The 144,179-nt window shown below is 42.5% G+C and overlaps 1 protein-coding gene and 3 long non-coding RNA genes across 4 annotated transcripts, besides 6 other annotated features; 2 read left to right on the top strand and 2 right to left on the bottom strand.

The window, feature by feature from the left end:
• Positions 11,922-12,422: an enhancer, noted in NCBI's record as "H3K4me1 hESC enhancer chr2:5881029-5881529 (GRCh37/hg19 assembly coordinates)". NCBI's record gives its function as "activates a minimal SCP1, AML or CMV promoter by ChIP-STARR-seq in naive H9 embryonic stem cells {active_cell/tissue: H9 hESC(naive)}" and the evidence as "EXISTENCE:reporter gene assay evidence [ECO:0000049][PMID:30033119]".
• On the bottom strand, positions 22,965-26,850 carry LOC112268411 (uncharacterized). Its single transcript, XR_002959368.2, has 3 exons — positions 26,740-26,850; positions 25,167-25,232; positions 22,965-24,591 (listed from the first exon to the last, which is right to left on the bottom strand). It is a non-coding gene; the product is annotated as an uncharacterized LOC112268411 (long non-coding RNA).
• Positions 26,556-27,511: an enhancer, noted in NCBI's record as "OCT4-NANOG-H3K27ac hESC enhancer chr2:5865940-5866895 (GRCh37/hg19 assembly coordinates)". NCBI's record gives its function as "activates a minimal SCP1, AML or CMV promoter by ChIP-STARR-seq in primed H9 embryonic stem cells {active_cell/tissue: H9 hESC(primed)}" and the evidence as "EXISTENCE:reporter gene assay evidence [ECO:0000049][PMID:30033119]".
• Positions 51,934-60,935, bottom strand: SOX11 (SRY-box transcription factor 11). The gene has a single exon (NM_003108.4). The coding sequence runs from the start codon at positions 60,595-60,597 to the stop codon at positions 59,272-59,274; it is 1,326 nt and encodes a 441-aa protein (NP_003099.1). The 5' UTR covers positions 60,598-60,935; the 3' UTR covers positions 51,934-59,271.
• Positions 56,163-56,332: a silencer, noted in NCBI's record as "silent region_11119". NCBI's record gives its function as "represses an Ori minimal core promoter by ATAC-STARR-seq in GM12878 lymphoblastoid cells {active_cell/tissue: GM12878}" and the evidence as "EXISTENCE:reporter gene assay evidence [ECO:0000049][PMID:35858748]".
• Positions 56,623-56,712: a silencer, noted in NCBI's record as "silent region_11118". NCBI's record gives its function as "represses an Ori minimal core promoter by ATAC-STARR-seq in GM12878 lymphoblastoid cells {active_cell/tissue: GM12878}" and the evidence as "EXISTENCE:reporter gene assay evidence [ECO:0000049][PMID:35858748]".
• LINC01248 (long intergenic non-protein coding RNA 1248) lies at positions 62,201-119,178 on the top strand. Its single transcript, NR_110580.1, has 5 exons — positions 62,201-62,344; positions 68,780-68,893; positions 103,408-103,480; positions 117,709-117,903; positions 119,003-119,178. It is a non-coding gene; the product is annotated as a long intergenic non-protein coding RNA 1248 (long non-coding RNA).
• LOC124908052 (uncharacterized) lies at positions 62,356-65,691 on the top strand. The gene is made up of 2 exons (XR_007088653.1): positions 62,356-64,242; positions 65,564-65,691. It is a non-coding gene; the product is annotated as an uncharacterized LOC124908052 (long non-coding RNA).
• Positions 96,659-97,158: an enhancer, noted in NCBI's record as "H3K4me1 hESC enhancer chr2:5796293-5796792 (GRCh37/hg19 assembly coordinates)". NCBI's record gives its function as "activates a minimal SCP1, AML or CMV promoter by ChIP-STARR-seq in naive H9 embryonic stem cells {active_cell/tissue: H9 hESC(naive)}" and the evidence as "EXISTENCE:reporter gene assay evidence [ECO:0000049][PMID:30033119]".
• Positions 97,159-97,660: an enhancer, noted in NCBI's record as "H3K4me1 hESC enhancer chr2:5795791-5796292 (GRCh37/hg19 assembly coordinates)". NCBI's record gives its function as "activates a minimal SCP1, AML or CMV promoter by ChIP-STARR-seq in naive H9 embryonic stem cells {active_cell/tissue: H9 hESC(naive)}" and the evidence as "EXISTENCE:reporter gene assay evidence [ECO:0000049][PMID:30033119]".
• Positions 119,179-144,179: the final 25,001 nt, after the last annotated feature.

Below are 144,179 nucleotides of genomic sequence, written 5' to 3'. Positions count from 1 at the left end.
AACATAAAATTAGTCCAACCTCTATGGAAAATGGTATGGAGGTTTCTCAAACAACTAAAGATAGAACTACCATTCGATCCAGCAATTCCGCTACCAAGTATCTACCCAAAAGAAATAAATCATATGGAAAAGACACCTGTACTTGTATGTTTAACACAGCACTATTCACAATGGCAAAAATATGGAACCAACCTAAGTGTCCATCAGGGCTGATTAGATGAAGCAAATGTGGTGTACGTAGACCATGGAATACTACACAGGCATAAAAAAGAACAAAATCATGGCTTTTGCAGCAACATGGATGGAACTGGAGGCCATCATCTTAAGTGAAGCAACACAAGAACAGAAAGTCAAGTACTTCTTGTTGTCACTTATAAGTGGGAGCTGAAGAATGTACACACGTGGACCTAAAGAGTGAAATAAAAGATGCTGGAGACACAGAACAGGAAGGTGGAGGGGTGAGAAATCAGCGAATGGTACAACACACACTTCTCAGGTGATGCTTACACTAAAAGCCCGGACTTTATCACTATGTAATATATCCATGTAACACAACAGCACCTGTAACCCCTAAAGCTGTAAAAAGTATTTTAAAAATGCTCTGTTTCATTACTGCAAGCAGCAATTCCACACATTCAGTTTTCACAAGGGTGAAATTTAGAGTGTAAGAAACGTGACTTCCCAGCCGGGCTTTGTTGCTGACTCTCTAAGTTCTCCCCCGCTAACGCCTCCGCCCTTCCTCTGTGCAGCAGCCAGGGGCTCTCTGTTGGATGCTCTTATGGGGCTTCCTGGAGGCAACATAGAGTGTTAATGTCCCTTTCCTTCTCTCTAGCCAAACAGCACCTTCCCCAGATTGCTGTATTGTTGCTGCTGTTCAGGGATAGGGTGGTTTTGTCATTTAACAGCCCTAATAAAGAAGACTCCATCTGGGTAAGATTCATGGAGGAATTTTTGTCCTGCAAGGAGGCCCTTGTGTTCCCTCCCCAAACAGCACATTGTTCTGGCTACGCATGAGCTGCCTGGACTTGAAAGGTACTGGGTAGCTTGGTAGCTTTTCTTCACCCTGGGGCTCTCATTCCAGCTACTGAGCTGCCAGATCACAGGAAAACAATAGCAGGCAACACAGAAGAATCTTCTTTCTTTTAATATGTGTTCCCCATAGTCTGGGAAATAAGTTACATTTCCACTAATTGAGTAAGAACAATGGCCTCCACGTTTTCATGCAGCACATGACGATGTAGATGATGCTCTGACTTTATTCCCACAGAGACTCCGTGAGTCAGGCAAGGGAAGCGTGCCTGTTCCTATTTCAGAGAGGAGGAAATGGAGGCTCCAAGGGTCTAGTTCACCTGTTCAAGGGGACACACAAGATAATGAAATAGCTGGTGAGAAAAAGTAGGTTGTCTAATAGTTATTGGGTTTTATTTCAATTACACCATGCTGAAATAAAAATAACTGCCTTCCCTAAATAAAATTATTTTATGAAAAATGACTATACTGGTAATAGTTACCTATATTATAAATGCCTAGTACAAACCAGGTACATTCTTTACCCTGTTCTATTTCTCAAAACATTCTGGAAATTTATATTAGAATCTGCATTTTATAAAGCAAACATTAAATCTCAGAGAAGTAAAGCAACATGTTGGAAGTCACAGAGCCAGCAGGGGAGAGCATCTGGGCTTATGAATGAGCCCCTGCTGTTTCTGATGCCCCACGCAGCCCCTGCTGTGCACCAGGGAGGAGCTGAGACCCAGCACAAAGGTTTCATGGCCCCTTGGACACCTGCTGGCCATGTGACCCAAGCAATCTTCTTAACTTTGCTGAGTGTGTTTTCTCCTCTACTAAGGGCATAATAATGTCTCTGCCGACTGCCTTACAGGATTATTTGAAGGGCTAAATCCATTTATTCAACAAATGTTCCTTCAATAAATATGCATTGAGTGCCTACTGTGTGCCAGCCACCATTCTGAGCTCTAGGAGTACGGGGCCGGACAAAACTGTCAAACACCCGTGCCCTCCTGGACGTTATGTTCTAGTAGATCAAATGAAGGAATCACCACAAAAATTATGTTGAGATGGACATTATTCCATTACCAAAAGGTGACAGAAATCGCACGAGGACCCCTGATTTACCAAATGTGGTCTATTCATATTATTCAGCCATGAAAAGAAAAGAAATTCTGATTACCTTGAAGACGTTATGTTAAGTAGAATAAGTCAGTTATAAAAAGACAACTACTGTATAAATACACTTATATGAGGTACCTAGAGTAGTCAAAGTCATAAAGACAGAAAGTAGAATAGTGGTTGGTAGGGACTGAGGGGACAGGGGTGGGGAATTATTGTTTAATGGGATCGGAGTTCAGTTGGGGATGTTGAAAAGAGTTCTAGAGACAAACGGTGATGACAGTTCCACAACAATGTGATTGTACTTACTGCTACTGAGTAGTACAATTAGAAATGATTAAGATATGTAAATTACATGTTGAGTACATTTTACTATAATTAAAAAAGTTGTTGAAATTTTAAAGCAATACAGACCTGAACGTACTAAGGTACTAACACTGTCTTCACTACTGGAAATCTCTTTCCCTGTCACATCTCCCAATTTTAGCCCTTCTTCAAGGCCCAGGTGAGATGCTACCACCTTTATCAACCTTTCCTGATCTTCCCAGCAAATGTAATCCCTTCTTAACTTGAGTTACCGAATGCCATATTCCTGGACCTGTTACATCCTTCTTGAGGGCAAAACCCCAGTCTGTTATGTGTCCTAACCCCGTAGCACCTAGCATAAGACTTTGCACATAGAAGGTCCCTGATGTTTAAAGGGTGAGTGAACAAATCAACAAATAGAAGTTAATTGCTCTGTCTTTGATATTATTGTAGCTTCAAGAATCCCAGCAAGATTGTCAGTCTCAGTGAAGCCTTTCTGCAAAACCAAGACCTGAGCTCAAGGAAGCTGCTATTTAAAACCAGACGTGAGAGTCAAAGACAATTATCCATTGAACAAGTACTTCAAAATGGCACTAGGCAAGTTTTACTTCATTGAAGTATCACAATCACTTCACGAAATGTGTAATGTTATTTCCATTCTACAGCTGGGTAAAGGCTTGAGGATGTCACATAGCTTGCCTGAAGTTCAAGTACAAGCAAATGGAAAAGCCAGGGTTGGAATCAAGTGACCACACTGTATGCTTACCTACTCTCCCATATTGCCAATAAAATAAAGTCTATCTGACCTCGCCCCTAGTGGCTTTCTTAAAATGGTAAGTTAGTGTTGAGCAGAAGAACCTGTGGGCATGTTCGAGAATATTTGACTCAAAGGTTAGCAGTAGCTCTTGTGAAAGGCATGCTGGCATCTCTGCTGCGAGTGTGGGTTGTGGGGAGTAGATGGGGAGAACTGCTTCTCCATTCAATTAATTTTAGGTTCCCATTTCGTCACTTTGTGAAAATGACTGCTATTTTTATCAAATTTTCTGCAATTTTAAAAAAATGATCTTAAAATGTCAAGGAGTTAAAAAAAATCTTCTCAAAATGGCCTTTCCTTGTGGCAAAAATTTCTAAATCTTAAGTGTACAGAATGTTGGGTGATAAGCCTGGCAGCCAACATTGGGAGCCTAAGCTAACATTTCATTTGTAGAGCAATTTCAAACTCTGTTTGGGGGACAGGGTTGCCCCAGGCAAAAAGTGACAAATGGGTTGGGAAATTAAGAGAGTGAAAGAAGTCCCTGAGCCAGAGATGGGCAGCACCGTCTGACAAGCAAACTGGGGCAGGTGCCAACCGCCGGCCGAAAGCCAAAGGCTCTGCATTATGAATGTGGCAGCTCAGCAGGACAGACGTACCCTGCCCTGACTCCACCATCCAAGCATGGGACTATTCTCAGAAAATGTCCAGGACCCGGGATAGGCCACTGCTGGCGGTTTCATTGTAGAAGCCTGCCGCTGAACTCAGCAAAGAAGGAAACTTCAGCCTCTCACCTGAACAAGTTACTATGACTTCTCCTGGAGCACAGGAAGGAGGGCCGAAGAAGACCTTTCTCCTGCTGGGAGTTCAGCTCTAGCCCATTTTGCTTCTCTGAGACCAGACCAATGCTGTGATTCTGTTGGAAAACCTTCCGCAAATGCAGTGCCTGGGCTTCATCAGTGTTTCAGACCTTTGGTCCTAGCAGCTCACCACTGAATGCTTTCAGATTCCTCGGAAATGAGTTCACCCAACAAATATTAACTGAGAAATACTGTGTCAGTCCCTGTTCTAGGCTCTGGGGTTAGGGAAGTCAAGAGGGCACTGGAAATACATACAGACATGAGTTTACAAACTCGTGGGGAGGAGAGAATAAGCAAGGAAAGGATATAGTAAATGAGGGTTAGAAAGCACTGCTGAAAAGAAGGCAGGCAAAGGGAGCAGGGGATGGGCTGGGGAGTGCCACAGCTTCATAGGGTGGGTGGGTTCTCCCTCAGGAGGAAATATTTCACCAGACTTGAAGGAAAGGGGTAGGATAACAGGGCACCTGGGGAATGAGTCCTAGGCAGAAGGGAGAGAGAAGTAAAGGCCCTGAGGTATACTGTGGCCAACAGGTGCAAAGAGCACACAGCAAGAAGGCCAGAGAGTCCAGGGCAGATGGAGAAAGGGTGGCATCTTAAGATGTGGTGTGAGAGATGCAAGGAGCACAGGGAGACTAGGGGCTGCAGGGCATTGCATGGCTCAGATGCAGTGAGGCACAGAGAGATCAGGGCTGCAGGGCATGACATGGCTCAGATGCAACAGGGCACAGAGAGATCAGGGCCCCAGGGCATTGCATGGCTCAGATGCAACAGCGCACAGAGAGAGCAGGGCTGCAGGGCATTGCATGGCTCAGATGCAACAGCACACAGAGAGATCAGGGCCCCAGGGCATTGCATGGCTCAGATGCAACAGCGCACAGAGAGAGCAGGGCTGCAGGGCATTGCATGGCTCAGATGCAACAGGGCACAGAGAGATCAGGGCCTCAGGGCATTGCACGGCTCAGATGCAACAGCACACAGAGAGAGCAGGGCTGCAGGGCATTGCATGGCTCAGATGCAACAGGGCATAGAGAGATCAAGGCTGCAGGGCATTGCATGGCTCAGATGCAACAGTTGTCACCAGTGAAATGGGGAAGACCACAGAAGATAAAGGCCCATGAGTGGGAAACAAGGAATTTAGCTTTGCTCACGCTAAGTAGATGTTTCTTAGAAATTCAAGGGAGAATATCTACTAGGCCAATGAACATACGAAACTGGATTTTGGGGGTGAGACTGGGGCTGGAGACGGAAAGTTGGGTGTTGTCAGCAGACTGAAGGTATTTAAACAAGTAGAGACAGATGAGGTCATCAGGAGAACAAGCCAGGTAAAAGAGAAGATGTTCAAAGTTGAACTTTGGGTCACTCCAATGCTAAATGGTTGAGAAGATGAGAGAAGCCAACACAGGATGCTAAGAAAAGCATCCACTGACTTAGAGGCAAAACCAGAGGAACATGGTGCCCGGAAAGCCAGGTGAAGAGCTTTCCTGGGGGCAGGAGTAGCCGGTTGGGCCAGGCAGTGCTGCTGAAGCTCAGGATGTAGCTGGTGAGCCCACCCTTGGACTCAGCAGTGAGAGGCCACTGTGACTTTGGAGGAGCTTCAGGCAGTCGTAGGATGATGCTCTGATGGGAGCAGGTTTAAAAGGAAACAGGAGAGAAGAACTAGAGAAGGTAAATTGAGACAACTCTTTTCAGGAGTTTTGTTTTAAAGGTAAAACTAAATGGGATTGTAGTTCAAGGGAAAATAGGGTAAATAACATGATTTTCTTGTTGTTATTATTGTTTAATTATTTATTGAAGAGAGCAGAAGGAACAGGATGTTTGTGGGTTGATGAGAATGCTCCAATGGAGATGAAAAAGTTTATGATCAGGAAATGAGAGAAGTGTCTGCAGCAATGTCCTGGGATGGGTACCAAGGGATGGGTGGGTCCAGAGGAGGGGTGCACCTGAGACAGGTAAAAGGTGGGCCCTTTTTTATCTGCAAGAACAGGATCCACATCCTGGCAGGGAAGAGAGATGGGCCATGAGAGCTGGTGAGAGGTTTTCATGGCTGCGTCACTTTTCCCAGCCAACAAGGAAATGAAATCATTGGTTGCTGATGTGGAGGATGGAGGAGGATGTTCAAATCTGCGGGAGGGGTATGAAACAGTTGTCTAGTAGAGGAGAGTGAATGGCCCTGGCAAATGCTGGGTCACTATCCATGCCCATTTGAGGTTAAAGATCATGCATTAAAAGTGGGTCCAATTCCAATGGCCATACTGCTTTACTCCAGGACATTCCACTGCCAGGTGACGGGGTGTCTAAGAAAACCCTTGAAACCTCTAATGTTAATAATAAAAACCAGGATATACTCAGATGAAGAAGGGTACAGCTTTTCAAAAATATTTATCTGGATGTAGGGCTTAACAGTTTATGTGAACTTGAGTGTGAGTTCATTTTAGAAACAAGTGAGTTGCTGATGCATGCGGCCATCTCATGATAGCTGGCTCATAAATGACACAGAAAAACGTCCGTGGAAAGTCCAACTGCTGGGATGGACAAAACATCAAACCAAGTGTATGGAGATTGTGTTTTCGATGCCACATCTGGCCATCCAGGGTGGTGCCGTCTCCAGCAAATCATCCCACCTCTCTGATTTTCAGGGCTTTATCTAAAAATGAGAAAAATTGAAGGTGACCGTGTCCTGGCATTAGCACTGAGAGTCTCTGGGAAAACCTTCAGCCCAGGTTGTGCTGAGATGGTCATTCCCTCTTCTCCAAGAGTATTGAACCAGAGCAAAGAAAGGAACTGGAGACAGAACTGGGGATCCACAAACCAAAAAGCTGTTATTAGGGTTCACTGGGCCAAGCCTGGCTGCCCTTCCAAGAATAGCTTAAAGAGAAAAGCAGAGGAAAGCAACCTCCTAACTGTGGCTCCAGGCGCTGCCACTCATGGTGGAGTTGATGTGGGGTTCAATGAAATGCAAGAAACAATCGAGTGAGTTTTTCACAAAGTGATTTTGGTCCATTTAAACTCCAGTCCTTCAAGACTGTAACCTTCTGCTTTTCGGTATTGAAAGTTTTTTCTTTTATGAAAAGGGGTCAGCTTGTTTCTTAATTCTCTTATTTGGCAAAAGGCGGAGTTGTCAACTTTATGTCTGTCCTCCGGCTTCTTCGGCACATTTTTCTGCTCTGAAATCCACAAGGCTGAGAACCCGTGCCTTACAGTCCATGATAAGCTCTGGAATTTACACAGCTCACCTGTCTGCCCCAAACATGGTTCTGCCTCCCTCCCAATCCCTGAACCACCTGAGGTGTGCTTCCGTGAGGAGTTGTGGAGTTGTGGCTGCCCGGGCGTTCTGACAGCCCCTGCAATCTGTCCTCCTGACACACTTAGCTTTTGAACTTTAAATAGGCTAGGTCAGGTCACTTTCCATACAAAAATACTCATTTCTTTGAACTTCTCTCACAGATCCAGCAAGACCACATTCAGTGGCATTCAGAAGATGCCTTCAAAGCTGGCCCTTTGTATTGGGCCTTCTTCTTTTCAGGTATGTTATAAAAGTTGGTTAAGTTAATCAAAAAATATGTTAATTTTCTGCATTTAAATAACTTTAAGGCTAGCCTTAGGTGAGGTGGGCTCAGAATTCAATTGCAACCCTTTCTGGAAAACAAAATCCTTCCTCCTGACCAATCTTCAAGGAAAGGGGAGAAGAAAAGAGAAAAGCAAAAGAAAACCGGCAAGCCCTGGAGTATTTACTAGATGGGGGTGGGGGGGACTGAACCTTCCATTTGATCTGCAGATTGAAAGTGTAAGTGAGGGTATGTTCAGCCTTATTGTACACATGAAGTTCAGGAAGTGCAGACCACTTGCTCAAATCACACAGCTAGCAAATGGCTGAGATTTGAAACCAACAAAACAAAGCCACACTCATCCAAAGGGGCTTTCCCATGATCTGTGAGACACATTTATCTAACAGTTTCTTGTTCTCCTAGCATTTGGGTTTATTTTGGTTATTTGTTTTCCTCTTGAAGCAAATAGGGTTGCCAAGATCATTGAGGGTGGCAGAGGCTTCAAAACATTGAAGGTAGCAATGGCTCTTTGCTCTTTAAATTGTCCTTTGGGTTTTGGTGTCTCCAGAATCCCACAAGACGATGTTTCAGGCCCAGCCAGTACTCACCGAATGCACATTCACATCTAGCATTCTGGTGAGCATAGTGAGGCTGCCCGGGGAGGAGTTTGAAAGAGCTTTTAGATAAGTTATTTTGCAGGGATTGTCTCTAGCTGACTCTAGAACAGCATTCAAAATGCAGAAACTCTTCCTGATGAAAGGCTCATCTAGATGTCATCCCCAGCATACAAAACAAATTAGCCGGCCGGGCGCGGTGGCTCACGCCTGTAATCCCAGCACTTTGGGAGGCCGAGGCGGGCGGATCACGAGGTCAGGAGATCGAGACCATCCCGGCTAAAACGGTGAAACCCCGTCTCTACTAAAAATACAAAAAATTAGCCGGGCGTAGTGGCGGGCGCCTGTAGTCCCAGCTACTTGGGAGGCTGAGGCAGGAGAATGGCGTGAACCCGGGAGGCGGAGCTTGCAGTGAGCCGAGATTGCGCCACTGCACTCCAGCCTGGGCGACAGAGCGAGACTCCGTCTCAAAAAAAAAAAAAAAAAAAAAAAAAAAACAAATTAGCCTGAAAATACCATAAAGTAAGCACCTAGGCTATGCTTTATTCCTTCCCTTAGCCATCATTTTAATCCGCCTCATATCACAGACTAGTTTCTGAGCTCATCAAGTCCTCCAGGCAGCTCTCTGGGTCCCAAACAACCCCCTCGCTGGCAACAAACAGCCCAGCCAATGTTCTTTAATGGCCTATGATGTGTTAGGGCCCAGCATTCTGCCAAGTCCCTACCAGCATTTCCTGTTTTAATCCTCACTCTAACCTTAGAGTAGGAAGAAATGTGATCTGAATATCACGGATGTGAAAATTTAGGCTGGGAAAGGTCTGTGGAAGTGCCTAGGATAGGAGGATAGCACATGCAGAAGTGGCTTCAGGCCGAGGTGCTCCTGCCCACAAAGCCCACAGCTCTGTAACCTGAGAATCCAGGCTGCTCCTCTACCTTGACATTATGCAATGCAATCTGCCTGGTCCCTCTCAGGCTTCCCTTCCCAGTGCCTCTGATGGCCACAGTCCTCCTTCGTGATGTGGTGTCTCAGGTGAATCTCCTTCAGTGGCTCTCCTCACCCTGGGGCCACCATGAGAGACCCCTGGGGAAACTTCTCCCTCCGTGGCTGAGGCTTCTCCTCTCTCCAGCTCAGATTTCCTCACAGGTTTCAGAGGAGCGCCTCTGCCTCTCACAAGCCCACACGGTCTCTTTTGCATCCTCTTCTTCAAGCATCTTTCTTTCTTTCTTTCTTTCTTTCTTTCTTTCTTTTTCTTTCTTTCTTTCTTTCTTTCTTTCTTTCTTTCTTTCTTTCTTTCTTTCTCTCTCTCTCTCTCTCTTTCTTTCTTTCTTTCCTTTTCTTTCTTTTTTTTCCCCAAAGCATCCATCATCTTGGGCTCTGGCAGCAGTGATAATCCTTTCTCAGGAAATCTCCCACAGTGTCCAGGACAGAGGCTGAGAGTGGAGGCCAGAGATTTATGAGAAGAGAAGACTAAGGAATAGAGGGCAATCCTAACCCAGGTCACAAACCAGGACACACCTGTCTCACCTGCCTGCATGCTCTACTACTAGGGTGGCAGGGCAGGGGCTGGACAGGCGCCTGGGCTGCGGGTGAGGCCTAGGCCTCTCCCTATCTTCACCAAGAGGTCCTGGCACCAGGAATCTGATTTGTAACAAGCAGGCCAGGTGATGCTGATGCAGGTAGGTGGCACATTGCACTTTCTGAAGTGCTCAGGCCTTGGCCACAAGAATCCTGCAAACAGCAAATCAGAATGCCCCAGTGCACTGGCAATACAGTCCTACAGCCTGCCACTTTTCAATTCCCTCCTCTTATAAATCTCTGGCCTCCACCCTCAGCTTCTCTCCTGGAGACTGTGGGAGATTTCCTGAGAAAGCCTGATCACTTCTGCCCGAGCCAAGATGAAGCTTTGTGAAAAAATATAACATGACAGTTGAAGAGGATTCAAAAGAGACCGAGAGACCCAGTATATTGAACAGGTACCCTGGGCACGTAGCTGCTTGGGAAGGTCTCATAAGGAAGAGATGGTATGGGATGAGAGAGGATTCCGGGAGGCTACCTTAGGAGGCTTACACTGGGAGTTAGGTCATGGAGGCCCAATTGTCTCATCTGCACCCTGCACTTAACAACACCCCCATTCCAAGTTGGTCATGAGCAGAGAGAAACCCCTTTGCATGAGACCTGGCACATATTATAGAAGGAACTCCATAAACTTCCATCAAATGAAGCAAAAATATCAAGAGCTTCATGAAGGGTACCATGACAAATACAACTTAAAATTATGTATTATTAGTTTTATTTTGAATAATGTGCTGTTACATTCAAGTGTATGTTTGTTTCTATTTGACAACTAAAATAGACAAGTCTGTTAAAGGAACAAAACAACACTTTCTGTTATACTGACAATGATAGGAGAATGATAGAGGTGAAACGCAATATTTTGCCAAAATCGCTCACATTTGAGAGGGCAGGAAAATTCACAAAAATTCACATAAAGAAGGGCTTCTTTGGGTGTGTGCACATACCAAGAGTCTAACCTCCAAAGGAGTTTTGCCCTGTCAGAGAGGAAGGAGAAAAATCCCTCATCTTGTTTTGGCTTGTGCAACCGGGCAGTGTTGGGATCTGGGAAAGAAAGCCTGTATTTATGCTCCGCCTTCAACTGATTTACTGTAAGTGACAAGCCAGACTGAAACGAGGAGCTCTGTCTAGCAAGGTTCCCCACCTTGCAGCTCCTGCTTGGCAAAGACTAGAGAGCATTACCTGGCAGATGGATTCCAAATGCAATCTGCAGAGTCCCTCTCAGGCTTCCCTGGAGCAAGAAGGGGAGGAACCCCGCTGATTTCATACTTCCTGGATGTGTGGCCGGCAGGCCTCCCATGTCAACAGAGGTGGTGTGAGAAGAAGCCAGATGAACCACAGATAAACTGCAATTGGGATCGTTTACTCCTGAGAAATTAAAAAAATGTATGCATGTTATAGCTATCTCAGTGATAATGTATACTTTCAAGTCACAGCTCAATTAATGAGAGTCTCTCTGAGTGAAAGGTTCTGTGTTTTAGGGGTTGGGAGACATAAAACTGGAAAGAGAAATATTTTTGTTTCTTTGTCTACTCTTAAGCCTGAAGTATACTTGGCCACATAATCATCTACTCCACCAAAAAATAGATTTGCAGCATTTTGCTTCTCCATGTCCTTACAGCTTCATCTGCCTTCCTTCGTGGTTCTCTAGAGAAATAAGTCTTTTAATCACTTATCCATGTATTTAAGCAGACATTTATTTTTTCCCTCATTTCTTCATTTACATAACACATATCCATGGAGCCAGGTTTGTGTGAGCTGCACAAAATACATTGATGAGCAAGGGAAGCATCGGGCCAGTGCCTCTCTGTCCTTATTTTGTTAAAGGAGATGGACAATTGAGTAAGTGATGTAATTCAACCTGAAAAGTGAAAAGACATAAAATCAAGTGCAGTGTTCTACAGAAAGCTCAAACAAGAGCATCAAGCCCAGTGGAATGCAGGCAGGGCGCGTGGCATGGATGGAAGCATTTTGGAGAAATGGACAAATAAGGTAAGACTCGAGGGACAAGTTTGCAGTAGATGCTAGCCAGTCTGTAGACAAAGAGAATGGCAAATACCTATCCTCAGCTTCTGAGCAACTAAAACAAGTTCACCATGTGGCAGCAAGCCTGGCCTACAGAGACAAAGCCAAGAAGCTGAATGGGAGCCACACAGCAAAGGCCTGAAGGCTCCCATAAATCTAATGAAGGAGTTTGGACTGAGGGTCGTGGGGAGTTTTTAAGGGTCTGAAGCTGGAGCACGGCTTGGTCAGGTTTGCATTTGGAAGGTCACTGTACAGCACAGGAAAGGTAGGCAGCAAAGCAAGAGGCGGTCTCAAGGGTCTGGAGAGAGGATCTGCCTGCAACCTGAACAAGAGGGTGGCACAGAGATGTCAAGAAATAAAGGAGAGCAGGAGTGGGAGCCGGGAGGAGAGCCTTCACACATGCCAGAGGCTCTGCTGCCTGCGGAAGCAGAGGATGGAAGGAGGCTGGGTTGGAGAGCTTCCAACAGCAGCATTTCTCAGCCAGTCTTGGCCAGGCTGCAGGGTGTCCTGGAGCAAAAAGAAGCCCATTAGAGGAATCCTACGGGGCATGGACATTGCTGGGAGCAACCAGGGAGGGAGCAACCAGGGAGGGGATGGTCTGAGCGTGAGCCCACAGCACACTGAGGCCTGGCAGCAGCTGAGGGCAGCTACTCGGCTCCCAGCAGTGGTCATCTCCTGCGGGGGGCAGTGAGATAGGAGTGGTGAGCTTGCTTCCATGGCTGTCTTCATGACACCTGGGTCTCATCCCTGCCTTGGGCACCGGGGGAGGAGTGGTGCCATTTATGGAGAAGGAGGATAATAAAGAAAAGGCACATTTTTCAGGGGACAGAGAAGTTGCTAATGAGCTCAAATTGGGCTGTGTTGAGTTTGGGGATGCCTTTGAGAGCAGAAGGTGAGCGGGCAAGTAGAACCATGCACAGGGAACCCAGGAAGAGAGGTCCGGGCTGGGAAGACATTGTGGGGAAGCGTGTTATGAGTAAAGTGGGATTGCGGAGGGAGAAGAAAAGCCAGAGGCAGAATGGGTAAGGAGATCTTCATTTAAAGACTGAGCAGAAAACAAAAAAGCAATAAAGTGACCTGAGAAGAAGGCCCTAGATAAGCAGGCCATAGTCAAAAGGAAGAGTGGAAACACCGGCCAAATGTTCACAGCAGCCAAGAACAATAAGGATTTTAAAGTACCCTTTGGATTTGGACACGCAGAGAAAGCTCCAACACTTTGGCAAGAGTGTCTCAGGGCGGGGATAGAAGTGAGACGTCAGGTGAGGAAGAAAGAGCAGAGTGTGTAAACATGTCTGAGAAGCTGACGAGAGAGAATGTGGTGACTAGAAGGGAATGTGTTTTGGGGACTTTGAGGTTTGAGTTTTTTTCTTTCATGTTTGCTGACACTTGAGATATGTGCTTAATGGCAGGAAGGAACCAGTATGCAGGGAAAGGCTGAAGATTATAGAAAAGGAAGATAAAAGTGAATCCAGAAAGGTGCCAGGAAGGGTGGAGCTTGGACCCAGATAGAAGAATTAGCCCCAGCCGGGAAGAGAGATGCTGTTTCCACTGCAAGAGCAAAAGAAGCCCAAAGGGAAAAAAAGTTTTCCATCTTTGGGAAAATAGGTGGATAGAAATTGCACCTTATGGTTTCCAAGTACTGTGACACACCCGAAATGATCTGTTGACAATGGGGAGATAGGTGGCCAGCTCTACAGGTGGGCAGAATTAGGGATGTTTTTGCAAGGTTACCATGGACACAGAAGTGAGAGCCATCCGGGGACTCCTGGGAGATGGCCAGCAGCTGTGAGGACCAGCCACCAGTCTGCACAGGAGATAGAGTCCTGCTCCCTGGATGTGGAGTTCTGCGAACATTTCCTTTGATAATAGTGATAATTTAAGAAAAGTCAAACTCTCCATAGTACCATAAAATCATGTGTTCAAACTTGCTATTTGATCCAATCTCCTACCCTTATTTCTAATGAATAGAAATACATTTACATGCTTGTGAAACTGTAGCATGAGGTTTTGAAACTGGCTAAACTACCTCTGAAGTCTTTTAAGGCAACATCAGGGAGATGTTGGACGCCCCTTAATAATACATATTGCAAAGTCCTGTCCCTGAATCACCTTAGCTGCTAAGACACCAACTGGGTAACTCTCTTTATGCACTGTACATTGCAAGTCTTAGGCATTCATTAGTTTTGCATTAATTAATGAACCTAACATGTATTTATCACATCTAGGCATTGAGGTGACAGGAGTGGGAGAGAAGTCGGGAGGCAAGAATACAAAGTCACAACTCAACACTTAACCTAAAGGAGAAGCACCTGCGCCACTGTTGAAGAGAATCAAGTGACAAGGTCACCAGTAGCAGCCACCACGCCTTGGTGCTGAGACCTAGAAAGGATTCTCTGGCACATGGAGGACTCTGAAAGTCAGTTTACAAATGCTGATTTGTACCAGCCCCCGTATCGTGCTCCAGCATGTGCTCCTTGGAGGGGAAAGTTACACTTGCTTAAGGAGCCATATTCCAAAATAAGGGTTGGACGCTTGCTACCAGCAGAAAGATTTTCAACTGCCAAGGCCTCTGAGCCCTGCTGTGAGGGCATGAGGCTTAGAGAGAACTTCCATGGGAGAAGATACTATAGACTAAGAGATATGCATTTAAAAGAATACAGCCAAAAACATTCTTCATATTTCATATTTACATTTGTGAACCACAGGGCTCGGCGCGGTGGCTTACACATGCAATCCCAGCACTTTGGGAGGCCAAGGCAAGTGGGTCACTTGAGACCAGGATTTCAAGACCAGCGTGGCCAACATAGCAAAACCCTGTCTCTACTAAAAATACAAAAATTAGCTGGGTGTGGTGGTGCACACCTGTAATCCCGTCACTCAGGAGGCTGAGGCATGAGAATCACTTGAATCCGGGAGGCAGAGGTTGCAGTGAGCCAAGATTGCACCACTGCACTCCAGCCTGGGCAACAGAGTGAGATTCTCTCATAAAAAAAGATTTTAAAAAATAATAAATTTGTGAGCCATTCCATGTGATTTATCATCGGCTCTGAACACTCATAATTGATCCTTTACTCTGATGTAATATGCTCTTAAAGACAGATTTTCTGAGTTTTTAAAAATTTAACACAAATTCTTAATATTTGTCCTTAAATATTGAATACTAGATTATGTTGGAATATTACTCAAGAACACCTCAGTGTCAAAAATGTTTTAAAATGTGATAATAGTGCATATTTGAAAGGTAGCTAGCAATAACATTCAGCACGCTCCATTCAAGGAGAGTGAAAGCTGCATGTTTTAAGGGAAAGGTGGAGCCTCGCCACTGACAAATGGCCGTTCCCTCTAATGTGATTGTAATATTTACCTTCCTCACCCCTACTCATTTTTTTTCATCCCCAAAGGCATCCAAGTGCGTAGTCAGTGTATCAGGTGAGGTTTAGACGTTAACTTTTTTTTTTTCAAAGTTAAAAGAAGTATTAGGAAGATCAGAGAAATGAACGGAAAGAAAATAAAAGCAAGACTATAGATTTATATGGTATGTCCCACAGAAAGTCAATTGCTACCCTTTGATAATTGCATGTGGCACTAAACAGGCCCTTCTATACTCACTTCCATTTCCTCCTCGGCCACGCCCTGTGAACTGGGGATATTACTCCCATTTGACAGATAAGAAGACCAGGCTCACTCGGCCAGACTAAGCAGCACCTTGCGGCAGAACGTACATTTGTTTGACAGCATCAACCACCATTCTTCTGCAACAGCGTGCTGTCTCCTTTATCTCAGCTTATTGACTTCTCCAAACATGCTCGTCAATTAAGAATAGCTCTCCTTTTTTCAGCGACGACCTGAATACATTCATTCTCAACCTTTAATATTCGGTTTAATCACAGCCTTCCCTGGAAGCCTTCTTGGGTTGCTCCTGCCCTCCCGGGCTAATCAAATCTCTCCCAGCTGCTTTGCATCCACCTCGGTTGCAGCTTTATCCACACTGTGGTGAAATTAATTAGTTTCTGTGTCTGTCTACTATTTCATGCTGCTTACAAGCCTTTTGTGGACATTTGCAGACTGAAAGATTGATGAAAACAATGAATGAATGAATATATTTATTTTGAAATAAAATGTACAGAATTCAGTAAGTATAAAAATTTGAGAAAAATTTCTTTACAAGTGAATTACTAGAGGCCACTGCAGAAACGGCTTGTCTAATTATGGTTGCAAAGCACAATGAGAAAGGACTCTTGAGGTGGCATTTATTTATAAATGGATCCTCAAGCAAATTCTAAAGTACAGTGGCCTCTGCAATAATAAGCCCCTGCTTACGATTATCCTGAGCAGTTCACTTTAGGGGCCTGGCTGGTTTTATAATGTAAAACTGAGAAAGCAATGAGCCGAGTTTTCATCCCTAAATCCAGCTGATAATTTTATCCAGATGTTGCTTTCCCCTCTTGCTAAAAGTCCAGATTCCATATTGTTTGATGAATGTTTGGTGAATGTTGCCTAATTGTGTAATGCAAATGCATGCTGTGAGTAAAAGTGGGTCATTAGCTTGAGTAAATCTTCAAACCCCCAAAGTATCTAAAGAAGGCAAAAAAAAAAATGGCATGCCCATATTTAAGACAAGATTTCAAAGACTGCATTTTCCTGTAAAAGTCAAAATTGGCCATCAGGATAACAAAATACCCCATCTGCCAAATTTGTATTAAATTGATGAGGTCATTTCTAAGGAAGTACCAGGTAAATTTTTAGCTAATCTTAGTTTGATAACAGTGATCCAATATTGAGCCTTTAGAAGTCTGAGTAATGGGCCCTGGATTCTTCTGTGCGAGGCTAATGGGCACTTATACGCTAATGTTTCTGTAGCACTTACTGTACACTGTGCATGAGCGGTGGGACCATAAAACCCTGCTGCTGTTTTCCTGCTCCTGGAAATAAATGTTCCTTTTAGGGAAAACTCTTATATTTTTAATGTCTAGCACCACACAGTTATACCTTATTAGTGCGTAATAATGGCTAGTCATTCTAACATGAATATTTCTTCAACAAAAATTGTTATAGGAGCTAGGAGTTTCTCTCTTTTTAAAAAAAAAAAATCACAATATTGTTTCTCCGTTTCTACAAAAAGTGAACAGATGCCTGGCTTGTTTTTGCAAAGTTGCCACTTTCTCATGCACAAAAGGAAAAAAAAAAAAGAAAAGCAAATTTACATTTCCTAGAAGTTCACCACAGAGACAAGGCGATCATGTAGAGTAAGAAAGATAGCTTTTTAAGTAGCCTTGTTAAACACACACACACACACACACACACACACACAGGCACACGTGACCATGCCAGAAATTCAAAGGATCCATGCTAAGCAGTCTACATTTTGCCCTAAAATCTTTGAAGAAAATGAGCACTCTAGTTGTCGCAGGGAAGCCCTCGGAGAACCCTGATTTAGTGTAGTTCCTCTCTCCAGAGAGTCTCCTACCTCCTGAGTCATAGGCCTGGATTTTCATGAAGAAAGTGGAGGGCCCACTGTGACTATCGCCACACCCAGGAAGGGAGCACATTGACTTGATAATAATATTTCAGCTGTTCCAATTTCCGAGGACAACCGCCTGTCTTTTCCCAGCATCAATATCTAAAATATTCACCCCAGTTACAAAATACTCTAAGACTTGCACACGGAAAAGCAAAAAACAAACAAACAAACAAAAAAAAAACAAACAAACGGTTTAAAAAAAAACTAACACTAAACAGAAAGGAGGAGAAGAATCCACTGCCGTAAGACAAACACCTCTAGGTTTTCAGTCCAACGGGCTCCCGGGCACTTCCTTTCCCAGTCGCTTGGTGGGAGCACTGAGGAACTTGGTGAATGCTCCTTTTAGGTACTGAGTGCTCAGTTTCCTCATCTGCCCTCTCTTGTTCACCTACAAACTGGTGTTGGCAGTTTTGGGGGTGTATTTACAACTGGGCCAAGTGACTGCAATGAAAGGAACATCTAGATAAGGGCTACTGCCGCGTCTGATACATGTCACTGCATCGACATGCATCCAGTTGTTCTTCCTGAGGAAAAGCCACGCCAGCAGCACAGTGATGGAGCCACCCAGGACTGCTAGGGGTGCAGGCCGTCATGACAAAGGACACTTCCAGGGCAGATGCCACAGATTCCCAGTCACACCTGGGCTGGATCACCTCCAGCCAGACCCTGGCTAACAGGGAACAGTGAGTCCCAGAGCCTGGGACCTGCACACCAGGCCACACTGGACTTTGTAAGGGTCAAGTGGCAGCAGGGTCCTTCTCCCACCCGACACTCCCATGGCTGGCAGAAAGAACAGACACAGCTGCGTCCCCAAGCCCGTGGCAGGGCACTGTGAGGGCCCAGGGGCAGGCCAGGTGCCTCGAGCTGGGAGTGGGAGTGGGGAGGTCCAGATAAAATCACTTGGATTATTACACAAGCAGCATTGATGTGGAACGGCTTGTTTCCTGGGCTTACAGCACTCACACCTGCCCCACACCTGCCCGCCACATTCTTGGACATTACAAGTCCCCACACCTGCCCTCCACATTCGTGGCTGCTCTAAGAGCTTGCAGAGGGTTCTCCATCCTTGCCGGATGAAATATCCAGCTTTCCCCTTCACTTTCTCTAGTCCCTGCTTACAAACCGACGCAGGCCCCCCATTGCCTCCCAGACCCATTCGACTCAGAATGTGCTGTCACTTCTGGCCATCCTTCCGGACCTAGCTGCTGCTCTCCTCTGTCTGAGCTCTGCTGAGCCAGTGACATTCACAAAGCCTGTCTGGCCCCTCATGCACCTGCACTTCCCATGCTTGGGGTCAAGGAAGCCCCTCTGTAAGTGGAGAAGGCTCTGTAAGTGGAGAAGTCAAGGAAGCCCCTCTCATCCTTCTGGACGTCTTCCCTGGACAGAATCCAAGCCTCCCTGTATCAGTTTGCTAGGATTCCACATCACAGTAGCATAGACCTAGGGGCTTAAACAACAGAAAAGTGTTGTCTAGCAATTCTGGAGGCTGGAAGTCTGAGATCGAGGGGTCAGCAGTGTTGATTCCTTCTGAGGCTGTGAGAGGGACTCTGTTCCCAGCCTCTCTTCCACCTTCTGGTGGTTTGCCGGCAACCTTTGGTGGTCTTTGGTGTGTGCAAGGACCATTCCGGTCTCTGCCGTCACCTTCACATGGCGTCCTCCCTGTGCGTGTGTCTGTGTCCAGATTTCCTCTTTCCATAAAGACACCAGTCATATTGGTTTAGGGGATAAAACTTAATGACCTCATGTTAACTTGATCACTTCAAAGCCCCTGTTTTCAGATAAGGCCACATTCACTGAGAGTAAGAACTTATCTTTTAAGGGGGACGTACTGAAGCCCATAAATTCTACCTTTTATTCTTTTTTTATTATATTTTAAGTTCTGGGATATGTGTGCAGAACATGCAGGTTTGTTACATGGGTATACATGTGCCACGGTGGTTTGTTGCACCCATCAACCCGTCATCTACATTAGGTATTTCTAATGCTATCCCTCCCCTAGCCCCCCCACCCCGCAACAGGCCCCCGTGTGTGATGTTTCCCTCCCTGTGTCCATGTGTTCTCATTGTTCAACTCCCACTTATGAGTGAGATCATGCAGTGTTTGGTTTTCTGCTCCTGTGTTCGTTTGCTGAGAATGATAGTTTCTAGTTTCATCCGTGCCCCTGCAAAGGACATGAACTCATCCTTTTTTTATGGCTGCATAGTATTCCATGGTATATATGTGCCACATTTTCTTTATCCAGTCTATCATTGATGGGCATTTGGGTTGGTTTCAAGTCCTTACTATTGTGAATAGTGGTACAATAAACATACGTGTGCATGTATCTTCATAGTAGAATGACTTATAATCCTTTGGCTATATACCCAGTAATGGGATTGCTGGGTCAAATGGTATTTCTGGTTCTAGATCCTTGAGGAATTGTCACATTGTCTTCCACAATGGTTGAACTAATTTACACTCCCACCAACAGTGTAAAAGCATTCCTATTTCTCCACATCCTCTCCAGCAACTGTCGTTTCCTGACTTTTTAATGATTGCCATTTTAACAAGGTTGGAGGTTAGAGATGGTGTCTCATTGTGGTTTTGATTTGCATTTCTCTAATGACCAGTGATGATGAGCTTTTTTTCACGTTTGTTGGCCACATAAATGTCTTCTTTTGAGAAGTGTCTGTTCATATCCTTTGTCCACTTTTTGATGGGGTTGTTTGTTTTTTTCTTGTAAATTTGTTTAAGTTCCTTGTAGATTCTGGATATTAGCCCTTTGTCAGAGGGAAAGATGGCAAAAATTTTCTACCATTCTGTAGGTTGCCTGTTCACCCTGATGATAGTTTCTTTTGCTCTGCAGAAGCTCTTTAGTTTACTTGGATCTCATTGGTCAATTTTGGCTTTTGTTGCCATTGCTTTTGGTGTTTTAGTCATGAAGTCTTTGCCCATGCCTATGTCCTGAATGGTATTGCCTAGGTTTTCTTCTAGGGTTTTTATGGTTTTAGGTCTTATGCTTAAGTCTTTAATCCATCCTGAGTTAATTTTTGTATAAGGTGTAAGGAAGGGGTCCAGTTTCCGTTTTCTGCATATGGCTAGCCAGTTCTCCCAACACCATTTATTAAATAGGGAATCCTTTCTGCATTGCTTGTTTTTGTCAGGTTTGTCCAAGATGAGATGGTTGTAGATGTGTGGCATTATTTCCGATGCCTCTGTTCTGTTCCATTGGTCTATATATCTGTTTTGGTACAAGTAACATGCTGTTTGGGTTATTGTAGCCTAGTAGCATAATTTGAAGTCAGTCTACCTTTTATTCTTTCAGGTGCTATACTCATCCTACCTGGGCATCCCCACGTCCTCCCTCCTCGTGACTCAGATCATCATGTTTAATTCTGCTACGCCCAGGCTCACAGAACATGGAGTTGTTTCATTTTGTGATTCCTGCCCCACTTCTCCGTGCACCCTCCAAGGGCTGGAACAGCCAGGACATGTGTGCCCTACACAGGGGCTACAGGTAGGTATGCAAAAGAAAAAATAATTGTTAAATCCACCTATTGTTTTGAGTTCTTCTGATCTTCAACTCAATGTTATCTCCCTTCTAAGATTGTAAACACCTTCAGGGAGGGATCCTCATCCTCAGCTTTTCTCCCATGTCCCACAGTACTGAGCTAGACATGGACACTGGAGGAAGCCAGAAAAACAGGATTTTTCCCATAAACAGACCCAAGGGGATGCTGGATCTACCTTTATGCTCATTCTGCAAAAGTTTCTCAAGGAAACAGGGTGCATTATTTCAGGACCATGACTGCATCTTTCATAGAAACGAGGGAGAGAAGCCCCAGTGACTAGCCTGATTTCTCCTAAAGTTCACTGGCCTCTGAGAATAGAATTTTCCTTTCTGGGACTTCTCAGAAAGCACCCTGCATCCAAAAGCACAGAGTAGGTATTTTTCTAACTATATTTGTCTTGCTAATCCCTTGACCCTTCAAGTGAATCTTCAGTAAACAATTTTTAGCATTTAAACAAAAGTAGCCAGTGTCACTAAGTAATTTTAGGCCAACTCTCCAAGACAGAGCATGTGACTCTGGGAGAAAAAGGCGTTTCCTGGCTTTAATGAGTAAGTTGTCTGTTTTCAACAAACTTTCATCTCAAGTTTCAAGGTGTGCTTGAGATTGAAATGACAAACATCCTGTACTTTGTCCTATGGCTACACCTTCTAATGGAGACAGGCACAACACAACACAAGCAGATGCTTTCTTTATCTGGCCCAGGGAAATGTCACAAACGGGCACTTCCTGCTGTTGCCGTGCACGTGGAATTGTTTAGAAAGCATCATTCCTGGCTCGGAGCAGTGGCTCACGCTTATAATCCTAGCACTTTGGGAGGCTGAGGTGAGCGATCACCTGAGGTCGGGAGTTCAAGACCAGCCTGACCAACATGGAGAAATATCATCTCTACTTAAAAAAAAAAAAAAAAATTAGCCAGGCGAGGTGGTGCATGCCTGTGATCCCAGCTACTTGGGAGGCTGAGGCAGAGGAATAGCTTGAACCCCGGAGGCGGAGGTTGCGGTGAGCCAAGATTGCACAATTGCACTCCAGCCTGGGCAACAAGAGCGAAACTCCATCTAAAAAAAGAAAAAAGAAAGAAAGAAAGTAAAAAATTATTACTCCTGGTCCCAGTCCCTGGTCACCACAGCTGTGGCTTTCACATCCAGTGTACATCCTTCCTCAGACTTACACCTCCTAGGGGAGGAGGAAACAGGGAACCAGGAAATGGAAACATGGTTCCATGATTGTTATTTTTAAGTAAAAATGATATTGCGATATAATTCAGACCATAACATTCACCCTTTTAAAGCATACAAGTCAGTGGTTCTCAGTATATTTCAGTAAATATAGGGCACAGGAACAGTTTTAGAATGCTTTAGAATATGTTAATACCCCAAAAGAAGCCCTGAACCCATTAGCAGTCCCTCCCTATCTCTGTCCCTGGCAACTGCTAATCTACTTTCTGTTTCTGTGGATAAAGAGGAAGATTAGCTTGAGAGATCAGCTTGTATATTTAATGCTATGCTCAGTAAACAAGGACAAAATACAAAAACCTGGCACTAATTCAGTTTAATTTTCTAAGAAACTCATTCTGTGTTATTTTAAAAAATGTGATTTCATTACGACTGATGAATTTAAAGTCCTGGTACTGATGGACAAGCCACTGGGCAGAGGTGAAAGAAAGCTTTGAAACCTTCTCCTTAGCCATTGGGGTGTGATCTGGCCCCACGCAGCTGGGAGCTGTTACCACCCATTGCATCTGTAACTGACTAGAGGATGGTTCTTAGGAAAGATCATCAGTGGAGCATAGTGAAATCAACAGCAGATTCTGTTTGTTAGATGGTGTTGGGTTCACAAGGCTCTGCTCTTCCATCAACCTTCGTAAGGGAGCTGCATCCTGACTGATTAATCTTTCCAGTGATAACAGAGTTTGGGCAGGCCAACCCCTTAAGAGGTGAGCTAGAGGGCAGGACCTGAATTTCCAGTTTCTTTGAGCATTCACTGGCCTGCATTGTGCTGACTTAGGTAAGTAACACATAAATATTTTCTGATGATGGCCCTGGCATGTAAAAATCACAGTTCAAAATGACTTGGGGATACTGCAGCCACTCACATATCCATTGTTTTATTCAATACATATTGATGATTGTCATGAAATTACACTGGCAACAGATGCTCAGGAGACAAACATACCAAGTAGACATGGATCCCATCCACAATTACTTCACAGTTACTTCTGAATATCTGTAGAGTGGGGGAGAGAGAAGGCACTCTTAACCAACGCAATATTAGACGTCAAAAGTGAGACAGGCCAGAAACTCAGTCCTGGGAGGAACAATAGAATAAAAGTAAAAAGAAATTATTTCCACCAACCTGAGCAGCTATATGAATATCTGCCCTTTACCAGACACATGTGTGAGCACGCATAACACTCACATACACACACTCTCATATGCACTCACAAACTCATTCAGACACAATCAAGAATTGCCTAGTTATTACTGAGCACTGGCTACTCATCAAATCTCTACTAATAATTTTATGTTTATATTTTCCTAATGTCTGCCATTACCTTAAAAGGTAGGAATATCATTATCCCTTTTTTTCTCAAGGAAACTGACAAACTCCAATCATTGTCTAGCTAGCAAAAGGACGGTATGAACCCAGATTTGTCTGATTTTAAATCCATGTTCTCATCCTATAAGTGAAGTGGGCTTTCTGACTCATGGAAGAAGAATCAGCAGGGCGAGCTCTCAGAACAAGCAGTGTTCTGCTGTGTGAAGATGAGAAGGGCATCTATCCAGGTGGAAGGAAGAGAGAGTAAAGCCCTGGGGGATGAGAGGATGGGGAAGGGGAGTGAACCTGTTAAGCCCTATGCTGCAGAACTGGAATTTCAGCTCAAATCTGCAGACACAAAAGCCACTGTGCTTAACTCCCTCAATGCCTCCCATAAGTAGCAGAAACTATATACACTTCACATTTATTGCAAGGGTTTATAGCATTCGGGGCACATGAAAGGCTTCCAAAGCCAAGCAAAACCCTAGCAGGGGCACAAACAGAACATCCCTGTGGTAACCATGAGCTTATCTTCTTGTTTAATGAACACAATCCAGGCCTTGCCCTGTCCAGCCCACACTCCAGGCCCAGGAACCATAGGGAGGAAGTACAGAAGAACCGTGGGCTCCATCGGAGAGCCAGGTATGAGGCTTCTGAGGAGGCCTCCAGGACGGGCAGTCACTCATCCTGCCGAGAACAAGCTGAAGGAAAGTGTAATGAGTCTTCAAGAAAAGAAAGCTCATGTGCTCAGAAGATTACGGTTGGATCAACTAATTTCTGAAGACTTAGTAGATCGCAGCACTTTAAAACAACTCAACCTCCAGAGGCAGCAGTGAATGACTTTCAACCCGTGTCCTTAGGCCTGGATGATTAAGAGCAGGAACGCTGGACCCAGAAGACCTGGGTTTAAATCCCATCTGCAGAAAGTGGAGAATACGACTAGAGCTGTGAGGATCAGGAACATGGATCCATGGGAGATGAGGAGAGCAGGGCGGGCACACATGGAGCCTGGCCACTATCTGTTTTTCTCTTCCTGGGACCGTGGCTCAGTTCTTCTCTTCCCGGGACTTCCCAGACCACCGAGCTTAGAACCTGAAGCCTGTGCTCCCCATGGGCTGGCTCAGACAATGGGGGTTCTCAGAATAGGATGTGACTCTCCAAAGGGCATGTGAAAGCTTATCTGTAAATATCCAAAGACATGGTAAGTTTTCAATAGTTGATAAGTATTAATCTATAACATGGCCCAGGGATAGGCTAATAGATTCTGCAGACACCTTGCAAATCACTGATTCTCTTAAATGCCATTTCAAATGAGCTGAAAGCAAATTATACTGCTGGTTATAATCTAATATTGGGAGGAAAGAGTGCTTAGATGCACCAATTACACTATTTTCCCTAAAAAAAATCAATCATCTCACTATTCTTTGTCCATCCATCATCCATTCATTGATTTAATAAATAATGCTGAGGACAATATTCACATCTGCTACGCAGCATAGATTATAAAAAGGATAAATATGATGGTGTTTTGAGGCCACATGCAATTTTATAAGGGACATTTTATACAATTATTAATGTAAAGAGACTTAAAAATAAGTCACTTGCAAAAGAATAAAATTACAATGTATAGTTTATTTTTTCCTAAGATGGTGAACTTGAATCTAGTCAAGCTTTTAGTTAAGTCAATTTCAGTTTATAGGTGTTACAGTCTGTAGGATATACGGGGGACAAAGGAACAAGGTAAGCAACACTGACCTGGAACATTCTACAGGACTGCTGACCTGCTCTCTTCCACAAATCAGTGGCCTGAGAAGAACCATTCTAGATGAAAAGAGATGAAGGGACATGACCATGTTCGATTCATGATTCTGAAGGGGATGCCGTTTTCACAGACTGTGCAGAATATTACAGTGACAAATGGGGCCCTGAGGGATGCTGCTATGAAAGTTTAGATTTACTTCCCTTTTAAACTATGTGCATACACTTAAATAAAATAAAAAGTAAATTTTAAATTGTGAGTGAAGCAGTGTCTGTAGTATATGCTAAGAATTCAGAGGAGAGAGAGTTAATGGAAGATAAAACTATCAGGCAAGACAAAATAGAGCACAAAAAGCATACATTGGGCCTGCAGAAAGGAGAATTGGTTGTACACGAGGAAGACCTTTCAGTGTGTTGTGGGTCTTTCCTGGGTGAGAGGTTTAATTTAACTTGAATGCAGCTCAATCAATACTTACCGAACCACGTATTTTATGCACCATATTGTGTGTATGTGAAATATTCAGTACAGTGCCTGCCCAATGAGAACATCTAAATGTTGATAGACACTCATTATCAAATTTGCAATTTCCCTTTAATAAAAACATTTATACAAGAGAAACTTACCACCTCCTCTTCCAAGAAATGAAGCCAAATGGTTACTAGCCTAATGATTCCTAGCACATATTCTGGTTCCAGAATGCCTGGTTTTGAATCTCTCCTCTTTACCCACTGGCTTAGTAATCTTGGATGAGCTACTTACAGTTTCTGTGCCTCAGTTTATTCATGCCATGGTAACAGCAGTGCTTACCTCATAGGGTTGTAGTGAGTATGACATGACTTACTCTATGAAAAGTACTTAGAACACTGCCTGGCACATGGAAAGTTCTAAGGCAACTGTAAATGCCATGAATTTAAAATAATAAAAAGGGTAGAGGTTGGGAGGAAGGAGAGGATCAGGAAAAATAACAAAAGGGTACTAGGCTTAATACCTGGATAATAAAATAATCTGTACAAGCCCCCATGACACAAGCTTACCTATATAACAAACGTGCACATGAACCCCTGAACTCAAAATAAATGTCAAATTAAAAATAAAATAAAATAATGAAAAATAACCAGTACTATCTAACATCAAATTCACTTTAATACTTTAAGGGGGATAAACAATGTATTTACAATGCTTAACTCTGGATTGAAGAATTACATGTGATTTTCATTTTTTCTGTATGCTTGTTGATGTTTTCTCAATGTACTGCAATTAATAAGCAACACTTCTACAAGGAGAACAGAGTAATGCAAATTTTATTAGACCTTTAGCTATAAGGAATATGTTATTTGTGAATATATTTAAAGATTTAGAGCAATTAGCATATATTTTTCTATATGAATCACAAAACATGCTGCCATTATTCCCATTATAACAGTGAAAATAACGAGTGAGGGGCCGGAAGGGTTAAATTTATTTTCTAAGGCCTCAGAAACGGTATTGGAGTTGGTCTTTGGAGTGGCCAAAGTTTTTTCCCTTTGCTTCTAATTTGCAATGAAAGATATAGAAAATCAATGTACAGACCTTCTCAGTGATATTTCACAGCCCCTTTAGATATTTGTAGTATGCTAATATGTCCATGAGCGCTCAGAATTTTCAAGTCTGTGTCAACAGGAGCCGTCAGTGTTTGGGAAGGAGGCAGCCCCAGCTCCTGCCCACGCCCTCTGCTTTCTTATGCATGCTTCCCCTCTAATTCTGAAAACCATGACAAAGCCAGGAGGGCTTAGGCGGTGCAGGGGTCCTCTGGGCCAATTCAAATGCCTGCGACCCAGTTTTCAGTTGTAGGATGCCTGCAAAATGTGGAGAAAATGCCCATGGCTGGGTGGCAACGGCTTTAAGCTGAGCTCCGCCAGATCCTACATGTAAGATCTGCAGTCACTCTTTTCCGTCTCCTTCATGAGGTCCTTCCCACCTCGAAAGCCATGCTATTGTCTAAGCTTGGTTCTCTCCGAGGAGAAAAGTAAGAGAAGGACTTGGCTAATGATTGGTAGCTGATCCATTAGGGACTGTGACACACACCTTCCCTTCCTGTGAAACCGGAGCCAGGGTCTCCATGGATGCCACAGGGCCCGCAGAGCTCTGCAGGAAGGAGGGCGGGGTGTCCGGGTCCCCCCGACACCCGCCCAACACGGACGCTGGCACGTCGCTCTGCTGCCCCCAGTTTCCCTTGCAGTTTCGCTAACTTGATACTCCCTTTCGCCTCCTAAATTGTTGTTTTACATTTCTACATTCCCTAGCTGACGTGATTGTTCCCTGCGACTCAAGTGGGAATTCTCTGAATGCTGATGGAGGAAAAACGAAAGGACTGAGGACTCCTGGGGGAAAGAGACTTAAGTCCATACCACATAAAAGACATTGTTTAAAAGGGGGTGAAGGTAAAAATATAACCAAGAATTTGGTTTTTTCCTTAAATCACTGGAATACTCTATTACTCATTACTAGATGGACAATTTACATTGACCACTTTACTCTTTTAGTATGGAAAATATTTGTACTCTCTCTAGCACTGTAGGATCATGCAAAAATGGAGGCCAGGAATAAGATTCTTTACATATATATTAATACCTTTTCCTTTAGTAGTACTCCTTTTAAAAATTGTTCACACCTAGCAGAGCACAGCGGCTCACGCCTGCAATTCCAGGATTTTGGGAGGCTGAGTCAGGAGGATCACTTGAGCCCAGGAGTTTGAGACCAGCCTGGGCAATGTAGAAAAACCCCATCTCTACAAAAAGATTAAAAGTTAGCCAGGAGTGGTGGTGAGTCCCTGTAGTTCCAGCTATGAGGGAGGCTGACGTGGGAGGACTGCTTGAGCCAGGAGGGTCAGCTGCAGTGTAGAGGCACCACTACACTCCAGCCTGGGCAACAGAGTGAGACCCTGTCTCAAAAACACCCATCATGCACACCTATATTATCTTGTTCAGGTGCCACAGCATGTCCTGAGATTAGAGTAGTGAGAAGCCCAACAATGGGAAATCCTTACTCTGTGTCAGACATCAGGCTCAGAATTTTGTATTTTTTATCTTCTTTAATCCTCACAAGAACCTGCTGGGAGACAGTCTGTTATTCACTTTTCACAGATGAGGAAACTGAGGCAGAGGGAGGCTTAGTAACTTGCCCAAGGGCCAAGTAGTGTCAGCAGGATTCAAACCTGGACTTCTCTTTCTAGGCCTAGAGCCTTAAATCTTAATCACTCCACCACAAATAACTGCACATAAGGAGGTTGAGGCCCAGAATAGCTTAAATGATTAGCTAGGGACCACAGAGCAGGACCCAGGCCTTCCAAACTGCAAAGTAATGTGTTTCACACACAGGCACACACACTTGCACATACACACCTGCACACACACACACACACACAATCCATCCCTCCTCTGACTTACCGGATACACTACACCACTTTATAAAATAGTTGATGCAGTTTGTTATTAACATTTTGGGCTGGAATCTCCACGGCTGCACACAGTGTAGTTGGGCGGACTGGAGAAGCTTAACACAGAAGGTGCCATGCACCAACTTCATGCAGCAAACATTTGCTGAGCGCCAATCATCTGATAGGCCTAACGTGAGGTGCTAGGAACACTGAGATTAATGAGACAGGGCCACAGCCTCCAAAAAAGTAGTTTAAACAGAAGGGACATGAACCCTGTAATCAATGTAAGCAGTTGTACAAACACATAAACACAAGTGATGAATGCAGTTGCAGAGGACCTAAGTCCAAGGGTTAAGACTGCCAGAGGGTAGCCAGGTTGCCCATAGATGGTCAGCAGCAAGCCTGCCTGCTGTTCTCTTGATTTAGGGTCGAGCTGCCTCTGAAGGAATCCCCTTGTGCTTAGGTGGCTTGCAGGAAACCCTCTGTGGAGCACTGAGTACCAAGAGCCATTAGGCATGGGCCACCCCTCTTGCCCGGATACCCGTACGCTCCATGCAGAACAGCCAGGAGCTCCGATTAACCCCTGGGCAGCGCAACTCTTGATGCACCCAGGCCTGGCAGCTTAAAAATCAGCACTCAGACCAGCCAGACAGCACACTTCCCCATCACAAACAGCTCCTAAATCTGATTCTAAGACGTTATTCTCAGCGTCGACCTAATTGGATGATCTCATTCATAGATTTATACTTAAGGATATCTTCTAAATGGCTCATGAACAGCTGTGTTGGCCAAATCGGAATGGAGAGAGCTTGGGCTGAAGAGACCTGGGCACAACGTCATTTACTTACTGAGTGTCCTCAAGCTACTCATTTAGCTCTTCTGTTCCTTGGTTCTCTTACCTGGAATATCAGAATATTCCCATTATCGTGGCAAAAGTGCATGGTGGGGTGACATGAGATAATGTACATAAAGAATCTTATAATATGACTAGCCTCTAATGCTATTCAAGGTAAGTTCTAATAAAATATGCCAGATATATTATTGTAAATATATATGTCTAATACATCTCATACATAGTTATATATCGTCTCTCTAATAAACAGACATCTAATAAAAATAACAATATATATAAGTGTAGTATTCATTAGACTTAAAAAATATGTATTTTAAAGTGAAAGTTGCCCTGAATTTTGTCTAACAAGGTCACCTTTAATATAACTATATTTTTTGTTAAGTTCTCCAAATGCTAGGTAAATCCTGTGAGAAGAGACCATGTGGGGAGAGTGGAATCAAAGAAGTGATATTTTATGAAAGTCATTCTATTCAACATACTCATAAATATAAAACACCTTGCCTATTTGGCTTCAAATATGGCATGTGGACCAGGGATTTGAAACATTTATCATAGAAATTTTCAAACATACACAAAAATAGAGCCAGTGAAGCCATGTTTCCACCATCCAGCTTCAATAATCAATAATTCCCAGCTATTCTAGTCTCAGTAATAGCTCAGCACCTGGATCATTGTGAAGCAAACCCCAGATGTCACATCATGTCAGTGATTTTTAAATTGTCCTGTTTATATATTTACACCAATACAGAACTTGTCAGCCAATGGTTTTTAATGATTAATTTCTGTTACATTTCCTTTGTAAAGTACAGATTGGATACCACCAAATTTCCTATCATACCACAGAGATGGATCACTGCTTTTCAGTGAATATCTGTTCTGTGCCAGTGCTAGCCTACACCAAATATTTTCAAGGAAAATAAGTCTCAGGTGAAATATTTTGCCCAATCTTTAGTAGCTAGTAAATGGCTGACTAGAGATTGGATCTTAGGCCTATAGGAATCCCAAGATTTTGCAGTTGTCACATAGGAAAATCTTCTACTGAGATTACACATTTCCTGGGACGTGTCTACATGTTTGTCTGGATAATATTTTCAAGGATTAATCCATGCAGTGGTATAATGTCTTTTGACCTTGCCAACCTTTCCATTCAAATTATAAATTGACTTTTACTGTCTTAAGAGTAGAGTTGTTATTAAAGAAATGTAAACATAGAAACATAAGCAGTCAATTTTTGGCTTTTCTAGGCTAATAATGTCTAGATTTGCAGAAATACTTGCACAGTGAGTGTGCAACCACCTCCAGGAGACCAAGCCACTCACTCCCGATCCCCATCCCCATCCCCCCAAGTCCCAACCCTCTGCCCCACAGCCTAGCCCCATCAACCAGGCTGAAGCTAGCAAGGGGCCAACGTTCTCTCATGACCACCAGCCAGCTATGAGCACTGTGAAGGAGAAGTGATGCTTGGTGGCGGGGTTGATCTCATCTCCAGCATTCTGAAAGCATCCTCAGTTTATCAAAAATGAAGTAAACTGTTTTCCCTTTCAATGGCGCTGAGAACAAGGCATGATCGGGATGAGATGAGGACTCCCACACTCCAGCAACTGCCAGCAGCATGGTGGATAGGTGCCTCCAGTCCACAGTGCAATGAACACTTCAGAAAACACCCTCCCGGTCTTACGTCTATTCCTGGGGAATTTGCATCCCTTACCACTAAATCCAATTCGTCACTGCAATTTATATAAAACCCTGAGCAAAATAAATATCTATTTGACTAAACCGACCCTAATTTCCAATATTAAGTGCTACCAAAATGCAAAACAAGAGCTTAATAGAGAAATTGTCTTCAGAGATGGAAAACAAAGAAAATTATGATGTTTGCATAAAACCAACTTGCCTATAGAATCTTACCTGCTTATTAGTATTACATAATGCATTTGTGGTTTTTTGTTTGTTTTGTTTTTCTTGAGACGGGGTTTCACTCTTGTTGCCAAGGCTGGAGTGCAATGGCATGATCTCGGCTCACTGCAACCTCTGCTTTCCAGGTTCAAGTGATTCTCCTGCCTCAGCCTCCCAAGTAGCTGGGACTACAGGCATGCGCCACCACAGCTGGTTAATTCTGTATTTTTAGTAGAGAAGGGGGTTTCTCCATGTTGGTCAGGCTGGTCTCGAACTCCCAACCTTAGGTGGTCCACCAACCTCAGCCTCCCAAAGTGCTGGGATTACAGGCGTGAGCCACCGCGCCCAGCCATAATGCATTTGTTAATTGCAATTTTTCACTTTATAGAATAGACATTACCTAAACAATGTATTAATCCTGAATGCTTTTCTGTAAATATGTGCAGCTTTTCACTTTCTGCCCATAGAGTCATACTTCCTGGACGACTGTGGCTGTGGGGGGGCCATGTAACAGGTTTGAGCCCATGGCTGTGAGAAGACATGACATAATTTCTAAGCCAGTACCCTTGTTGCTGATTCCAGACTTTCTACAACTCTTCCTCTGCCTCTTCAAAGAGTAGGCTGGGCCTTAGAGAGATGTGTGGAATCATGTCCCTGACTGATGACAGACGGGAGACATGAGCGATAAATCCACCTTTGTGGTTTTCGGCCATTGGGAATTCAGGGGTGGTATTTGTTTCCTGGAGTTTACTTCTCCATCATCAAGAACAACCTAGTGCGTCCTGACTGGTTCAGGTAACTTTCCCATGTGGAAGACATTTAGAAAGCCCCAGCTTCGTGGACTTTCTTCCTGCAAACTCTGTGCTGCAGATTAGAAAACTAACATCCAAAAGAAACTGACAGCTTTTTGTTTCACTTAATATTTTAGAAAAAAAAGTTTAAAATACATTTACTTTAGAATAGTATGCTATTTTTTTAAGGGGGGGCTGTCGTGGTTTTCACAAGGGAGGAAGCAACTCTGGCATGTTGACACAGGTAAGAAGGTAAATATTGTATCATAAGCCATGCTGCTCCTGTGACCACTTCTTCACTTTGTGAAATAATTTATTTATGGTGCAGCTCCTGCTTCTCCTGTGGATGTTGTCAAGTTTTTTCACATACTCCCTGTGCCAGGCTGCCGAGGTGAAGGCAGCCACACGATCCCTCACCCAGCCACCTCCATCTCCCTGCACTGCACTCCTCCATCTCCGCCGGGTATACAAATCGCTCCCTCAGACACTCCAGCTGTCACTACGGATAGACATTGTCTTGGGGGAAAATGCACTGGGAGTGGCAGAAAGGGTATATTTCTGACACTGGTTTGAGTTGTCATTCAGTCTCTATGTCTTAAACCAGTTCCTGGATATGACAAGCCCAACTGTTTGATATCATTTGCACATGACTCATCACTGCATAGCAGACTTTTTAAACTTTTCCAAGCTGAGAAGCTGTTCTCAGGAAAATATCCGTGCTGTGCTTGATGAGGCAGCACTTGTACAGCAGCCTTCTTTCCTGGGGTTCTGGGGTGAGCTCTCCCTAAGCGGCTTAGGCTCTCAGTAGTTCCTTTTTGGTTGTCTAAAAATGTGACAAAATCTCCAACCCCCTAATGCTTTGTCTCTCAGTGTTCCACCCTTATGGATGGATACCCTAAGTACATACTGTCATTTCTGTCGGAATTTGGAGAAAAAGGAGGTGTGCAGTTGGAGGTACTTAATTGGGAGGGTGCCTTTATGTCTGCAAAGGAACCGAGAGCTGGTAAACATGCTGTATGAGTTCTCTATGGCTGCTGTAACAAGTACCCCAAAAGGAGTGGCTTAACCAACAGAAATGTATTATTTTGAAGATCTGGAGGCTGGGAATTTGAGATCAAGGTGTTGGCAGGATTGATTCTTTCTGAAACTGTAACAGAGACTCTGTTCCAGGCTTTGCTCCTGGCTTGCAGCCTTTGGGGCTCCTTGGCTTGTAGATAGATGCTTCAAGCCCATCTCTGCCTTCATCTTCACATGGTGCTCTTCCTGGGTTGTGCCTCTATGTCTAAATGTCTCCTTTTATTATATAAGGACACCAGCCATATTACATTAGGGCCCATCCTACTCCTTTATGACGTCATAATAGTCACATCTGTAATGACCCTATTTCCAGATAAGGTCATGTTCTAAGTTACTTTGGGTTAAGATTTCAACATATGAATTTGATCAGTTTGGAGCTATTATTCAGATGTGACTTTAATGTCACATTCAGCGGTTTATGCACAGAACTGTGGGTATGTATACACAAGTCTGTGTTTTTTCCTGGCATAGTTGGGTTTGAAGATTTCCATATCAGTGAATTTTCAGCAACTCGAGATTCCCCTTTTAGTATTAAGTTATTTAAATGTAAGTGAAATTATTTTAGATAGAGAGCTTTTTAAATACACGAAGCATTTTCTTGTTTTCATAATCAGGGTACATAGCTATGCATATTTCTCTCTAGCTAGATTATGAACTCTGGAAGGTTGATGACGCTAAATTTCTCATCTTTCCATTCCCACTGTCTGACATAAGGTCTCCCATGTACTAAGGGCTCAATAAAGGTGTTTGGAATTAAAATAAATGGAATGCTGAATATAAACATAAACTCATGTTAACAACTTGGGGTGATCATATAAGCATCAACTATCATACTGTATATAGTGAAATCCCTGCAGATGGCCTTGAGGTGTGAGAGACAGTTCTGGCTTAGACCAAATGTCCTAAAATGACTATCTTTGCTTCGTCCTCATGTCCGCGTTAGTTTTTCTAGCTCCTTGCTCAACCGCCTTCTTCACTGTCCTTCTTCTTCCCCAGGAGCCACATCCCATCTCCTGTCTTGCTACGTCGTGCGGCAGCACCTCCCTTGCTGCTGCTCATCTGTGCCATGTGCACCCCCGCCCCAGGACCTTTGCACCTGCTGTTCTTCTTCCTGGTTCTGGCCAACTATTTCCATGGCTTGGACCCATCCTTCATTCCTGCTCTGCCCACATGACATCTGGGCATAGGGACCTTCTCTGCCCATTCTATGTGAGTTTATCCTTCCCACACAAACCTTCTCTATACCCCATCCAAACGTACAGTTTTTACACCAATAGATACACATTTCCTTGTTCATTGAGTGTCTCTTAAGCCAGTTCCAAAAGAAGGGCTTTGTCCATTGTGCTCACTGTTGTTTCCCCAGAATCTTGTGATGATCTCGTCACAAAGAGGTGCACAGTAAAAATGCTCTGCCTGAAGGACACAGGGAGGATGGGTAGGTCTCTTCTAAGATCAGAGTAAATATATCATTCAGGAGACACGGAGGAGGTCTCCTACAGGTCATATTAATGAGGTTATGAGGGACAGACTGCTTTGTCTGTTTCAACTAGCCAGAGGCTTGTGCAAGTGAGGAAGGCGGGAAAGCAGCATCCTCTTCCAAGGTCTAGGTTGTTCTTCCACAGTTGAGGTCTCAGAAGGAACTTCCCGAGAAGCGCCATGTTGGTGGGAGAACTTGTCAATATAAACCCACCTTCCAGCTTGTTTGCTGCTTGTAAGCACTTCGTTCCCTGGAAACATTGAAAACACATGTTTTCCACTAAAAGGTGTCCAGCCAATTATTTATTTTGTCTGCAAGGGTGAAATTCACGGTTTTTGACTCCTCACACACTGACGTGCCCTGACAAAGCAGCTTGAAGGTCTTGGGGGCAGTGGCCCAAACTGGCTCCCAGGAAGGAGCGCTGGTGGCCCTCCTGCCCCAGCGGCTCTGCGCATGGGAATCGCAGACCCAGAGACTGTGGTCTTCCTCAGCGCCTGCTTTCTAAAGTGTTTCACAAAGACTCAGAGTCATGTAGGGACTTATCAGGGGGCTATCGGGCAGAACTAGGGTTTAAAACAAGTTTGTACAAACTTGGGGTCCAGCCTCAAGGATCACTTCCCAGACCCCTGGGTGGAGTCTTGCCCTCCTGTGGTGTGCTCCGGTCACACCTGTGCTCTCCTCCAGCGTTCTTATAAATGCAATGTGTACGCCTGTAATCTCAGCACCCAAGGCAGGTGGATCACCTGAGGTCAGGAGTTCAAGACCAGCATGGCCAACATGGCGAAACCCTGTCTCTACTGAAAATACAGAAATTAGCCTAGTGTAGTGACATGTGCCTGTAGTCCCAACTACTTGGGAGGCTGAGGCAGGAGAACCACTTGAACCTGGGAGACAGAGGTTGCAGTGAGCTGAGATCGTGCTGCTGCACTCCAGCCTGGGTGAAAGAGCAAGACTCCATCTCAAATAATAATAATAATAATAATAATAATAATAATAATAATAATAATAATAACGTAATGTGTACATTACTTTTGGAGCCACAGAATGAACACTTGTCTTCCTCAAATTAACTATAAACTGTATTCATTTGTTTTATTTCTGTATTCCTCCTGATTGTGTTAACAGGCTAAAAAATAATTTAATCAATTTACGTTGACCTAAATGCCTGTGGCTCAAGCACAACAGTATAAGATCTAGCAAAAGTAGGCTGGGTGTGGCGGCTCACGCCTGTAGTCCCAGCACTTTGGGAGGCCAAGATGAATGGATCACCTGAGGTCAGGAGTTTGAGACCAGCTTGGCCAACACGATGAAACCCTGTCTTTACTAAAAATACAAAGATTAGCTGGACATGGTGGCAGGCACCTGTAATCCCAGCTATTTGGGAGGCTGAGGCAGGAGAATTGTTTAAACCAGGGAGACAGAGGTTTCAGTGAGCCAAGATTGTGTCATTGCGCTCCAGCATGGGTGACAAAGGGAGACTCTCTCTCAAAAAAAAAAAAAAAAAAAAAAAGGTAGCTAAAGCAAGCCCTGCTCTCATTGGCCAGGAATACAGGAATACAGGTACTTTCTAGGGCTGGTAGGTGCAGATATTCTTATGCTTAACAACACAAAGACATTCTGGTTGAATTCCATTAAAAAACACCCATCTGCAAAAACTATGTTACATGCCTAGTAACAGGGGAAAGATTAATTACATGATAGTGTAAACATATTACATTAATCTTTTGAGATTATTTTTGAAGAAAAAATAGTAATATCAAAAGCCTACTGTATAATAGCGAGTGACTAAAGAAGGGATGCCAAAGCATATTTAGCATGCTGCAAATTTTTAAAAATACTGCTTATATAGGTGTGCATGTTTGCATGTGTTTAGAGAAGGAACAAGAACTGTATCAATCTTTAACCAAGGTTGATGCTGAGGATGTAATTGCGTGAACTTTTTATTTTCTGTGTTATTATTTCCCGTATTCTGAAATACTCTATAATGTATGTATATAAAAAATAACAACATAAATTTTCTTTAGTTGTATTTTCTTCCTTCAAAGGTACCTCAAATAATACAAGAGTTTCATAAGAGATTTCTGGTGTTAAACTTTACTAGACCATCTGGAAAGCAGAGCTTCTGTGTTTTTTTAAAAATACAAAATAAAACTGATTCAGAAGCCTGGGAAATATATATATATATATATGAGATATATATTACATATATAATATACATATGGTATGTATAATATATAAAATATATGATAGCATAAATTACATATAAATAATATATATATTTTGATAGCATAAATTATATATGTGTGATCACGTGAATGTGTGAGTTCATATATGTGCACATACACACAGGTACAAACATATACATACAACATTTGTCTATTTGTTTTTTATTTCTCCCAGCATTATAATCCTCTTGCATTAAAATCCTCTTCCTAGCTTTAGGAAATTCCCTACCTTGTAAGTATTGGGTGGGGGTAGCGTTGAAGGAGGAGGGAAAAGCCCGCCTATCACTATTAGAAGCTGAAAAAAAGACCAGGTTCCCAGCCAATCGGTTGCACTTATTCTGAATGTGGATCAGACCTGTGGAGGAATTCCATGGTGGTGGGTGGTGCAGTGACACCACATTTCCAAGGTAGTGACAGCTGCAAGGACTAGGTAAGGGTCTGTATCTAGTCCTGACACAGAGGGTTCCAGCTGTGGCACTGGTGACTGTCACAGCAGCCAGGGTGGCCCATAGAACTGCTTTTGTGGCAGGATTTTCTGGAGCGGTGGTGGCTGTATCTGGACTCCTCCTTGTTTCCATACCAGGATCTGCAGACTTCCTAAAGTTTCTATTGTTCAATAACTTTGTTTTCTGGCTTTTCTGTTTGTTTGCTTGTTTGTTTTGTTTTGTTGAGACAGAGTCTCATTGTCACCCAGGCTGGAGTGCAATGGTGTGATCTCAGTTCAGTGTAACCTCTGCCACCCAGGTTCCAGTGATTCTGCTGCCTCAAACTCCCAAGTAGCTGGGATTACAGGCACCTGCCACCACATCTGGCTAATTTTTTAACATTTTTACTAGAGACGGGGTTTCACCATGTTGGCCAGGCTAGTCTCGAACTGCTGACCTCAAGTGATCCACACGTCTCGAATAACTTTTGTTTTCCATTCGTTAACCAGAATTGATTTCTACTTCTTGCCACTGGAGTGACGAGGTGAGTGGGCTTCATGACAGCATTCAGTTCAGTACCAAATGTGACCTGGAAACTCATATGAACTTGTAGTTCAGAAAATATTGCAGACACCCCATGCACAAGTGGTACTGGCTTAGATGCTAGAGAGATATACAGCTCTCCAATTAGGAAGCCTGAGTCCATTAGTGAACTCCACTAATAGGTCAGGAAAAGTAATAGCTAATAAATATTTTATTAGCATTTGTTGAATCTCACTAATGGGAAAGCCAAATATATCAAAAGTAGCAAGAGTCACATTAAGTATCCAGCCATTACTCAATGCTGTGTCTGCTGTTTCCTATGACTTCTTTGTGGAACAATTAGAGAAGTTCAAATAGAATTATGTGCATAACCATTAGTATTTTTACTTTTCTATTGTAAGCCATCATATTGTCTTGCTTTGTTATTTACCTACATAATGTATTCAATATTACTTTTCTATCTATGGTACAGTAAATTTATAGCTATGTTAATATATTAATAGTTCTCTATTTAGGAAATACAACACATTTTTTTTGCATATTTTTTTAAAAAATTAACTACTAAAATCCATTACATATAATATTAGAAGCCTTTACAAACAAAAAGAAAAATCACCACCATGACCACCAACAAAACCCCAGAGCTAATAGAACCACAATCCATCACTGCAATAGGGCTATAATTGTTTTGCTTTCTTAGACTATTTGAAACCTTACCTCTCAGGGGAAAAAATATATATATAAAATATATATTTATATATATATATGATATAATATATATAAAACTTAAACTACTATTTAAAAAACTGCCAAACTTTTTTCTGTTTGGGGTTTTCAAGGGTAGACCAGTTAGAAATAGTGGAGCTGTCATTCTAGATATTTAGTGTTTGAAAATAGAAATGAGGGTCCAATCTGGATTTCCCAATATTTTCTCTAAAAGTTCTTGGTTGTTCCTTCCTGGAAAATGAAGTGCTGAAGTAGACAGCTGTCAGCATCATACACACATTCTGGAAGGCATGCATCTTTTAGCAGTTGTTAGGTAAATCTTGCAATAGCAGCTTCTCTCCGAAGAAAAACAAACCTCAAAATCTCTTTCTGGGGGCATTTACTTTCATGTAAACGAAAGGCAAAATATGGTACTTCTCAGCTCATCCATTCATGCCACAAATACTTGTTTAAGAACCTGAAAATACAAATGCCCTCCCAAATCACAGCCATAGAAAGTTTTAAAGAAGGAAGTAATATCATCACAACAGGTAGATTATCAATTAGGGCATGTGCAGTGCTGGTGTGGTCTAGTAGATGAAACACATGTTGTAGAACTGAGAGGTTGTAGGTTTGGGTATTGGTTCTGCCATGTAATTATCTGTACTGCCATGGGCTAGTCAGGCTATGCGGCTTGCTCATAAAAGTAAGTAATACCAGTTTTGCAAAGATAGGAAAATAGCTACAGAGAGAATATATACATATATATGTACATGTTTGGTACACTGTATTTGTATATGTATATGTTTGGTACATTGAAGATATTTAGGATATTGTAACTTTTATTGTTATTGGTATAACTGGCCCAAATAACTCAGGCCCAAGCTTGAGACTATTGTCTAATTGTAAGATTCTGTTTTAACAACCAGTGACATTTCTATCCCCATCCGGTCCTTAAGGTTGGATAGAATTACCTGAATTTTAAAATCGCACACATTAAAACCAATGCTACCCCATTGATCTTACTTGCTACCCTAGATTTATTTAGGAAAAGATGGTTTGATTATATTCGGTGGTCTCCAAAACTCATTCTTACAACAATTAATAAGTAACTACTATTATAGATTCTTGGAAGAAATAAAGAATCTTAGTTTATAATTTACATGACAGAATAAGGCATGATTCTGATATGAAACACCTAGTGGTAAATACCACCATCCATGGTAAATGGCAGTATACGATTATACAAAATTAATGATGGGTTAAATAGTTAATAAGGCTCTAAGAAAAAGTAGAGATCACCACAGGTTGAGTGATTAGGATTTACTGGAATTCTCTCAATAGCAAGCCCAACTCAAACTGGCTGAGCCAAGAGCTGGGACATACAGGCTTACCCAAGAAGTTTAGAAGTAGGTGGCTTCAGTTTCCTTTGCCCTGGAGGCCTAATGATGTCAACACTCATCTGGTTTTTCTTGTTTGCCACTTAGGGCATTAGATTCACTTCAATCTGGCTTCCCTCTGATAGCCAAATGGATGCAGCCACTCCAGGCTTCAAAAATTCCCACTTTACCATCCAGAAGGGGTGAGCAAGCTTCCCTCCTTGGCCCGAATCACGTTGCCTGCCTAGTTCTGACCAATGCTGTAGACAGTGGATGGTGTTATACTAATAATTCTGGCAAAGGTCAAATACCACTGCCTCGCAAGGTGTGTAGAAAGAAGGTGGAGAGGTTAGTGGTTGGAATTACTTAGTGGAGGGGAGTAGATGTTCAGCTTGTGGTCACAATATCCACCACAGATAGCTTCAGAAAAATATGGGATTTAGAATCTTCTACAGTCCAACTCTCCAAACTATAGAATTGCAGAATTAATTCTGTCCAAAGTCACGGAATAGCATTAGTTCATGTTAGGGAGAAAGTTGGACTCTAAGTAAGTCTGCAGAAGCCAGACTGCCTAGGTCCAATCCCCAGCTCTGCCATTGACTAGCTGTGGGATATTGTCTAATCTGTGTCACCACCCAAATCTCAGGTTGAATTATAATCCTCAGTGTTGGAGGTGAGGCCAGGTGGGAGGTGATTGGCTCATGGGGGCAAATTTCACTACTGATACTGTTCTTGTGAAGTAACTGAGTGCTCGTGAGATCTGGTCATTTTAAAAACATGTGCCCCCTCCTCTCTCTCTCTCTCTCGTCCTCTTGCTTTGGCTGTGTGAAGACACCTGTTCCCACTTGGCCTTCTGCCATGAGTAAAAGCTCCCTGAGGCCGCCCCAGAAGCTGATGCTGTCATGCTTCCTGTACAAGCTGCAGAACCATGAGTCAATTAAACCTCTCTTCTTTATAAATTACCCAGTCTCAGGTATTTCTTTACAGCAGTGAGAGAATGGACTTATACACTTTGGGACCTCCAGCAAATTATTGAGTCCTTCTCTGCAAAATTGGAAGAATAACAACTCCTTCTTTGCTGGATTGCAGTAAACACTAAACAAGCTATTTAATGTGAACCCACAAAGAGTGATGCCTGACACCCAGTAAGTGTCATCATTATTGTTTCCCTGTCAGGCTTCTTTCTACAACAGCATCCTACCTGCCCAGGCCCTGAAGAGATGCATAAAGAAAAAGGGGCAAAAAAGAAGCAGGGGATTATATTGCAAGGGGCAATAAATACAGACAGATGTCACAGAATGAGTGCTTTCCCAAAATGACAGTAAAAACAAGTTGACTTTGGGGAAATGATTTGGTACCAGGTAGCAGAAGCTTGAATGCCAGGTTAGGGAGTATCATACATACTGCTCCCCAAGTGGCTACAACAGGTCCAAAAAGATTTGGAAATATTTATATCACATCACCTCCTCTTTCAGGCAGAATTCCAAATTTTCTAGGGATAGATCCTTTTCACATTTATATCTTTCTTTTTTTATTAGACTTTACTGAGGGCTGGTTTCTTTGTTAGTTTGTTTTGAAGAAGGAGATTCAGCAAAGTCTCTTTCTTTTTCTTTCTTTCTCTCTCTCTTTTTATGATAGGGTCTTGGGTCTCACGCTGTCACCCAGGCTGGAGTGCAGTGGCGTGATCAGGGCTCACTGCAGCCTCAACCTCCTGGCCTCAAATGATCTTTCTGCTTCGGCCTCCTGGGTAGCTGGGATTACAGGCATGGGCCACCAAGTCTGGCTAATTTTTAAATTATTTGTAAAGAAGAGGTCTCATTATGTTGCCCAGGCTGGTCCTGAACTCCTGGGCTCAAGCAATTCTCCTGTCTCAGCCTCCCAAAATGTGCCTGGCCGGTATCCCTCTTTTAATAACAGGTCTCTCACCTCAGGTGATGGTTTATTTTATGCGTCACCTTGGCTGGTCAAACATTATTCTAAATGTGTCTATAATAGTGTTTGAGATGAAACCCACATTTAAATAGGTGGACTTTGAGTAAAGCAGATTAGACTGGCTCCCCTAAGGAAGAGAAGATCCTTCTAGCAGCCTGTCTTTGGACTTCATCTGCAAGCTCAGCTCCTCCTGGTCCCACAGCAAATGGTGTTCAGACTCAAACTGCCCCTCTTTCCCCTGTCCCCACCCTGGACTTCTCCCCCATCCAATTTTGGACTTGCTTACCAAGCCTCCACAACCAAGTGAACCAATTCCTTAAATGAAATCTCTTTCTAATGCATGCACATCCCATGGATTCTATTTTTTTGGAGAACCTTGATGAATAAACCTTCTAATGGAGCTGCCCTAAAGAGTAATTGTGTCAGTGGAATTTGATTGGGGAAATGGTGGCTCCTATCAGCAGGAAGATACTTCTGTGGCCTCCCGTATTTCTTTGTGGTGTCCTGTTTCTTACCCTCCCCAGCTACTGTCTGTGCCAGCTGAGCAACTGAGTGTCCACGTGGAACCACCCCAGCAATGGAGCCATACGGAAAGGGTCTTGATGACGTCACTCATCTGGGTTCCTGTGTGACGGAGTTAACTCTGTTCTCTGTGCCTGGCCAATTCCTTGCATGTTTTTCCATTTTACATAATTTCCTATTGACCTTGGCCTTCAACATGCATGTTCTGGGCTTTGGTTCTTCTGAAGTCACCTTCTGTTCTTGTTGGGTGTATGTTTGTGTGTACTCCAAGTCAATAGGTGACAGTCTCGTGTGGGAAGTGCACTTGTGTTTTTCATTCTTCTTTTTGTCTGAAGTGTATAAACACCACTGTCACTGACAAATTGTATCTCATTAGCATGATAAATCATTTTGATGTACAATATCACCTCCTCCTGTTCTTCCTACCTCTTTGACGTGCCTGTATTGACATTCCAATTCTGAGAAGCCTTCCATCAACAATCTGGAAGAAATAATCCCCCAGAATTGATATAATTATAGAGGGGCTAGTTTTTTTGTTTGTTTTTAATCTGCTCCCTACAACTATGTGGCAAGCGTCCTTTTCATTGTCTTCTTTGCCATCTCTTGCAGAACCATCTTCAGCTTCTGCTTCACTTTGCGTGTTAAAGCATGAAACACGTTGTCTGTCCCAAAATGAATGGCTCCATTTCTCCCCTTTCCTTTAGTCCTTAGTTCTAGGGCTTCGTAACATGCTTCGCCAGTTTTCATAGAGTTAATGTAAGTCAGGAGGTCTCAAAAAGCTTTACAAATATTAATTAATTATGCGACAGAACAGCCCTGTGAGACAAGGATGATGATCCCTATTTCACAGGTGGGGAAAATTCCAAACACACAAAGCTTGAGTGACATGAATAGCTGGCCATTATTAAGAAACTGCAATCGTGTTTGTGGCTGTGCCTTATGGTGTCAGTGTCTGGCGTATGCAGCGTGATTGCCCCACTTTGCAGATGAGAAAATGGACTGAGAGGTCCGTTTCTGTATCAGAGGTTTATTCAACCTTCAGGTTTGCTCAGATTATTCACAGGCCTCTGGGGTTTCCCATTTTTCTTTATTTTCTCAGCTTTCCCCCCAATACAGCACTATTAGTCAGTGAGCCAGCAATGGAAAAATCCAGGTGTGCATTTCATATGACTTGGTTTGCCCCAACTCTCAGACCACATCTGTAAAACATGGGTCTCAGGTCTGATCACAGGGGCCAGTTAAAAGAAGAGACTTAAAAAACAGGGATCCAACTCTACACAAGTGTCCTGTGTCAGAACAAGACCAAGGATGCAACCAGCACATATGTCCTGGCTATCTGCATGGTGCCTTGCTATTCTCCCGCTCTGCGGCCCAGGAAGAGCAAACAACGTACAGTTCCAGGGCCACGTTCAAGGTCTCCAACTTCTTGCCAGTAGCTGCCTGGAAAGCCCACCTCTGTCCTTTTCCTTCCACGCACCTTCAAGACTCAGGCATTATTCCTGCCTCCCCAGCCGGGGCTGCCTTCCTGGGCTGGCGACTTGCTCACCCCAGTGCCAGCTCTCAGTGTGCAGGTGAGCATTGCAGATGGCCTCTCAAACTCGGCTCTCACACATCTGGCTACTACAAGCCCCTGGAGACAGGAACCGTCTTTCATCTGCGTGTGCTCAACAACACCCAAAGCTTCACGCACAACAAAATTTTGTAGAATGAGGCATGACCAAAGCTATAGAGGGGGTGAGGCAGATTGTGCTTATTAATAGAAAACTTATTTTTTGGCTCAAAGAAACTGATTTTTGACAAAAGGATTGTGTGTGTGTCATTCCTTCACTGACTTAAGAGCTATGATTGGCAGCCACTGGTCTGTGGCTGAACAGCCTTTGAGTTAGTTGAATGCATTGGTTAAAGATATAGACTCCAGGCTTTTTTTCAAATACATGGAATCTGTATTCTGGGAAGTAGACTCAGAAACCTGTACTTTTGATTGTGTGATTTTGATGTTTGTTTGGTACGTTTAGAAATGAGATTTCTGTTTTATGAAACATTATATTATCTTATTAATGCTATAATATTGGTATGCTCTCTCAGTTAAAGAAGTTTGTTAACTGAAATAATGATATAAAAAGAAGCTTTTTTTTTTTTAATTACCTCAAACTTGAGTTTGAAAATTTGCTGTCCTGGAAGACAATTGTTTCTCTTCTCCCCATTGTAAAGTTCACAATAGCTCTGTCCGGGAGCAGAGTAACCAGTGACTTCAAAACCACTGACCATCCCCAAAGCAACAAGATAAGGGGGCCAATGGCCATTCAGTTTGACCCACTGGGTGTTTTAAATGTTTTGAATGTGAATATCCTTAGTTGAAATTTGCCTTCCCCTGTTTCCACAGGCCCCAGTCTCACTGTCTTGCCCTATCTCTTCATTCGCTCTCCCTCCCAGATGTGGAAGCTGAATTTATACTGGTGCCTCCAAGCTGGCACTCTGAGTGCAAATAAGCAGTGGCTATTGCATTATTTATTGGACCTGAAAGAAACCTCCAATATGATCTAGTTCAGCCACCAATTTATGCGTGAGAAAACAAAGGACCAGAAAGGTAAATCAAGTTACCTAATACTGCACAGCTGACCTGGAGGCTCACCAGAATTGAAAGCCATTCTTCGGATTCTTCATCCACTGCCCTTCCAGTATAGCATAGAATCTGCTCTGTATTCTAGAACAGAGGCTTGGAATCTAGTCTCATCAGGCAATTCTATCTGTTAAGTCTTTTAAGCAGATATCCCTAATATATGTATTATTTTAAAAATCATACACATGTACAATTGTTAATCTAGTCATTAAATGTTAATGAAGCATAATATCTTTATTTTTTGTAAGCTGGAAAAGAAGTACAAATAAAGCACTCCAATTTGTGTTTTTCTTCATCCCTATACATGATCCTGCACAGTTTCTGAGGACGGTAGCAATTGCTTTCAAAGACCACTGTACTAGAAAACAATTTCTCAATGCATCGTGGTGTGGGCAGTCTTCTGTGAGGTCTTTCACAAATCATTTCTAACTAGTAATTGAAGCAGACCACAGTTTGGAGATGATTGACTTGCTTTAGCAATCACAGTGTATTTAAAATCACTTCCAGCTCTTCCTCTCACTCTTTCTTCTGTGTGTTTCTTGGTGGGTGGGAGGCTGAACGTCCTTTAACCCTTAGTCTATCTTATCTACACAAGAGTCCAAAGTGACCCACCATTCCTGATACGATGTTAATAGAGCAATTGCGAATTATCGAAGTAATTGCGAGAAGTTGTTGCAGTATTCTTTCCACTGGATCTTTCCGAATTCGTATCTATTACACATGTGAATGACAGCCCTCGAGTGTGCCAGAGCCGAAAACGATGGCTACACTCTGCGCTAGCCAGGATCTCCCGCCCCTCAATAAACTACTAAATTCCATCTTCCTCTCCGAAGAGGAAGGAAATACAGAGCAGAGGTCACGGCTGCCGTCTCTTTTCGTCGCAATTTCTTTTCCAGAACGGAGCTGGTGCCAGCCCTGACACGCTGCGCGTTCCCCACGGGGCCTCTTCTTCCCCTTGAGGGTTCCGCGCTCGGAGTCCCGACCACACGTTTTCGCGGATCCCGGCGGGAAGGAAAGGCAGTCGGCTCCTCCCGGCTCCTTCATCCGAAGCACCTGCCAGGGTCCCAGGCTCTGGAGAGCAGAGTCCACGAGGCAGGGGGAACCCCGTCCTCACAGGTTAGAGCCAGAGGGCTACGTCTCCACGGACTTAGATTTCCTCCAGTCCACACCCTCTCCTTGACCTAGAGGAGACCCAGGCACGGGGCAGGTTAGCAAAGCTCCAGAGTCCCGCGGTCGAAAGCAGCGGAAGGAATTCCGGAAACCAAGTCGTTCAGGCCTCAGAGCCCAGGCTCCTCCGGGCACCAGAGGCCTTTGCCGCGTGACCCCCATGAACACCCAAGACCTCCCGCGACCACCGATGCCCTGACAGCGACAGGACGCACGGAGAGAGGAGGGCCCCGTCCACGGGACCCGCGCAGGCAGGGAGGGGCGCTGCCCAGGATCGTCCCAGGCACAACCAGCACGTTCAGTGTCCAGCGAGTGGCCCCTGGCTCCCTCCGGGGCGCCGTGCCCCACCTGCCCGCCCTTCCAGGTCACACCTGCCCAGCTCGCCGTCAGACTCACGGACACCAGTTCTTCCCTTACTCTGAACGCAACCACATTCCATGTTTTACTCACGTTGAATTCATCCTTCCGCCACCACTTCCACCCAGTGTGTCCTACCCTGTGTGGCTGCCCCAGCCGCCACCCCCAGGAAAGACTGACCCTGCTCCTCCACCCCAGCCTCCCTGCTCCTCCACCCCAGTCTCCCTGCTCCTCCACCCCAGCCTCCCAGCTCCTCCACCCCAGCCTCCCTGCTCCTCCACCCCAGCCTCCCAGCTTCTCCACCCCAGCCTCCCTGCTCCTCCACCCCAGTCTCCCTGCTCCTCTACCCCAGCCTCCCAGCTCCTCCACCCCAGCCTCCCAGCTTCTCCACCCCAGTCTCCCTGCTCCTCCACCCCAGCCTCCCTGCTCCTCCACCCCAGCCTCCCTGCTCCTCTACCCCAGCCTCCCTGCTCCTCTACCCCAGCCTCCCTGCTCCTCTACCCCAGCCTCCCTGCTCCTCTACCCCAGCCTCCTCAACTCCTCCACCCTGGCCTCCCAGCTCCTCCACCCCAGCCTACCTGTTCCTCTACCCCAGTCTCCCTGCTCCTCTACCCCAGCCTCCCTGCTCCTCTACCCCAGCCTCCCTGCTCCTCTACCCCAGCCTCCCTGCTCCTCTACCCCAGCCTCCTCAACTCCTCCACCCTGGCCTCCCAGCTCCTCCACCCCGGTCCCCCCAGCTCCACCCCTGCCTCCCCTCCTCCTCCACCCCTTCTTCCCCTTTTCCTCCACCCCTTTCTCCCCTGCTCCTCCACTCCAGCCTCCCCAATTCCTCCACCCCGGCCTCCTCAACTCCTCTACCCTGGTCTCCCAGCTCCTCCACCCCAGCCTCCCAGCTCCTTCACCCCAGCTCCTCCAGCTAGGTCTCAACTCTTCCACCCTGACCTCCCCAGCTCCTCCTCCCCAGACTCCCAAACTCCACCCCTTCTCAGGTCCTCCACCCCTGCCTCCCTTGCTCCTCCATCCAAGTCCCCCCAACTCCTTCACCCCGGCCTCCCCAGCTCCACCCCTTCTCGGCTCCTCCACCCTGGCCTCCCCTGCTCCTCCACCTCGGCCACCCCAGCTCCTCCACCCCTGCTTCCCCTGCTCCTCCACCCCATTCTCCTCAACTCCTCCACCCTGGCATCCCCTACTCCTCCACCCCTTTCTCACCGGCTCCTCCACCCCTACTCCCCTAGCTCCTCCACCCTGGTCCTTGCAGCTTCTACATCCCTGCCTCCCCTGTTCTTCCAACCTGGTACCCCCAGCTTCTCCACCCCAGCCTCCCAGCTCCTCCACCCCAGCCTCCCAGCTCCTCCACCCCAGCCTCCCCAGCTCCTCCACCTAGGTCTCAACTCTTCCACCCTGGCCTCCCTAGCTCCTCCACCCCTTCTCAGCTCCTCCTCCCCAGCCTCCCTGGATCCTCCATCCCGGCCTCCTTGGCTCTGCCACCCCAGCCTTCCTTCTTGGGGCTGGGCTGGCACTCCTCATTCCCGCCAGTTTTGTAGCCATCTCATCTGCCTCTGCTCCATCTTCTGGATTATGCAGACTCGGACTGAATTGTAGTATCTCAGTCACACGGGGTGACTTCACTGGAGTATTCTATTCCACCTCTTTAGTTCCCACAAAGCAAAACTTCTTCCCTGTGTTATCTTCTGCTAGCTCTTGGACCAAAAATACGTTCATTTAGAGAATACTCTCAAGTGAGAGGGTTTTGCCAAAAGTGATTCTTCCTAAACATTTTGGTTCCATTTAAAATGTCGGGTAGAATACTTAAGCAAGATTTCATACTTCCCTGCCTCCGTAAATAAGCCGTAATGAACACGATGCAAGCATCTTCTGAGAAGTTAGTGTCAATATTATAAACACTGATCTTTGTAACATTATCTAACACAGTGATGCACTCAGGGGTCATTTGAGTAGAGATGTTTATCTTTAAACTAAATGATCCCAGACTTTTTAGCTTTTTGTTTGCTTTTTATAGCCACCTTGTTAATAATTTTTTTTTCTTTTATTTTTTTCTGGCTCTTTCTCCAGGTTCTCAATTCACCACTCTAAATATATTACTTTGATATTCTTTCTTTTTTCGAGAAAGCATGCTTACATTGGCCTTCCATTTCTTATTTATTTTGTATAAATTTAAGGGGTACCAGTTCAGTTTTGTTACATAGAAATACTGTGTAGTTGTGAAGCCCGGACTTTTATTGTAACCGTCTCCCAAATAATGTACATTGTGCCCAATAAGTAATTTCTCACCCCTCACCCCTCTCCTGCCCTCTCACCCTTCCTGGTGTTCAATGTCTATTGCTTGCAATATTCTATGAGTTGGAAAACCAAAATTTTTAACTGTTGGGAAAAAATGGGAGTAAATAGTATCTGAGGGCCCCTTCATTTTGAAGATGCCATCTACCGAATCAAGTGAAGCTTAATTTAATCTGAAAGGATTAGATTAGTGAGAAACTATTCACCTAGAAGAGGTACATGCTGGCAATGGAATCAGGAAATGCTTGAGATGTGAAGACAAAGAGTGATCTTGTATCATCACCAAGCTGAGAAGCTCTGCAAATGTATAAGCAATTCTCAAACAAATCTTAATCGAAATATTTATATAAAATAAACATAAAATGTAAGTGGAAATCTGGTGTCCTATTTGTGATTGTACAAATTCTTGACATTTCTTTCTTTTTCTCTTTACTTTTTTAAAAAATATTTTCATCAACTTTTGTGAGTTTCACTAAAGTCTCCCCATGTATTAATATTTTAATATTAATACAGTGTTTAAAACATCCTCCTCCCTCTTCAGCTATTTAAACTCTTTGTAGTTTTACTCAATGGGGGAAGAGAAACACAAATCCACTCAAATAATCTCAGGAAAATAGAAGTTTTTTAGAGTTTTGGTTTGGCTACATTTACATCCAAGTAACTGTAGCTTACTCAAACACAACGCAGCAGTTGGCAGTGATTCAGTGGCTCAAGTTTGTCATGGCTGGTCAAGGAATCTGAAATTTCTTTTTCCTCTTTCCTGATCATAAGATCACACCTGCAGCTCAAGCCATCTCACCTACATCCCAAATGGAAGGAAGAAACAAATGCAGAAAGGTGCATACCCACTATGTATGCTTCCTTGTAGAGGGGTTTTCCTGGTCACATGGTCATCTCTCTCTGCAAGGGAGGAAAGGGAATGTAATTTTTTGTCTGGCTTTGTTGCCACTCAAACAAAAAAATATGTTTTTGTTAGTAACAAGGAATAGCCAAATACCTCCCAGTCTGCCAGCAGCCTGGCCACAGATCTGCTGCAGGAAACCCCATGGAGCTGGGGCAGAGGGCTGCCAAAGCCCGCCTCTCCCAGATACCCCAGATTCCTCCTCTCAGGGCTCCTGTGGTTCTCCCTTATGATTTCTCTGCTTTCTAGGTTTTCCTCATATTTCCAACCTCCTCATTTCAGCTTGTGGTGGCTACGGCTACCTCAGGCTTCAGAGTTCCTCTTGGCCTCCTAACTCCACTCTCACCAAGAACTAGGCCTGTGTGTGTGTTTCTTAACTGCAAATCTGGGACTGAGGAGTCTGGTTATTAGTGCAGTTCAAATCTTAGGACAGAGTGAGTGAGTCCCAGGTTCTGAGCAAGCCTATTGTCCATGAGCTGCTGTTTGGTTAGTAGCCAAGGGGCACTGGGTGGAACATGGTCATTTAGTCCAGCTGGAAATGTGAGTTTGCAAAATCCTTCAGAACAGAATAAGGATGGCAGAAATGATTGGCACCTATGGTATTTAAACACAGGCTAAACGCACCTTGGTGATTATTTAACAGAAAGAAATCTTTAAAGGTTCAAAAAATCTTATCTCTCCTAACTTTTTTCTCATGTACTGCCTTTAATGGTTAGATTCAGTTGTCTGATGGTAGGTCACAAAATGTGTAGCTTTGCAATTCAGTGCTATCAAAAGACTCAGTATAAAGTGGCATGATGAGCTGCTCTGCTAGGACCTCTTTCTACTCTCCATGTTCTCAACACACCGAAAGAATGGCCTTTTTAATGAAATAGTATGTGCTCTGACCAATGTTATAATCAGGATTCAATTTTTTCAAGTTCACCAAGCTATTCATTTTATGAAAGAATTTACTTTTGAGGAGAACCAACATATTCTCTGACAAGGCTATTACTATCCGTATTTGGATCATGACATTGTGTGAGCGTAGACTATATTTAGGACATCTATAGATAAGCTATCACTGAAGGAAAGATCCCTTCAACTCTTCCTTTCACTCCTAGATTTACTGGGAGAAGATCAATGTTTCAACATTTTACGTTTTCTTAAAAATTGTATCAGTGACATTTTAACCAAAGGTGTCAATAAATTTATTAAATTTTAGAAAAAAAAATCTATTTAAGAAAAACACCACATCACTGAAAGGCAAATTGTATAGCAAATAGTACAAGGAGTCCCAATGGGGAATTTGACACATATTGAGGATCTATTAGTGTTCATTGCAAGGAACTTCTTTGCTAGATAAAAATTCTACAGGGTCTATGTTTTGTTTCCTTCAAAAGGTAAATAAAAATAAAATCCTACCAAGATGAAAGACATTCAAAAATATTCTGAAATGAGGCCAAGACATTGAATAAATGATGTAATTATTAGAAAAAGTTGCCATAGATAGGTCTGATGTTTGTTCTTTGGTCTGTAGTGGAAATTGACATAACCAAGAACCTAAGAGCGGCTGTGTTAATTGTGCACTTTGAGATTTTTTTACAATACAACACAAACGTTTCTACAAAACCAAATTTAATATGCAACACACACTCACCATGTAAACACATCTTTTAAAAAATCTGATAATAATTCCAAGGATCACTTACAGGCTCTCATAAAAGCATTTTATATCAAGAATCTCAATACAGAATGATTTCTATGTCAAAATACATTTACACTGTAAATTGTTTATAGGAAAAAAAAAAAGACACTGAGGAATGGAGTTTGCTGGTATTGAATTCAATAGCAGCAACTGCCCCTGATATTTTTCCTTCATTTTCTACTTCAGACATTTCTGACAAAACATGTTAATCTACCCCTCTACACTTTGTCTGTGGTTTTATTCCCTCTATCAGCCAGTTTAATATATTGAGATGTAATCACCATGCTCATTCTCACTGTCAGCAGCTCTCCAACCTGCCCAGAAAACTCACTTTCCGTGGTCTTCCTCCTGCCGAGGCTGACAGCCGTGCTGGGTGCTGAGACATCAGGAATCTTCAAGCCTGTCCCTGACATCTGGTTTGAGACAACATTTTCAGAATTAAACAGCAGTTATCAAATGCAAAACTAGAAAAAAGTCACATAAAAACCACAAGTGAAGATTGATCACACAATTTTATTAGAGTCTTTTGAACAAATGTAATCCTCTGTGAAAAACTCTTGCAAAAGAGACATTGGAGTGTACTATTTTCAACCCTGAGCATTAACACTGCATACCAAGGGGGGGTGGGTCAAGAAGCTGGTTAGATCGAAGCACAAGCACAAGCCACTGATATTCTCTATGTGATCAGGTTTTTACAAAAAAATACATAGTTTTCAATAAATAATGCTTAATTTTACAACTTTGATACAGCAATGTCATACACCGTTTCAACACACTACACTCTGCATGCTAGATAGTCTACGAGAAGACGAAACTTTGCCATGCATTTTCTTTCCCCCCTAGTGCTATCAAACACTTCATCCTCCAGCGCACTGCCTCAGGTAGCTTTACCTTCTCTCTGTTTCACAGCAATAGGCCGTGCGCTGGCATGCAAACTCTAAAAAAGGTCCCCCCCACAAACCACTCAGACTTCTACACAAAAGGGTTTTTCAGCTTTTCTGCTCCCAAACCTGGAGTGGCTAAGAAAGTAAGTTTCATGTGGCCTTGGAAAATACACACTTGTTAACAGTGTCATGCTGAAAACTGCTCTAAAACATCAGGTGGTTCTGTCCTGGTGGCCGTCACGAAGCATTATGGGATGCCATAACCACTAGGAGTCCCAAACCGGAAAAAATAGGCCTCCGTTTTAAAACAGTCAATTCAAAAAAAGGTGTCACAGAACAAATGCAAAAGACTCTTAAACCCACAACATATGTACAAGAGTAAAAGTAGACAAAATGGGAAATTAATGAGAATGGAGTATAACGTTTCTCCCTATGTGATTCAAGGGAGGAGGCATACTGTTTTTGAACAAAAGCTGGATGAAGAAAAATGTGACAGAGGGCCCTTTGTCAATATCTATTTGATCAAAATTCTTTATATGATAAATTACTTCCAGTTGTCCTTTTTTTTTTTTTTGGAAGGGGAAATGTAACGTGTCTAAGAAAGTAAGACAAGCATCATATTAAAAAAATCTCTTCGAGGAGCCTAGAGGAAATCCTATTTTTTATGCATTTTTAAACTTTTTGTCATATTGCTTTATTTTTTCATTTTCACAGCAGAAAAAATCAAGTCTACGTGACTACATAAAAGAAGTTTGATCAAACAGTGAGACGGGAGCCTCCACATATGCACATCCAGGTTGCTTAAATTCACCAATTGCTCATTGGAAACCACATCTCAACTCGGTCATATTGCTTTTAGTGGTTTGTTTCTCTGTAGAGAAGTTCTCTGTTCACAACTGCAGGCAACCAAAAGTTCCCAAATCATTTAAAACAGTCCTATCTGTGCACTGGCAGAGGTGCTAGATCTTGTAAGAATATCTCTACCCAATAAAGTTATTACTTTTATACATGGAACATTATGAGCTTGTGTCTCCCTTTGTAAGCCGTTTTATACTTTCTGCACTTTTGTGCTTTTATTGAGTATAAAAATAGGTCTCCTTTAAAATTCTGTTTATTTTAAGTTCACTAAAAAACTACTTGTTTGTGAAATTCTCTTATAAACTCACTGCATCCACATGGAACAGATAAAACTAATTAGGCAGCTAATGGATATAGGTAGTGTTAAAAAAGTACAATGAAAAAAACGAAGGTATGGTAGGAATCAAGGAAAAAAAAAAAAAAAAAAGCCAGCAGTAAGTAAAATGGAAGAGAGCTCAGTTTCATAAATTTTGTTTCATCTTTATTGTGGTTGAAAATGTAGGCTCCACAGGAAGGGGCAAAAACCAAAACTGAACAAAAAAATCCTGAGTTGTTATCAAAGAGCAGAATTTTCCAGATCATTAAATAAAAGGGGATGTTGTAGAATAAATCAAATAGAATGAACAGTGAGAAATAACCAATAATAAAAATAAGCCAAATCTCAGAAAAGTATGTCAAGAGTTACATGGAGACGGTTACTTTGGGAACTTGTAAATCCCTGTGTTAGGATAGGTAAGGCTCATTCTTGTTATCCTCACAGGCTTAGGCTATACAAAGGGTATTTGAAACTGACATTCCTAATGGAAATTTTACAAAATTTGGCCCTTAGAATAACTGAGAAATATCCTGAAAAAATCTTCCCTGAAACTGTAATAAAGAAAGTTTCTTATCTACTGATAAAATTGACAACTCAGTAAACTATTTTCGCTGGTCTTCCTACATAAGAAAAAAGCACAAATATATTTGCCTCAGAAATCTGTTAAAAGCAGGGAACCACACAGTAAAAGAGTATAAAGATTCTATAAATGGGAGAGTCCAAGAAAACCTCTCTCAAAGTGTCCACAAGGATACATATGCCCATTAGAAGAAAAGTAAGAATATACATATTATTAATCATATCAGAGAATAAAAAAGTTAAGATTGATATAATATATTTATATTGAATGACTACTTTAAAATAGAGCAACTTATTTGCCTTATTTCTCAAATTCCTTGGGCAAAAGTCACTTAAATTCTGAAGTAAAAAACAAATGTAAATTTCTTGTACTGTACTAATATCAGATGATTATGATTTCAAGTCCCAGAAGAGAAAAATAAGTCTTGTCTTTTGAGTCTTTTTCTTTCATGAAAAAAGCAACTAAATCACCCTGACTGCTACATTTATGCATATTTAAATCACTTCCCCTTGATTAACATTAAAAAGAAACATCTCTGCCCAAAAGAGTTGTAATGATTTCTTTCTCTAGCTAAAGGATAATCATTCTACAAATAATTTGCCCAGTGTCTGTAGTCATTCATAACATACACAATATTTGCAAAGCACAGTTTAAGTACACTGCCTTTTATTAGCATTTTTTTTTTTTTTAAATAAAAGGGATGCGTATCAGAGTGTAAGAACTGGAAATTACTTCCACAGTTTAAAGAATTAATAAGAGAATGCTGGTTCAATTTCTTAAAGATGGAAAGCTTACCAAAATGCCATCAGAGTCTGTGAACTACTTATAATAAACAGCAGGATCCCCACTGGCTAGGCTGCCGTGCACACAGCACCCACCCGCCACCCCCAGGTTACCATTTTAAGATATTCTGTCAATGCTTAGTTAAAAATAAGACTTACTTAAGAGACCAACAAAAAAAAATCAATTAAACTTTTATTGAAGACTATCCAGTGGCAAGAATACCATGTGTATTATACTATGTTTTAGACACTCAATAAAGAATTCATTAAGATGATTCTCACAACGCACTCATCAAAACAGCCTTAAATATTGTTAAAAAGCGCATTGAAGCGCCTGTCCTGAGTTCTAACAGGTTTTAAATTTAGATTGCCAAACAATTACTTTTATTTTTGTATCAAGTTAGGCCACATGGCTTTAAAAAAAAAAAATCTTGACTATCTCTTCCCATTCTGAAGCCAAATTATTACTTTACTAATTTACTTAAAGTTTCCACCTCACCACAGAAAATGTCCAAGATTCATCTATGATTAAAACAGAAAAGACATGCCAAGTTTTCAGGCTTTCAAAATACATAGATCAGCCTATCAATGGGTTTACGTTGCCAACAAGTTTCGGAACTGCAGCAGAGGGCTGCCACATAAAATCACCAGCACGGAGCACGTGTCAATTGTAAACCGCTGGTTCAATTATCCGTGGCTAAAATAAATGTACCACCAATGGCTGCATTAGTCTACATGTTGAGGGGGTGTGGGGTAAGGTAAACAACTCCAGAAATCCAGTTCTATATTGAGAACCTGGTTAACGCCATCAGCCCCTTCTTTTCCCAAATGTACTACTGAAATCTGATGGTTTATCGAAAGGAAAAAGCCACAGAAAAGAAACCTGTCCATCTGCAGCAAAAGCTTGCTGGCTTCGCATCCCAGGGGTGGGGGCTGGGGAGGAGGCTCGCCCAGAGCGGGAGGCTGGGGGGCGGGTGAGAGGCCCGAGTTCTCAGTCGGGGGGCCGGGGGAGGGGTGGTGGTAAGATCGAGTAAGGCAAAAGCAAGCGGGAGGGGAGGCGGGAAGGGCGCCGGGGCCCCTCTGGCCTAGCAGCTGCAGTTACTGTGCGGACGCTTCCATTCGGTCTCGCCAAATCTCAGTAAAAATGGAAGGCCAAACCTCGGTCAATCATCTCAGTAGGTGAAAGAGTCGTGGTGATTTTGCAGTGAGTTTCAATCAGCCACTGAAAACCTCCTCCGCTGCGGGCGCCGCAGCTCGGGAGGCTGAACTCCGGGGCTGGCACGCTGGGCCCCGAGCGGCCTCCCAGCCTCCCTCCTCCCAGACCCAGCAGAAAAGAGGCGGCGGATGCTCGGAAGGGGGGCGGGAGCCCGGGGCGCGCGTGCCCGGCCGCGATCGCCTGCTCGGGCCTGCCGCGAGGGCTCGGGGACACAGGCCGGTCAGGAAAAATGGTGGGGAGCGAGGGGGTGTGGACAGGCAAACGGGGTTCAGCGAGCGGGGAGCGCCAGCGGGATGGGTCGCGCCCGCGCCGCCGCCGGAGCCCCCAGGAGGCTCCCGGAGAACAATCAAGATGCGGATCCACCTTCGTTGCGGCGGCCCCGGGGAGCTGATTCCGGGGCAGCCCCTGAGCCGGCGCGCGGGGAGGGCGTGGTGAGGGCCCGGGGTGCGCGGGTGCGGCAGCCGCCTGCTCCCCGGGTTTGCTTTCTTCCTCTCACCCCGCAGCCCCGAGGCTTCCCTCCCCGGCCCGCGGGCCCGGGAAGCCAGCGCTGGTGTCTCCGCGCGCCTCAAGGGCCCGCGGCGGGGCGCGCCCAGGAGCACGCGGTGGCGAGGCAAGAAGAGCCAGGCACGGGGACCCGGAGCGTCAGGGCTCTGCCTTGCGCGTCCCGGACTACCGCCCGGGTGCCCTCTGCCACCCCCTGCTCCCCACGCCCTCACCAGTGGTTCGGCCCTCCCAGGCACCCCGGAGACCGCGACTCGGATCGCACAGAGGCCATGCCATGTTCCTCGGGGTGCCCTCGGCCGGCCTGCCGCGTCTTCCCCCGACTCCCGCCTCCCTCCCGCTCGTAGCCTGGGTCCCGCCGCGCCCCGCGCCCCCTGCGGCCCCGCACCGTCCTCCTTCCCTCCGACAGCTCCACGGCCCCGGGGGACAGAAGGAAACAGACACCGACCACTTCTCTCCTTTCCTCTTCCCCTTCCCCCTTCACCGCTAGAGGTCAAACACTGCGGCGGCGTTCTCCGCCAACAACCACCTCTGAGCACACGCGAAGATGCAGCGTTAAAAATAAAGAACAGAAAAAATTCAAATCTGGAAACGGCTGTCCCCACCCTTTGAGAGGCGGGGATAGAAGTGCCCCGAGCGCTCGCTGCCAAAGGCGGCTGTCACCGCGAGGCTCAGCGGGGACGCGGCCCGCCGCAGAGAACACACAAGCCCCAGCGAGCAGGACCCCGACCAAGGGAGCTGGCAACCCAGGCCCCTCCATCCGCCCCTCCCCGGCCAGCTCCCGAGCCTCCGCGCAGCCCGCCCGCCAGGATGGGTGGGGAGAAGAGGCAGGGAGTGGAGGAGGAGGTGAGAAAGGAAATGGGGAGCTGGAGATGGAAAGGGAGGGCAGAGAGAAAGAACACCCTTCCCCTGTCTTTCACAACTAGCGGAAGAGGAAAAAGAAATCAGCCTGCTAATTGAACACTTTTCAGCCTAACCCCCTAAATGTAGAATTCTCTCCTGCCACCTCCCCTCATCCGCGCACACAACAGCCTCACCACCGAATGCTCTGCGACAACAGGACCTCCAGTTTGACTTCCATAGAGACTATTGGCGATGCGAGTTTCTATCAGTTCCAGCTGATTTATTAAAATTGTCAAGATACAGACTTCCAGCACAAAAAAAAAAAAAAAAAAACAGGCAATGATGTCGACAGTGCATTGAGTCTGCTTTGCCACCATTTGCTACAAAATATGCAGATGGTCTGTACTTTATTTAGATTATATTGCACAAAATGAGAAACTTTTTAAACTATGTGCCTTTTTTTTTTCTTTTTTGCTAAAAATCGAGAATCCAGTTTCAAACCTTCCATCTGGGGCCCCATCCACATCACAGCGTATGAGATACATAAAGTCCTACTATAGTACAGTACATATACAATCTTTAAACTAAGATAACAGCTCTGAGGTCTATATCACCATTTTCAATAAATCTTTACCTACAAATATTGAACAAATCTCTACTATAGCTGTACAAAAAAAAGTTTGCTTTTTTTTTTTAAACCACAAGGCCTTTAGATGCAAGGATTATTTTAAAATTTTAATCCTTTTTAAACCAGGACATAACGTACCAACATACTTGCATGCTAAAAAACAGAGGAAAAAAAAGAAATCAAAAGGGAAGAAGTGCCTGAAAGTCTTACTGAAAAAACACAGCAAGAATGTTCCCTTTTCACTGTACAAAAATACGCCTGAAAATATATTAATTTTTAAAAAAGACTGAGGTCTGTTATGTATCAAAAATGTTTCAATACCTTTTGTACTGAGGTCTAGGCTGTCTGGTATTCAATCAAGGAGGTATAAGGGAACAAGTTACAAAAAAAAAGTTGGCAAGTAGAAATCACATTTGTAAAACCATAAACAATTTGATCTGAAAAGTAAACTCTGATCTTAAGTCAGTTCACAGTTTTTTTTTTTGTAAGCGTTTGTACAGTCTGCATTTTTTCAAGCTCCCTGCAGTTTTGTTAAGAATCGGATGCATAGAAGACATCAGTTTTCTCCCTCCAAAAAAAAAAAAAAAAAAAAAAAAAAAAAAAATTAAATTAACAAAAGTTGCAATGGTCCCTTTTTTTGTTAAAAAAAAATCACCAGTTCTTTAAGTTCTCTTAAGAAAAAAAAATATCTCCACCAACTCCCTAGAGTAACAGTTGTGCTGCCAAAAGGGTCCTCTGCAGACGTCTTCCAGACTTCAAAGACCGACAAGCTTCAAACAGCGCCTTCCGGAGCGGGTCCTACCTCCCCTCCCCCGCCCCGCCCCCTCTGCCTTTGTTGCAATCACGAATTTCAGGAAAAAGAAATAGTAATTACAAAAACACATTTTTTGGGAAAATAATCACAACTCCAGACTAGGTATGCAACTACCTTGAGACACGATAAAGGAAGGGAGGGGGGACAAAAAAAGGACAGGAAAAATGTTTAAAAACTACTCATTTCACTTTAACTCCACCAAAATTTTCATCATGTTTTCCAATTTCTTTGCGTCACGACATCTTATCAATATCATCAGCATCTTCTTCTCTCCCCTCCACCCTACCACCGCCACCATCAACACCACCATCATCATCATCATTATCATCATCATCATCACCACTACAACTTCCTCCCAAGGAACCCAGCTCTGCACCCTCCGAGAGAAAGAGCGAGCAGCGGGCGCCTTTCAATATGTGAACACCAGGTCGGAGAAGTTCGCCTCCAGCCAGTCCCCCGCGATCATCTCGCTCAGCTCCGGCGTGCAGTAGTCGGGGAACTCGAAGTGGGAGCCCAGGCTGCCCTCGCTGAACGAATCCAAATCCTTATCCACCAGCGACAGGGACAGGTTCCCGGCCGCCGCGCCGCCCCCCAGCTGCTGCTCGCTGGCGCTGTGCGCGCTTTGAGAGAAATTCAAGCTCAGGTCGAACATCAGGTCGTCGGCGTCCTCGCCGCTGCTGCCGCTGCTGCTGCCGCTGCTGCTGGACGAGGAGGTGGACACCGAGCGCGAGGACGCGGGCGACAGCGCGGGCTGCGCGAGCGGCGGCGGGTGCTGCTTGGTGATGTTCTTGAAGCTGTAGTAGAGGCGGCTGCCGCCCCCGGCGCCCGAGGTCGCGCCGGCCCGCACCTCGTCGTAGAGGCTCGCTCCCTCGGGGGACTCCGCCGAGCTGCTCAGCGTAGGGCTGGCGGGCACTTTGGCGACGTTGTAGCGTCTCAGCAGCTGCGACGGCTGCTGCCCCGGCGGCTGCAGGAGCTGCTGGTGCGGTGGTTCCTCGTCCTCCTCGTCCGGCTCCTGTTTGATCTGCAGCTGCAGCTCGTCGTCGTCGTCGTCGTCGTCGTCGTCCTCATCCAGAAACACGCACTTGACCGTCTTGCCCGCGCCGCCGCCGCCCGAGCCGCTCACGCGCAGGCTGCCCAGCACGTAGTCGTCGCCCGCGCCCCCGTAGTCCCCGGACTGGGCCGCCTTGCCCGCGCCCGCCTTGGCGCCCGCGGCCGCGGGGGCCTTGAGCTTGCCGCATTTCTTGCTGGAGCCCTTGGAGGTCTTGGCACCGCCCGCGCCTCCGCCCGCGCTCCCGCCGCCGCCGCCGGCCGCGCTCTTCTCTGGGCTCTGGCTGGCGCTGGGCTTGGCCGAGGGGTCCATTTTGGGCTTTTTCCGGGGCCGGTACTTGTAGTCGGGGTAGTCGGCCATGTGCTTGAGCCGCAGCCGCTCCGCCTCCCGGATGAACGGGATCTTCTCGCTGTCCTTCAGCATTTTCCAGCGCTTGCCCAGCCTCTTGGAGATCTCGGCGTTGTGCATGTCCGGAGACTGCTCCATGATCTTCCTGCGTTCGATCTTGGACCATACCATGAACGCGTTCATCGGCCGCTTGATGTGGCCCGACGCCGTCTTGCACCAGTCTGGGTCGCTCTCGTCCAGGGCCACCGGGCTGCAAGCCATGAATTCGCCCTCCTCCGTGTCCAGCGCCTCCCGGGGCAGGTTGCTCTCCGCTTCCAAGCTCTCCGCCTGCTGCACCATGATCCGCTGCAGGGCTGGACGCTCCAACCCGGGCCGCTGGGTCTCGTGCGGAGGTCCCCCTCCCCCTCCCACCCCTCCACCTTCCTGGGCAAGTTGCAAAGTCCTCGGCACCCCGCTTTCGCGGCTCCCCCCCTCCCCCCCGCCCCCCCTTCCAGGCTGCACACAGCGGCTGTGGTGGCTTCGGCGACGACGGCCGCCGGCGCGGTGGGAGCTGCGGTCGCGACAGGAGAGGCGGTGGCGACGGCGGTCGAGGCAGCCCGGGACCCCTCTCTCCGGCTCGTGGCTCCTACCGCAAGCGCCGGACCCCGAGCTCTCCCAGGCGCGCGCGCTCCTTCTGCAAAAAGTTGAGGTCTCTCTCTCAACTAGTTATCAGGGTGTCATATGGGTGACATCACTCCCCCAGCTAGCCAATGGCTGGGGGCCGGCTCCGCCCATCTTCCTTTATTAACTCGGAGGCCCCGCCCCTCCACCCCGCCCTCCGGGCTGCTTTGCAAAGATGGGGGTGGGGGGAGAGGAGGCATGTCTAGAAATATGTTATTTTTAAAAAATCCGCGTGTGTGCACAGATGCGCCTGTTCCCGGGATGCTCGGAAGCGGCGCGCGGCACCACGGGGAGCGGGCGGCCCGGGGCGAACCGGGATGGTTCGGGCGCCGGCGCTAACCGAGGACCGGGTCCCGGGAGAGGCCCCGCGCGCCTTTGTGCCCAGTCCCCGGGAGGCCCGACGGCGACAGCGGACGGCGCGCGCTCACTCCCCGGGTGCACACACTCGGGCACGCGCCCAGCCTGAGACGGCGGCCTCCGCCCGGCTCGCGGTCAGCCGCGCCCGGCCTGCCCCGGGGTGGGCGCAGCTGCTCCCCGGCGAGCCCCTCGCGGGGCTCGGCCGCTCCCCCGGGTCGCCGCCCCGAGCCCGCCCGGTAGCCCCGCGGCGGCCCTGGCCGACGGAAGGTGGCGCTTGAAGACAGCAACCTTCCCGGCACGTGGGCTCTGCTCTCCTTTTCCCTTTCTCCCTTTTTGTAAGGCAAAGAAATCAATTTAAAGCTCGAGAGGCGGTGAGCTCCCTCCCCCGTTTTGCATTTTTCTGTTTTGTCCTTTTTCTCCGTCTGTTTTCCCTCCTCGGTGGTGTTTGGGGACGCGGCTGTGCGGGTTGGGCTGCGCCGCGCCCCCGCGCGCCCCGCCCCGGGCGGGGGCCGGAGTAACGGTCTGCGGGGCCCTCGGGTTCAAGCTGGCCACTCCCAGGGCTGGCTCCGGAGCGGGCTCTGGGTCCCGCAGGCTCCAGCAAGCCCGCGCCCCGCCCGGCGTCCCTGCGAGGGGCCCGGCGCCCTCCTTCCCTTCTCCCTCTGCTCCCCGCCCCTCCTCTCCCCGCCCCGTCCTCTCCCCGCCCCTCCGCCGCTCCTTTCTCCTTCCCAGGCCTCCTCTTCCTCTTTGTCCTTCCCCCATCCTCGGTCGCCAGCGCTTCTCCGGCAGCCTCGTCCTGAAATCGTGCGATTGTGAGCTAGAAGCCTTCTGGGTCACTCATAAACCAAAGAGAAAATAAGGTGCACTCGAGTTTCCCGTCTAAATATTTTCCCTGGAGATGGAAAGGTGCGCTGGCGGCCGGGGAGCCGCGACCTGGGGCGCGCTGGGCCTCGCAGAGCAGCCGCGGACCCCGGCGATCGTGCCGTGTTCGTCTCCTTTGTGTTTCTTTATTGAGTCCCTACTACCTCTACGGATATTCTGGGGGCAATTAAAGAAAATCACCGCTTCATAGGTATGGTCTGTCGCCACCCTCGCCTTCTCCACACCCCCCAGCACTGGGTATCTGGGAACTTTGAGCAGTTCCTAAGACACTGCCCGGATCCCTTCACCAGAGAAATCAGCCGTGTAGGACTGGGAAAATTATCCGAATCTGCTTCCTTTCAGGTGCCCTCCTGCAATTAATACTACATTTCTTAAGTATTGGATCTTCTCTGAGGATTCTAATATCATAAAATAATACCGTGTTTTACACAGATCATGATTTGAAAAAATTACCGCCATTGCGATAAGCCATTCCCGCCCCCGTCCCCCACTTCCCCGACTCATCCTAAAGAAAAACACTGCATCGAATACTTGGAATATTCAGACCAACTTAAATCTTGATAATGCTGGCAATTTATTCTTTCCAGGGCCATAGGAACCAAAAGAATTTACAGTCATTCATACTGGGTGACTTAAAGTCTGGAGATGTATAAAATCCAAGGCAGTGTGTGAAAACTCATCTTCACTCCCGCACGGCGAGCACTAGGTCTTGTTTTTCTCTTACAGCTCACACGTTTTTCAGCTATTGGGAACACCACCGGAGGGAGGGTGGGGTGGAGCACAAGGTGAACCTACACCCACCTCCCCACAACTGCAGGACAAATCCACACTCTAGAGAAAAGGATTGAAATATTTCAGCTCAGCTTCATTATTTGCTTGCAAAGTGTGAGGGCACCTACCATTTGGGCCTCGGAAAGAGAATGCATTTGAAAATCTTTGGCAAATTCCATATTGATTTGCTATCTTTACGCTATAGCAAAAATCATGCTTAGCTTTAAAATGAGAATGATCTGAATATAGTAGGAGTGAAAAATAATAGATTTTATTCTCATAGCGCTGCGATCTTTTTAGAGGAAATAAAAGTTAAAATCTGCTCTTTCGAACAAGAAATATAATTTCTGTTCAAGGCAACATGAGCCGTTTGTTGGAGAAGATAAAGCAAAGATTGGGATTGCTAAAGCAGGCACTGAAGGCGGCACAGGCGGGTGCTACAGCTGAATCCCCCCTGTCATGTAGGAGAGGCCAGGCAATTTTCACAAGAGATTAACTAGATTGCTATTTTGTAGCATGGACTCACCCCACATACTTAATGTTGTTAGACGTAGTCGAGTGAGGAATGAAAAAAATGATAATCTGTATACTTTATTTTTGCTCCCTAAGGGAAAATTTTTAAATAAGTATAGCATTTAAAAAAAAATATGGGAACATGTTTGAGAGTACGCATGCTTCTTACAGGAATAATAGTTACTTCTGAAAACAGATGTTTGCGCCATTAACAGTAACCAACTATTTAGAGAAATTTTAGGCTACCAAATAGAAAATATAGCCTTTAATAATGCACCTCTTGAAAACCTAATTTAGTAAAATGGAAATAGGTCTACTGTTTTTTAAGCCACTGAATGTATATCATAATTAGGATCATTGGTTATCTTTTTAGAGCCAATATTCACTCATTTTTGTGTGTGTCTGTCTATATACTTATTTATAAGCAAGATATGTAGTTTGTTTGTTAACCATAAACATTGTTGGATACATAATGTTCAGAATCTTAAGAGTCACATCTGATTAGAGGCACAAATGACTATTTTTATGGTGATTTTTACCTTTTCATAATTCCATCTTTACAAAGAAAATGTCACGTAAAAGGACTATTACATAAAGAGATGAGATATTTCACGATATCTCTCAAAATTATAACACAGCCAGAGTAAGAAGTGTCCCTTTTTCTTAGGAAAGAAGCATTTTTCTAAGCAAATAATATGCTAAAAATATCACTGGGTAAATATTTGACTTATCTGATGGATTGACCACCATTTTTAGAAGTATTGCAACCACATGCATTCCCCATCTCTGAAATGAAGTTATAAGGTAGGATCCTTTCCTTTTTTCTCCCTTTACCTATTCTCCTGAAATGAGTTCACTCCTTATTGTTAGCTGTATCTATTTATCTCAGCTTCAGCCTTAAATCTTGAATTTGGATCTGGTTATATTCTGTCTACTGGACATTCCTTCTTATTCCTTCTTAAGTGTTCCTCAGACCTGGTAATGAGTATAGATCGAACAATCCTACCTTGAAAACACACACACACACACACACACACACACACACAATGAACCAGTGGATGCTGTTACCCTGTTTGGCTCATCAGAACATGTTTCAATAGCTAAAATAATGTTGTTAAGCTTTTCACTCATTTATTCTCTGAATTGACCACTGCAGAGTGTGATCCATGAAAGCCAGAGCAGTTGGGCAGTACAGCACAGGGCAGCGGCTTGGAAATTTATTTTGATCATGACCTATTTTATAAAACACCTTTTTACATCATGACCCAGTACTCATGCTATACACATATAAAGCAGAAACCAAAGCGTCAAAAATCAGTATCTCTCTTTTATGTGCAATTCATACTCTTTTTTATTCTATTCCATTCCATTCCATTTCTGTAAATGCTAGTTAAAACCCACTATTAATGAGGCACCACTGAAGTTTGAAAAACACTGGCTTAGGTGTTCAGAGTTACGGCTCAGAAGCGTTCTGCCCTGGATTGAAAATTCTGGTTCCACTATCTTTTCTTTTTCCCGCGTGGCTCTCATCATGGAGCGCTTGACTTTTAGTTATCAATGCCCAGATAATTCCACAAACGTACTGCCTCCAAAATTCACGTCTTTTGAAATTATTCATATGAGATATGTATTCTATTTTTTTAAATAGACTTTATTTTCTAGAGCAGTTTGAGGTTCACAGCAAACATGAATGGAAAATGCAGAGCCTTCCACATAGTGTCTATCCCCACACATACACAACCACCCCCACTCGGTGGTACATGTGTTACGATCAGTGCATCCACAATGACACATCATAATCATCCAACATGCGTAGTCCACATTAGGCTCACTCTTGGTGTTGTACATTCTGTGGATTTGGATAAATGTATAATGGCAGGTATCCATCATTATAGTGTCATGCAGATTATTTTCATGGCCCTAATCATCTGGCCTCCACCCACCTATTCATCCTTCACCCCTCCAAGCCCTTGGCAACAACTGATTATTTTACTATGGCAATAGTTTTGCCTTTTCCAGAATGTCAAATATATGGAATCATACAGTATGTAGCTTTTTCAGATTGGCTTCCTTAACTTAACAATATGCATTTTATGTTCTTCCATGTCTTTTTATGACTTCATAGCTCATTTCTTTTTGGCAATACATAACATTCCATTGTCTGAGTATACCACAGTTTATCCATCCTCCTACAGAAGGACATCATGGCTGCTTCCATGTTTTGGCAATGATGAATAAAATCTGTTACAAGCATCCTTGTGCAGCTTTGTGTGTAGATGTAAGTGTTCAACTTGCTTGGGTAAATATCAAAGAGTGATACTGCTCTATCGTGTGGTAAGAGGTTGTATAATTTCATAAGAAACTTTCAAACTGTCTTCCAAAGTGGCTGTCCCATTTTGCATTCCCAACAGCAACGAATGAGAGTTTCTACTATTCTACATCTTCGTCAGAATTTGCTGTTGTCACTATTTTAGATTGTAGCCATTCTACTCGGTCTGAAGTGCTATCTCATTTTTGTTGTAATTTACATTTCCCTAGGCATATGAGATGGACTGTCTTTCCAAATATTTACTTGCCCTCAGTATATCTTCTTTAGTGATATATCTCTTCAGGTTTTTGGCCCATTTTTTTTAAATCAGGTTTTTCATGTGCTTATTGTGAAGCTTTAAGACTTCTTTGTATATTTTGGGTAACAGTCTTTTATCAGACATGTCTTTTGCAAATAACTTCCCCTAGTCTGTGGCTTGTTTTCTCATTTTCTTGATAGTGTCTTTTACACAAGTTATTTAACTTATCCTGTGCCTTCGTTTTCCAGTCTATAAAATAGGATACCAGTAACCATTCCATCATGTGCGTGCACGCGCACACACACACACACACTCATGTGTGCAGAGACACAGTCCAGGTCCTGCTTGATTTGTTAGAATTGCTATAATGATTAAATACATATGAAGTGCTTAGAACAGTGCTGCGCACAGTAGAACGTTTACAAATGTAGTCTTTATTATTTTAATATTTCTTCTTCTGTGCCTGAAAGGGTTCCTGGCATACCGTAACTATTGTGTAAGTTATGAAGGGATTTTCATATTTGCTCACATACCCCAGTAAGCTCAGTCAATTCTCCTACCCGAGTCACTCCTGAGTTCACTTCCTCCTGCATGTTTTGACCATCAGTGTGTATGTTTCAGTTTTCCTCTGGGCTTTACACATTTTTTAGTAATGGACACCAAACTGATGTCCCTGTTTCCACTCTGCAGACAGACTATTCATTCCAACATGCAACAGGGACCATGGGACTTGCCAGCGTCATGCTCAGGATGCCCTTCACCATTAGGACAAAATCCACGTCCCTTTGCAATGCAAGCAAGGCATGACTCTTCTCGTTTTGCCTCTGTAGTTTCATCTTTGTCACAATTAAGGAAAACACAGAGTATCAGCAGGGCAGGATAGCACAGGGCAGGGGCTTCAAACTTATTTTGACTATGATCTGACATATGAAATGGATTTTTACATCATGACCCAGCACACAAATGAACACACACACACACACACAGATGTACACACACAGAATATACACATGCAACATTGGAGCTAACACCAAGAGGGATGTCTGTGGTTTCAGATCACACTGTTTCACGTGTTCACACTGTTCCTGTTAACCAGGCATTGGCTAGAACTTCCTATCTTTTACAGTTTAAACAAACCTTATTTTTATTAAAAATATATTTATTCAACCATTTTTTAGTGGGAGGAATATGCTCTAAAAAAGACATTTAACTAGAAAACTCAGGGAATTTTTAAATGAAGTTAAATAATTTCCCCCAAAACAGTTATTTTTTTTGTTGAGCAAGCAGCACTATCGTCCAGTGTGGCCTGCTCTCTTAGCTCCAAAAAAGAGAGTGGGGGGCTTTAGGGGCTGGGGTGGGGAGATGGCTCCTGCCCTCTCCCATCTAAATCAAAGACAGAGGCGGAGCCTGCACCAGTGCTGGAGAGCAAGTCCTAGAGTTGCAGTCTACACATGAAGGGAGAGGGGCCAGTGTCTCCTGGAGACATTGCTCCCTTTCTATCAGTATCTTTGTCTTATACACCCAAGAAGACATGTATGGTTCCAAATGTGTGATTGTTAAGTGTGTATGTGTGTGTTTGGAAGTGTAATATAAAAAGAAATGAATAGTCAATTTTGAAAGCACAATTTTAAAATTTGCCAAATCTGGTTTCTTCAAAACATGGCTATTATCCTGATTTGTTTGTCTTAATCACTTCTTAGCTAGAGAAAACATCCATGTGAATAGCTATGAATGTGTCATTGTTTTCGATGATACAGACAAGAGGGGATGGGGAGAGCTGGTAACTCAGGCAAACACGTGTCCGGTAGATTTCTGGGATTTGATAAGCACAAGTGCAGGAGGAGGGTGTCTGTGGATAGTCCTCACCGGGAACAGGGAATCATCGGCTTTGGCAGGTGCAGCGTCTCCCCTCCACCTTGATAGGCTGAGGGAAAGCCCTAGCCAGGACTCTTTCTAAATCACCAAGCTGTGTGGCCAGGTTGCTTTACCCACTCCCCGCGACCCATGAGCCCTGTAATCAACTACATTTTGCTGTAATTGACTCTTGAACTTAGGTGTCTGCTGTTGTTTTTCTTTCTGGCCCTCGATGCATCAATAGCTCTTTCTGTACTCTGTCTCTGTCTGTCAGCTTTGAAAACACTTACATTACTTTTGTTATTCCAAATAAAGTAAGGTATAGGCAGAGATGTGTGAAGCACAGGTAACCATTAAATTCTAAGTAATCATAACATGAACAAGAAATACAGTGACCTTTCCTTGGAGAGGGCATTCACTAAAAATTCTACCAATTTGTGGTCATCATTAGGGTAGCTTTTAGCTGCTGTGCAAAATCGAAGGGCGTTTGCAGACAAGGGGGAGGAGGGGAGGATGGGTGGCAAGAGGACCCAGGCTTCTACTAAGAGGTGAGTAGTGCCTTAGAGAGACACACCTGTGAGGGAAGAGGGGTCTGAGCCAGGGAGACTGTCTCCTGCCCCCATCCTAACATAAATCAGCCACGTGATCTTAGGAACAGGGGTTGATCACCTTGGCCCTTAAAATCCTCACCTCTAGCACGAACATTTTGGACTAGGTGACTTCCAAGGTCACTTCTGCGCTGGACCTTACGTAGCTTTTCCAGGACGAAAAATGTCACTGCTACAGAATCGTAAACTAGGGAAAATTATTTTGGTTTCATTCTCTTAAGTCTGTGGGTTTATTATATGTTAAAGTATAGTTATTTAGTTGTGACTTTGGTACTTTGTGGTATTTATTGTTTTCTCTTCCTCCATTTGAAGGCAGCACATATTTCCCATAGAAATGTGGAATGTAAGAAAGGCACATAAAGCAATCCAAGTTGCCTGCAGATATCCACAGCCTACTTCAGTCTCAGTAATGCTCTTTTAACCTGGGTGAGTATCAGATTCCTCATTATTTTTTTCTCCCACAGCAGCGGAGAGTCCATGTTACAATAAAAATTAACATGATTTTCCTTTGGTCCCGAGTACCATTTGGATCTGTGCTTGGGTGTGTAAATGGTGCACTTGACAGGCTGGATGAAGTGCAGTGTGATCAGGACACAGCTCTGTGATTCTCTTCCCACCAGCCTAGAGATCCCCCCTCAGGTCTAGCTTGGGCTGACTGTGAATTAGAGACAAGGTGGCAGTTCTGGTGTTTTACACTCCTGCCTCCCCGTCCTGCCTTCTGGCTGCTGGGGAACCAGGAGATGGGAAGGGCTCAGAAGAGAAAGGGGCAAAGTCTATCTTCATGTAGCCGATGCTGTGTGCTTCTCACTTGGCTGCTGAATGCCCGTTGACATGCCAGGATTCCAGCTGCTGGGCCTCCTTGATGGGTTATTATAAGAATGAACCCATCGCAGCAGGGCCACCTTCTCTGTTGTGGGGAATTGCGTCTCCAGATGATCCTTGAGGTTCCATTTTGGGTGCCCTTCCTAGGTGTGAACACCCTTGCTTGACGCCCTTGATATAGTCACTTACAACAAGGCCTGCTCTGACAAGGTCATTCCAGGGTGGCTCTGTTCCACTTCCTTCCATCACATGCCTCTGCTTCAGGGACATATCCGGAGTGTTTGCACCACCCGACTGTGGGAGAGGCCACTGCTCGCTCTCCTTCCAGGGCAGCTCTGGCCAGGGCCCAGCCTCCGTGTGTTCAGGCTAGAGTTTTGCTCCAGTCTCTGTGTGTCCCAATCTCCTCTGCACTCCCCACCAAATTGAAAGCCCACAGCTTGGCGCTGATGAGTCTTGACTCCCACACCAAGTCCCCAAGAGTTGGTGAGGGGACAATGAAAGGGTTGGAGGACCAGAGGGCAGAGAATCTAGCCAGAGAAGATTCTTCTGAGGTCTGGAATTGAAGGGAATTTTCCCTGATAGGTTTGGGACTTGTTTGGGATTAGTAATCCTTTTTTTTTTCTCTTCTGATCTCCCCCTTATGGAATGGAAATGTCTATTCGATGCCTGTTCCATCATTGTATTTTAAAAGTAGATATGCAGTCTAGTCTCATAGATCCACAGCTGAAAGGGAATTTTGCTGAAGGATGAATCAAAGCCTGAGTTGCACTCATATTTGATGAGATATTTAGATGAGGTTTTGGACTTAGGCTTCACGCTGGACTGCATTCAGGCTTTTGGAGATGTTGGGATGTGGTAAATATATTTTTCATATAAGAAGGACATGAATCTTTAAGGGTCAGATAATGGGCTATTATGAGTTGAATTATGTTTCTCAAAATAAATACTTTGAGGTGTAATTCCTGAATACCTCAGAGTGGGAGCTTATTTGGAGAGAGGTCCTTTGCAGATGATCAATTTAAAACCAGGCCAGTGGGGTGGGTCCAAACACAATATAAAAATGGGAAATGGGCCTGGTGCAGTGGTGCACACCTGTAATCCCAGCACTTTGGGAGGCTGAGGTGGGAGGATCACTTGAGCTCAGGAGTTAGAGACCAGCCTGGGCAGCATTGTGAAAACCCATTTCTACTAAAAATACACACACACACACACACACACACACACACACACAAATTAGTCAAGCATGGTGACGTGAGCTTGTCATCTCAGCTATTCCGGAGGCTGAAATGGGAGGATTGCTGGAGCCCGGGAGGTAGGGGTTGCAGTTAGCTGAGAACACACCACTGCCCTCCAACCTGGGCAACAGAGCAAGACACTGTTGCAATTAAAAAAAAGAAGTGGAAATGTAGACACAGAGAACCATGCGTGGAAGGAGGATAAAGTAAAGAGATAGAAGACGGCCATTAATAAGCCCAGGAGAGAGGCCTGGTGGGGATCCTCCCTCACAGCCCCAGGAAAACTCACCCCGACAACACTGCGATCTCATGCTCCAGAACTGGGAAAGAATACATTTATTTTGCTTAAACCAGCCAGTGTGTGTTAATTTATTACTGCAGCCCTAGCAAACTAATACAGAAAAGAAGTCCCCAAACCATAGACCCCTCTTTTTTTACATACTTTTTAATGTTTTTTGATTTTTTAATTTTGGTGGGTACATAGTAGGTGTATAATTTATGAGGTACATAAGATGTTTTGATACAGGCATACAATGCATAACAATCACATCAGGGTAAATAGAGTGTCCATCGCCTCAAGCTCAGATCATTTCTTTTGGTTAAGAATATACCAGTGCCACTCTTTTAGTTATTTTAAAATGTACAATAAGTTATTGTTGGCTGTAGTCACCCTGTTGTGCTATCAAACACTGGATCTTATTAGTTCTATCTAACTATATTTTTGTGCTCATTAACCATCTTCACTCTCCCCTAGCCCTGCTACACTTCCCAGACTCTGGTAACCTTCTATTCTCTATCTCCATGAGTTCAATTGTTTTAATTTTTAGCTCCCACAAATGAGTGAGAACATGTGAAATTTGTCTTTTTGTGCTGGGCTTATTTCACTTAACATAATGTTCTCCGGTTCCATCCATGTTGCTGCAAAGGACATGATTCCATTTTTTTTATGGCTGCATAGTATTCCATGGTGTATATGTACCACATTTTCTTTACCCATTTATCGGTTGATGAACACTTAGGTTGTTTCCAAATATAGGCTCTTAGGAATAGTCCCTCTTTTATAGGCAATAAGTCAATGATATATGTGGATGAGGGAAAGTCCAGTGACCACATACATAGAAGGATTTTATTGCTGTGCATAGTGGTCACAGCTTCAAAATGCCTAGGCACTGCATTACCCCTTTTGGCTTTGGGTCTCAGGCAACATTCTGTGAGAAATTGAAGAGTACAGTTTAACATCTTATTCAGTTCAAAGGCGATAACTTCATTAACTTAAGTAAGGCGGGGCTGTAAAGTGTGTGTAGAAGGAATAATGTCTCACTCCCTTGTCTTTGTGCTGCAGTAAGGGAAAGATCATTGAGGTACGGTGCTCTGAGAGTGTACGCACACAACATTCTTAAAGTTACATTTTCTGACCAAGCCTCCTATTTTAGGCAGAATTGTTGCTTCATCACTTCAACCCCTGTAGCACTGCATGCATGCCTTTATTATAGCATTTATCACATTTATACCCCATGTTCCCAGGGACCAAATCTATTCACTTTGACATGTGTAAACCTCATGGAAGATCCTACAGAGGCATTAGGGGGACTGAAGAATGTCATAAAGCGCATTCCCAACCAGTGCAAGTGATTCCTCCAGGTAATTTACAAAGACTTGCTATAAAAAGAACAAAACCAAAGGCATCATGCCACCTGACTTCAAACTACACTACAGGGCTATAATAACTAAAACAGCATGGGGCCTGTACAAAAACAGACACATAGACCAATGGAACAGAATAGAGAACCCACAAATAAGGCTGCAAACCTATAATCATCTGATTTTCAACAAACCTGACAAAAACAAGCAACAGGGAAAGGGTTCCCTATTCAAATAATGGTGTTGGCATAACTGGCTAGCTATATGCAGAAGATTGAAGCTGGACCACTTCCTTACACCATATACAAAAATTAACTCAAGATGGATTAAAGACTTAAATGAAAAACCCAAAACTATAAAAACCCGGAGGACAACCTAAGCAATGCCAACTTGAATATAGGGACAGGCAAAGATTACATGACAAAGATGACAAAAGCAATTGCAACAAAAGAAAAAATAGACAAATAGGATCTAATTAAATGAAAGAGCTTTACACAGCAAAAGAATCTATCAACAGAGTAAACAGACAACCTACAGAATGGGAGAAAAGTTTTGCAAACTATGCATCCAACAAAGGTCTAGTATCCAGCATCTATAAGAAACTTAAACAAATTTACAAGAAAAAAAAAAAACCAAGCCCTATTAAAAAGTGGGCAAAGAACATGAACAGACTTGATTCAAAAGAAGACATACATGCAGCCAACAATCATGAAAAAAACTCAACATCACTGATCGTCAGAGAAACGCAAATCAAAACCACAATGAAATACTATCTCACACCAATCTGAATGGCATTATTAAAGAGTCAAAACAAAAAAAATTGCATATGCTGACAAGGTTGCAGAGAAAAATTAGTACTAATAAATTGTTGGTGGGAGTGTAAATTAGTTCAGCCATTGTGGAAGACAGTGTGGCGATTCCTGAAAGACCTAAAGACAGAAAGACTGCTCGACCCAGCAATCCCATTACTGCATATATACCCAAAGGAATATGAATCATTCTATTATAAAGATACATGAACGTGTATATTCACTGCAGCACTATTCTCAATAGCAAAGACCTCAGTGATAGACTGGATAAAGATAATGTGGTACATACACACCACAGAACACTATGCAGCCATCAAAAAGTGAGGGACATGGTTGGAGCTGGAGGCCATCATCCTTAGCAAACAAATGCAGGAATAAAAAACCAAATACCACATGCTCTCACTTATAAGTGGGAGCTAAATGAGGAGAACACATGAACTCATATAGGGGAACAGCACACACTGGGGCCTATTGGAGGATGGGGGATGCGAGGAGGAGGGAGAGAATCAGGAAAAATAACTAATGAGTAGTAGGTTTAATACTTGGGTGATAAAATAATCTGTACAACAACCCGCATGACACAAGAGTTTACCTACGTAACACACCTGCACATGCAGTCCTGAACTTAAAATAAAAGTTTCAAAAACAAGACTTGCTTTAGTGCTAAGATGCTGTGACACAGTGAAGTTCCTCTAGCCCATTCCCTGGTGTATTTTGCAGGCAGGAAGCGCTGACAAACACAAGACAATGCGTATTTTAGTTCACCAACATTGTTGTCACCATTACTGCGGGTGTTACATATAGAGTTATAAAATGATATTAGGGCTGAAAGGAAGCCTTTGCTATTGACTGTGAGTTTTCCTAAAGGTAGAGGCATGTTTTGTTGGTCTGCGTCTATCCTGAGGTTAGCTAAGTGCTGGGTACTGTGCGGCATTCACTAGTGCTTGGCTAAATGAACAGATGGAGTCATGAAGACATGAAGAAGGAAACCCAAGGTTAAAGTCACTTTGAGGGAATGGGAAGAAAAGGAAAAAAAAGAAGAGTTAAGAAAAAGAAAGGAACACAGGCTCTCCCCCTTCTCTGTCTCACAATTCCGTTCCTGCCCTATATGGTGACCGCACCCACTGCCCATTCACTGTGCTGGGTATCTCAATACCACTCTTCCCCTGGAATTTAGTTGTTATTTTCCCATGTAACGCAGTGTGATGCTTTCAATGTCTTATCAACATTTTAGTGAATGAACATTCACTCTTTCAGGCTTTTTTTCCCTCTTGCATGGGTCTGTAGGGGTTGGTCCAGAAGAAAATCTAGTGTAACACAAAATGTATTGTACTTACATGCATTAGTTTACCCCAGTCCTAGTATATTTTCCAACAACAGAGCTTCAGCACCTTGAATCTCTTTCCCTTAGAATGGGTTTTCCAAGGAGTTTTCTCCATCTCTTAGGAAACAAGATTCCTGGGAGCCCCTAAAACCATAAAGATATATACAAATATATGTGTTGAAACATGTAATTACAGAATTCGAAAGAATTTCTGGGACCCTGATAGTGGGCAATTTGAGGACATCTCACAGCAAGTAGGACTCTGTGTGATGGGCAGATGCATCCCAGATGAGTTTGTGTATAGGCTCGAGAGGGAGGTAGGGCAGGCTCACATCCTCCACCCTCCAACTCAATATGCTCCCCAGAGCCAGGGAATGAATAGACATCTTATCTACTGCAGGGTGGAATTCCTTACCTCAGAGAGGCAATAGTTCCAATTTCTTCTCAGTTTTTAAGTATCTTTTAGGATTCTCCAAAGCTAGGTACATGTTTTTCCTTCATTTCTCTCATTCCAGCTCTTGGAGGAGTTGTATGATTTGTTCATGCATATTTGATATTCTTCCCAGGGTTTATCTCTGCCTGTCCTAATACCATGTAGCATGCCTCTATTTCACCTCTTGTAACCAGAGGGCAAGGGGATAGCTAATGCTAGCCTGGGTAAATAAATGAGAACAGGATTGGAATATTAGTATGTCTATTTCTGGTTCTAACTGTGAAGAATAGGATCTGAAGTATAAAAGGAAAGATATTTATAGTATTTCCTGGTCATACATTTATTGCACAACTACCTCAGCTGAAGCTTGTTGACTATGTTAATGCTGATTGCAACAACTCTGTAGAATAATATTATGCCCCACACAAAAATGGTTAGGGAGATGTTCTCTACTACATATTGAAGACCAAGCTTATGATAGGTAGAAACACTCCTACTCCACTGACATAAGTCTACACTTGATCATATTTTCCCGAAACGCAAATATGAGAACGATGCAAACTGCCCTCACACAAAGAACTGAGCTGCCTTAAATCCAAAGACAATGTATGGTAACTAGGTTGCTTATTTAAAAAAGAAGCAGACCACATAATCTTTTTATGGTATTCTTTATTAACCAGTAGGACACAGTTAGAGAACATAAGCACTGTTTTGGGGGGTTTGATATTGACCAAATTATAGGCACATTTTCATGCACCCTGCACTCTGAAACATATGGGTACACTACAGAGTATTTAGTACACTGCATTTTCCATCAGGAGTTTATGGCTCAGAACCTTCATTTATCATTGAGAAAATGGCTCCATATCTCCTACTTACATCTAAGGAGACTGTGAGGTTGAAAATAGGATACAAAAATATTTTATGAAGCTTCTGTGTGATTATAAACCATGTTTACAAAAATAGACCGAGACACTTTGCTAACTGTGGTAGAACCCAGGAAAGAAAACATTTTAGCCATTTCTTCTACAGACATGAGTATTTTGTTTTTATTATGTAGAGATCTTTGAATATTTCTGGAAACTAGAGGTGAAAGGGAAGGAGAAAAAAATTAACTGCTAGTGTCACTTTGGAAATGTTTTCTGGATAGGCTAGGGGCCTAATTGAAAATAAGACATGGAATTCCAACAGCATGGAATTCCAGTAGCAGTAATTGCAAAGTGTGGGGCCCCTCGCTATGCAGGGAGTGGCAGGGGTTGAGGCAAGGCCAGCAGGGAACAGTCTTGGCATGACTAACTATGCTGGACTGCCATGCTACGCATGATGCCTAAGCCATGCCCATTTTACTCTCTGTCCTGTTTATGTTATTTGTAAAGTTTTCAATTTCAGCTATATGGAGAGTTGACAGAAAATACAGGATCATCAATCAATGATACAGTAAATACAGAATTCCTCACAGATGATGAATGTTGTCCTTCAGCGTCTGTGGTCACTTCCACCTTTAACTAAAGTTGGAGTTGGAAGAAAGGCAATGTGACTCCAAACTTCACAGTACCTCCATCTTAGACAAACACGACTCTCTCCTTCACCTGCGTGCCAGCTGAGGGAGTTCTGTTCCATTGCTGTCTCCGGGGACTCTGTCAGTATATTTGATGTAATACTTGTTTCTGTCCATAAAACATGTGATGATGAGAAGATCGCAGTGCAGATCCAAAATCATATGCTCACTGCAGGCTTGGACTCCCTGCTGGATGTTGTGTACGTGGAGGGCTCCTGCTTATGCCACTAGGACAAAATGACCGCTTTTGCTTAAGAGATATAGTTCCTACTGATTTTTATAATTCCATTAAGAGTCAATCTTGTTTGGAATGGGTTCAATCCTTGCTACTGTCATTCCAATAGGATTTGTTCAAGAATCTAGGATATTTTGATTATTTACAGCATATTCCACATTAAACCAGAAAAGAGAACCATTTATCTGTATATTATTTCAGATCACTATGTGTCTTAGTATTTTCTGATAGGGAGTATCAATATCCTTTAATCATTCATTCACTTATTTATTTGTTAAATAAATGCTTATTAAATGTGTGTTCTGTCCCAGCCACCATGTTCAGAAAATTAATGAAAAAACATGGTTTCTACTTCAGTTCAACCCACATGTAGAGTCATGTATTATGTGACAGACATTGGTTTCAGTGTTGAGGACATAGAGGGGAAAACTCAGAATTCATGCCTCACAGAACTCATAATTCTGTTGGGTGAAACACATACACACATAGAACATGTTAAACATGAATATAGCAATTAAAAAGAAACACTATAGGATATTTTAGAGAATAACTTCATTTAAGAATTACTTTCCAGTATTTTCCACAAAGCAGATATGCTCATTTTGAAAGGAAACGTACTTGATATTTTTTACTTTCCCACTTTTTTGTTTTCTTTAAAAAAATTGTTTCTCTAGAGATGGGGTCTTACTATGTTGCCCAGGCTGACCTCAAACTCCTGAGCTTAAGCTCCAGCCTCAGCCTCTGGAGTAGCTGGGCTACGGGCATGCTCCACTGCACCTACACAGCTCCCTTTTCTTCCTCAAAGAAAAAAAAAAAACCTCAGCTCGACTCCAGGCACTATTTGTCCTTAATGTTTTTTTCTGACAGCCTGTGTCCAAGAATCATGAAGTGACAAAAGTGCACCCGAAACAAAGTAGCATTCCAATCATGTCATTATTTTTTATGGCAGTTCACCTTGTGAAGGTGATATAATTGCTTTGAGACTCTTTATCTATAAAACTGGAGTGATAAAATCTTCATTGTCTTTCTCTAGATTTGCATAAAGGCCTAGGTGAAAACTGCTTGTAAGAGTGTTGTAAAGTACAGCATAATCTAGAAAATGCAAGGAAGTACTATTTGTTCCTTAATTTTCAAAAGACCCTCATTTATGCTTAAGTACATGCATGTGTCTGCGTGTTTTTAAATGGGCAACAAGAGGGTTTAAGATCCAGATTGGGAAATGTTTGTGTACAAATTCCATACCTATACATATGCTTTTAAAAAGTAGGATGAATTTCTCAGTGCATGTTAATGAATTTGAGTCTATCAGTGCTGCCCCACACTCCCCCAGGCTCCTTTTTTGAGAGAGAGTGTCACTCTGTCACTTAGGCTGGAGTGTGGTGGCACGGACACACCCCACTTGCAGCTTTGACCTCCTGGACTCAAGCAATCCTACTGCCTCAGCCTCCTATGTAGTTGGGACCACAGGTGTATGGCACCACGCCAAGCTCATATATATATATATATTTGTAGAGATAGGCTCTTGCCATTTTATGCAGGCTGGTCTTGAACTCCTGGGCTCAAGAGATCCTCCCCAGGCCAGCTTTTGCATAAGTAAGTCAATTAGTTTGTTTCCTTTTGATACAGTGGCAAGCATCATGGGGAGATTTTTTGCTCTTTCTTGATGTTTTTAACAGTAATGTCTATGTAGGATTCAGTAGAGTTATCCCAAATTAAAGATTTCCTGAGGTAGGATAGATTGGAGTAGGATTAGGTGGGGGTGAGGCCTGGGAAAGTGAGTACCATTTTGCAGATCATTTAAACTACCAGATAGACGCTGTGTCCAGGACTGTTACACTTATTTTCCCACGTTTGGTGTATCCACATTCCAATTCCAAGTTTGGCAGACATTTGCTTTTTTGCAGTGTCATTAATCTGTCCTAGTCCCACAGCCATATACTACATGCATGTCCAGAGGAATCTCAATGTTTTCACCAGCTCTCCAATCCAAATCAATACAACTAAACCTTTTCTGGCATTTGAGTAATGTTTTCTTTAAATAGAAACGTTAAAGAATTAATACTTACCAATGTGTTGGTGTTCATGTAACAGTAAATCCCAGGGAATTATTTCCTAGGAATGAGACTCATGCAGTCCTTCAACTAGGGTTGCATGACCCAACAGCTCATGGAAAATGAGAGTAGCTGTTGAGGTTAAATCTCAAGGGAGATCTCCATGGGATACATAACTGGCATTTAATGTTTGGACAATAGTTGAGAAAGAAAGAAGGGAAGAAAAAAAGGAAGAAAGGAAGGAAGAAAGAAAGAAGAGAAAGAAAGAATAGAGATTTGAATTTCACTGTCTTAGCTAGTTGCCTCTATGCCTTTCACACAAGAAAGAAAGAAAAAGACAGAGAAGCAGAAAAGGAATGGAAAGAACATTAGTAACAAATTTTTGAAAGAAAGAAAGGCAAACAAAGAAAGAAAGGGAGAGAAAGGAAGAAAGAAAGGGAAAAAAAGAAAGAAAGAAAAAAGAAAAAAGAGAAAGAAAGAGAAAGAAGGAAGGAAGGGAAGGAAGGAAGGAAAGAAAGGATCTACTACTGTAAGTTACTACTCAAGTATAGATCTTTATGCTAAGTATTCCACATGTCATTCAGGATGACTCATTTTGGAAGGAATGGGCTTTAAAAATCACAGGGATTTCAGCGGCTGAATTGAATACACGCACAAACAATCCAAGGGGGAACTCTCACTGAAATGAGAAGAACTTAGCTTTTTAACAGCTCTTTCAAAAAACACACACACTACCGTCATTTTATCTCCTGTACAGAAAACCCGACTCTGTTTCAGCGCAACTGTGAAGTGTGTGTGTGTAGCGCAGGCCAGCGTGCGCTCTCCCAAGACGCAAGGCCAGGAGTCCCTGCGGGCCCCCTTCGTCTCCGCCTCGGGCTGCCGGTCCTGCGCAGGACGCAGCTCTGTCCAGGCAGTGATGACCCCTCTGTCCCCCACCCCCGGCCCCTCTGTTTTTGGCTCAGCTGCTCTTTGAGACAGCAGCGCTCCCCCTTCTCTGAAAGGGCTCACCGGGCTCCCAGCCACCTGCCTGGACCACAGTTCTCTGGAGACCCCCCTTATTAAGCTGCTGCCGCCGCCGTCTGGCTTTCCTTCTGCCAGCTGCCTCCTCCCCCAGACCTCCTCGGAAGCCCAGTGCAGCAGCCTCGCCACCTGCAGTGCCATCCTCCGCCCGCGCGGCCGTGGAGGGGCAGGTGTCCCGGGCGGGCGCTGTGGCTGCGGGTGCAGCGGAGCCAGGTGGGGCGGGGCGTGGGCGCTGGGGACGCAGGAGGAGCCCCCGGGAGCGGCCGCGCCTGGCGGAGGTGGCTCCTGGCCAGGGCTCCCGCGGCCCTGACCCAGCCGAGGGCTCCTTCCAGGGCAGCGGAGGGCGGGGATGCCCCACCCGGTTACAGGGGCGGCTGATCAAGCTGTGACTGCCCCGTGTCCTGAAGCCGCTTCTGTCCAATCTGTTTGCCGCTAGTCTCTTCCTCACTCAGGCTGCGCCCTTGCTATTCAGATAGGATTCGGCCCCCTGCAGCGTTGACACCATCTGGCAGCTTCCCAGAAATGCAGAGGCCCTGGCCTCGCTCTCACCCGCTCAATCAGGAGGTGCGTCCCACCGCTCTCCGGGGCCTCCTGTGCGTGTTCACTACTGAGGAGCACCCCAAGCCACCCTTCCTGAAACCAAAGATCTCCCGGGAGTCATTGCCCTGCTCCAACACGTTTCCTAGATTCCCACCGTCCCCACAACTGAGGACACAATCCAACCCAGGCCCCAGAAGAACTGGGCCTTCCTTTCCAGGACGCTTCCAGAGCTGCCCTCCCAGCTGAGCCCCGAGCCTGCCGGCGGGCGCTCCACCTAAACACTGGTGGCTAAAGGAAAAGATACGTTTCCGTATCATCAAAGTGGAATTAATAATAGATGAAAATTAAAAAGCGAGAAATTCTGGACAAAGAAAAAATAAGGTTAGAAGAAGACCATATAACAATCGTTAAGTGTGGTCCCTAAAACGTGTTCTCTGAGTCCCCGGATTAGCAGGAGGCCAAACCTGTGGCTCAGCATTAGCCAGAAGCCAGAGCAGAAAAGGGGGGGCACTACCTTCTCCTCGATGCCCGGCAACCAGAACATCAAATAAACCGGTGCTCCTGCAGAAGAGTGATTCTTGCTACTGACATGGGAGAATTGTTTTCCCTGGGAAATCTGTTAATGAGAAAACACTTTTGCTAAGAGCAGCTGCCATGCTAGTTCGAAAAAGTAAATCCAAGGTCAAGTGCCTCTGTTTCTCCTAATATTTCAGTGTGAGTGAGTCCATGGCATAATTATCTTGCACAACAGTGAAACGGAAATCCAAGAGGTCAACGCAGTGGCATGTAGGGTGCTGCTCCCCCGTGGTCTGGTTTGAACCATGTCTGAGGAACGAAAGTTATAGGGACTCCTTGGTGGAGGGTGTACCTCGCACTATTTTTACATAAGCAGAGCGTTTAGGTTGAATTCTCTAGAAAGGAACAGAAATGCAGAGTTATTATATTGGTGATTCTGGGTAAATCTGCTGGGTCAGTGGAGAGCAGAGAAAGCCTCACAACTCAGTGTGAACAGAAATCACCTTTCAAACCTCACTTGCCCATCCAGTCTTCCCTTTTTGTTACAATCAGGACTATTTAGATGTTTGTTTTAGACCACTGTGCCTCTACTGTGAAGTCCAATATTCTTGAGATAGGCTGCGCCTGTCTCTATATTTTGTCATAGGTGAGAATCGTAGAGGCCATGGAAGAAGAGTGATTCCTTAAAACTGGCCGAGAAATTTCTTTTATGGTAATGTAAACTCTTTTCAACTTCCCTGACTTTATATAAAAGAAAAACTTCCATTAACAAACAAACAAACAAACAAAAACAGTCCAGGTGCAGTGGCTCACACCTATAATCTTAGCACTTTGAGAAACTGAGGTGAGCATATTGCTTGAGCCCAGAAGTCTGAGATTGACCTGGGTAACATAGCGAAACCCTGTTTCTACCAAAAAAAAAAAAAAAAAGAAAGAAAGAAATTATCCCTGTGTGGTGGTGTGGATGCTTGTAGTCGCAGCTACTCAGGAGGCTGAGGTGGAAAGATTGCTTGAACTCACGAGATTGAGGCTGCAGTCAGCTGGGATTGTGATTACACCACTGCACTCTAGCCTGGGGAAGAGAGTGAGACCCTGTCAAAGAAAGGAAGGAAGGAAGGAAGGAAGGAAGGAAGGAAGGAAGGAAGGGAGGGAGGGAGGGAGGGAAAGAGAAAGAAAGAGAGAAAGAGACTGCAATTCCTTCAGAAGATGAACCTGTTGATTTCTTTATGGTAGCAGGTGTCAATGGACATGGAGATCTTCCTAAACTGTACCACCTTGAGACAAAAGTAAAGAGAAAGGAAAAGGAAGAAGTTCTTAAGCCTAATACATATGAGGTTTTTTTCATTTACCTCCCTTAGTCCTCGTGGTAACCTAATAGAGTCAGGATTAGAAATTCTACTTTAATGATAAGGAAACTAAGACTCAGAGGAGTTGAGTCACTTTACTAATGTCACACAGCTAACATGTGGTAAAGCCTGACTCAATTTCAAATTTTCCTGGCTCCAGAGCCCATATGAAAACTCATTTTAACAAAAGTTTATTGAATATCTACCAAATTCAGGATGCTGTCTAGTAGATGAAGGAAGAGCAGCATTTTCAAAAAGTTTGGTTCTCATCTGCAAGGATTTCACAATCTAGGAGAGTCGGGATGCAGATGGCTAAGTGTATCTGTCCTATGGTGGGAGTGTTTGCATAGGAAGGTTCGTAACAACCTGCTGGGGAAGACAAGGAAGGCAGTGATTCGTGCTGACTAGGAGGCCAAGAAAAGCTTCAAAAAGCAAATGATATTTGATCTTGGCTTTGAATGATGAGTAGGATTTCAACAGATGGGGAAGGTGGAAAGAGTATTATTTTCAATTTAAGGAGGCCCCTGGGTGCTCTTTATTCAGTACTAGGTAAGAATCATCTGCACTTAATATTTTACAAAATCAAAGGAGTCATGTTGTCAAATATCAGTAAATATTTAAATTTGTCTCCTGGTCTAAAGTAAATTCATGGACAGTAATGACTGTGCCCTGGTTTTCCTGCATCAGTTCCTGGTGCAATTACCCTCTCACCCCTTGATCATTTCACATTTATGGAATATGGTTTTGTGACTGCCACAATGAATGAAATATAAATGTTAATAAAACTAAAAATTAGCAGGACCTGAACAATCCTCTTATTACATACATTTTAGGTATTACCTATTTAGTGTATTTTGCTGATAATTATAGCACAGTGAATGTAAGTACACATTTTTCTGTTCTTAATGATTGAGTGCATTTTAATATCCTAAGGGTATGGAATTTTGACCATCAATCACACTGTCGACTATTTTAGGGTGAATGCAGTCGTTAGTACTGAGAACCTTGGTGGTTTTCTTGCCTTAGATCGGTTTGCTGTTTTTTTTTCTTACCACGTCCTAGCATGCACTTGCTTATTTATAGCCCTTCTGTTCTATTGCAATTCAAGTGCAGCCATTTCTCCCCCTGGTAAATTGAAGGTCTTACTAACAAGGATCTTCATTAACTGAGATTATGAGATAGCAAATGGATAATTGTAACATGTTATGAGATTCTGTGAGATTCTGATGTGTGGTCTTCTTCCATACTCTCGGCTGTAAGTGTGTATGGTCAGCATTATGCTAAACTAAAATCACAGCATCCTGTGGGCAGGGAGCTCATGGCCCACCATCATGCCAGAGATTTGTGTTGGACTTAAAACCAAGGCCTCTGTTCCCATAGAAACATACGCATAGATCGCCAGTGAGGCTGGGATGCTGAAATACACACAGGACTCCTAGGGGAGCTGAATATTGAATGAAGATAAACACAAATGGGATATTTACAACACATTTTCCACTCGTTGGATACTTTGATGGCATCTCGAAGTATTACCATAAGATGAAATCAAGGCTGGGTGCAGTGGCTCATGCCTGTAATCCCAGCACTTTGGGAGGCCGAGGTGGGTGGATCACGAGGTCAGGAGATCGAGACCATCCTGGCTAACACGGTGAAACCCTGTTTCTACTAAAAACACAAAAAAATTATCTGGGCGTGGTGGCGGGCACCTGTAGTCCCAACTACTCGGGAGGCTGAGGAAGGAGAATGGTGTGAACCCAGGAGGTGGAGGTTGCAGTGAGCCGAGATCATGCCACTGCACTCCAGCCTGGGCTACAAAGTGACACTCCGTCTCAAAAAAAAAAAAAAAAAAAAAAAGATGAAATCAGGTATATTCACATATAAATAGGGACTACCACTTCATGTGACCTTCAGAGCAAGAGAAGAATGGGTCGATTTCTCATCCTTCCCTCCGTCCCTCCCTTCCTCCCTTTTCCCCGCCCTTTTCCCTCCTTTCCTTCTTCCTTTCTTCCTTCTCTCACCTCTCTCTCTTCTTTCCTCCCTCTTTCTCTCCCTCCCTCTCTCTTTCTTTCCTTTCAAAGTCATCCTCATGGCAGGTTTTTCACTGGATTCCTCACTGGCTTTTCTACCAAACCACTGGGGGTGTTTGTGTCGGCCCAGAAAGTGGCTGTTATGCCTTTGCCGTTTCCCCACAACCCAGAGTAGCCCTGTGGCAAGCCACAATTTCCAACAGCATGTCAGGAGTCTGATGCCATTTAGTGATATTCAGGCCATGTAGAAAAGAGCAGCTGCCCTGCAGGTGGTATTCCAGAAACGCTCCCCGGCACCCAGCAGGAAGCTGGATAAGTTTAATTCGGTGAAGCAAATTTAATCATTTGCCTCTTTGTAAATGGGGACACAGGAAGAAAAAAAAAGATTTTCTTGGTGGTGTTCTAACAAAACGGCTGCTCCTAATAGCACACGTGTTTAAATTCCTCTTTCATGGGATTTGCAGGACTGTATGATTTTCCAGTAGCTGTCAAGGACACAAACAGGTATAATCCCGGGGAGGTGCAGAACCTCCAATCCACAGCTCTGATATCAACCCTTGCAAAGAGCTCTGAAAGCATGGCACATGCATATTAAAGGAAGTAAAATGGATTCAGATGCTTTTGTCCAAGGCCAAAGAAATCCTTCCGCCTTCTGCGTTTTTCTTCCTTTACTAATTAGGAGCAGCTTCAATTCATTACATACAAATGCATTTATAGATTTTCAATGTATGTCTGCTTTTCGTTTTAGCAAACCATCTGTAAATTAAATCTACCACAGAAAAAACCTACCAACCTAGGAAACCCTTTAATACTAATTACTACGTAAGGGTAGAAGATTTGGAATAATCTTTTATCATTGCTATCAAAATTTACCACGGGTTTTATGACAACATCATTGCGTAGCTTATGTTGACTGTTGTCAGCTCTTGAGGGTTCTGTGGGCTCCCCAGATAGCTCCAGGTCTGTGTCAAGGCTCTCTTCATAAAGAAACATTTAGGTTTAAAGAATATCAAAGTTGTTGGATAAAATTGTCTACACGTTAACATGTGATCTTCCAGAAAGAGGTCACAGTCATTTTATATTGTTCCTATTGCATTTACTTGACGTCTCTTTTTTGGTGAGTAAACTGGAGTTAAATTTCACATACCTGAGGTTATCTGACAAACTGGCTTTAATGAAAATAACGTACTTTCCTTCAAAGTGGAAAGTAAGGCCTGTGTATGGCCTTACATCTGTGTCAGGCCTCAGTATGCTTATTCTAGTTAATTCTTGAATTTTGGAAGCAAACAAATATACCTGAATGGGAACTAACTTTCTTTCTTTTCTTTTCTTTTCTTTTCTTTTCTTTTCTTTTCTTTTCCTTTCTTTCTTTCCTTTCTTTCTTTCTTTCTCTCTTTCTTTTCCTTCCTTCCTTCTTTCCCTCCCTCCTTCTCTCCCTCCTTTCTTTCTCTTTCTTTCCTTCCTTCTTTCTTTCTTTCTTTCTTTCTTTCTTTCTTTCCTTCCTTCCTTCCTTCCTTCCTTCTTTCTTTCTTCCTTTCTTTCTTCCTTTTCTTTCTCTTTCTCTCTTTCTTTCTTTCTTTCCTTCTTTCTCTTCAAATGGACTCTTACTCTGCCACCCAAGCTGGAGTGCCACGGTATAATCTCAGCTCACTGCAACCTCCACTTCCCGGTTTTAAGTGATTCCCTTGCCTCAGCCTCCCAAGTAGCTAGGACTACAGGAACACACCACCACGCCCGGCTAATTTTTGTATTTTTAGTGGAGACAGGGTTTCACCATTTTGGCCAGGCTGGTCTCGAACTCCTGACCTCAAGTGATCTCCCTCCTTGGCTTCTCAAAGTGCTGGTATTACAGGCATGAGCCACCATGTCTCACCTGAATGGGAACTAATTTCTTTATTCTTCATCACCCCCATTATCATCATTATGACCACTACCACCATTACTGTCATTTAGAATTAATCTTTGGGAGCACGACACTGGACTGCATGGCAGGAAGGTTGTGCATCCTTCTGCTCCATGGGAAGGCCCAGGACCATCAGTTTCCAGGAGCGAGTGGCACTAGCATTGCTGCAAGTGTGGGGGGACTCTCTCCTCCGTAGGCCAGGGCTGTTGGTTGAAGGGTCTCTTGCAAATGTGGCTCACAGGGCTTTAGGGTGGGGACAGAAGGAGACCCTTGTACTCCTAGGGATCTACCTGGGCACCCCATGATGCTCCCTCGCTAAATGGGATCCTAACTGCGGACAGAGAGTAACCCTGGTCTGAGAAGGGGTGTGGCTGGAGGCTGATGAGGGTGTGAGGAGGGAGGTGAGTCACTGAGGCCAGCAGGCAGGGCTGAGCAGGGGGAGGAGGGTCTAGAGAGGAAGTAGAGCATGGGGATAGTGAGTGTTGCTGTGGCTGTGACAAAGAGCAGCAGCAGGGGCTCCAGCTCTGTCTCCACGCCACGGTGCCTCATTGCATGGCTTCAACTTGGCTAGGCCATGGTTTCTAGATGTTTGGTCAAACACCAGACTAAATGTGGCTGGGAAGGCATTTTTCAGATGTAATTAACATTTAAATCAGTGGACTCTGGGTAAAGCAGATGAGCCTCCCATCATTTGAAGGCATTGAAAGGAAAAGACTGAGGTCCCTGGAGAAGAGGGGACTCTGCCTTCAGGTGCCCTTGATGGTAACAGCTCTTCCCTGGGTCTCCAGCCTGCCCTGTACTTTTCAGACTGGCTGACCCCACAGTCATGTGAGCCAATTCCTTTAAAAATAAGTTCCCCCACCGTGTCTGTCTCTATTAGCCCGCTGGTTCTGTTTCTGTAATGTAAGAATCCTGAGTGATGCTGGAGTTCCTGTACAGAGAGAGGCCCCTGACTCCTGTGAGCCTCTGCCCACAGGTGTCCTCAGAGGAGTGGGTGGAGCACGTGGAGGGGGTCTGGGTCCACATAGGACCTTTTCAGGGCAAAGCTCACTGCCCAGCTGCATCACAGTGAGGACACAGCCACCTGCAGTGGGTTATGTGGGCAGCTGGTCAGGGAAAGGCCCGGGGCTGGTTCCATCGATAGGAGTCTGCAAAGCCAAGCACTTTTCAGGATGACATCCTCTTCCAAAACTCTGATTCTATCTGAAATTGTTTCCACTGCTGTTTTCCTTTTTTTGAGCTGTTTAAAGGGATAGGGAGGATACTTCTCAAAATTTTTTTACAGAAGGGATTTTTTTTTAACGATATCTTTTTTTTTCTTCAATTTTGGGATGGAAAAAAGACTTGAAACTTTAATTTTTTGGAGTTCCCTAAAACTTACCCGTCAGGTGTAATAGCTTTTTGTCTCACTCCATAACAGAGATGCTCCAAGAAATACAAATTTCTTCTTGCTTTTCCATAATTCAAGGTAATTTTTGTTTTGAGTTTTCCATTTAACTAAGCTGGCATAAATTTAATCTCAGATATTTAGGATCCTCTTTTTCCCTATGGCTGGGTCTATGGGCAAATGTTGTAAGACATTGGGGGAAGATGTATCCAGTCCTGAAGTCACTTAAGCTGACAAGTCATGTCCGCTGAGACCATCATGATTACACTCAGTCCTGCTGTCAGCCACCAGCGATTGCCTCTGTGTTTCCCCTTATGCCCCCAGGGATGGTCACTCTCTCCTATACCTGGTGCCACACAAGTGGGATCTTCCTGCCTCTCTGTGCAACACCAAAGCACGAACATCTTGTTAACGCTGTCCAAAGCCCCGTCTCCTGCGATCCAATTTCGAGTTAATCCCTGTCTTGGCTTTGGTGCATCTGCGGGGTTTCTGCTAGAAATCGAGGCACAGGATCTTCCACTGTCCATAACTCCACTCCCACCTTTTCTCTTCCCTTTCTAAACCTTAGAGAATCTTCCTAACAGTGGGCATGTAGCATGATCAGGAGAAAAGAGAAAGCCACTCTTGTCAAACCCCGTTTCCTGAAACATTTTGTCTCCTGTCTCCTATGTTTCTCTAGGGCATTAGGACCTCAGAACTCAAAGCCAGAAGGGGCCTGACAGGCTGTGTCCTTTTGTGGACCCTGATATATCTCTTCTAGGAGGCTGGGAGTGGGGCATTTCATCTACCAAATAGCATGAAAAGCAGGGTTGGGAGCAGTGAGTATAAAATACAGCAACCCTCATAGGTGCAGCAAACCACCATGGCACATGTATCCCTGTGTAACAAACCTGCACATTCTGCACATGTATCCCAGAGTTTAAAGTAAAATAAAATTAAAAAACAAAAAACACAGTGACCAGAGAAAAATAAATCTCCGTGAATATTTTGAATGCCTCCTACCACCACACAGATGTGAGAAACCCACATTCCAGTGGTGATCAGGGGTCCTAATGTTTTGAGGCTTCTCTTTTTTGGATTGTGTTCAACTGATTGATATGACCTGACACTTTTATTCTATGCTTGGAGGAGCCACTTCTTAACTCCCTCTCATTTTCTCTGCCTTCTGCCCTTACTTCTGTGGGCCTATCACAATGCTTGATCATAGAGTAAGTGCACAGAAATATTTGTTAAATAAGTGAATGAATGATTTTAGATTTATTTAAAACTCATAAAACACCACCACCAACAAAAATCCTGTCCCTCGAAGCAACTCCTTGTATGTCTCTTTGTTTGGGTTTACAGATATAAAGCATAGACTTCAATTGTTCTGACACATTACCACGGGCATCTGCCTTATAAAGAGGCAGGCGAACAGTTGCTAGTGAGCCTCCCACAAATGGTTGTCTGCAAGTAGTGTGTATAAATCAGGCTGCGCAGTCTGGAATCAGTTCAGTACATGCATAGTACACTATTGAAGATTTGCTGATTAAATCACCCAAGCCGAAAACAGTTACAGTAATTCCAGACTCCAGTTGGATTCCAATGTCAAGGCAAATCATTTGTGAGCACTGAGCTCATTTACACCTGGGAAGTAAACCTCACAGGAGAGCTGTTTGCTTTCCATACCACTTTATTGCTCAATCCTTGCATTCATCATTGTGTCTAGCAAATAGCACATCAAAATGCCATTAAATAATGTTGTTGAATAGGTTTTCTTCTTCTGCACAATTGACTATAATATGACCTAATAGATTGTGTTAATACTTCAGTGGAAATTTATGGTCTCTAAAGAATGGTCTGCAAATCCTTTCTCTTTTTCTGTTATTTCAGAAGAGGTGGTTGCTTTAGAGGGATGTAAAACATTATTTTTAAATGTGGAACCAAATGAAAGTTCAAGCCTGACTAGGTAGCTCACTGTAAACCTGAAAGATGATTGTGGTGATGGTGAGGTCTCTAGAGAGGCCAGTTACTTCATGGGAAAAACAACGGGTTTAGTATCAAGGAAATTGAGCTCCCATCTTGCTTGTCCTCCCGGGCACCTTCGGAGTGTTGGACAACCCACATAACTAATATTTCTGGGTTTTCCATAAGTATAACATGAGAAGTTTGCTCTCTAGTTTCTATGGCTTTATGAACAAGACATGCTAGCTTTGTGGTATTTTTCATATTTATATGCTCACTGGCTCCTAAATCAAATAATGCCATTTGAGATAAGGCTGAAAGGCATTGGGTCCTTAGGTTTTGTGGAGATATTAGGAAGGTTTCGTAATCAGAGTTGGGCTTACTTTCTTCAATTGTCCTCTGCTAGCAACATAACCCTGGGCACAGTCCTCAATTTCTTTGGTTCAGTTTCTCAACCTGTCAAGTGGTGGTAACGTCACTGAATTTGAAATGTTGTCATAAGAGTCAGAGATAACATACGTAAATCACCTAACAGTCTTTGGTACTTGGTAGGTTTTTTATAAATGTTGGAATATTTTATTTTTAGCAATTAAATCAATTGCAGTAAAAGAGAAAGGAGGGACATTATCAAAGTCACCAAAGTTTTTAGAACTAAGGGACTGTCAAAAGGAAGAGAGTATCTCAGCGAAGCTTTCTCATGGTTTTGCTTCAGCCTGATTCTTCTATCAGGTGTACATTTTGGGAATCATTAATGATGAGGATGGACAGAATCTATTATTGGCATCAGTTACAAGAAAAGTTCGCATATTTGAGTTTCTTGGACTAGCAACTTCACATACGAGTTTCTAAAATTAATAGACCCTATTTTTAGAGCAGCTTTAAGTTTATAGAACTTATAGAAAAATGGAATAGTAGCACAGAGAGTTCCCATATCCTTCTCAAGACATGGTTTCTCCTTGCGTTGCTGTGGCACATTTGTTGCAATTGATAAACCAATATCGTCACATTATTACGAATGTAACATAGTTTCTGATAGGATTCCCTCTGTGTTGTACAGTACATTCTGTGGGTTTTGACAAATGCAAAATGTCAGGTATGCACCATTACAATATGATACAATAGTTTCACTGTACTAAAAATCCCTTATGCTCTACCTTTCCATCACTCCTGTGTATTTACCCAAAGGAGCTGAATTATTTTGTTCATACAAAAACCTGTGCATGAATGTTTATAGCAGCTTTATTTATAATTGCCCCAAATTGAAAACAACCATGATGCCCTTCAATAGGTAAATGGATAGACAAACTGTGGCACATCCACACCATGGAATAGTATTCGGTGATAAAAATAAATGAACTAGCAAACCGCCAAAAGACATGGGGACTCTTAAATGCATTGTACGAAGTGAAAGAAACCAATCTGAAAAGGCTACCCACTGTATGATTCCAACTATAGGATGTTCTGGAAGAGGCTAGAGACACTAGAAAGATGTATGGTTACCAGGGAGTAGGGGAGAAGGAGGGAGGAAGAGATGGAGCACAGAAGGTTTGTGGGGCAGTAAGTTGTCTCGGTGGTACTATAATAATGGACATTACCTGTTTGTCAGAATCCATGGAATGTAATACAAAAAGAGTTAACCCTCATGTAAACTACAGATTTCAGTTCTTACAGGAATACCTTGTTCTAGTGTGCTTCACTTTATTGTGTATTGTAGATACTGCATTTTTTTTTTCTTTTTACAAATTGGAGGTTTGTGGCAACCCTGTTTCGAGCAAGTCTATTCTCACCAGTTTTCTAAAAGCATGGACTCACTTCTTGTCTCTGTGTCAAATTTTGGTAATTCTTGCAATATTTCCAGCTCTTTCATTATGATCGTGTCTGTCATAGCATATCTGTGATCAGTGATCTTTGATGTTATTATTGTTATTGTTTTGGGGCACAACAAACTATGCAGGTGACATTCAGCAAGTGTAATTGATAAATCTGTGCATTGTGACTGGTCCACTTACAGGCTGTTCCCCCATTTCCCTCCCTTCCCTTGGGCCTCCCTATTTGTTGAAACACAGCAATACTAAAATCAGTCCAATTGATATTCTATAGTTGCCTCTAAGTCTTCAAGTGAAAGGAAGAGTCGCATGTCTCTCACTTTAAATCAAAAGCTAGAAATGATGAGGTTAGTGAGGAAGCCATGTTGAAATCCGAGAGAGCAAAGGCTAGGCCTCTTGTGGCAAATAGCCAAGTTTTGAATAAAAAGAAAAAGTTACTTTTTTTTTTGTTTTTGAGATAGAGTCTTGCCATGTTGTCCAGGCCGGCCTAAAATTCCTGGGCTCAAGTGATCCTCCCTCCTCAGCCTCCCAAGTAGCCTGGACTACAGGCATGTGCTTCTGCACCTGGCTGCAAAGGAAAAAAATTCTTGGGGGAACTAAGAATGTTACTCCAGTGAACACAGGAACGATCAGAAAGTGAAACAGCCTCATTGCTGACATGAAGCAAGTTCTAGTGTCCTGGATGGAAGATCAAACAAGCCTCAGCCTTCCTGTTATAGTTTGGGTGTGTGTCCCTGCCCCAGCCTCATGTTGAAGATGCAGTCTCATGTTGAATATTGTAATCCCCAGTGTCGGAGGTGGGGCCTGGGAGGAGGTGACTGGATCATGGGAGCAGATTTCTCACGAATGGTTCAGCACCATCCCATTGGCGCTCTCCTTGGTGATAGTGACTTCTTATGAGATCTTGTTGTTTATATGACACCTCCCATGCCACTCTCTTGCTTCTGCTCTATGTGACCAGCCTAGTCCCCATTCAGCTTCTGCCATAAATATAAGCTTTCTGACACCTCCCTAGAAGCAGGTGCCAGTGTTATGCTTCCTGTACAGCCTGCAGAACCATGAGCCAATTAAATCTCTTTTCTTCATAAATTTCCTATCGTCAAGTATTTCTTTACAGCAATGGCCTAACACATGTCCCTTAAACCAAAGCCTAATCCAGAGCAAGGCCCTATCTTTCTTCAATTCTATGAAGGCTGAAAGAGGTGAGGAAGCCACAGAAGAAATGTTCGAAGCTAGCAGAGGTTGCTTCTTGAGGTTTAAGGAATGAATCTGTTCCCAGAACATAAAAGTGCAAGGTGAAATAGCAAGTGCTAATGCAGAAGCTGTGGCAAGTTATCCAGGAGATCTACATAAGATAATTGGTGAAGGTGGCTACATAAACAACAGATTTTCAGTGTCGATGAAACAGTCGACTTTTGGAAGAAGATAACATCTAAGTCTTTAGTAGCTAGAGAGGAGAAGTCAATACAAGGCTTCAAATCTTCAAAGGACAGGCTGACTCTTTTGTTAGGGGCTAATGCATCTGGTGACTGTAAGTTGAAACCGAGGCTCATTTAACATTCTGAAAACCCTAGGGTTCCTTAAGAATTATGCTAAATCAACTCTGCTTGTCCTCTGTAAATGGAACAAAAAGCCTATATGACAGCACATCTGTTTACAGCATAGTTTACTGAATATTATAAGCCCACTGTTGACACCTGCTGCTCTGAGAAATAGATTCCTTCCAAAACGTTACTGCTCATTGACAGTGCACCTGGTCTAAAACGTAGATGTGCAAGGGCGCTGATGTTGTTTTCCTGCCTACTAACACAACACTTACTCTGTAGCCCATGTAACAAGACATAATTTTATGTTGAATTAATTTACACTCCTACCAACAGTATATAAGCATTCCTTTTTCTCCACAGCCTTGCCAGCATCTGTTATTTTTTTGACTTTTTAGTAATAGCCATTCTGACTGGTGTGAGATGGTATATCTCACTGTGGTTTTGACCTGCTGTTCTCTAATGATCAGTGACGTTGCGCTTTTTGTCACCTGATTGTTGGCCACATGTATGTCTTTTTTTGAAAAGTGTCTTTTCATGTCCTTTGCTTGCATTTTAATGGGGTTGTTTGATTTCTTGTAAAATTGTTTAAGTTCTTTATAGATGCTGTATAATAGACTTTTGATGGATACACAGTGTATAAATATTTTCTCCCATTCTGTAAGTTGTCTGTTTACTCTGTTGATAGCTTCTTTTGCTGTGCAGAAGCTCTTTAGTTTAATTAGGTCTTATTTGTCAATTTTTTCTTTTGCTGCAATTGCTTTTGGTGTCTTCATCATGAAATCTTTGCTCATGCCTATGTCCTGAATGGTATTGCCTAGATTGTCTTCTAGGGTATTCATAGTTTTGGGTTTTACATTTAAGTCTCTAATTCAACTTGAATTAGTTTTTGTATATTGTGTAAGGAAGGGGTTCAGTTTTTTCTTTTTTTTTTGAGATGGAGTCTCACTGTGTCACCCAGGCTGGAGTGCAGTGGCGTTATCTCGGCTCACTGCAAGCTCTGCCTCCCGGGTTCATGCCATTCTCCTGCCTCAGCCTCCCAAGTAGCTGGGATTACAGGCACCCGCCACCATGCCTGGCTAATTTTTTGTATTTTTAGTAGAGACAGGGTTTCAACGTGTTAGCCAGGATGGTCTCCATCTCCTGACCTTGTGATCCATCCACCTTGGCCTCCCAAAGTGCTGGGATTACAGGTGTGAGCCACCACGTCCGGCCTGAAGGGGTTCAGTTTTAATCTGTATATGGGTAGCCAGTTATCTCAGCAACAAAAAATGATAATTTAAATATAAAGAAAAAATATAAATAGGAAAAATGCATTTATATATGCTATTAAATAAGAAATACTACCGGGAGTAATTTTTATATTTTTTATTTTATACACACTCCCCAATAGCATATACATATGTGTATTTGAATATGTAATATGAAATATATGTATATGATTTTTTATATAGTATGAAATAATACTATGAGAATTAACTGAAGTAAAATTTGTAAAGAAAGGAAATCTGTAGAAAGATTTTAGCACAACTATTTAAATAGTATTGCCTCACAAAATTTCAGATCCAGCTATCTATAAAAATTCGTATACACATCATATGTATTACAGACAAAAGAAAGGTAAAGAATTGCTTTTTTTTTCACAACAAGACTATAAGGTTCAATGCAATTACGTTAAACATTAAAGGGGAAAATGAGGACCTAAAACATTGCATTTAAAGTAAAAATATATAGTTTCCAAATAAGGGTTTGAGGCACTTCCTAAAAAGCAAAATATGCAACTTAGTGCACTGATTTTATGATTTTTAAGGGTATTTAGAGATTTCTGTTGCTTTAACTTTATGATTATGATTGTGATTATTTTGAGATGGAGTCTTGCTCTGTCGCCCAGGCTGGAGTGCAGTGGCGTGATCTCCGTTCACTGCAAGCTCCCCCTCCCAGATTCACGCCATTTTCCCGCCCCAGCCTCCCGAGGAGCTGGGACTACAGGCAGCCTCCACCACGCCTGGCTAATTTTTTGTATTTTTAGTAAAGACAGGGTTTCACTGTGTTAGCCAGGATGGTCTCGATCTCGTGACCTCGTGATCCTCCCGCCTCGGCCTCCCAAAGTGCTGGGATTACAGGCGTGAGTCACCACGTCTGGCCTAAGTTTATTATCTCAATTTATTTTCTCTATTGTGGCATGCCATACATGTGGCTTCCCTCAGACATTGCTATTAGTATCTAATATTGTAACAAGGGCTCTTTGGAGCCTCAGGAAGGAAAGAAGTAGAGGAAGGAAAGATCCAGCCTGAAGGGTGCAGGGCTGAGGAAGAACTGCAAAGAAGCTCAGTGCTGGCCAGGGCAATGGGAAGAATTTGGAGGTGGGTACAGGGACAGGAGGCAAGCAGAGTCTTGCAGGGGTAGTTTGGGGTAGGATTCAATGATAGGGGTTATCAAGGGGGTTTCCACTGTGGGACTTGCCCTGTGTGTAGCCTCATGGCTCCCTGCCCTGAGATTGGCATTGATGATGCAGAGGTACTTGGTTATGTATCATGACAATCATCCCATAGTATAATTTGGCTTAATCACGTTTTTCTCCTAATGGTGTCAGTTTTGCATATGGATGAGACATGGCTTTCTTCGAGGGATGGAAATGGGTAATTATTGCCAGTAATATTCAATACATTTTACTAATGCATGCTCTAATTTAATTTCCCCATCTTTAGAGTGAGCATGGTTTTGGAGACAGAAGGACATCCTCCTGATTCCTCTCTATGTGATTTTGGACTCATTCAAAACTTTAGCTTCCTTGTCAGGAAAACAGGGAGTTGGTGTGGGACAGATGTGCCACACAGTGGAGCCCATGGCCTGTGAGGTCACTGAGACTGGGAGCTCCGCATCCTACTGGAGAACTAAGCCTCTTCTGAGTGTGGCCTGTCCACGTCCTTCTGTGGACAGAGTTACTACATTCAATTTGAATAGACATTAATTTTTAATTTTGTCTTTACATTTATGTGAAAAGTATTTTAAGCCTGAAAGTGTCATGGATATGGATAGTTTCTCTTTATTAATGGGCATTTTGAGCTCCTGATCCTTTTTGGGTGCAAGATATCTTGAAAGAGGTTCTTTAAATGCATGCCGTGGGAAGCTTGTGCATTTTTGAAACCCAATACACAAGTAATAAGAAATAACTCATATTTGAAATTCCTGTCACAGTGCAAACGTGGCCTTCGTGCTGATGGAGAGGCTGCAAATGAATGATATCTGGGTTCCTAAATACCACGGAGCTCACACACTCATCCTCCTACAGAGAGTAAGATATAGCTCAGCACTGCCCAGGCCAGAAATAGCTTGAGAGTTTAAATTCCTTCATGGCATTTAGAAACAACAGTTGTAGGGAGAAAGGTCTATAGTCATGGCAATATTGCCTAATGATATTTTTTTCTGTGATGGTCATTTTATAATATTATTTAAAAGTTTTTTTTAGTTAAACAAGCAATGGAAATTTGAACAGAAAAATATGAAATTAAAACAATTAAAACTACCCATAATCACACTAGACTGTGATAACCAAACTGTGAATATTTTGGTTTCATAAGCTTTTAATCTTTTTCCTTAGGTATATAAAAATATTTAAGAACCAAAGAGAATTATATCACAATGGGTATATCAACTTAGTATCAGTTTTACTCATTGTATATGCCAAAGGTAACCTACTTATCCTTTGACTACAAGAGCTTTCTAAATGTCTGTATAATATTACATCAGATGAATGCGATACAATTTATTTTAAATATTTTCTTATTGCATATTTAGATTGTTTCTAATTTTTGAGTATGATCAACAATTCTTTGACCAGTATTCCTATAGCTAAGTGCTTATGTTGTAGGTCTGATTATTTCCTTAGTACAAATTTCTAACAGTGGAGTGTCAGTCAAAGGGTATGTACAATGTAAACATGTAGATGTGTACTGTCAAATTATCCTCCACCAAGTTCCTAAAATATGCATCTTTACTGTCATGGTGTAACTACCAAAGTCCTGTACCCTTGAAAACATAGATTATTATTTCAGAACATCTTTATCAGTTTAAAAGACAAACTATGCTACCCTCTTGTTGTTAGTAAAGTGCATTTCTTTGATTACTCCCCTTTTACAGAAGAGTAAATGAAGATTCAGTAAGTTTGTGTGAGTTATGCATGGGTGCATAGATAACGCGTGCAGAAAGCAATCACTTCAGTTTTCCATATTTGAGGTCCTCTCTGGGCCAGTACAGTTCGAGACACTAGAAATTCAAAACCACAGATAATGCCCTCCTGGGCCTGTAGGATGTCCTTGTTAGGTGGCAGGGGAGAGGCCCAACCAGTGCCCACAACAATGTCATAGCCCCAGGTGAGTGTGGGAGGGGAAGTTGTGGAAATATTTTCCAGCCAAAGAAATCAGTGAAGTAAAGATAGGCAGGAGGCAGGCAAAAAGGAGGCAGAACTGGCAGGTTGTGGGGGCAGGAGTGGCCACGGATGAGGAGCCAGGCTTGGCAACACAGGTGCAGGTGGCACGTGTCATAGGCACAGGCGTGGAGATCTGAGGGCGCAGAGGGGAGAAGACCGTGCACCGCCAATGTCAACTGTGTGGAAGCAAACCTGGGCTACATCTAAGAGTCCTGAGAGCAGGGGAGGAGAAGGGAGGAAGAGACAACAGAAGTCCTGGGTGGGAAGCAGAAATATTTCCTGAGTCAATGAAAGAGCCCCAAGCCTCCAGACCTGCCAGGGCTCAAGCAGGCAGCTCCAGATGCCAAGACCTATAATCTAGCAGTTCAGGTTGATTTTGCCAGAGTAGTGTGAAGAGGCCCTGATTTTCCCCTTTAATGTATACCCATACAAAAGGCAGAAGAGTTGTTTGAAAAGCAGGAGATTCACAGTTACAAGCACATAGGAAGCACAAGAAAAACTGGTAGAAGGGATCTGGGCCCTTCAATGTTGACAGCCTTCTCTAGGAGCCCTGGCTACAACAGAATGAGGAGGATCCTTGGGGGGTATAAAAAGGTGGGAAGGAGAACAAGCCAAACAAAACACCACCCTCAGGACCACAGAGAAGTTATTTCAGGAGATGCATTGATTCCATGTTTTTGTTTTCATAGGTTGCTGTTTTGTAACTTTTTTTTTCTTAGGTGAAAGAATTAAGGGTCCTCCCCAACTGTCTGAAGAAAGATATGCCTGTCATGAAGCATGCGCTTACTTACTTTGAAGGGGACAAGCCTTTTCTAGCTTCAATATTTATTTCCTATTTTGATGGGGAAACTTTTAGGGAAGTAGAAAGAGAGCTTAAAGCCTTGGGGGAGACATTTTACGTGCTTGCTAAAAAAACGCATTAAAACATTTAGTACATGTCCTGAATGTAACCCAGCCCTCCAGAGCTATTTTTTTCTCACTGTACTAGTCCATTTTCATACTGCAATAAAGAACTGCCTGAGACTTGCTTAATTTATAAAAGAAAGAGGTTTAATTGACTCACAGTTCAGCATGGCTGGGGAGGCCTCAGGAAACTTACAATCATGGTGGAAGGTGAAGGGGAAGCAAGGCACCTTCTACACAAGGTGGCAGAAAGGAGAAGTGCTAAGCAAAGGGGAAGAAGCCCCTTATAAAACCATCCGAGCTTGTGAGAACTCACTCACTATCATGAGAACAGCATGGGGAAAACCATCCGCATGATTCAATTACCTCCACCTGGTCTCTCCTTTGACAAATAGGGATTATGGGGATTATGGGGATTACAATTCAAGATGAGATCTGGGTGGGGACACGAAGCCTAACCATATCAGGGGAGGGGGCTCACAACTGAATATTTCAGATAATTTTAATATGTGCTGGTATCCACAAACAAGAGCCAATGTGGACTCAGCAGGCAATGTCATGGGCCTTCTGTTTCAAAAATGATTCAGATAGACTTTTATGCTTTTACATGTGCCATATGGGAGTGGGGCATTCTCTTCTTGTTCCTTGTTTTACCCTCAGCATCTACCTTTCATAGCAGTAACTGATGATCATGAAATGTTTGTTGATTGAATGGCTGAAGTATAGACAGATGCAGCTTCTGTCCATGAAAGGCACCCTGCTTGCTCCTTGCACTGTGTCCAGTGAAAACTCTCGTTTCTCTGCGCAGCTGCAACAGGTTTCACATCACAAGGAGCACAACGCACTGGCTTCCATTTCCACCCTGAAGCTCAGCAGCCCCATTTGCATCCCATCAGCTGCCTGCTCCGGAATAGAGGAGGGAAGGGCTGGGCTTCAGAGTTTGCTTTTTTTTCTCGGTTCTGTGAATGGAAAATTTCAAAGGATCCTGTGAAGGGATCCAGATTGATACCTTGGGGTCTGGTGTATGTAGGTCTGTTTGTGTTAACTCACCATTTAAAGACAGAAAAAAGGAAAACATATATATTTATAGCCTCCTAGAGAGAGCCTTGGTGCTAGTTTTGATGGCTTGCTGGGAACAGAAGTGAAGCCAAGGGGGGTGTTGTGGTTGGGAGCATTGATTTTGGGAGGAGAGTGGTGCTGGTATCATTTAGGGAGGGACAACAAGATGCTCCTGTGGACCACCACTGATTCTCTCACGCTGATGACATCTGGCAGTAGTGACAATGTGATGGGAGCCCAAAGAGGGGAGGGTCTTGTAGAAATTTCATGTGGTTGCATCAACTTCAGCTATTGGTAACTGGTGGATAGCCAAGCAGCAGGAGTAGGGCAGAATACCATGAGCCCGTGAACCAGGCAGAGAGTTGAATGACATGAACTTGAGTCAGGGAGGAGAAAACTAGGGGTGGGGCACATCTTTGATTAGTGAGTAACCAACAATGTGGACCCCCAGAGGGCTTAAGGCCCTTCGCTGGAGAACTAGATGGTTATCCCTGGGTCCTGTTATTGAGGCTAGCTTCTCTCAAGTTTCAACGCTAGTCAGATCACCATATCTAAATCATGGAAGGTGTACCACTGGTTATGTTAAGAGGTGATGTTTGAATATTTAGACGGAGATAATCAAAGTATTACAAAAATGACAAAGGATTCAATGCAGTAAACAAGTTAATTTACACACCAGAGTCAAAATTTCACAAATATTATTGCATAGAGTGAAGATAAATTTTTAAAATTTAAATTAATTTAACAAAATAAACATAGTACTTAAATGTGGCTTTTTTGGTATAGATTATTTTCTTATTCAAGATTTTTCCTTTCCTAGTTTATAAGTATTTTGTTGCTATTCTTTCACTCTCTGAAAATTGCAAAATGCATACTTAACTTTTCAAATACAAGTTTTTCCAAAAATTGTATACATCTCCTGAAAACGAGTGCCTTTGAAGATGGCAACTCCATTTCTGCTCCCTCTAATTCACGAGTTATTCTTGACTTGTTTTGTGGAATTAATTAGTTTCTTCTTTTTCTTAATGGCAAAAACTATTTGTCATGATTTTTGCATGTTTCCTACCTTCTTGATCTTCATCTTTTTCTCTGATTTAATTACATCCTTTTCTGAGGATATGCTGCAGATAAACTCTCTTTTTTTGTTTGCCCAAGAATGTCTGCATTTCATCCTACTCTTAAAAAGTGGGTCCTAGAAATTCTAGGTTGGCAATTATTTTTTATTAGCACTTTGGTGATCTCATTCTTCTGGCATCCATCTTTCATCATTTCTGTTGAGTAGTTAGTGGTCAATGCCATTCTGCTGCCTTGAAAGTAAGCTGTTTTATTCACTACCTTGTGGATTTATGCATGTTCGTGGTTGTTCTTTGGTTTTACTATTGTTTTTGGTTTGTCCAACTCACCATGACATGTTCAAGTGTAGTTTTATGTTTGTGTACCCTCTATAGATTTAGGAACTTCCCGTTGGCTTTCTTTTGATGTAGGGAATCAGTCATTATCTTAAAATATTACTTACAAACATTGTCTCTGTTCTATGTTCTTTCTCCTCTTTGTTTAGGAATCCACGTAAAAACATGGTAAAATGTCTCACTGCCTCTGTTTTGCTGTGATGCATTCTGCATAATTTCTTCTGACTGATCTTTGGATTCACTAATACCTACTTTAGCTACTACAAAATAGTGAACAGCCCTTGCATTTAAAAATCTATTTTTTGCATCTTTCTCTTTTAGAAATGTTCTTTGTTTCCTTTTTCACACATTCCAGTCATTTAAAAAATATTTATTTTATTTTAGATTCAATGGGTCCATGTGAATGTTTGGTAAATGGGTATATTGCATACTGGTGGGGATTGGGCTTCTAGTTCACCCATTACCCAAATAATGAATATTGTACCTAATAGGTAGTTTTTCAACACTCACATCCTCTCCCCTTTGGGAAACCTCAGTTTCTATTATTTCCATCTTTATGCCCATGTGTACCAATTGTTTAGCTTCCACTTGTAGGTGAGAACATGCAGTATTTTATTTTCTGTTTCTGAGTTAATTCACTCAGAATAATGGTCTCCACCTCCATCCATGTTGCTTCAAAGGACATGATTTCATTCTTTTTTATGGTGGTGTAGTATTACATGGTGTATATATATATCACATTTTCTTTATCCAATCAATTATTGATGGACCCATAGGTTAGACTTAGGTTGGTTCCATGACTTTGCTATTGTCATGGTATTGTCCTATAATGATTTGTTCTCCTTTGGGTAGGTGTCCAATTATGAATATTTCTGGGTCAAATGGTAGTTCTGTTTTCAGTTCTGTGAGATATCTTCATACTGTTTTCCATAGAGCTTGAACTAATTTATATTCCCACCAATAGTGTATAAACGTTCTCTCTTTGCTCTGCATCCAAGTCAACCTCTGTTTTTTGCTTTTTTCAACTTTTTAATAACAGCCATTCTGACTGATATAAGATGATATCTCATTGTGGTTTTAATGAGCATTTCTTTAATGATTAGTGATTCTGAGCATTTTTTCATGTGTTTGTTGGCTGCTTGCATTTTTTTTTTGAAAAATGTCTGTTCATGTCCTTTGCCCAGTTTTTAATGGGGTTGTTTATTTTTCTCTTCTTGGATTCTTTGAGGTCCTTGTAGATTCTTGATATTAGTCCTTTGTCAGAGGCATATTTTGCAATTCTGTTTTTTTTTTTCAAGCATGGCGAGAAAGATTTTATTCAGGACCAGAGCAATAGTTACAGGGACCACCGAAATGTTGTCTGACAGTGGGGAAGAGAGATTCCATGCTGGTCATTTTTAACAGCTTTCTTTTATTATTATTGTTATTATTATTATTATTATACTTTAAGTTCTAGGGTACATGTGCACAACGTGCAGATTTGTTACATATGTATACCTGTGCCATGTTGTCGTGCTGCACCCATTAACTTGTCATTTACATTAGGTATATCTCCTAATGGTATCCCTCCCCCGTCCCCCTACCCAACGACAGGCCCTGGTGTGTGATGTTCCCCTTTCTGTGTCCAAGTGTTCTCATTGTTCAGTACCCACCTATGAGTGAGAACATGCGGTGTTTGGTTTTCTGTCCTTGCGATAGTTTGCTGAGAATGGTGGTTTCCAGCTTCATCTATGTCCCTACAAAGGACATGAACTCATCCTTTTTTATGGCTGCATATTTGACAGCTTTTTTTTGCTGAGATTATTTCAAGTGTGTTCTAGCTTTGGACGTTATGAGAAGAGTTGTTTTACAAAATTTTTCTCTGATTATTTTTAAATCTAGGGTCTTTGTAGAACTTTTTCTTTCTCCACTATTTCTTCTAGTTCTCTGTAATGGTTATATGTATATATATATATATGATACATATGTACTTATCTACCAGCTATATACATCATAATAGGTGATACATACATATGCTGTGAGTGCATTATTTTCCTTGGAATATTATTGTGGAGATTCTTTCAGGATGAGGAGGAACTGCACATTTGTTTCTATTAGGTATTGGGAACTGTTTTAAACTAAATTTATAGCTTGAGTTTTTGAGATTGTAATTTATGCAACAGCAGCATTTTCCCCACGCTTTGTTCAGCACCAGCGAACACTTTCTTGCCGACACATGGAAGCAGGAGTTGGGTAGTCTGGGTTTACTTTTGGTTTATGCTTATTGTGAAATTATAGCTCTTTGGAGGTCTTGTTTCATAGGGGGAAAGTCTTCTATGATCACATGCGTGTTGCTGGGGACTTGAGATTTTTTCCTTCTTCCATATCACTCCACAGAGACTGAAAAACTGAAGCTCAAATTCACGGCTTTCATGAATTCTCCAAGGGCCAAAGGGAATTCAACATTTAGCTTTCTTTTCTGAGATCAAGACATCACTTAGATTTTGGTCTTGTAATTCCTTACCATCTTGTATGATCTTTGTTGCACCAAAATCTTCTTTTTCTTCTATCTTATCCAGAATTTCTAGTTGTTTTTATCAAGAATGTGGGTTTGAACAACTGAGCATATTATTTTATTGGAAAAGTGAAATTGCCTTTTACTACCAATTCCTAATTATCCAGAGGATCTAGAAAAAATGGATTTAACTCTTTGGCCAATTAAAACACAAATTTATTCCAAAAATGGATTATCTGTTCTTATAAAGCTATAGTATATTAAAAGATATTTAATACATAAATAACAGTAAACAAAGTATCCTCTACTATGGTTTGAAAATTATTTAGAATCTTGCAATTGTCCTGGGTCTCTCTAAATGCTAATGATCACCAATGAGTTTGACAAATAGAGATGTTACAAGTGATTGGTTTAAATCTTTGATGCACCTTAAATGTATTTTAAAATGTGCCCCTAACTCTTTATTTTACCTGACTGTATTTCAGTGCATCAGTTTAAGGGAAGACATGAGATCATGGGTTTAAGTGAGGCTTCATCATGCCAAGACAACGTGATCAGGTAAGTACTTGCCCCTCTACATGTCAGCATTCTCACCTGTAACATAGTACAAACAGGACTTTGTTTGAGTCCCTTGCAACATTTCGTGGAGCATCAAATAAAATAAAGACCGTGAATATGCTTTGTAAACCTTGAGTTTCTATACATATGCAAATATAAGTACTGGTAAGATATAGAATGAACAAGAGAAATAGAATCCTATTTTTATGTTTCAATTTTATGGATTGCTGGAAAATTGAAGTGTATAGGAGTCTTCTTGTAGTCGCTCACTAGAATGCCTTTGGCTGGGTTTACTGGTATTGCACGAAAACAGCTGTTAGCAAAGACAAGACTTAGGCACCCAACAAGACCTTTTATTTTCACATGACTGAGCCTCTGATTTCAATATGCGTTCCGTGTTTTTCCCAGAAGTTCTTTTGTGTTATGTACAATTACTCTGCTGAACAGATTGTATTTGTTTTTTTCTTTGTTTTTTTTTGTTTGTTTTGTTTTGTTTTGTTTTACTGTGAGACAGTGATGCCAATGCTTGTGTATTTAGGATGGGGGTCACAGACTCTGTACTTCCAGGAGAAGCCCCCAGAAGGTCTTAGCTGGCTCCTGAGGGGGCACATTCGCTGTGCTCACTGCACTTTACCTGGTGCCATGAAGCATAAAGAGCACAAACTTGGACACCAAGAGTCTACATTAAAGTCCCACTCCTTTATGTTTGTAAATATGGGATATTGGGAAGTTGCTGCACCTTTTTTTGCTCATTTTCTTCACTGAACAGCAGAACTAGAAAAATTTCTTCTTAATAGGGCTTAAAGGAGACTCAAATACAACACTGTATATGATGTTCTTTTGCAAATTGTAAAGCAAAGTACAAAGTTTCAAATATATTCATTATACATATATATCTAGCTCTTTATTCCATTTGGTTCAAAAAATTTATGTGTTTCAAAAAATTATGGAGGTGATACATATCTAAGTAGAGGATTTGTCAAATATAAATATCATGATGTACAAACAAGGCTGGACAGCTTTTATTAACACATTGTCTGCAGCACAAAAAAACAATGCCTGGGCCTGAATAGGAACCATATGAAAATATTTCTTAAATCAATGAAAGATTATTTAATAATTAAGAAAAACTGGCCAGGCGTGGTGGTTCATGCCTGTAGTCCCAGCACTTTGGGAGGCTGAGGCGTGCGGATCACGAGGTCAGCAGATTGAGACCATCCTGGCTAACACGGTGAAACCCCATCTCTACTAAAAATATAAATATTAAAAAAAAAAAAAAAAAAAACTAGTCAGGCGTGGTGGCGGGCGCCTGTAGTCCCAGCTACTCGGGACGCTCAGGCAGGAGAATGGCGTGAACCCGGGAGGCGGAGCTTGCAGTGAGCCGAGATCGCGCCACTGCACTCCAGTCTGGGCAACAGAGTGAGACTCCGTCTCAAAAAAAAAAGAAAAAAAAAAAAAAGGCAAAGACAAGGGTGAGTTTAGAAGGTGAAATCTGTGCTGTATATACTAAGAAATTGCTTGGGATGACTCATTTGATTCTGAATATCTGCATTAGCCAGTGCAGGCTGGCGTAACTAAATGCCACAGACTGGATGGCATAAGCAGCAGAATTTCATTCTGTTACAGTTTTGGGGGCAGGGAAGTCCAAGATCATGAAGCTGGAAGGGTTTGGCGTCTGTTGGGGCCTCTTACCGGCTTGGGCTGCTTTTTCCTTATGTGGCCTTTATACATGTGAGGTCAAGGGGAGAGACATCTGTCTCTTTCTTTCAGTATAAAGCCACCAATCCTAGTAGACTGAGGTCCCACCCATATGACCTAATTTGACCTTAAGTGCCAACTAAAGGCCCTGCCTGTCTTCAGAAACAGTCACATGAGGGATCAGAACTTTTATACATAAGATTTTTGCAGGGACACAATTCAATCCAAAGCAATATCTTATCAAGATAACGATATGTTTGGCTACGTCTCCACCCAAATCTCATCTTGAACTGTAGTTCCCATAATCCCCACCTGACATGGGAGGGACCTGGTAGAAGGTGATTTTATCATGGGAACAGTTACCTCCACGCTGTTCTCCTGATAGTAAGTGAGTTTTCATGAGATCTGATGGTTTTATAAGGGGCTTTTCCCTCCTTTTTCCCACCTCTCTTTGCTGCCGCCATGTGAAGGACATATTTGCTTCCCCTTCTGCCATGATTGTAAGTTTCCTGAGGCCTCCACAGCCATGCCGAACTGTGAGTCAATTAAACCTTTTTCCTTTATAAATGTCCCAGTCTTGGGTATGTCTTTATTAGCAGCTTGAGAAGAGACAACTACGGATAATATGATTGGTTAGACAATTTGAGAATCTTTATAATATTTTTCAAAAGAAACATAAATGTTGTATTTTTTGTCAATAACTGTTTGGTGAGCAAGGAATTTAATTTCTTTGAATGTGTTTTTGTACTTGTGAAATAGGGATTATAATTCGTGCATTGACTTAATGTTATTATAACACTCAAAGAATGTATCGTGCACTAGTCCTCAGTAAACTGTAGCAAAGCCCTTGGGTTACACATGTGAGTTGTCATCATTCGGTATTCCCCTTGCCATGGGAGGGGAAAGAAGCATGTATGACCTGCACTGCGATGCACACATGGGCCCCCTGGAGATGTGGAGCAGGTGATGGATCTTCAGTCTCCGTTAGAACCTTATTATTGGACATTTAGAAAAAGGCAGAAAAAGTTAGCAGCTCCAGAACTGCTGGATCGTGATTGTGCTTCTGTTTTGTATATATCTCCATTGACTTCAAGTTACTGCCCACTCGGACCTACGATTCCAATCCCCCTCCCCATTCACCTACAGAATAATGAGACTGTGATTTAAACTAGAAAGCCAGTAGCTTTTCTTCTTTATTTTCTTTGAGTGATAGCCACAAAGGGGAGAGTTTAAGAAATAAGTCGTTGCTTGCATAAAGACTGCAGAGAAAAACCTTCATTTGTTTATTTTTTTCCTTTCTTCTATTTTCTATTCTAAAGCTGCATGTGGTCTCCTCCTAAAAGGAGTTTACCTGTAGCATATTAAACATGTCTAAGACACTTCTGAATATTTGAATATAAATTATTTACATAACTTGTTAATTTATTTGTTTATATAAAAGATATGGTGGGTCAATTGGGTAAATAGCTAGCACACTGCAGACTACCTTGGCCTTTTTTTCTACCTGAATGCCTTGTGGCAATGAAAGAGTTGTGAAAAGGAGCAAAGAAGAAAAAGCAATTTATAGTCAAATTTTGAGAATTTTTAAAAGAGGAGGAAGAGGAAAACAATTTGACAGAGAAAGGATGAAGGGAGGAAAGTAAGAAGAAAATAAAGGATCATATGTTAAAATCAGAAAGAAATATACAAAAACCTAAAGATGACATTGGAATCAATGAAAGCAAATATACTAGGGTCAAGTTTTTGCCTCTCATCTCTAATCTAACACAGTCTATGTCAAATAGTTACAGCATCATAACTTCTGTCCTCTTTATTCAGAATTAGCAAAGTCTGAACTGACTTACCTGAACAGGAAGAACTAGTTGAGTAATCTCTTTTAGCAGCATGGTAGTGGAAAATTTTAGAATCATATAAACTTAGGTTGAAAATTCTACTCCTTTACTCTCCCGCCCTGTGACTTCAGGTAAGCTTGTTGATCTTTCCAACTTCAGTTTCTTCTTCTGTAAAATGGAGATAGTAGGACCTACCTTATATATTAAATATACATATAAACCATAGAGATGCCTCTGAAATTAGCATAAGCTCCTTTGGAAATTGAAAATGGCAATGTTTGGGATAACTTTCACCGTTTATGTGTTTGCTGAAGGTAAAAATATCAGTTAAAAATATCTTTCACTGAAACAAGAGGAAATTTACTCTTCAATAGGAATACTTTATGCATCGAGCAGAGATATAGAGAAATTACATGTGTCTCTAGGTTCCTTGGCTTCCAGTAGTATTTTATTTGTGCAAGTTTTGTGTTTTGTAAAAGCTAGAAGGTCAATAATCAAAATGGCATTTGATTGCTTATTCATTATTTGGTGGTGCAAACATGTAGAACATTTTCTGTTTCTATTTCTGGCAAACGGAAGGGATGGTAAAACTAGACGCAATATTGGACGAACATTAGCGGCCCAGGACTGGCCTCAGTCATTGAAACTTTGATTAAGAACTCTGGGTATGATGGATAATTTTTGTGTCAAATTCACTTAGACATGAGGTGCCCAGACTAAACATGGGTCCTGGCTATGCCTGTGAGGCTGTTTCTGTATGAGATTAGCGTTTGAATCAGCAGACTGAGTAAAGCAGGTGGCCCTCCACCGTGTGAGTGGGCATTATCCAATTCATTGAGACCCGAATAGAACAGAAAGCACAGGAAGGGTGACTTCACCCTCTGCCTCACTGCTTGAGCTGACACATTAGCCCCCTGTGCTGTTCTTGACTGGGTCTTATACCATCGACACTTTGGTTCTCTCAACTACATCACTGCCTTTCCTGGGTCTCCAGCTGCAGATGGCAGATCGTGAGACTTTCAGCCCCCATAATCACATGAGCCAATTTCTTATAATAAACTCCCTCTCACTCCTTCTTTCCCTCTCTCTCTGTCTATATACATATATACACACACACACACGTATTAAATATATATGTGTATATATATACACACACACGCGCGCGCACACACACACACACATACTCTTGATTCTGTTTCTATAAAGAACTCTGATTAATACAAAGGGCAATTTCAAGGATTTGATTATATATATAAAATATTAAATCCCTTATACATATAACATCGTGTGTGTGTGTGTGTGTCTCCTTTCACTGAGTTACCTCCTGATTTTTATGACTTTAGGATGAGAACCAGGGCTATTTTTCTAATAACACAGATACCTTTCCTGAGAAAAATCATCCTAGCCATCCACAATGGCAAAGATCACATATGTGTATGCATGTTCGTGTGTTCACATATGTGTGCATGCATGTATACATGTCTGCATGACCACATATGTGTATATATGTGTATTAGTCAGCGTTCTCTAGAGGGACAGAACTGATAGAATAGATGTACATATAAAAGGGGGTTTATTAAAGAGAATCAATTCACGTGATTACAAGATAAATTCCCATGATAGGCCATCTGCACGTTGAGGAGCAAGGAAGCCAGTGGTGGATCAGTCCAAGTCCCAAAACCTCAAAAGTTGGGAAGTAAACAATGCAGTCTTCAGTCTGTGGCCAAAGGCCCGAGAGCCCCTGAAAAATCACTGGTGTAAGTCCAAGAGTCTAAAAGCTGAAGAACTTGGAGTCTGATGTTCGAGACCAGGATGCTTCCAGCACAGGAGAAAGATGAAAGCCAGAAGACTCAGCAAGTCTGTTCTTCCATCTTCTTCTGCCTGCTTTATTCTAGCTGTGCTGACAGCTGATTAGATGGTGCCCACCCAGATAGAAGGAGGGTCTGCCTCTCCCAATCCACTGACTTAAATGTTAATCTCCTTTGGCAACACCCTCACAGACATGCCCAGGAACAATACTTTGCATCCTTCAATCCAATCAGGTTGACACTCAACATCAACTATCACAGCATATATGTATATATGTTTGTTTAAAAACACAGCAAGATATCGGAATAAGCTTTGTAAACTAGGACTATTTGCAAAGTTATTGTGTGAATATAAAGAACTAATATATATCTTAAAATTTTCTGTAGAGGTAGTTGTATACACAGGCTGTAAAAGTCAGCATTTTTCCTCATATTATTCCAGAACACATAAAAAAGCAACAAGGAAAATGGAGAAAAAAAGAACCAAATATATCCTTAGTGAAACTAGAAAAAGTTAGAATCCAAAGATTTCAAAACGTATGTAGAGATGACTAAATCTAGTTGGAATCAGGCACAAGCCACATGGGAGTAAATGAAGTATGGAGGTAGTGAGGCCAATGGCTGATAATCTCAGAAAACACCAACAAAATGTACTCCCTGAAAATTTGGGAGTTCACTTCCATGTTCAAAACTTATACCCCTTTTTTTAACCACAGGAGTGGGAACCAGGGTACACAGTCTACCAGAAAAAGTCCCCTCCTGGACCCAGTTTTGTTCAAGGGAGGAACAAGGGAGATTCAACCACACAGAGAATCACCAGAGGAGCCATACTTGCAGGAAGCAGTCTGTCTCTGTGACAGCCCAGTTGGAAAGAGCCATTCTGGTGTGAGGCCCAGAAGGTTGTCTTAATTCTCTCTCTGAACCTCTGTAGTTATCTAGGAAAACCCAAACCATTTAGTAGTATATTACAAAAATAAAAGGAAATAGATACCCATTTATACAAAAATTATCTAAGCAAACATTTGAAAAGCAAAACTCAAGTATTACAGAGAAAATGAGAACTATGGAAGACAGACAAATGGATTGAACACATACATTACTGGAACATCCAAAGAAGAAACCAAAAGAGACAGAACGAATACTTCAAAATTATAATTAAAGAACACTTCTGTGCAATGCATGAAGACTTGAATCTACCTTTCAAAAGGGCACATCAGAAGCAAGGTATATCCATTCATGACAGGCAAAAAGTGAACCACATCTTAATGAAGGTATTGGACTTAAAAAAAATAAGGTATCTATTGGGCAGCCAGAAAAAAAGAATAAGTCACTCACAGGAGAAATGAAGAAGGCTGTCCTGGCTCCCCTAGCTGTACTGAAGCTGGATGGTAATGAGGGAAGACCAATAAGATTCTCAATGCCAACCAAGGATTTTTATGTGCAGCCAAGCTAGTCTTACTATGTAGACATGATATATTACAATTTGTTGCGGTTTTTATCAAGCAAGAATTCAGGAAAATATATTTTCATTAATGTTTTTGAGAGAACAAAAACATGGGTATGTGGAGAAAAAGGGCAATACATTTGGTTACAGAAGGAAGGAAAACAATAACAACCAATTAAAGGAAGATGCTTTGGTAAAATACAGCAAAAAAAAAAGTTGTAAGTATTGAATGTATTTTACTGTAGACTGAAGCCAAATGTGGATTAGGGTTACAGAATAGGCTGGAAATGTCATATGCCCCAATAACATAGAAATAATACACTTTACCATGTCAAAGGTGAAGAAAGATAGTGAAGGTAAGGAAGCCTCATTAATTACCTCACTTGTTATGACTACGATGCGAAGGATAAATTTTAAAGGTGGCAAACACAGCAAAATAAAAGCCTACTTAGCAGTGCAATGGTAAAGTAAGGAGGATAACATTTACTATCCTCCTTACTTACAAAGGGCACCTGCCACTGTATGGTGGTGGGCTGGTATCAACTCAGTCATACCCCTACCTGGAACCTAGGTTGTAATGTTAGTTCCACCAGTACTCTTCAGATCAGGCAGCATGATAAAGGGAAGGAAGGCATTAATCAGCACAAGTAAACAATAGCTGATATAGGTTCTGCCTCTGCTGTTGGTCTATGTTCTATGTTGATAGTCAGCTCCTCTTTTTTATTTTTTCAAATCACCTATCAATGCTCCCTTTACCTTCTACCAACACCTTGCCCTATCAGAAATTTTAAACTAGTAGTATGACCAAAATTTTCATTCCAATAGACTGCAAATCCTTTACAGCTACAGTTTCCCACTAACCATTATCTTTGGACACTAGTGAATTAAGGAGCCCCAGTAAATTGCCCATGTTCTAGATGTAATCTTCTTTGCTCCCATTGTATACAAACACTCCAACATCCTTTGGGCACTGTAAAATGCCAGTTCAAAATAGGAATTCTCTATCTCATAACATGAAAAGCCCAACATGATTATAGAACAGTCTCAGGTTATCATTGAATGAAACCAGGACTATGTTTCTTGATGCAAAATTCTTCCCTTGGCCCTAGGACTTCACAACACACTGAGTATAAGGAGTTAAGAATGAAAAATACAGATCCCATCAGTGTAAGACTGAGGGAGGTCATACCCAATTTCACCCTTTTGTTTTCTGACCGTGTGTTCTAGTATTCTGGCTTTGTGGAAAAGGTGGAGTGAACTTACAATTCAGTTATCTAAGTCAGGTCACTTTTGACAGTGAAAGTGGTTGTTGTTAATAATTATGTTAGAAATTATTATTATTATGTCCTGGGAACACTGGAGCACATGGTCACACAAGAGACAGAGTCATACATTGGTCATTGCTCCACAGTCATTCTGCTTGCTGGAGAGGAGTGCTCCAGGCCTGCAGCATGCCATCTCTCAGCTCGTACTGTGCGAGAACCTCCAGGAAGCCACCTCCCCTTCTGTAAAGCCACTGGGTATCTGCAAGACAGGCTACCAGCAGCAAAGGTGGGCAAAGAGAGCACTGGTCAATGCCCGAACTGTGGGATGTCTTAATCTGTTTGTTCTGCATTAACAGAACATGGACATGGAGGCTACGTAGTCTATTGAAAAAAACATATTTCTCACAGTTGTGGGTCCAAGATCAAGGTGCCAGCAGATCTGGGGGCTGGAGAGGGTTGCTTTCTGCTTCCCAGATGGCGACTCTTGCTGTGTCCTCACATTGCAGAAGGAATATAAAAGCAAACAGGATCTAGCTAGTCCCCTAGAGTGCTGTTATAAGGGTATATAATCACCTCCTCAAGGCCTCACATCTTAATCCTGTCACACTGAGGATGAAGTTTCAACATGAATTTTGGAGGGACACAAATATTGAAACCATAGCAGGAGGCAGGGAGTGTTTTCGTGGAGAGAATACTGTTGCCATCACTGCAGTTCCCACTGCAGAAAAGGAGTGGGAGAAAATTACTCCCAACTCTCTGTCTTCTGGGCATCCCATCACCTTACATTGATCTCCGTCAGCCAAATCCACATGGAAGTTCAAGCCCAGGAAAGCCAGAGTCATGCTATTTATAGAGATATTGGCAGTTTTGGGGTGCATAAAGTGGGGTAGAGAATAAAGAGGGGTTGAAAGACAAGTGAAGATAAGCCATCGCTGATATCTGTCAGATACTGTGCAGCAGGGGCTTGGGGGGAACTGGCTGGTTTTGGTCAATGCTGTCTGTGAACACAGCCTTGGGAATGGAGAGACAGGGCTGGCTGGCTGGATTACAAGTGGGGAGCATCAGGGCAGGTTATTTGCTCCATGTGTAGCTGGCAGACTACCATGTGGTTTTAGAATTTGGAAACTTCAGTAACTTTGCAAAAACTGCGACACAAAATTCGAAAACTATCTTCCATCATATTTTAAAATTAAAGAACACATCATTTTAAATGTGTTCTAGGAACACATCTCCTTCCTCATGGTACTGGCCTTTTCTATAAATATCTCAAGCTCCGTTAAGCTTTTCTTAATAAAAGTATGGATGCACAAAAGAGGAATATTTTCTGCTTCTTCCAATATCTCTTGAGGTTATTAACATGTTTGACTTCTTAGTCATGATAAAATGGCTTTCAGTTATGACCCCTCCTCTCCTTTTTTTTTTTGAACTTTCCCAAGACCACCATCCAAACTCAAGCCTTCATTGCAACTGATCAAATCCAGTGCAAAAGCTTTATGGTCTTATACGTAGCATCTGCCTTCAATCTGCTTGCTTCAGTGCCTCTTCCACATTGCTACCCAAGTATCTTCCTAAAACATCACATTAAGTTGGGTGATTTTTCTGCTCAAAAAGCAATCATGGATCCTCTTTGCATATATAATAGAACACAGTTCTTAGCCTAGCATTAAACATGTTCCGTAATCTGAGCCTAGTATGTTTTTTCTGGCTCTACTTCATTCTTAAGCTATCTATGCAATACAGATACGAATTTGAACATGCCCAACCTCTCTTGCCTCAGTTATTTCATTTGTCCAATTCCTTTCATCTAGCATGCAGTCACCAGGATTTGCCTGTGCTGTAAACCCCACTGTAGCTCAAGGCTCCATTCAGATTCACCCTCCTCCATCAAGCCTACTCTTGACGGTTACATTTAATCCTTCCTGATAGATTAAGTCCTTATCTTCATGGTGGACCTTCTGTTCTGGGTGCTATTATTCACCTTGTGGTTTCTGGGCTGTCTTGGCCAAGTCTTCCCCCATAATGTTAGCCATCTCCCAGACTTAAAGTTTACAAAGCGTACATTGTCCTTTTTTTGTTGTTGTTTTTTTTTTGTTTGGTTTTTTTTTTTTTTTTGGTTTCTTTTTTTGAGACGAAGTGACACTCTGTCGCCAGGCTGCAGTGCAGTGGCGTGATCTTGGCTCACTGCAACCTCCGGCTCCCAGGTTCAAGTGAGTCTCCTGCCTCAGCCTCCCAAGTAGCTGGGACTATAGGCACCCGCCCCCACACCCAGCTAATTTTTGTACTTTCAGTAGAGACAGGGTTTCACCATGTTGGCCAGAATGGTCACAATCTCTTGGCCTCACGATCTACCTGCCTCGGCCTCCCAAAGTGCTAGGATTAGAGGTGTGAGCCACCATGCCCAGCCAAAGCATATATTTTCTCATTTATCTTTACTTGTGATGTGCTACAATCATAGATATTAACATGTTTCCCATTTAGCAAGACTAGGAAACTGAAGCCTGTAGATTTTAGTCACAAAGCTAAGTAGTATACACCTCGGAAAGGAATTAATTCCCAGATACAAGGATGTATCATGCACCACCATTGTCTCTGTTCTACAGCTGCCAAAGTGTAGAAGTAAAGTGGGTGCACATGCTTCATTCTTCAGCAGTCCACCAAGGATCCCCTGAATCCTTCTGCTCACATAGGTGATGGTAGTCAAGAGACCTGAAATGGGTCCGTCTGGAAAAGCAACTGATGAATTTAACTTTCTACATAGTTAGAAAACAAAAATCAATGCACTTAGACAAGTACCTGGAAGAATTTGTATATGATTTAGCATCTTTGTGCTTTATGGACAAAATGAATACTACAGAAAAAAAGCATTTATAAATGATAAATCTATCAATCCAAATAAAATACCATCTACTTTGTGATGTATTTCTTTTTCTTTTTTTTTTTTTCTGAGATGGAGTCTTGCTCTGTTGCCCAAGCTGGAGTGCAGAGGCATGATCTCAATTCACTGCAAGCTCCACCTCCTGGGTTCACGCCATTCTCCTGCCTCAGCCTCCCGAGTAGCTGGGACTACAGGTGCCCACCACCACGCCTAGATAATTTTTTGTATTTTTTAGTAGAGACTGGGTTTCACCATGTTAGCCAGGATGGTCTCCATTTCCTGACCTCATGATCTGCCCGCTTCGGCCTTCCAAAGTGCTGGGATTACAGGTGTGAGCCACTATGCCCGGCCTTTTTGATGTATTTCATAAATAACTAGAGTGGCATTACTTTAATCAGTTAAAAGTTTGTTATATGCAAAAATTTTAAAAGTTTGCTGCATGCAAAGGGCAGGCTTTCTAAGTTTGTGACCGATCACAAGGATCCAAACTATTTTATATTTGTTTCAGATAACTGTAAATACATAGAAATTCATGTTAAAATTAGTAACACACCATATTTTTGCATGTTTTATTTATTAAGCTTGTTATTATATGTTTTCATATATTTTTTCTTCTGTTTTGATCAAAATGATGGGAAAATAAGCTTGCATATTATAAGGAACACATTTCCCCCAATAGTAAGTGGCTTTTGTCTTTTGCTCTTTGATAAGATCTTTCAGAGAGACTTTTAATTTTCATCATTAAGTTTAATTAAATTTTGTGAAGTGGCTGGTTCAATATCACATGGCTTTGAGCATGAGTAATCAAATCGTACGTGTTTCCTGAATACTATCATCAACTTCAAATCTTGAGTTAGAATATGCACTTAGAGTGAGTTGACATTGATGACAATGGATATAACCTATGTTTCAAAATGCTTTCCTGATGATAATGTAGAATTTTTGGCTGACTCCTTGCCATTGTTTTAAACTTTGCTACGTGGTTGACAAGAGTATATACAACTAATTGAAGAAATGTAGCTCTGATATTTTATTGTTCTTGAATTATCATATTATCTAAATTTGGTATTTCTTTGTAGGAAATTTTTTAACCCACTTAACCTTTTGTGAAGTTAGTTTAGTCAAAAGTAGACAATTTAATCCTTGAATTCACTTGCCATGGTTAAGATGACTGTGCCATTTAACAATAGCTGCAAGAGATCCTGTGAGTGGGGCTGTGGGAACTCCTCTGCCCTCTGCAGGGCCCACATTTCTCAGGAAACCAGTGACTTCACTTGCTATGCAAATCTCTGACATGCAGCCTGAGTGGGGAGTCCAGAATCAGTCTACATGTTCAATATTAGTAACACTTAGATATTTGCCTACTTTTTAAGATAACAGAAATAGATATAGAAATTCTCACAATTTATTTCCAGAACCAAATTGACCATTTTTTAAAGCCAATTTTGAATACTTTTCATCTTGTAGATCAGATAAGTCCATATTGCTTCTTGGTCCATACTGAGGGTTTGATTCTCTTGGATTACTGAGGAAAATAGGCTCCATGGCCCAGTAACTGCTGATGACCTCAAATTCTTTCCATCGTTGGAGTGTGGTCAACATCAGCAGTTGATGAAACTGAAAGTCAACATTTCACTTCAGCTTGTCCTGGAACTAAACTGAGAAGAGGTCTTTGGAACTGGTCACACAGGGAGAAGTATCCCAGTGTGAGGTCAGATGCATGCACATTTCTCAGTGATGTGACTACACACTGTGAACTGTGAGACTGACACTTTCTCCATAGTGAGGAAAAAGACCTTGTTGAAAAATGCCAGAGTACTATCTTGGAACCCCAGAGTATTCGCATGACTCAAATACCAAGGGCTGTTTTTTTTTCTCCCCAAAATGGCTTAGAAAACAAAATGTATGGATCTGATTGTCTCTTATACAAAGGCACGTTAGAGTTTGTAACCTGTGTAAATGCTGTAATTAAAACCTTGTTTTTACATGGATTCATTATGTTAAATTCTTCAGTAATTACTGACATTTTCTTTAATGTGTACATGTGGCGAACATAAGAATATGATTAGCTCGAGTTAAAAGTGTAAGCAGTAATGAGCATATTATGGGTCTCCCTTTGTCTTTGGTCACTCTAAGCTTCTTGACAATAAAGCTTGACTTTTTATAGATTTGCTGCACTATGCAATTTTCTGTAAGCAAATAAATGCATGTAAAGTAAAAATGACAACATTCACATACATATGTTGAATGGTACAGCTTCTCTTTACATTAGCTCCCCGAGTTACAATCTCTCCCCTTGTGAAGGTACAAGTCAGTGATTAAAGTGCAGAACAACTTCCCCAATACAGGAATCCAGCTTCTGAAAATATCTGTGCTGGAAAACTTGCAATGGAGGAATGGAAGACTTGAGAAAGGGAGGGCTGGGAAACAAGAGCTGTGACTCACCCTGAAGACATTCATAAATATCTATTTTAATATCTATTACAATACAGCAATAAAGGCAAACTAAAAAAGGCTATACAAGGCATTTTGCACATCTTCATGTACTGGGCTCTCTGAAGCCCATTTCCTGTTAATATCTTTTGCTGGAAGAATCTTCTCAGGATCTCCCCTTCTGTCTGTTCCAACCAGACTCTCGTACATTCATTTTCGTTCCTCGTGGGTAATACACCCACTGAGAGACATGTTCCTTTGCTTTTTTTTTTTTCTTCTTAGGGGGTTTCTCCACAAGATTCCTGGTTGAGTTGATGGAGTGAAGGTCTGTCTGTCCCCCACTTTTTTTTTTTTTTTGGAGACAGAGTCTCACTCTATCCCGCAGGCTGGAGTGCAGTGGCGCTATCTCAGCTTACTGCAACTTCCAGCTCTTGGGTTCAAGCAATTCTCATACCTCAGCCTCCCGAGTACCTGGGATTACAGACGTGCACCACCATGCCTGGCTAATTTTTGTATTTTTAGTGGAGACATGGTTTCACCATGTTGGCCAGGCTGGTCTCGAACTACTGACCTCAGGTGATCCGCCTGCCTTGGGCTCCCAAAGTGCTGGGATTACAGGCGTGAGCCACTGTGCCTGGCCTGTCTGCCACCTTTGATGGACAGTGTGACTATAAGGACAGAGGAAGATTCCCCAAAGACCTGCACTCACCTCCTCTAATGCATGTCCAGGCATCGTCTGGCTCTCAGCACTCCCCTCCATTGCCCAAAGCCCTTTTGCAGGACCTCTGCCTGTTCTGCCTGCTTTGTGCTTTGTTTTGTTGTATTTTATTTCCTTTTCTTTCCTGTTTCTAACCCAGTCATCTCTTTTTCTAGTTATTCCCAACCTATATAACTCACATACACTGGAGGAAATATCTTCATGGAATTAAAACCACATGGAGTAACATTTCACGTAAGCAGAATTCAGGAATGATTTCAGTAATTCCATCCCAAACACACACAGGCAAAGGGAGTGAAGATTTCTTCAGCAACATGGTGGCAGAAAGATCATGAAAAGATCTAGGCCAGGCAAGTATGCAAACAAGACTGACTCTTCCTTTCCACTGGAGCTTTGGGTAATTGCTCTGACAATTCTATGATTTGCTGAAGCCACGGAAAATCAGTTTTAAAACAGGATTTCTACCCCTGGCTCACTACATGACAAATAATTTTATCCTGTAATCTTCTGATGTTAAACAAAGATGGCCCTCAATGTAATTGTTACAGTGCCTCCTCCCCACTTCTGTTAGCTGTTGCTTCTCTGCCTCCCATGAGTTTAGTGTAATCCCAGAACTTTGGGAGACCAAGGCGGGCAGATCACTTGAGGTCAGGAGTCAGAGACCAGCCTGGCCAACATGGCGAAACCCCATCTCTACTGAAAATACAAAAATTAGCCAGGCATGGTGGCTTGCGTCTGTAATCCCAGCTACTTGAGAGGCTGAGACACAAGAATCGCTTGAATCCTGGAGGCAGAGGTTGCAGTGAGCTGAGATAGTGCCACTACACTCCAGCCTGGGAGACAGAGCGAGACCCTGTCTCAAAACAACAAAAAACAAAAACCGAACAAACAAAAACTGTAATTGCTGAAACGCTCTTTTTCATCAATCATATATATTGAACCACGGTCACGAAAACATGGGAAAAGTGTAATTTCTGCCTCTGAGGAACTCACAGTCTAGTGGGAGACACCATTTATTCATCCATTCTTTCATGAAATACACATTGAGAATGTAACACACCCTGGGCAAAGGAGAGGTCATTTGACTATGACACAAGACAATAGTCATAGTCTTTGCTCTCATGGAATTCACAGCCTAGCCATGGAGATTAAAAATAAAAAGATCTAATAGAATAAAGAGTAGTAGATTTAAAAACACTGGAAACCCAGTGTGCAGTAAAACTAAAAAAGAGGGCTACCTAACCTAGTGTGAGAGGTGAGGTAGAGGTTAGGGTGAGAAAGGATGGTATAGGAAGGCTTTCTGGAAAATTTCAAGATAAATCTTGAGGATAAGTCAGAATTATACAGGTGAAAAGTAGAATAGTGCCTGCTACCTTGCAATTGTTCAGCAAACATCTGCAATGATTACTAACTGTCTGTCAGTTTTTGGCTCTGCTTCAATCCTCACAGTCCAAGCTCACTGCAGTTAAATCTTCAGTCTCCAGCACTGCACTTGGGAAAGCGTCAAGGAGTTGAATGTATATGTAATTGGAGTGCCAGAAGAAGAGAACTGAGAGAGAGGGGCAGAACAGCTCATGAGGGGGAAAACCCACTACATACAAACAAGAATACTGCAGACTCCTCATCAGAATCTATGTAAGTAAGAAGAAAATGGCCAGGAACTATAGAGCTGTTCTTTAAAGTACTTAAAAACATTTTTGCCAACCTAGAAGTCTTTAACCAGCAAAAATGTCTTCCAAAAAGAAAAGGACTTTTCAGAACAAATACTGAGCTAATTCATTATTAGCACATTTGTACTACATAAGTGTTAAAGAAAATTTCTTTAGTAAAAGAAACATAATACCAGAAGGAAAATTTGATCTATAAAAAAAGAAATTAAGAGTCCCAGAAATATATAAAAATTATGTAAAAATTTTTTGTTTTTTCTCCTTAAAAGATAATTGATTATTTAAAGCAAAAACAATAAAGTGTTATAGGATTTGTGGCACATGTTAAATGTATGCATTTGAAGTAAAATGTATGATAACGGTAGTTAGTGCAAAGACAGAAGAGAAAAACTGACTTCTCCTACTGTACATTCTTTATACTCTACATAGAGCTGTGATAAGTTAAAGATGTGTATTGTAAACTCTAGATGAAATAAAAATTTAAAAAATAAAAATAAAATTAAGAAGTAAGATGGAACAAGTAGAAAACAAATAGAAAGATGGTGGATTTGATTTTAGTTTTATCAATAATTATATAAATTCAAATAATCTAAACCCCCAGAATTTTTAAAAATGGGAGATAAAAAAACAATAAATATTATGTATTATTTGTCATCATCATTATTTTATAAAGGGACAGGGCATAGATTTGGACAGAAATAGTAAGTTTTACAATAAGAAATGTTACCGGAATTGCATAACATTTCATGATGTTAGAAGGGTCAATTCAACAAGAAGACACAACAATACCAAATATTGCCCAACCATAGAGCTTTAAAATATACAAAGAAGAAATATACAACAGAAAAAAGAAAGGGATATATCCCGTTATTGTTGGAGATTGTAGATTCTAACCCATTTTTTTCAGTAACTAATAGAATGAGATAAGAAACCAGCAAAAGGATAGAAGAAAAGCAATACTCTTAATCAGATTTACCTGACTGACTTTTCTAAAACAGTCCACTAAACAGCAATATAAAAGACATTGTTATCAACTGCACATTTAAAACATTCACTAAAATTGATGATAATCTGGGCTATATAAACATGTCTCAGTACATTAAAAAGAATAGAAATCATACACAGTATGATCTCTAAGCACAACTAAATGAAACTAGAAATAATTTCCAAATGTTCTGAAATGAAACAACACACTTCTAAAAATTCCTGAGTCAAGGAGGAAGTCACAGATGAACTTAGAAAGTATTTCAAAGAGAACGAAGATGAAAACAAAAACAGAATATATCACAATTTGTAGGATGCACTTAAAGTAGCCATTTGGGGAAATGTGATACTATTACATGCTTATATTACAATGGGAAAAATTCTGAAATTTGTAAATTTCAAATCATTCATGATATGTCAAGTCTTCTCAACTTGTTTTTCTTAAGGACTGTTTTGGCCTTTATTGTATAGTTTATAAGTTCCACAAAATGTATTGGGAATTTATTGGAATTTTGTCAAACCTATATAATTTTGTCAAACTCAAGCATAATATAAATATGTTTGAGGAGAATTAACATTATTATAAAAGTGAGACATTTAGCCTATGAACATAATACATATCACCCCTCATTTTGATGTTATTATTGTACAAAAGTTTTATATTATTGTATATAAAGACTTCGTACACTATTTTAAAATTTATTCTTAAATTTTATACTTTTCATGAAATATGAAGTTAATTTTATAAATTATTATTTTTAACATTATTGCTGGTGTAAAGAAATACAATTCCTTTGGACAATGAATTTTGTATCTAGTAAATTCATTGAATTTGTTTATTAATTTAATTCATGTACAAATTTTTGGATTTTCTATTTAAATAATCATATTGAAACTACTGCATTTTAATAGTTTCTCATTATTACATTTACATATTTACTCATCTTATTCCTAAATTCAAAGATAATATAGTTCACTCTTTAGTATAAGTACATTATACATTTAGTGTAGTACAGGTACATTATGAAGTATAATGTTTACTAAAGCTTTTCTGTAAAATCTTTCTCAGGCTAAGAACATTATTTTTTTACTAGAATATAATATTAATAAAACATAATCTAGAAAAGCGTAAAATTTACCAAATATTTAGATTTTTAATTTAAGCATCATGGAGAGAAATGATGCTCTCATGGTTGAAATGCAGAGGCTGGAGGCACAGATGTTCTTAGAGCTGCTATATTGTTTGAATCAACAGTGACGTATATAAGCAAAATTCCACAAAACCACAGATTTAACTGCCATTATTATTCAGAAGTATCTGGTGTTACTTCTGGTGTAACAAATGGACTATTGTTAGGATAAAGAATATCCATATGAAAAAGTGCTTTACATAAAGTAGAAACTTAAATAGTAACATAATCTGGGTACAATCCAACAATAATAATTAGAGCTTTGCTTTCCTGGAATACTATGTGCTAACCCTCTTCTAAGGGATTTGGATATAGATTTCAGTGATTTCAAGAGAAACGTTTGTCTACTTGTTCAGATTTTAGTATCTGAAATTGCAATGTATCTTACATTAGATAAGCATAACTTAATTTCAGCATTATTTAATATTAGTGCATTAAAAAGTGTATGTCATTACCAATGGTATTTTAGATTTAGTGAAATTTTGTATAATTTCATGAAACACTAGACACTATGGAATCAACTATAGTGTAAGGTCTACAAAAGCAGGAAATTCTATTTTAGTTACTCTTATAGGAGTCACTTGATAAATATATGTTGAATGAGTTGTCCAATGAAATAAATAAAGGCACAGCATTCTAGCAACATTCAGGGGGCAGTAGTTCATCCTGTGACCTCATAACACTTGAGCAGTGATGTGGACATCACTTGGAAATGCTCAATTTAATCAGGTATGTTCATAATGAGGGCTTCTCATTTTTCTGTGAAAATACTAAAATATACTGTCTTTAGGGAGGAAGCAAACAATGTAATAAAATATAGAAAAATAGTTAAGCATGATTCAAATTAAAAGCCTTGGAATTTATAAAAATAAGCTTTATTTGTTAGGGAAAAAATTACATTGTGTAACACTCTATTCCCCATGATTCCTAGTAAATAAGACAATAAACCCTTTAAGAAGAACTTTGTCAGAAACAAAGGATCACTATTTCCCGAAGAGCTGCAAAATACCATAGGCCAGAATTAATACAGGTGATAACTGAGGTCATAAAAGCCATTTAGACAAGTTGAGTTGACAATGATCTAAGAAGGGCCAGGCCACTCTCCTGTGCCCCCTCCCTAAGCAGCTGCGCATTGCTTTGCTTTGACAACCTCCTTCCCATGCACCCCATCCCACACCCACAGCCCTGCTTGGAACTCTCCTAAGTTCCAGGCTCACGTACTCAGCTGCCTCCTAGAGCCCTCTACCTGGAGACGTCCAGAACACTTTGAGTTCAGTATGCTCACAAGTGAAGTCATAAAGAGCCAAGAGTGCAGGATTGGGGTCAGGCAGCCCCACTTCTTAGTTATGCGTAGACTTCTTAGTTTACTTGACCCTCTTCATTTTCAGATTTCATTTCTATAAAATAGCAATGGGCTTTGTAGAATTGCTTTTAAAGTATTGTAAAATAACTTAGGTAATACCTCCAACAAAGAGTCAAACAGATATTGGACATATAACCAATGTCTGGTACTGGCTTTCCCCTCCTTTCACAAGCTTAATGGCAATGCAGTTAAGTCAAGGACCTGGATCGGAATTACGGCATGAGGGACACACTCCATGTGTGTGCACACCCGTTCCTGGATGACTTTTCAAGGGTCTTCTCTTTTCTTCCACCTGACAACAAGTTCTCCAACTTCCCTACTTGGAAGTGGCTGCCTGCCATGAGATAACCCTCTTTCTAATTTGTCCTCCCATGAACAATGCACCCAAGGAGTCCTTCCTCTTACTTCATCTCTCCTTGAGCCTGCAGAATGGAGCTCAAGTTTCCTGGAGCAGCCACTGTTCCTGCACCATCTCCCCTTCTGCCTTGCGGGCTGCCAAGCTTGCGTCCACCGTGCGCATGAACTCCAGCATCAGGAAGTTTCATGCGTGTGCCCCGTGCTCCTACCTGGGCTCACGTGAACGTGCTCTTCTCTCTTTCTGAAATGCCCCTTTCCTTTGAGCGATTGTGGAAATCCTCCTCCTCTTTTACAACTAGTCTCAGATGCACCCTCCTTCCCGAAGCCTCCTCCGAACGGCCTGTCTACACATGGCCCAAACTTGGTTTCAGATCGTTAAAATAGAAGGAAAAAAATGAACGGTGTGCAGGGAACACACAGACAGCCTGTGGCATGGTTGGAAGCTGTGGTCTGATCTATGGCGAGTCCCGAGACCACGACTGTTCTTTGATTTTTGCTGCAGCCCTGAGAACCCGGTGGGCCTGCTCAGGCATCCTGCTGCTCTTCCCATCAAGACCTTTGTTTCTCTGCCTATCTTGTTTCCTGCTTTTCAGTTTCTTGTTCTCACCTGGCTGATTTGTAAATAATAAAGTAACCGAAGTTAGACAATTCCAGCTACTTAAGATAACTGTGTTTCCAGGGAATCTGTTTCGTGTGTAGAGAGGAAAAAATAAGTAATCACAATCCTGGATTTTCTATGTGAATCAGTTTGCTTAGAGAGCAGCAGCTGTTAAAATATAAATGTTGAGTTCAAATGGGAGCAGAAATTATACTTAGTGTGGGCCAAAGAAAGGCATTTCAACGACAGGGCTCTTTCATCTGGATTGGCGTGCCTAATTCTGATTTAGAGAAAAGCAGGTCTGATGTTGTGCGGTGGAAAAGGAGGCCTGGGGCTGGGCATCAGAAAATCAGCTTTCAAACACTTCCTCCAGGTTGTAGCTGAGCAACTTGAGGCTCTTTAGTGAAATGAAAAAATAGTAGGCGTCTCATCCAGCACAGAACCATATTGTCACAGTGTACACACAGATGGCTGAAGGCAGAAAACACCACACCAGTTCAGTTCCCCCGAGTGAAACCTATCTTGCCTTGGTGGAAAGAAGTCACCAAATCCGAAGGTTTATCATGAACAGGCAAAAGAGTTTCACTTGTTTTCATGATTCAAAACATTTGGCTTAAACTGCATATCTCTCCATTTTAAATGTAAATTATAATAGGGAAACAGGAGGGAAATATGCAAGATTCTGGAAAACCTGAAGTTTCCATGTTTATCTTTTCTTTAGTTCCTTGCTCTTTAGAGTCAACCAACCCATTCCCTAGATATAGTTATAAAAAATGGCTGGGGTAAGAAAAACAAGTTCGGTGATATTTTTAAAACTGTATGCACAGTCACTTGGAGACCCTTGAATGATGTTAGGAGACTGAGCTTCCCATACTCACTGGGACACACACAGTTGCTGTTGTTTGTAAGGGAGGACGCTTCTGAAGTGTCATTTCCTCTGTTGCTAGTATCGGCCTGCCTTCCCCTTGACCCCTGCCTTGTGGCCACCACTGTATCACATGTCCACACCCTTCCTTGGCTGGGGCCCTGGAAGCCAGGGCATACTGAGTGGGACAGCTGGCAGGGGCTCGGGCTGGTGCGGTCACTGACAAAGAATCCTCCTCCGGCCTGTCAGTGGCAACTCTGCAGCTGTTGGCCCACATACCTGGCATACCTCCATCTCCAGGCAACTGCTGGGTGTGGGCAGGGATCCCAGCAGCACCCACTGGCGTCGGCTGCCTCCCACAATGCCAGCCCCCAGGTAGCCAAGAGGAGTCATCCAGGTGTCGGGGAGAGAAGCTGAGAGAAGCAGCGAGGGCGGTGGTTGTGGGAGAGAGGAGGAAGTTGGGAGGGTCACCCACACACTTACGGAAAGCTTGGTGCAAAGAGAAAGAGACCGCCTTTCAAAAACAGCCCTGCTCTACCATCCTGAACCTAGTCCCCATCATGCCTTGAAGAAATAGCTTCCCAAGTGGGTCTTGCCTAAATAATGTAAGTGGACGTGGGAAAAGCACGGACTTGTCAGCAGTTTCAGAAGATTCCCTGCTGCTGGTGACTTTGGAAAACTCCCTTAACCAGCGTGAGCCTCCATGTCCTCCTCCAGAGCAGGGGACTGTGTACCTTCCCCCGGGGAGGCCTGGAAGGATTTTGTTGGGTTTTCCTGATAAACTCACTCAGTGGACGAAAGGGGGGATGTTTGTAAAGTTGTCATATTTATGTTGAATGTAAGATCATTGAACTCTCACTGATATGCAGAAATCAACCTTAACGAGCGCTATCTGCAACACAAGAGATTTGTTTTCATGAGTACACACCTAGACAATGAACCTGTGCACACCACTTCACACTTTAAAAATGTCTCTTTTTTATTTTGCAGTTCTTTAAGTACTAACAAGAATGGTTTTTAAAAGTGTTTTCAACTGTGAAAAAATACATATGACATAAAATTTATCATTAACCACTTAAGATGTGCGCAGGTCAGTGGCATCATGCACGTTGACAGTGCTGTGAAGCCATCACCACCATCCAGCCACAGAACCCTTTCATCTTGCAAAATTCAAACCCTGCACCCACTGAACAACCCCATTTCTCCTTCCCTCCAGCCCCTGGCAAGCACCGTTCTATTTTCTCTTGCTATACATTTGACTATTCCAGGTACTTTATATTACTTTTAATGGCAAAAACCACAATAACTTCGCACCAACCTAAAATGAGTTGAATCATGTAGTATTTATTTGTTTGTTTGTTTGTTTATTTTTTTGACTGGCTCACTCCACTTAGCATAATGTCCATTGTTTATTGTCAGCAATTACATTTTAAAATTTCTAATCTTAGAAAAAGAGGCATACTGTTGTCAATGAGAGGTCAGCAGTTTCAGAATATATGAATAGATGACAGACACAATAGACTTAAAAATTATTACCATTCGTTGTGCCAAGAAAACTTGCAAAAGTGTTCTTTCTCTGATGTAAGCATGCCAAAGGTCTGAATGTGTACACCTGTATGTTACTTTCCCCACCCCTCTTTTCTTTCATTTTTATCTTTACTTTTTTTCTAGGTAAGGACCGATTTTATTGTGGGGTGAAAAGTAACATAGAGCTGTACATTTTAAAGTGACTTGTATTCTCTATGTTAAGCTCAGTAAGTTGCCTCTGCTGCAGGTTGTAGGTATCTGTGTTTAGCCCTGCATTCTATCTGCCCATTTCCCCTGTCTTTAGCACAGCTTGCCTCTCCCCATCCCCACAACCCTGCCTAATTCTACTTGCTTTCTTTGACTCACTCATGAAGATTCAGTAGGTACTAAGTAAAATACAAGTATTTTACTTATATCTAAATCTCATGCCTTTTTAACAATATCAATATTACTTTTCTCACTTCAGAGATAAGGAAACTGAGGCTCGAAGATCTTATGTAACTGCCTATAGCCTAGCATCCATCTCAATGGGTGTCAAGAACTAGATCGAGTGTGTTTTGAGACAAATCCAAGAGGCTGCCCTGCACAGGATGTGGCAATCATCACTGCCTCAGTCACCTGACTTTTACTTTTTGTTTGTGTGCTTGTTTTTGAGACAAGAGTCTTGCTCTGTCACCCAGGCTGGAGTGCAGTGGCACAATCACCGCCTCCTGTAACCGTTGCCTCCTTGGTTCAAGTGATTCTCCTCCCTCAGCCTCCCAAGTAGCTGGGATTATAGGTATATCCCACCACTCCTAGCTAATTTTTGTGTGTGTGTGTTTTTTTTTTTTTTTAGTCGAGACGGGGTTTCACCATGTTGGCCATGCTGGTCTCGAACTCCTGACCTCAAGTTATCTGCCCACCTCGGCCTCCTAAAGTGTTGGGATTACAGGCATAAGCCACCATGCCCGGCCCTGACTTTTGCTTTCTATTGGGCTTACCTGTGTATTCTCCCACTCTCGGGAGAACTCAACGCTCCTGAAGAACACAGCCCATGACTCCTCATTTCTGTCTCCTGGCAAAGGCTAGCACAATATTTTGTGCAAAGGTTTTGCTTTCTTAATGATAAGTGAATGAAATATGGAAAAGTTTTAACATAAAAGTATATTCAAGTTAACATTTTGCCTGAAATTTATACTCAATTACATCTAGGAAATTAAGTGTACATGATTAACATATATGTATATATCATTTTCCTATCTGAGTAGTGACAAGATGGAGGAAAGGCAAGGAAAAGCTGGAGAATTTGAAATATGCATGAGGTCATTTCTGTTCCAGAAATAGGAGACATAAAGTAGAGGTTGAGATCATTGACAGTGGGCTTTCTCGAGTTGGGTAGAGAAGGGGTCAGTCCTTCTAGAGCTGGATCCAACCATGTGTGGCTCTCTACCCAACGGTATCCACCTGCTCTCCATTCCCTCATCTGTCCACTGGGGTGCACACAGCACCTCTCGTGGGAATTAAAAACAGTGGTGCCTGAGCAGCTTTCAAGGAGCCAGTGGCACTCGCTGCTCAGTGCACATGAGCTAGAGAGGAGTGGAGGCCTCAGCACAGGGCCTGGTTCTAACTCGAGAGATATTTGTTGTGCCCTATACCCAGCAGATACTGAGTACATGGTCAATGGTGTCATTATTTTGATAGATATTTTCTTAAATCTGGATTATAATCCTTCAGTTTGGATAAGACAGACAATATTGATGGGTTGAGGTACTTTGTCAAAGAATGTAAAGAAAGATAATGTGAAGAAAGGCAGTTTTGTGATTAAAAAGGAAGCTTTATTCTTAGATTTGTTAATAAGTGTCTCTTACTGAATTACTTGCTTATTAGGCAAAACAGTGATATCCTTGAATCATTCTAAAATTTCTTCCCTTTTATGTCTTGAGGTTATGAACACATGTAAGGCACCTCATCTGGCATCTGACAAACTCAACGAGACAATGAATGAACCAGAATAAATAATCATCTATTTTCTTCCCCCTGAACATTTCTACAGTTGAGACAGTCTTAGAATTTCTCTCTTGCATGCCAGGATATTAGACTGTTGAAATTGAATTCTTTTTTTTTTTTTTGAGAAGGAGTCTCGCTCTGTCCCCAGGCTAGAGTGCAGTGGCGCGATATCGGCTCACTGCAACCTCCGCCTCCAAGGTTCACGCCATTCTCCTGCCTCAGCTTCCCGAGTAACTGGGACTACAGGCGCCCGCCACGACACCTAACTATTTTTTTTGTATTTTTTAGTAGAGACGGGGTTTCACCGTGTTAGCCACGATGGTCTTGATCTCCTGACCTCGTGATCTGCCTGCCTCGGCCTCCCAAAGTGCTGGAATTACAGGCGTCAACCACCGCGCCCGGCCGAAATTGAATTTCTTTCTTTTCACCAACTCGAATTTCTTCTTCTTATGTAAGGTCATCTTACATAAGTGAGACTCCTTTGTTCCCTTTCCCTTAATAACAAGCCTACAAGGAGGTGAAGGTGGTGAATGCATCTCTTCTCATCTCAAAACATCCACGTGCTCTTCCATTTTTTTCTGACAAAGAAGGGAGAGGAGGTGACATGAAAACACACTGTGGGCCTTCTGAATGAGACTAGTGTTATTTAAATAACTTGACTTGGCCGGGCGCAGCGGATCATGCCTGTAATCCCAGCTATTTGGGATGCTAAGGCGGGTGGATCACCTGAGGTCAGGAGTTCGAGATCAGCCTGGCCAACATGGTGAAACACCATCTCTACTAAAAATACAAAAATTAGCCAGGTGTGGTGGTGTGTGCCTGTAATCCCAGCTACTTGGGAGGCTGAGACAGGAGAATCACTTGAATCCAGGAGGCGTAGGTTGCAGTGAGCCAAGATTGTGTCATTGCACTCCAGCCTGGGCAAAAAGATGGAAACTCTGTCTCAAAATAAATACATAAATAAATAAATAATAAATAACTTGATTGGGAGGTCATTTTCTGCTGTGTGCCAATTTCCTGAATGCCTTCTAAGTTGTTATGTACAGACCGTCAATATATTACAAGCAATGAATTTCGCAGTTAACAAAATTCTCAGCAAGATACTTTAAGGGACTTTCTCAATGTCACACTCCTTGTTACTGTCAGAAAAAACCTGAAATGCAACTTTCTTTTCTGTTACACAACAACAACCCTTGTTTCCCCAAGGCTCCATAGATTCATTTAGGGACACCAACTGATCACTCAGATTAGTCTCTTTTCAATTTTTTTGTCACAACAAGAACCTATAATTACACAGCAAAAGCATAAAAAGTGTTTTTTTTTTTTTGGTGGGACTGTAACTTTATCTTTTATTTTTATTTAATTACAATAGGTTTTTGGGGAACAGGTGGTGTTTGGTTACATGAATAAGTTCTTTAGTGATGATTTCTGAGATTTTGGTGCACCCATCACCTGAGCAGTGTACATTGTACCCAAGGTGTATTCTTTTATCGCTCCTCCTCCCCCATCCTTTCCCCTGAGTCCCCAAAGTCCACTGTATCATTCTTATGCCTTTGCATCCTCATAGCTTAGCTCCCACTTATGAGTGAGAACATACGATGTTTGATTTTCTATTCCTGAGTTACTTCGCTTAGAATAATGGTCTCCAATTCCACCCAGGTTGCTGTGAATGCCTTTATTTTGTTCCATTTTATGGATGAGTGGTATTCCATTGCATATATATATATATATATATATATATATATATATATATATTCCATTGCATATATATATATACACATATATTCCATTGCGTGTATATATATATATATATATACACATATACATACACACACACACACTCACTCACCACAATTTCCTCATGCCCTTATTAATTGATGGACATTTGGACTGGTTCCATATTTTTGCAATTGTGAATTACAAAAGCACAATAAAGTTGGATGATCAGGACATGCCTCTGGCCACGGCCACCCCACTATCCCCCACCATGTGTAGCTCTAGTACTAGGAGTTTCTATTTTTGGCTCTGTGGTGAATTTCCTTCTCATTCCAGTGATATTATTATACTTCTATTTCTTTGTTTCTGGACATGAAAGATGAGGACTTACCTCAACAACGCTACTTGGTCTTCCCTATATCACCTGTCAATACTTTCATACATCATCATCATTTTCATTGGTTGCCTTTTGGCTTTAGAACATATTTAGATTTCCTTTTGATGTCCTATTAATATTTGACAATATCTCTTGACTCCCTACTTTAGAAAATGTTTATTGGATCTAGCCTTCCCCAACCCTCCTCCTAGTCTGGGTTCTATTGTCTGTCAGTTTCACATGTACATTTTCAACATTTCTACTAGTGGCACTCACTTCTGCCTATCTGCCAACTTTAAACTTTGAAAACCAATAAACGACATCAGTATTATATGACCGTGTAAACACCGTTCAATGCTAGGCTAAGGACGATGCTAGGCTCACATTTTCTTTGCCACAGGCATACTCTCAAGACGCTCTAAGCCACCCAATAAATTGTCGTCCATTGGCATTGCATGAAATCATCCTATCAGTTTTCTTCATAATGGAACCATTCATTTCATACAGAATTTTGTTTTCCTTTTTTTATTGCAGTGTTGTTTATTATTCTACCCTACATATTTTTCAAACTCTTAAACACACTTCTTATTTTAGCAAGTTAGCTTTCTACCTCCAGACCTCCTTCTTGTCTTTTATTATCTTGCTGCTCCCAGGCAGCATCTTAGCAGTCGTCTGGGACTTCTCTTTCATTTCCTGAGCAGAGTCAACTATTTTTAGAATCTCCTTGTATGTCTTCTTTTTACTCTTTGTTGGGCTTCTCTATTGTTTTACTGAAGTATATTTTTCAATGCAACTCCCTAAAAAACAAATGCTGCATGGAAGGTACACTTTCCAAGTCTTTACGTATCTGGAAATATTTTGGTTTTGTCCTCAAATGTAATTGATACCTCAGTGGGTATAAATTCTATGTCGAAAATCATTTTCCTACAATATTTTAGAGGCATTATATGTTTGTCCTTTATTATCAAATATTGTTAATAAGAAATTTGAGGTCAGTCTTATTTCTGTCTGCAGGTGACTTGATTATTTCTTTCTGGAAAATTTTAGAATTTTTCTTTCTTTTCTTTCTTTCTTTTCTTTTTTTTTTTTTTTTTAAGACCGAGTTTCAGTCTCTCTCTTTTGCCAGGCTGGAGTGCAATGGCACGATCTCAGCTCACTGCAATCCCTGCCTCCCGGGTTCAAGCAATTCTCCTGCCTCAGCCTCCTGAGTAGCTGGGATTACAGGCATGCGCCAACACACCTGGCTAATTTTTGTATTTTTAGCAGAGATGAGGTTTCACCATGTTGGTCAGGCTGGTCTGGAACTCCTGACCTTGTGATCTGCCAGCCTCGACCTCCCAAAGTGCTGGAATTACAGGCGTGAGCCACCATGCCCGGCCCAAGTTTTAGAATTTTTCTTTTTAATCCTTGTGTATCTTTGTTGCTATTGAATTAAGTGTGTTTAGCTTTTGGTGGAAATTTTCATTTGAAGATTCTGGTCACTCTTCAGCCTGGAGGAAGTTTCTTCTGTTATTTTTGTCATTCTACTATTTATTCTGCTATTTCTTGCTCTCTGTTTTATTTTCTTTACTTTTTTCTAGGATCTTTATCAGTTTGATATCTGTCTCTTACATTGATTTTGTCTGAGTTTTCTTTTGTATTTTTAATCTCATTTTAAGGTCTGGGAGATTTTTAAAAATTTTATTTTTGAAAACTTTTATTGTGAAGTATATATTAGTCCTCATATATTTACTCTCCAAGAACAGTTGTTTTCAGCATTTGTGTGTGTGTGTGGCTCCATGATAACATCCTCTCTCCTGCAGGCTACCTGTAAAGGCTTGTAAAAGCACAGAGCTGCTCTCACCATGCAGCCAAAGAAGAAATGAGGATATCGGTCCTATAACTGCAAGGAACTGAATGCTGCCAACCACCTGAACGGACTTGGGCTACTGAGGTAGGATGAGTGTGTCCAGTGGTGTGGTTGACTCATTTGTACACTATTAACTAATCTCTTATTTTCAGTCCTACTTCTAAATATCAACCTCTCTCCTACTTTCTAATTCTGAACCCAGGGCCTCCCTGAATTCCAATGGCTAGGTTGCTTGCCTTCCTTTTAAAGCTTTGAGCTGCTTTGCTTGTTTCAGCTTACTATCTTCTCCCATTTCCTTCCAGAAATTGGCAGAAATCCCTTAACTCTTGTTTACTATAAACCCCACCTATCCAATCCACTCTTTGAGGGATCCTAAGCTTTTATTTCAGTGGAGGTTTTTGAAAGGTGGAGAACAAATGTGTGTATTTATTCTCCAATTCTGAACTGGACCTGAAACAGTCTTTTTAAGGAGCTGATTCTTGAACTGATAGCTTCTACATCATTCTTTCTTGTTATTTTTGTTAACATTTGCATTAAGGCAATGCCCTTACACAAAAAGTGAATTGTTGTTCTGCATAGTAAATATGAAGACAGACTGACAGACTTTGCCAAAGAATGGTAATGAGCTAAGACCTTAAATGGGCCTTGGAAAAAGGCTCATTGACATCTATGTGTTATGTTAGGAGGTTGTGTGGGGTATTGAAGAGAACATAGGCTTTGTCTAATACAGGGCTGTTCCACGGAGCCTTCAGTTAATCAAGTAACCTCTTAAAGCTCATGCTCAGGTGGATAAATATTCTTTCAAATATCACAAAATTACTGAAAGAAAATACAACAATTGCATGATATCAGCAAGTACGTAATGAATTGATTCTACAAAGATTCATATTCATACTCTGCTGGACACTGAATATCTAATGGGGGATAGGACAGGGCTTGCTCTCTCTAAGAAGGTGCATTCTTAGAGATACATAAGTAAACAGTCAATTTTATAACAATGTCAATTACCTGCCTCCACCCTACCTACCCTGCCCCCATCATCTCTGGTGATGACACACCCTGGGCCACAGGTGGACTCCTTTAGCTGGAGTGAGGTTGAAAAAGACTCTGGTGGTGCATGTGGGCACGGGATGAGAAAAAAGTAAAGGATGGAGATAAGGGGAGGGGACTGAAAGAGACTTTGAAATATCTAACTTAGAATATTTCAACAGAAAAGCTAAGTTCATCACCAAATATAGAAGAGATTAAATACTCTGCATACAAAGCAAGAGTATTTAAAAATGTAAACAATCCTTACGAGCGTAATAGAAAGACCACTACACCAGGAGAATGATTTTAGGGTCTAAGTTTTGCTCTGTTACTATTTAAGACTCAGGCTTCAAAAATCTTTCCTAGACATCAGGTCTGTTTCTACTATGAGAATTAAATGAGAGTTTTTTCCCTCCAGGTTCAACATATTATACTTCTTATGAAAGATTATAACATCTTTAAATTTTTAACGTTTTATTTTATTTAATTATTTTATAATTTAAAAAAATAGGCAGGATGCGGTGGCTCACGCCTGTAATCCCAGCACTTTGGGAAGCCAAGGCGGGTGGATCACAAGGTCAGGAGATCAAGACCATCCTGGCCAACATGGTGAAACCCCATCTCTACTAAAAATACAAAAAAAAATTAGCTGGGCATGGTGGCATGCACCTGTAGTCCCAGCTACTCTGGAGGCTGAGGTAGAAGAATCACTTGAACCCAGGAGGCAGAGGTTGCAGTGAGCCGAGATTGCGCCACTGCACTCCAGCCTAGTGACAGAGCAAGACTCGGTCTCAAAAAAAAAAAAAAAAAAAAAGATTTAGAGACAACGTCTTGCTGTGTTGTCCAGGTTACAGTACAGCAGCAAAAATCATAGCTCATTACAGCCCCGAACTTCTGGGCTAAAGTGATACTCCTGCCTCAGCCTCTGGAGTGGCTGGGATTACTGCTACGCTCTACTGTGCCCACCCAGTTGACATCATCTTTTTTTTTCATGAAGTGAGAAATGAAGTTAAAATCTTGGCTGAATAGTCACTGGATGCATCAAGGCAGTATAAGACTTCAAATTAAATTTAAAAAGAGGCCAAGAAAATGTTAAGACACTTAATTTTAGAAACACAAGCACAAAAATGGATATAACTCAAATGACTGAATAAATCGAGCCCAAATTTTGAAAGAACTGCCAATTAATCAGTCCAATAATGTTCAAATCCATGCATTTATAGGATTGGGTTTATGAGGAAATAATTATAATCCATACAACATAATGGTTTTGTTTCAACATCACCGATCAGATTCACATTTTATAAGCATAAATACACCAACACAAATGCAGTACGAATATCTGTTGTGATAATAAAAATATTTATTAAAAATTTAGTCTAACATTTCTCATGAAATGGGAAGCTATTCAAGTGCATTGTATAAATTGACTCCATAGGGGTCTTGATAAAGTAGCAAATGAGTTTCTTAATGTTATGAGCTCTTTGAAAATAGCCCATGAAGGAAAACTATATTGTTTGCCAGCAAAGCAATTGAATCAGATTCCCATCATTGATAAAGGTAGAAGAACTAATTTGAAATTAGTCAGTTATTCTTTTCAGAATTTCAGTAATGTCACATGAGATATTTAATTTGTATATCAGAAGCCTTGTTTCCCAATGCAAGTTATCGGTCTCAGAACATTTTGAATAGATAAACAATTGCTGGTTTGTTCTAGAAGAAGCTATTCTAGCAAAGCTGGAGGAATTCCACCAGACTGACAGAACAACACAAATAAGTCCATGCCTGACGCACAGCAGGGGCTCAAGGCAAGTTTGTGGACTCGAAGCCCTGTTAGAATGGATGGAATTTGGTCTTATGAAGCAGATAGAAGAACAGGAGCTTGACTGTAAAGATTTGTCTCCACCTCTTAATAAAGCATATCATCTCCAAGACGCAAGTCCTTCTTCTGTCTTTTAAGTATGAACTCCCTGTCTTTTAAGTATGAACTGCTTAACTGAGACTCAGTAAAATTATAACTAGCATGATACTCATCCTTGGTGTATTTGTGTTTCAAATCAGAGTCATGACCCTGTGGGAATCCATGAACTTTGATGGCTGAATAGCCATGGCCTTTTCTGATGGCTCTGGGTACTTTGTCTCCCTCATTACAAACAAACAAATAAAGTTTATCCTCCCTACTCTGTCTCTCCTTTTTCTCTAAAAGAGTCCTGCCCAGCAACTTTTTACACTGGATGTTTTGCCTGGAAATTTGCCTGGAAATTGAAGCTTGCAGCTGTTAATGATGTTTCCAAGCGAGTCAAATTGTGCTATGCCCCATCTCAGAGCTACCTCCATTTGTATTCCTAAATATAAACGATTCTACAAAAATATTTTTCTGTGACTCAAGGAGAAGTGGTATAAGGAAGAGTATTGGCTGAGGCAGGCAGAGGTGTAAAGAGTGAATCCACAGCAGATCCAACCCACCAGTTTAGAATCCGATATGATGGCAAAACCAGAACAGATTAGGAGGAAAAAACAGGAGAATCCGGTATTCCAAAGCATAAATGGGAGATTCCTTTCAGGAGACCACCAAGACAGCTTTCTCCACCAGCTGCCTAACAAGGTCACTGAGCCCAGCGTATAGCTAGATTCTGAGAAAGGGCTAAATAATTTCATGATCAGCCAGTACATCTGGACATTCGCGGGCAAGCGGGATAATCGAATCACAGGGACTGTACCCACCATCATCTGTGCTTCCCCATGCCCGTCTACACAGTATTGCCAAGCTCCGTCTTTAGATCAAACCAGCCCTGCTGCTCAACTGCCAAGCCCAGCACAGATGTGTGCATGAGCTCCATGACTGATTTTTAAACTTTCAAACTCAATTTGGCCTTCAGTGGTGGATTCCTTGTTAGTTACCTATTCCCCGAACTGGCTGCACCAAGTTTTTGAGACTTCTCTTGACATTAACTGAATCACTGACCTTCACACTCTCAGTGTAATCCTTAACTTATTTCATGGATCACAGAAGTTACTAAAGGTGAATTCCTTCCCTCCCTTCAACTCTTTTCTTCCTCCACCTCAATGTTTCCTAATAACTCACGACCTCTCTGCTTCCTTTCTGCTTATCTCAAGGCAAACCGATGCCATTCCTGTGTGTTATTTGACTCCATTTCTTATTTCCCTCCTCTTCGGAACCTTCTTCCATGCAATATCCAACTGGGATATTCCTATGTTCGATATTCATGGATATTCAGTTGTTTTTTCCCCACTGTCTTCTCCTTATCCCATATACATTCCCCTTCCCATGTGGTACAAATCACTTTGGAGACATCATACATTTGTACAGATATTTTGGTAGTGTTCTGGCAAAGGGCAGTAGCATTTCTTGAGGAAGTGGTGACTATTTCTCTCATGCTTAAAGCCTCCATACTGGAGAGAAGAGGAGCTGATCTTTCCCCTTGGAAGAGCCGACTTTTCACTATTTCCTTCCCCTTTCAAGCTGTGGCCCCATTCCGTTTGTCAAAAGGAATGTCTTTTATGACCCATTCTGGTTTGACTTTTGCCATATCTTTAACCCTCTCTCCCCTCCCTTGGATTCTAAGATACCACTCTTCTATTTCTCTAGTTTCCCTTAATGTTATTTTCAATGCTTGGGAATAGCTCTTCTTCCTTTTGCTCTCCTAAAATGGGAATACTGTCAGGATTCCATTAACATGTGTATGAAAAAAAGAAGTTCGTGGCCAGGGCATGATTGGTCAAAAGTTCCTCATCCTGGTGTGCATGTCTCCAGCAGAGCAGCACCAGAACCTGGCAAAAACGGGGCTGAGGTCTCTTGGCAGGAAGTAGCACCAGAGAAAGAGCTGACATTAGATGAATTCGACAAGACAGCACCTGTGAGGGGTAATTGTATGTGCTAACCTGACTGGCCAGGGGATGCCCAGATGGCTGGTAAGACATTGTTCCTGGGTGTGTCTGTGAGGTGTTTCTGGAAGACCCTGGCATGGGATAGAGTAGACTGAGTCAGGCAGATTCACTCTTGCCAATGCAGGTGACGTCAGACAACCTGTGGAAGGCTGGATTCCAGCAGAAAGGTGGAGAAAGGATGAATTTGCTGTCTTTGCTTGAGCTGGGACATCCATCTTCTCCTGCCCTCAGACGTGGCTGCTGCTAGTTTTGGGGCCTTCAGACTCAGACTAGGACTTATGCCATTGGCTCCCCTGGTGCTCAAGCCTCAAGCTTGAGCTGGAAATGCACCTGGGCTTGCCTGTTGTCCAGCTTGCAGGCATCAGGTTGTGGGACTTCTCAGACTTCATGATTGTGCGACTTCTCAGACTTCATGATTGTGCAAGCCAATACCTTATCATAACTCAGACACACACACACACACACACAATTGGTTCTGTTTCTATGAAGAACCTTAACTAACACAGTATCAAAATTCCAAGGGACCAATTTAGATCCAGAGTCAGATTATGGGAGCAAGTGATTAAACCACATCAAGGAGTGAAGGAGATAGGAATGGGCACCCGCAGAAGTCCAGAGAAATTTCACCGGCCAATGACTGAGAAGTATTACTTCCACTGTTTTTGAAAAAGAGAACTATTTCAGGCTCACAAAAACTTGGACCATGTTATCATAAACACCTAATTTCAGAAATATTTGAAGAAGATCTTCAGCATCCCTGGAGTGTTCCTCCTCTCAGTCCCATTTTCATCCCTCTCGGAGTTGACTATTTTTCTGAATTTTTGTTCCTTCTCCTATGCATGTTTTTAAACGTGAACTAATCATGAGTATATTTATAAATAACAGGTATTATTTAATATAATTATAACTTTATGTCGTGAATTCATACTGTACATATGCATCTCATCTTGCTTCTTAATTCAGCATTATATTTTTGTGGGGCATCTTTGGTACTATATGGAGTTCTAGTCAATGAATTTTAATTGCTATATAGCATAACATTGTATGAAGAGTTCACGTTAATATTTATTAATTGTTAGTTTGCCGGACATTTAGGTGGCTCCTAGTGTTTTGCTATTTCAGACACCATACAGACAGTCTTTATGTGTCTCCCTAACCCAATATATCACCTTTTCTAAGTTTTATACATGCAGTGGCATGATTTTAGGTCATTGTATCCATACATTTTTTGCTTTATTAGAAAAAGCAAACTTATTTTTCAAATTAGCTCTACCAATTTACCTACCAAATAGTAATGTATGAGAGTTCCCTTTGCTACGTATTTTCTTCAACTTTTGAAATTATCAAACCTTTACATTTTTCCTCATTTTATAGTTTTGAAAGGACATGGTTTTAGTCTATATTTCTCTGTTTTCTTATGAGGCTGAGAATTTCACCATGACTTTTAGCTGTTCAAATTCTCCTTTCTATTTGCATTTTTCATTTTGGTTACTTATCTTATGTGTTTATAGTAGTTCTTCATACGTTTTGGTTATTAACTTCTTTCATGCTTTCTGAGTTCCAAATATTTTCATTCTGTCTGTGGCTTGTTCTTATAACTTTGTTTATGATATTCATTTCAATTTTAATAGAGTCAAACTTACCATGTATTTAATTTATAGATTGGATTTTTAAAGTCTTGTTTAAAAAAGACTTCCATATCCCAGCAGTCATAAAAATATTCTCCTAGATTTTCTTTAAAATGCTGTAATGGTTTGCCTTTCAAACTTTAAAATCAGGGCTCTTAAAATGTTTTTCACATATGGATCAATTATTGTTCCAGCATCTCAGCTTTGTGTGCGTGTTTTAATTAGTGTATTCTCTCTCTCCCTTTGTAGCCCTCTACTTCCAGATCTTAAGGTTGCGTTTGAAGTTCCCAGAGAGTGTCTGTTTCCATCCCATTTGTCTTTTTATGTGCTTCTTAACTTTCCTAATGGCTAAACAAATCTGTATATCCAGGCTGGGTTCTTGGCATCTTTTCTCGATGACAGACTTATATAATCACCTTCTGGCTGGCTATCTTCACTAAAATCCTGCAGACACCTCAAACCCAAGGAATCCAAATCTATCTTCCCTCCCCTATTTCTCCCAACAGTTAGTGGTTTTCCAGATTCAATTTTCATGGGAAATGGTAAAGAAGAATTAAACTACCAAATGCTGCTTATTATCTATATGACCATGGACCATAGGCAGTTACCTAAGTAACTCTGTGCCTATCTTTTCTCATCTGTAAAATGGAGTGTGTTAGTCTGTCCTCACAGCGCTAATAAAGACATACCAGAGATTGGGTAATTTATAAAGAAAAGAGGTTTAATTGACTCACAGTTCAACATGGCTGGGAGGCCTCAGGAAACTTGCAATCATGGTGGAAGAGGAAGCAAACAGCTCCATCTTCACATGGCGGCAGCAAGGAGAAATGCTGAGCAAAAGGAGGAAAAGCCCCTCATAAAACCATCAGATCTCCTGAGAACTCATTCACTATCACAAGAACAGCATGAGGGTGACCACCCCCATGATTCAATTAGCTCCCCATGGGTCTTATCCACGATACGTGGGAATTATGGGAATTGCAATTCAAGGTGAGATTTGGGTGGGGACACAACCAAACCGTATCATGGGGATAATAAATGATTTTTTTCATAGTGTTGTAAGGATTAACAAAGCACATAAACATGTGTGTGTGAGTGTGTGTGCGAGTGTGTGTGTGTGTGTTAGAACAATGCCTGGCACATAGCTAACACTTTACAAATGTCAGCCAATACAATTCATTATTCCTACTCTGTGCCAAGTAGGCTAGTAGATATCATTTTGCTCAATGAGAACCAGAAAATGTTACAAGCCAAACATACATAATATGGTTCTTATGTTGGCAAGGCTCACTTTGCGAGAGCATCCTCTATTGCTGCTTCTTTCTGATAAAAATACAGCTACTTGGCTGCGTCCAGTAGCTCATGCATTTAATTAGAGAGCTTTGGAAGACTGAGGCAGGAGAATCATTTGAGACCAGGAATTTGAGACCTACCGGGGCAACATAGTGAGACCCTATCTCTACAAAAAATAAAATAAGTAGCTGGGCATGGTGGAATGCACCTGTGATTCCATCTAATTGAGAGGCTGAGGCAGGAGGATCACTTGAACCTGGGAGGTCAAGGGTGCAGTGAGCTACAATCACACCACTGCACTCCAGCCTAGGCAACAGAGGAAGACCCTGTCTCTTAAGAAAAATACAACTTCTTAATACTTGGGGATTCACCATTGCCATATTTGAGCCCCCAAAGACAAGGTCTCCATGTTCCTCGTATCTCATGGATACCCTGGCATGAAGTGATTTAAGCCCCTTTTCTCAGGAAGCCCCCTCTGCAGCTGGGCTGGGCTTCACCTCACTTCCCCTTGCTGTTGTTTCAGCCAAGATCCAGCAAGCACCGTGGCGGAGAGTACTGCAGTAACAGCACAAAGCTGAAATAGCCCTGCTCCTGCCAATTGAAGTGTGACCCAGAACTGTTTTGCTAAATGAGTGTTGTGATTGTTTCCCCAGCTGTTCCTATTAGGATAATTAATATAATTAACAATAAAGGCTTTAATTATAGATGTTTAATGGGAGGCATTTATAATTATCACCCAAACCTGAATGAGATTCATGGGAAACTTTTATTGAGTGCCTACTAAATACTTTTCATATAGTACCTTATTTAACCTCTACAGAAATCCTTCAAATTTAGGAATGACTTAATTTTAAATGAAGAACCAAGATTACTATAGTTTTCTGGAGCTGACATTACAAAGTATCACACACTGGTAGCTTAAAAGATAGAAACGTATTGTCTCCCAGTTCCAGAAGCCAGACGTCTGGGATGACGGTGTTGGCCGGGTCAATTCCTTCTGCAGGCTCTGAGGGGTCTGTTCCTTGCTTCTCTCCTAGCTTCTGGTCCCTCAGGTGTTCCTTGGCCTGTAGATGGCTGACTTCCCCGTGTCTTCCTAAAGCCTTCGTCCACACATGTCTGTGTCTAAATTTCTCCTTTTTATAAGGACATGCTCATATCTGCTAAGGGCCCATCCTAATAATCTCCTCTTAACTTGATCATCTGCAGAGACCCTATTTCCAAATAAGGTCACACTCTGAGATACTCTGGGTTAGGACTTCAACATCTCTTGGGGAGCCCAACTCAGCTCCCAACAATTGCTGCTAGAAAGTGGCAGAGCGGGAACTTGAATATGAAGGCACTGTGTGTCTAGGACACCCTGTCCCTATTTCTTCCCCACATGACTCCAGGTGTCCTCTGCCATCTTGGACCAATCTCCTGCCTAAGTCAGCCTCTTCTTTTGAGTCTCCCAGAATTTTTATTTTCTTCATCATTGTCTTTATTCTCTACTTTAATAACCCTCCCTTTTCCTCTGAGTGAGCACTCATACATGCTCAAATATTTCCTATCTTTAACAACATGTTTTTATATCTCTAAATCCAATGTCCCCTTCCAGCTTTCAACCAATCTTTCCCATGCCTGTCAGCTGAGCAGCCTGAAATGAATTCTGTCTTCTCCATCCTTCATGGTCCACACGCGTCCTCACCTCAGCTGGCTGTGCCCCACCCCAGCCATACCACGAACTGTTTTCTCTTGCATTGTCAAGGACTTCTACAGCACCGAGTTTCAGTAACACTTTGGCACCATCATCTCCTGAATCCCTGCTATGGACTGAAAGCCTGTGCCACTCCCTGCAAATCCATATGCTGAAGCCCTGATGTCCAATGGGATGGCATTAGGTGGTGGGGACTATGATGGTTAATATTAGGTGTCAGCTTGGCTGTATTGAAGGATGCCTACATGGCTGGTAAAGTATTGTTTCTGGGTGTGTCTGGGAGAGTGTTGCCAGAGGAGATTGCTGTTTGCGTCAGTGGACTGGAAGAGGAAGACCTACCCTAGGTGTGAGTGAATACCATTCAATCGGCTGCCACTGAGGCTAGAACAAAGCAGGTGGGAGAAGGGGAAGAAGACACAGCTTGCCGAGTCTCCTGTCTCTCTTTTTTCCTCCCTATGCCAAACGCTTGCTTCCTCTTTTTCTGCCCTTGGACATCAGACTCCGGGTTCCTCGGCCTTTGGACTCTGGGACTTGAACCAGCAGCCTCCTGGGGCCTGGACTGGGAGCTGCACTTTCAGCTCCCTGGTTTTGAAGCTTTTGGACTTGGACTGAGCCATGCTACCAGCTTCTCTCCCCAGCTTGCAGACGGCCTATCATGGGACTTTACCTTGTAATTGTGTGAGCCTAATAAAATTCTTTTTGTATAGACATATATCTTCTAGGTTCTGTCCCTCTGGTTAATGCTGACTAATACAGGGACTCTGGGAGGTGATTAGGACATAAGGGTGCAGCCTTTGTGAATGGGATTAGTGCCCTTTTAATAAGCAGCAAGAGAGAGGTAATTTTTCTCTCTCTCTGACATATAGGTACACAGCAAGAAGGGGAGAAGGTAATTACCCTCCGTAAACCAGAAGAAGAATTCTCCCCAGGAACCCAATTGGCAGGGACTTTCATCTTAGACTTTCCAGCTCTCAGAACTGTTAGAAATCAATGTGTTGTTTAAGCTACCCAGTCTATGACAGCTTTGTTATAGCAATCCAGAATGACTAAGACAAACCCTCAGCATGGGTTATTTGCTAGACCATTCTCCTGGAAACATTGTCTTCTCTGTCCTTTCATTTAAATGTTGGAGTCCTTGGGAGCATCTTGATTTTCCTAATAACTTGGGACCTTCCCTGAGTACCATCACCCACGCCAATGGCCTTACTGACCTGCTGCCTTCTGGTGCCCTCCAGCATGAGACTCTGAGCTAGATTCTTCCCAGCTCTGCCCTGAATCTCTAACAGCCACTTCAGCATCTCCAGTGATGTGCCTCACAGGTACCTCAAAACTAGCACGTCCAAAATGAACTCAAAATCCCCCACTCTCCCCAAACCTGTTCTTTCAGTGTGGGATATTTAGAAAATGGCACTACCATTTTTTTAAAAAAATTTTAGATTAAAACTCGTAAAGTCAATTGTAACTCTAGAGTCTTCCTCTCCTCCCTGCCTCCAGCCCCACAAATGACCAAATCCAATCACTTATGTCACCAATGCAATGTAAGGGGGAGGGAGCAGCCCAGAAAGTAGAGATGGAAGATTCTTGAAATATAACTCCTCTATTTCAACTGTCCTAGAACTTTTTTTTTTAATTTAAAAAAATGATAATTGGTTAGTCTTGCAAAATGAGAAACCTTAAATGTTCAAACCACTTCACCAAAAACACATTTGGGAGGATCTTAGTTGAATCAAAATGAAAAATTAAAAGAAATATCTGCTCTCTGGGAGACAACAAATCTTTCTCATATTTCTGTTCTCTTGTCTATGACTTAGAAACGTCACACTGTGGGGGGCTCCCCCTCCCCAGTTGAGCATGGCTTTGAAAATACAGTTCATGTCTAATTTCTACCTTTTAGAATTTAGAAGCTTTTTAAGTTTTTAATGTACAGGGCTTTATATTTCATTTTTAAAAGTGCTTTCTTGGACACCAGATCCTCTTATTGTATAAGTTACAGAGGCACGTCTAGACCGTGATTATTTTTAACTGAAAAGGAGAGTTCAGAAGAAGTCACTAGGTTGTGTATGTTAAGGTGGACATGAGACGTCAGCGTTTGCTCCGAGAGGTAGGAAGAGGCCTCATTAGGTTGAAAGCAGTCTGCAACCAGGGAGTTTGGAGCAGGAACTAGAGGAGACAGAAAACCCTGAAAATACAGAACCACATTGTAAAAATGTAGACACGCTGCCTGTGATCTTTCATGGAATTGACATCTATAGCAAATAGCAAAGACTTCACCTCATTCTTTTCCTGTCCTTAACTAGGAACAGACCTGGCCTCCCGGGAGCCTCAGTGAGAGAGGGTGGGGAGGGGCAGAGATGGTGGTGGAGGAAAGGGAGGGGCTCAGGCAGTGGCCGGGGAATGAGGCTGAATGCAAGACTCAGAGGCAGAGAATCTCCACCTGGAGAATTCAGCTAAATGAGATTTGTTTTGTTTTGTTTTAGGAAAATGACTTACTTTTGGTTGCTAAATTAGTCCACCTAATAAAAAGTGGTATTTCCCTTTTCTTTGTAATGCAAAGATTTTAAAATAATATATCACTCAATTTAAATCCACATCACCG

Source organism: Homo sapiens, chromosome 2, assembly GCF_000001405.40.
Source record: "Homo sapiens chromosome 2, GRCh38.p14 Primary Assembly".
Lineage (NCBI taxonomy): Eukaryota > Metazoa > Chordata > Mammalia > Primates > Hominidae > Homo > Homo sapiens.
Note: the sequence above shows the minus strand (reverse complement) of the source record. Positions and strands in the feature narration are given on the sequence as shown.

What these genes read in the sequence shown, in the direction of transcription:
- SOX11 (NM_003108.4), bottom strand. Translation starts at nt 60,597, where the DNA reads ATGGTGCAGCAGGCGGAGAGCTTGGAAGCGGAGAGCAACCTGCCCCGG.